Source organism: Microtus pennsylvanicus, chromosome 9 (assembly GCF_037038515.1).
Source record: "Microtus pennsylvanicus isolate mMicPen1 chromosome 9, mMicPen1.hap1, whole genome shotgun sequence".
Lineage (NCBI taxonomy): Eukaryota > Metazoa > Chordata > Mammalia > Rodentia > Cricetidae > Microtus > Microtus pennsylvanicus.
The window spans coordinates 41,538,349-41,659,573 of NC_134587.1; the positions used below are offsets into that span (position 1 = coordinate 41,538,349).

The 121,225-nt window shown below is 51.8% G+C and overlaps 2 protein-coding genes across 4 annotated transcripts; one reads left to right on the plus strand and one right to left on the minus strand.

Moving 5' to 3' along the window:
- Positions 1 to 23,813: 23,813 nt before the first annotated feature.
- Positions 23,814 to 41,721, plus strand: Dbh (dopamine beta-hydroxylase). The gene is made up of 12 exons (XM_075984449.1): positions 23,814 to 24,167; positions 26,496 to 26,642; positions 28,554 to 28,811; positions 29,545 to 29,721; positions 30,784 to 30,886; positions 33,078 to 33,244; positions 35,726 to 35,869; positions 36,121 to 36,159; positions 36,627 to 36,686; positions 39,481 to 39,608; positions 39,996 to 40,155; positions 41,216 to 41,721. The coding sequence occupies exons 1-12, from the start codon at positions 23,817 to 23,819 to the stop codon at positions 41,345 to 41,347; spliced, it is 1,866 nt and encodes a 621-aa protein (XP_075840564.1). The 5' UTR covers positions 23,814 to 23,816; the 3' UTR covers positions 41,348 to 41,721.
- Positions 41,722 to 46,812: 5,091 nt separating this feature from the next.
- Sardh (sarcosine dehydrogenase) lies at positions 46,813 to 106,248 on the minus strand. Of its 3 annotated transcripts, none has more exons than XM_075985547.1 (22): positions 106,190 to 106,248; positions 105,557 to 105,602; positions 102,619 to 102,973; positions 101,112 to 101,290; positions 99,796 to 99,975; positions 98,161 to 98,284; positions 97,914 to 98,014; positions 94,212 to 94,316; positions 93,032 to 93,161; positions 89,010 to 89,096; positions 88,726 to 88,816; positions 86,614 to 86,755; positions 85,354 to 85,437; positions 84,265 to 84,378; positions 79,803 to 79,941; positions 78,070 to 78,183; positions 73,929 to 74,076; positions 69,538 to 69,631; positions 54,756 to 54,918; positions 53,835 to 54,003; positions 50,241 to 50,376; positions 46,813 to 48,141 (listed from the first exon to the last, which is right to left on the minus strand). In XM_075985547.1, the coding sequence occupies exons 3-22, from the start codon at positions 102,950 to 102,952 to the stop codon at positions 48,016 to 48,018; spliced, it is 2,760 nt and encodes a 919-aa protein (XP_075841662.1). In that variant the 5' UTR covers positions 102,953 to 102,973; positions 105,557 to 105,602; positions 106,190 to 106,248; the 3' UTR covers positions 46,813 to 48,015. The 3 variants fall into 3 exon arrangements, 2 of the variants coding, with proteins under 2 accessions (XP_075841662.1, XP_075841663.1); XM_075985548.1 differs by lacking the exon at positions 106,190 to 106,248 and adding an exon at positions 106,072 to 106,180; XR_012911808.1 differs by lacking the exon at positions 106,190 to 106,248 and having other exon boundaries at positions 48,013 to 48,141; positions 53,855 to 54,003; positions 105,557 to 105,689.
- Between the last annotated feature and the right edge of the window lie 14,977 nt (positions 106,249 to 121,225).

Here is a 121,225-nt window from a genome sequence, read left to right on the forward strand (position 1 = left end):
TAGTGGGAGCAGCCTTTTATGCTAGGGAAAGAGGACCTTTGGGTGGGCTGATAGATAAGCAACTTCAGGGCTGATGGCTGAGAACACCTTCATGAGAGGCAGGGAGACCAAATAGCTCTCTCCAGTGCTCTGCAAATATCCAAACTCTCTGGTGGGGTGTGGGAGAAAAATTACTAGTGATTATAAAGGACAATGAGCACTTGGCCATCCTTACACACCCCCAATCACCGTGGGTTAATATCTTCAATACAACAGGGTCTAGAGCCACTACAGAGCCGATTTCTATGTGTCTCTATGAAAGAGTTTATAGACTGGGCTAACTGTGATTGGAAAACACTCTGGGTATGAGAATACCAGTCTGCGGGCTGGAATCCTGGGATGAATAAAAGGGAGGAATGAGCTGAGCATCAGCGTTCATTCTTCTCTGCTTCCTGGACACAGATGTGCTGTGACTAGCTGGCTCAGGCTTCTGCTGCCACGCCTTCTCCACCATGATGGGATGTGCGGTCAGATGGTAAACCCACATCAGGAGTCTTGTCACAGCGGGAAAAGAAGAAGTCAATCCTGCAGCCACCCACGTGTTGTGCAATGGGCACTAGGTCCTCTGGCTCGAAGGGCGTGCGCCCAGCTTCTGCTCGTGACTGGGAGCATCGTTCTGCAGCGTGGAAGGCATGAAGTACTCCTGCAGGAAGGAGGCTTCTGCCAGGACCTGCAGAGCCAGGGCCAGGAACAATTTCCAAGTCTCTTTCGGGGAACCCTTGGAAGGAGGGAGCTTGAGACTCCAGAAATATCATAGTGAAGGCTGGTGGGGACCCTTTCTGTCCTGGACACCTGGGAGATTTTTGGAAAGGTGCTGGCTGGTGGGCAAGTATAAAAGTTTCTATTGTTGAACACTGTCTTGTTCTCTCAGGCTGCAGGCATGAGGGGCTTAGAAGTTGATTTAACTAACATGCCAGGTGGCAGCACCGTGTGTCTACCCAACTCCAAGTGATCTTCTGAGGTCAAGACCGTCCAGACAATGACTGAATTAAATATAATCAGAGGCTCAGAGACTATCAGGCAACTGCGATTATTTTGTGTTATAAGGCAGAGTCACCCTCACATATTGGATCAAGACCTGTTAGACTGGGCAGGTTTGAGGCACGGCCAGGAAGATGAACATGTTAGAGAGAGCAAGAGGATGAGACAAGTGTGCAAGAGAAGGGAGACTGTGCGTGGGTGGGGTGCACACAGGGATGCGAAGCCCACGGGGATGGGGGTTAGTCTCTCGGAGTTCCCAACAGAAGCCTCGTCTCTTTGGAAAACGCTTGCGGTGGCTTCTAATTGCTGCCACATCCTAAAACATTGTGACAGAGCTCAATGTTCTCATTCTTGAGAGATCATGGAGGATGGTGGATGAGGAGGTAGTGCATGGGGATCAGTCCTGAGCCTCTTGGGGTTCCTTGTGTGAGTCACAGGCTGGGAAACCTTGATGGCGGGGGAAGGCAGAATCAGGGGGTTTATTGTCCTGGAACTTTCATTGGCTCTCAGGACATTTCACTCTAGAGAAGCCTTAACCGGAAGGGTCCTGATCAGTCCCTCATTTCCTCTAGGCGACTGGCCCCAGCAACCCAGAAAGCTGGATCATTCGAGCTTCATTCATTCCTTCACCATACACTCTGGATGTGGTGAGAGCAGAGGAAGAGCCTTTGTGTTCTGGGAGCTCAGAGTTGAGCGATGCCTCACAGAAGTGCGTATTGGCAGCTGGGCATCTCTCCTATGCTGTCGCATCTCTGAAATACGTTGACAGTGGCAAGTGGAGAACGGGTCTTTCCTTTGACAACTTCACAGCAAGGAACCTGTGACAACAGCCAGGCCCACGGGTCTCTGAAGTCCTTGCTGGTGAGATCTTGAGCCCAGAGTGGCACCCTCCATCTCTTATGATTTAAAAAAAACATAAAAATGAGAGACTGACTTTTTGATTTATGTGAACCCCAAGTTAAAGCACCTCCCCTGCTTCTCTTCATGTTGCTTTGTGAGACGGTGCACACTGGGGCTTAATAAAAGCCTGACACAGAATCTCTTCCAGGATTGACACATGCTAATACGGCGACTTGACAATAGACTGGCAAGACAGACTGAAACCCGTTTGCTCCTGTGAAAGACGGAGTCTTTCTCCTGGGCTGGAGTCTGCAGGCAGAGCACTCACCATCAGCTTTGTCTGTCCAGGACCTGTCGCAACCCCCACACCAGACCCAGACCCAGCACAGGGAACGAAAACTTGGACTTATTCGTTGCTCTCCTGTCAGAATTGATTGCTATGCCAGTCTGACACCTGCTGACAATCTGGAAAGGGGTGATAGGAGGATGTGGGGAAGGAGGAGGAGGAGGGGAACAGTAGGATGGAGCTGGGGAGCAAAAAGAAGCATGGCAGATGAAGCATGAGAGATGGAGGCAGGAGGGAACCCCAAATCCTACTGTCTGGGGTTATGGGTTGAAAGGGGCACAGGTGTGATTTGCTAAGCTCTGACTTTAGGGACTGTCCCAGTGCCCCATCCAGGTGGCCTTGGGCTACAGGAAGGAAATCTCCGTGCCCTAAACATGACCCCTTGTGACCCACCCTAAAGCCTGAGGGCAGACGATGTACCAGCCTTCCTCTTCCGCCTCTTTACCCCATGTCCGTGAGTTTTACCACACCCCAAGGCTTCCTGGGATGCCATTCCCAGACTCTGACCTGGATGGCAGAACAGTTAAGATGGAACTCTCTGCCTCTTGCATTCCGCTGGCCGTACCACCTCTGTGGCCATTGTCTGAATGAATGGTAAACCTTCACAGGAGAAAGCCATGACCCGAGGCTCTGCGGTATCGTGAGCCCTGTCTCCAGCAAGCACCGTTGACTCTAGACTTTAGACACCAGACAAGCAAAGACTAGCAGCAGATGTTCTCCCGGCCATTAGAGACCACCAGCCGTGGAGATGCTTCATGTGGGATTGGCAAGGGACAGGTGCCAGGCTGGGCATAGAGGCGGCATAGCAGGCAGCCTGGCAGTGCCAGCTGACAGATCCAACTGGCTCCACAGGTTCAGAACTGGGATTACAAATGTACACCCTCACACCTGGCCCTTGTGTGGTGGCCGGAGTTGAAACTCAGGTCCTCACGCTTGTTCAGCAGTCACTTTATCCACCGAAGCATCTCCTAGCCCCATGCTGCACTTTCTAAGTTACCTTTTCTACATTGCTGGCTTCACACTATTTGAGCTGGATGTCTGAAGCCAAGTGTCCAACACAGACTGGCTCACACATTCATTGAATGCCTACTACATGCATGTACACTGTTGGGTGCTAGGAAGCAGACTAAGCAGGGTGGTCTGTCTTGCTCTCCCAGGAGCCCTTGTCTTCTAAGCTCGAGGCGAGACTCGGGCCTGCACTCAGAATCTGCCAGTAGCTGCAGGACAAAGTCCCTCCTGCTCTGAGTCAGGTATTGGATGACTCAGACTTGCAGGGGAAAGAATGGAACTCCAGCCCACCTCTTTCTCACTAGGGCCTCTTCAATTAGGCCTAGTTTAGACCTCAGTTTGCCCACAAGCAGCCTGGAACTACAATCATCTTTTTTTTCTAGATTGGGGGTGGGGTGACCCTCAGGCTTGCTGGCTCACTGGGCTTGACCAGCCCAGGCGCTCTGCTGACTAAACGATAGGAAGAGAGAGGAAGTTAGGGTCCACAGGCATCCTTGCGTTCCCTTTTGGAATCTGTTTTCTCCTACCAGTGATGGCTCTGGATCCTCAATCTTGTGGCGTCATGCTGAGGAGTTCAGTGATGTGGTTAGGGGTGGAGCAAGAGAAGACCCCAAGGGGAAAGCCTTGGTGCCTCTCATAAAAGTAGGAGCGTAGAAGACTCAAAACTGCTCAGGCTGGCCTTCTCTGCTCCAGGCTTCATCACTACTGTCTTGTGGGCTCCAAACCCCTAGGGGTTGTCCCTCCTCCGCAGGGCTGAAGAAGGCTTTGCATTTTTTCCCCTTGGCAACGCTCTGGTTCCTGGGAGGCTGGGGGTGGGGACCTGCAAACAGCAAAGCCCTGGAACATCTGCATGCAGAGTCCCACAGCACCAGCAGTCAGATCCCAGGAGCACTAGCATGCAGAGCCCTGCAGCACCAGCATGCAGATCCCAGGAACACCTGCATGCAGAGCCCTGCAGCACTAACATGCAGATCCCAGGAACACCTACATGCAGAACCTTGCAGCACCAACCAGCATGCAGATCCCAGGAACACCTGCATGCAGAGCCCTGCAGCACCAACCAGCATGCTGATCCCAGGAACACCTGCATGCAGAGCCCTGCAGCACCAGCATGCAGATCCCGGGAACATCTGCATGCAGAGCCCTGCAGCACTAACATGCAGATCCTAAGAGCCCTGGAGGACCAGCATGCAGATCCCAGGAGCACCAGCATGCAGAGCCCTGCAGCACTAGCATGCAGATCCCTGGAACACCTGCACGCAGAGCCCTGCAGTGCCAGCATGCAGATCCCAGGAGCACCTGAATGCAGAACTCTGCAGCACCAGCATGCAGATTCTAAAAACACCTGCATGCAGAGCCATGGAGGACCAGCATGCAGAGCCCAGGAGCACCAGCATGTAAAACACTGGCCCAGATGTAGAGTTGCTGCTTTCTCTTTCCCACCCCAGGAAAATCCATAAGAAATACCAAGTCCTACCCTGGCCCTTCCTCAACCCTGACGTAGTGTCAGCACCTTCCAGAGGGGTGGATCTGGTCCATGAGTGAGCCCTATTAGTGCTTCCTGTCCTGATTCTCCTGGCCAGGGAGGGAGCTCTGGCCCTGCCCTCCCATCCGAAACAGCATCTTTCCCCACACCTACCCCTCTCCTGTATTTGCTTTTGTTTTGTTGTGGTGAGAGGGTTGGGGTAGATGTGACACCATGAAATCAACTGCACAGTGGCCTGCATGTCACTACTACTGAGCAGACTGCCTGCTGGCCTCAGACCTTGGTAGCTAGGACCCATCTGGGAACGGTCTTGAGAGCTTGGGACAAGATGGCTTACTTAGGCTGTTTCCATTTCCCCTCAAAACCATTGACTGAGGACTCCACTCGGCTTCCTTAACAGGGTTTAGCTTCTGAACCCTTAGGAGAGGATCTCCTAGAAAAGGGTCTATGGGCCACCCACATAACGTGCACGATTGGCTCCATTGAGGCTGCAGAGACTTCCAAACTCCCTGTAGGTGTTACGTAAGAGGGAAGAAAAGAGACACAGGGAGTTCTCACAACCTCCTAGTGGGACCCCACCTATTGGGCCCATCTCTCTCTTCTTCCCCTTCTTCCAGTGTGAAGTATGGTCCGAGGAACATAGGTAAGCAGAGAGAGCTGAGGCATGCTTCCTGATGGTGGCTCTCCCCATCCTCAGGAAGAAAGAGCAGGAAGGCCCAGGGGTTGGAAATGGGAGGACTCCGGGATCTTATAAAACACCCAAGCAAGTGCCCAGCCTTAGGTTTCTCACATCCTGAATGAATAAGTTGTTACTTTTCTTTCTTTTCTCTGCTGCTTGGCTGGCTGTCTTCCCTGGTATCTGTTCCCTTGTTGGCTGGTGCCAGGGAAAGAACTCCCCTAACCCACTGCCATCACCTCCGTTACAGGTGTCTCTGGTGAGTCCCCACTCTCTCCCTTCCCCAGTTGTGGCAACTGTTGCTCACCTGTGACATTAGCTGCCTGGCCCACCTCTCATTAAGATCTCCCGACACCCGGAGGCTGAGCAACGGGCCTTCTCCTCCACAGAGATGTACCCCCTCCTAGCCTCGGGTGGCACCTCTCTCCTCCGCCCTTGTTTGGACCCTGCCTGTTACACAGCTCCCAACCTCCGTCACCTGGCAGCTGGTGAAGCTGGGACTTTTCGTCACACCTTCACTGACCAGGGTTCCCGCTCTGTGTCTTAGCTCAATCTTGATCCCGGATGTTGTTCATACATTCTGAACTGGAAGACTTCCTGATAGGAGTGGAATGGCTCTTCATGGCCTCTTCCTCCTCATCGGCCCAAGACAGGTACGGCTGCGGGTCTCACAGCCTTTATAGAATTCTTATATTTATCTTTCTTTTAAAACAATTTTAATCACGTTTATTTATTTATCTAGGCATAAGGCTCATTGTGGAGGTCAGGAGACAACTCATGGAAGTTCTTTCCTTCCATCATGTGGGTTCCAGGACGGAACTCAGGTCAGCAGGTCCCGCAGACCTTAGCTGCTGAGTCGTCTTGCTGGCTTCATAGTTTTCAATCCATCCAAGATCTTGAGAGCCGAATGCAAAGTAGAAATTTAACCTTTCTCCTTTGTCTTGCATGCATAGGAGCTGGCTGCGTTCTTCTCTACTACACAAGCAGGGCTCCATTCTTGTTTCCTATGCCGTCCACTTCATGGATAGACAAAAAATGCCATTAATCTTAGCTCTGCAGGGCAGTGTCGCTGAGAAGCCGATGTTCCACACCAAAGACCTTTCCTTTTTCTGTTATTTCCCCTTAGTGATCAGCTGAATGACTTTTTATAAACCAACCTGTGAGGTCTGATACTCTGTGGACTTTAATTAAGGTTGGGTTCAATTTTAGATTAGGTGGAAGAAATCGGCAAGGGGAAACCCAAGCGGCAGAGGCTCAAAGGAGCTGGTCTGAGTTCTCCGCTTCTCACTCACTGTTATCTTGTGCAAGCTGATTGACTTGTCTGTGTCATGGCTCCTTCATCTATAAAATAGGCTAACACTATGCAGACGTAGGCCTGACACAGAAGAGCCACTCGGCTAATGCTATCCTGGTGCATATGGAATCAATGTCTCTCTTAAGGTAAGTCACGGTTGTGTTTACTACCAGAAAAGGAAGAAAATAGGGCGAGAGAGCTCTGGTGCATCCTTGGTTGCAAAGTGCATCCATTTCAGGGATGTGCACGTGCTCAAGAATTTCTTGGGGTGACTCCTGTGCCTGTTAACTTGATAGCTGTGCCATGCCAGCCCTGCACAGAGAACAGCCATTATTTTTATTGACGTGCCTGTTCTTCATCTGTAGCTAAGACTTTACAGCAGCCTCCACACTTATTCTGAGGGTCGTCAGTGACTTCTTAGGAAGGTGAAGGGATCTGCAACACAAGCCGCTGGAGAACGAGGGCCAGGAACCCGAGTCCTTCATCCGGTCTTTAAGGATGCTGAGGGAGCAGTTTGTCAAGGTTGACACTTTCTGGTGATGCAAACTGGCCAGCTGGGAAAGGATACCCAGCCGGAAGAAAACCTGGAAACAAGCTGAGCTCTGCATCCTCACCCCTGAGGAGGGCAAGGAACCTGAAAAGACAGAGGCAGAAAGGAAAGGTCATAAATATCGACCCGGAAGAAGCTGGGCTCTGACCTTTCCTGACATGCGGAAAATTCCACTTGATAAATTTGAATGAATGTATTGAAGCTTTAGTGGGATAAATTTTAACTTTAGCAAACTGACAGATACAAGATAAACACTTTGTAAAGATTAATGTTTTGTGTTGGGACTAATGAGTCCTGGCCTTCAGCTGCTCTTCCCTCCTAGAACCTTCTAATTGAAGTTACTAGAAGCTGTGCCTAGCTTAGAGGATCAGAGGATGGGATTTTCACCTGTTGGCCATTGACTGCAGTGTATTTAAGCCTCCATGGTGCTATTAAAGAGGGACTTTGGGATCAGTGTTTAAAGGTCTGCGTGTCAGTCTGTCTCTGCGTCTGTGTTCTCAACCTCCAGCCCCTTGCCAGAAGCTCGCGAACTGAGCGCAGATCGGGGCCGCGGTATGCGGCAGTTTTGGGCTGTTGAGATGGTTCAGCAGTTACAGACACTTGCTGTGGGGCCTGTTGTCCTGAGTTTGGTACCCACAACCCACAGGATTAAAAAACTAAAATTAAGTCCTGCAGATTGTCCTCCTGTCTTTACACACAAGCCACGGCAACCACCACCCTCAAATTAGTACAAAAATAATTATGTACATACAAATGTGAACGTAATTAGTGTTCCATCTCTAATTCCCATAGCCCAGCACTATGAGACTTAGAAAACGGATTGCATATAAGAAGTCTAAAGGAGGCTTTATTGGCTCCTGATGCAGACACATCTCAGCGGACATATGCATCATTCGGATGGTGGTGAACAAAAGGGCATGGCTCACCGCATCTTTCTTACATTTAAAGTCTGTCATGAAACAAAGCAACGGATCCCATCTCTGGCAGCTGCAAGACTCCTTAGGCTTGACACTATATCCCCCTGGGTTTTGACTACCCCTCATTCTCTCTGCCCTTGGCTGCATCTTCCCTGTGTTACCGTTTTTGTTTCATTGGAATACACCCTGGAGTAACTCAGAAAGGAAGGTATTGTAAATCCACTGTGGCTGGTTTCTATTTCATTTTACAGTGAGAAAGCTGAGTTTAGGAGTTGCCAGGAAGAAGCTGGTGTAGGCCTCTCCCCTGTAGGGTATCTCCTTATATGTCTAGACTCTTGTTATTTATTTATTGGTGTGTGTATGTGCATAACTGTCGGAGTGAGAAGGAGGGTGCAAAGGTCAGAGGCCAATGTCAGAGCCTTCACCCACTTTCCACCTTGGTTTTCCTTAAAGGTTTATTTTTGCTAGTTTTAATCATGTGTAGGTGTGTGTGTTAGCATGTGGGTATGTGCACATGAGTGCAGGGGCCTGTGGAGCCAGTGGCGTCTGATTCTCTGGAGCTGGAATTACAGTTGACTAAGGACCAACTGGCATGGATGCTGGGAACCCAACTTGGGTCCCTGGAAAGAGCGGCAAGTGCTCTTAACTGTTGAGCCATCTCTCCAGCTCCAAACTTCATTTTGTTTTTTGAGACAGGACTTCTCATCGAGCCTGGAGTTCATGGATTCGATAAGGTTGTCTGGCCAAGGAGATCACGGGGTCCTCCCAGCTGTGCTCCCGCGAAGAATGCGGTCACCATAGGGCTCTGCTGTTGGGTTTTTTTTTAAAATATTTATTTATTTATTATGTATACAATATTCTGTCTGTGTGTACATCTGCAGGCCAGAAGAGGGCACCAGACCTCATTACAGATGGTTGTGAGCCACCATGTGGTTGCTGGTAATTGAACTCAGGACCTCTGGAAGAGCAGACACTGCTCTTAACCACTGAGCCATCTCTCCAGCCCCTGCTGTTGGGTTTTTATGTGGATGCTGGGCAAGCTTTTTGCCAGCTACAGCGTTTCTCTAGCCCACTCCTCCAGACTCTTGCTCCCAATCGTTCTCTCTTGAATTTTCTCTGGATATCAGACTCCTTGTCCTCTTATTATTGGCCTGTCGCGGGCCTGCTTTCTATGGTCTGCGCAGCAATAAGTTCATCCGCTTTGAAGACAGTATTGTCCTGTGCTTTGAGAATGGCTGGCCATTTTCTCCATCCTTTCCTTCCCACCCTCCCTCTAAGAATGTCTGCCACCCGCACGGGGGGCCTCTGGAGCTGGTCCAAGTCCCCCACCTTTCCCCTTCTGCCCTTTGCACTGAATTCCTCAGGCGGCACCTGCCTGAGTCTCCAGCTCACTAATTTGCTCCTCAGATGTCTCTCTCTGCTTTTCAGACCGTCTATTTTAAATCTCCGTGATCTCTAATTAGTTCTTTTATATAAAAGCCCATTCTTGCTTCATGAATACAATAACCGCATATCTCTTTAAGGATAGTAATTATACTTATTTTAGAGTCTCCTTCTGTTGATTTGATCAACGTTGCTTCCTCAGGCATCGGCATTTCTGCCTCTTTCCTTGTGGTTTCAGCTCACACGTTTGGTTGTGCGGGCAGCGCGCCCAGGTCTGCGGTTGAGATTCACCATTTATCTGTCTGCCAATGAGGTATCTGTTTCTGCGTTTCTAACAGAAGTCAGAGAAGTATAGCCCCTTACCTTAGGTTCTATTTTATGGCTTTTCATTTTGTATTTTAGCTACCCAGAGGTCAACCTGGTCAATATAAATATTCAAGGGAAGATTCCAGAAATAAACACACATAAGCTGCAATGCCTTTAATTAAGAATATGGTTGAGTCACTCTGAGTTGCAACTGGACTCTTCCTATATTTGACTTATAAATTAAACTTGATCCTAGGCATGTGTAGCCACACAGGGCTCCCCCAGTACATGCACAGGAGCTGCTGTGCATGTGCCCAGGTGAAATGGTGAAGACTTGATCTCCTCCCACTGAAGTTGTTATCTTGCCTTGAGGTCAGCAGCTAGCTGGTCACTCATCTGCCACAGTAGCCTCTCTGGGCCTCAGCTTGGGGTCAAGGACTACAAATAACAGCCAGGAGCAAGTAAGCAAGTAACCAAGCTGTTGGGACAAAAGCAAAAGCTGAGTGACCCTACCACACTCTCTGCAATAACCCCATGGCTACTGCCTACCACTATTTCTACTCACGCCATGACCACTGCCCACTTCACACCATGACCACTGCCCACTTCACACCATGACCACTGCCCACTTCACACCATGACCACTGCCCACTTCACACCATGACTACTGCCCACTTCACACCATGACCACTGCCCACTTCACACCATGACCACTGCCCACTTCACACCATGACCACTGCCCACTTCACACCATGACTACTGCCCACTTCACACCATGACCACTGCCCACTTCACACCATGACCACTGCCCACTTCACACCATGACCACTGCCCACTTCACACCATGACTACTGCCCACTTCACACCATGACCACTGCCCACTTCACACCATGACCACTGCCCACTTCACACCATGACTACCGCCCACTTCACACCATGACCACTGCCCACTTCACACCATGACTACCGCCCACTTCACACCATGACCACTGCCCACTTCACACCATGACCACTGCCCACTTCACACCATGACCACTGCCCACTTCACACCATGACCACTGCCCACTTCACACCATGACCACTGCCCACTTCATACCATGACCACTGCCCACTTCACACCATGACCACTGCCCACTTCACACCATGACCACTGCCCACTTCACACCATGACCACTGCCCACTACATGCCATGACCACTGCCCACTTCATACCATGACCACTGCCCACTTCACACCATGACCACTGCCCACTTCACACCATGACTACTGCCCACTTCACACCATGACCACTGCCCACTTCACACCATGACCACTGCCCACTTCACACCATGACTACCGCCCACTTCACACCATGACCACTGCCCACTTCACACCATGACCACTGCCCACTTCACACCATGACTACCGCCCACTTCACACCATGACCACTGCCCACTTCACACCATGACTACCGCCCACTTCACACCATGACCACTGCCCACTTCACACCATGACCACTGCCCACTTCACACCATGACCACTGCCCACTACATGCCATGACCACTGCCCACTTCATACCATGACCACTGCCCACTTCACACCATGACCACTGCCCACTTCACACCATGACTACTGCCCACTTCACACCATGACCACTGCCCACTTCACACCATGACCACTGCCCACTTCACACCATGACTACTGCCCACTTCACACCATGACCACTGCCCACTTCACACCATGACCACTGCCCACTTCACACCATGACTACCGCCCACTTCACACCATGACCACTGCCCACTTCACACCATGACTACCGCCCACTTCACACCATGACCACTGCCCACTTCACACCATGACCACTGCCCACTTCACACCATGACCACTGCCCACTTCACACCATGACCACTGCCCACTTCACACCATGACCACTGCCCACTTCATACCATGACCACTGCCCACTTCACACCATGACCACTGCCCACTTCACACCATGACCACTGCCCACTTCACACCATGACCACTGCCCACTACATGCCATGACCACTGCCCACTTCATACCATGACCACTGCCCACTTCACACCATGACCACTGCCCACTTCACACCATGACTACTGCCCACTTCACACCATGACCACTGCCCACTTCACACCATGACCACTGCCCACTTCACACCATGACTACCGCCCACTTCACACCATGACCACTGCCCACTTCACACCATGACCACTGCCCACTTCACACCATGACCACTGCCCACTTCATACCATGACTACTGCCCACTTCATACCATGACCACTGCCCACTTCATACCATGACCACTGCCCACTTCACACCATGACCACTGCCCACTACATGCCATGACCACTGCCCACTTCATGCCATGACCACTGCCCACTTCACACCATGACCACTGCCCACTTCACACCATGACCACTGCCCACTTCACACCATGACCACTGCCCACTTCACACCATGACCACTGCCCACTTCATGCCATGACCACTGCCCACTTCACACCATGACCACTGCCCACTACATGCCATGACCACTGCCCACTTCACACCATGACCACTGCCCACTTCACACCATGACCACTGCCCACTTCACACCATGACCACTGCCCACTTCACACCATGACCACTGCCCACTTCACACCATGACCACTGCCCACTTCATGCCATGACCACTGCCCACTTCACACCATGACTACCGCCCACTTCACACCATGACCACTGCCCACTTCACACCATGACCACTGCCCACTACATGCCATGACCACTGCCCACTTCACACCATGACCACTGCCCACTTCACACCATGACCACTGCCCACTTCACACCATGACCACTGCCCACTTCACACCATGACCACTGCCCACTACATGCCATGACCACTGCCCACTTCACACCATGACCACTGCCCACTTCACACCATGACCACTGCCCACTTCACACCATGACCACTGCCCACTTCACACCATGACCACTGCCCACTTCACACCATGACCACTGCCCACTTCACACCATGACCACTGCCCACTTCACACCATGACCACTGCCCACTTCACGCCATGACCACTGCCCACTACATGCCATGACCACTGCCCACTTCACACCATGACCACTGCCCACTTCACACCATGACCACTGCCCACTTCACACCATGACCACTGCCCACTTCACACCATGACCACTGCCCACTTCACACCATGACTACCGCCCACTTCACACCATGACCACTGCCCACTTCACACCATGACCACTGCCCACTTCACACCATGACCACTGCCCACTTCACACCATGACCACTGCCCACTTCACACCATGACCACTGCCCACTTCACACCATGACCACTGCCCACTTCACACCATGACTACCGCCCACTTCACACCATGACCACTGCCCACTTCACACCATGACCACTGCCCACTTCACACCATGACTACCGCCCACTTCATACCATGACCACTGCCCACTTCACACCATGATCATCATCCTCCCCACACTGTGGCCAAGGTTCACTCTCTACCATATCCCAAGGCCACTTTCCCCTCTATCCCATGACTGCTGTCATGGGATATGACATATATCATAACCACTGTCCACTCCACCCCATTGTCCACTCCACCCCCACTGCCCACTCCACCCCCACTGTCCACTACATCCTCACTGTCCACTTGACCCCATTGTCCACTCCACCCCCACTGCCCACTCCACCCCCACTGTCCACTACATCCTCACTGTCCACTTGACCCCATTGTCCACTCCACCCCCACTGCCCACTCCACCCCCACTGTCCACTCTACCCCACTGTCCACTTGACCCCATTGTCCACTCCACCCCCACTGCCCACTCCACCCCCCACTGTCCACTCCATCCCACTCCAGCCCATTGTCCACTCTACCCCACTGTCCATTTCACCCCCACTGTCCACTCTACCGAATAGCTGCAGTCTACTCTACCTGATGGCCACTGTCCACTCCACCCCCATTGTCCACTTCACCACCACTGTCTACTCTACCCAATAGCTGCAGTCTACTCTACCTGATGGCCACTGTCCACTCCACCCCACTGCCCACTCCACCCCCATTGTCCGCTCCACCCCACTGTCCACTCCACCCCCCTGTCCACTACACCCCCACTGTCCACTACACCCCCACTGTCCACTACACCCCACTGTCCACTCTACCCAATAGCTGCAGTCTACTCCACCTGATGGCCACTGTCCATTCCTCCCAATGACCACTGTCCACTCCATACCATGGCAACATCTATTACATTCCATGACCACCGTCTACTCCATCCCATAGGCACTGTTCACTCACCCATGGACACTGCCCATCTTAGCCCATGGCCATTGTCCACTCCCCTCCATGGCCACTGTCTCCTCCACTCCATTGCCACTGTCCACTTTATGGGCATTGTCCACTACTCTCCACAGCCACTCTCTTCCCCACTCCCTAAGCACTGTTCAAGCCATGGTTGCCATGACTCTGCATCAATTCCCTTATCTTCCAGGTTTCTGCATCTCTCTTACTGCATGAATCTTACAGGGGTCTGATCTGCTGAATTCTTTTTTTGTATGCTCCTGGTTGCTGAGCCCAGCACCTCCTACAGTTAAGTGCTCCACCCTGAGCTAGATCCTTAGCCTCCCCCCCACAAAGGTAACACTCAAAGACAGCCCCTCTCCAGGCTGGTGCAGCTCTGGTGGGTCCTCTGGATCCTGCACCTGCTGTTTGAGTGATACCTGAGCATTGACAAGAAAAAAAATTGAATCTCAGAGACCACCCAAGACCACCAGAAATGAGACACAAGGCTCATACCCTAAGCACGATCCATGACAATGCAGAGCCACCTGAGGTCTGTCTTGACCCATGTCTTAATTAGGGTTTCTATTGCTGCAAAGAGACAGCTGATCATGGCAAAGCATTTAGCTGGGGCTGGCTTACCAAACAGAGGTTTAGTCCATTGTCATCATGGCAGGAAGCATGGCAGCACACGGCAGATATGATGCTGCAGAAGGAGCTAAGAGTTCTACATCTGGATCCACAGGCAGCAAGGAGAGAGAGAGAGAGAGAGAGAGAGAGAGAGAGAGAGAGAGAGAGAGCCTGCTTGCACGTCTGAAACCTCAAAGCCCACCCCAATGACACACTTCCTCCAACAAGGTCACACCTACTCCAACAAGGCCACACCTCCTAATAGTGCCACTCCCTATGAGCCTATGGGGGACATATTCATCCAAACTATCACATCCCACGCCTCTGTCCAGTTTGGGGGAGAATAGCTGGTACACCCTTCCATTCCAAGGAGGTCTGGAGAAGGAAAGATGTTTTAGTCTTGGGGACAATTGCACAGACTGGGATATGGATGCTGGGGATGCTGTGTGTGATCCACCCTCTTCAATTCCTGCAGCGGACCAGGAAATTCCTAGCAGTGAGCATATGGTGGCCTCAGCCCTCCCCAGTGCTGAGAGCTGTGATTCAAAGATTCCTGTTCCAATAAGTGGGCCTTTGGCAGTGACATCCAACAGCGCCTGCCCTTCTAAAAGATCCCACCCCTCCAGACATTGACAAGTCGTTACCCAGAAGCCAGTCCTCAGCAGCACCCAGGCTCACACGCCTCCTCTCCACCTCGGCACAGTTCCTCCGCCCTGGTCATTTTAATCTGCCTTTTCCCTGGTGCCTTAGGCTAAAGTCTCTGCTAACTTGATCAGCAGCAGGGAAATTGGATCAGGGTGTGCAGATCAAGGCCACTCCTGCTGTATGGATGTCAGAGGCCCCTGGGCTCAGAGACCTGTTCTTTTCTAAAGCTTCGTCTTTGACAGGCAGATGGCGAACCTCGGAGGGCCTTATTTAATTTGTCTTTAAGGAAATGATGCGTCCGATTATCGCTGGAGGGAAGCAGTCTAAGCCAGAAGCTAATGTGGCCTATCTATGAGGCTTAAATCTACTTACCTTTAGGAAGGCCATGCGCTCCGTGGGGACAGCTGGATCTTCTGGCTGGTGCCACAAGAGTCAGAGACTAAATGTTCTCCTTGCCTTGTGACCCTGGAGGCTGTCTTTTGGGGAGAGCTGAGATACAGCTTTCTTGTGCCAGTGCTCTATCCGTATGCAAAGTGGACATAGGAAAGTTGTCGACAAGTCAGTAAGGACTAGTGATGGTCCCCAGAACCTGTCTGGTGGCGGCTTGAATGAGCAGCACATAGTGTTTTAGCACTTGGTCCCCAGTTGGTGGCGCTGTTTGGGGGAGGCTTAGCGGGTATGGACTTGCTGGAGGAAGTAGGTCATGCGGGGTAAGCTTGAAGAGTTTAAATCCTCACAGTGTTTCTGCCTGGCTCTCCCTGCTTCTGGCTTCTGGTTCCAGATGTGAGCGCTCAGCTTCCTGCTCTTGCAGCTGTGCCTGCTATCTTAGTCACTGTTCAGTTGCTGTGACCAAGACAACTTACAAGAGAAAGCATTTAATTGGGGTCTTGCTTCCAGTTTCAGGGGGTTAGTCCATTAGCATCATGATGGGGAGCATGGCAGCAGGCAGGCAGGGCTTTGGAGCAGTAGCTGAGAGCTTATACCTTGAGACACAACCATGAAGTAGAAGGAGGCAGTGGAAAGAGAGGGAGGGGGTCTAACCGTGAATGGCAGAGGAAGCTGACCCCAGTGATGATTCTCCTTCAGCAAGGCCACACCTACTAATCCTTCCCAAACAATTCCACCAATTACTCAACTACATGAGCCTATGGGAGCATCTTCATTTAAACCACTACAAAGACTAACGCTGAAAGTGGGCAGCACCATTCCCTGGGGTTGGGTCCTGCGTTGTATCAGAGTGGAAGAATCGAGCTGAGCATATGCATGCTCACGTTCATTCTCTCGTTGCTCTTGGTGCTCCGTGAGCAGCTGTCTCGAACGCCTGCTGCCTTGAGTATTCCACAGTGATGGACCTAAAATTGGGCGCTAAAATCAACACTTTCTCCCCTGAGTTTCTTTTTTTTTCCAGGACATTTTATCACAGCAACAGAAATAAAACTAGGACGCCATGCAAGCAGGAGGACATGAGTTTGATCCCCAGCACCCACATAAAAGCCAGGTGTGTTGGCACCCGGGAATCCTAGTGCTGGGGAGGTAGAGACAGGAGGATCCCCAAGGCTCCCTGGCCATCAAGTCAAGCCTACTTTTGAGTTCTAGGTGCAATGAGAACACTTGTCTCAAACGATGAGGTGGAGAAAGGATTGGGTGAAGACATCAACCTCTGGGGTCCGCATTCACAAGTGCACACAGACACTCGTGCACACAAATGTCCTCCCGCAGGTGGTGGATAAGTAACGTGCTGTCCACCCCCAGTAGAACATCATTTAGTCTTAAGTCTGACACCTGTTGCAACATGGCTAAATCTTGAGAACACTGTGCTGTGTGAAATAGCTCAACACAGAACATACACATGATGTATGTGCCATTCCACATGTGTGAAGTCCCTCCAGTGACGGAGGTGATATCAACAGAGAGTAGACTAGTGGGTATCAGGCCTGGGTAGGAGGAGTGAAAGGTGAGGGATGTCCATGTGCTGAGGAAAGCTCTCTGGACACAGACAATGAAGGCCACTCTGCAAGATGAGTGTGTGCGTTTAATGGCAGTCACTCCTAAGTACGACATTCTAGAGTTCTGTTTTGTGATTTCAGGAACGTTTGCAGCTTTGTAACAGCAGGGATCGCTTTCTGGTGTCTGCCCGTGACAACTCAGAGAGCCACCCTCCTCTAGTGTACCTGTTATATCGCCGCCCCCCTGCTCACCCCGGAACCTGTCACACTGCTCCATCGCTGCCCTGGAAGAGGACGAGACCTGAACCAGAGGCCACAGCATGTGGTCCCACCTCCTTCTATCCCTCACAGCAACACTCGGTTCACTGTCAAGCATCAGGGGTCATCTTTGCTTCTAAGTGGCCAAGTGCTGAGCACGAAGCTGGAGGCAATGTCCTGCAGGAAACCTCAGCTGCCCACTGTCCCCGGGCTTAGAGTCTGAGATCCGCTGACACTGAGAAGTTCCCCTTTCCGCTTTGCCCAGATCAGGTTTCCTGGCCCAATGTGCCCCAGAGTTAGTGGGAGTGGAAGTTAAGGCAGGTGACTTCTCAGACTTTGGGACCTCAATCTGCTTGTCTCAGCTTAAGCAGTTGGATGAGTTGGGGACCCTGGGACTGGGTAGCAGCAGGTTGTGTCAATGACGCCAGGCAGCAGCTAACACAGCTGTCCTTGGCGTAATATGGGATGTGGCAGCCCTGATACTTGGAGCAGATGTGATGTGACCACAGAGACCTAGGAAGGGGTCTAAAGGACAATTACTGGCCTGCATCTTGGGCTTTAGCCACCATTCACAGTCTCTGGGGCTGCAATGCAATCATCAGTCCTTTGAGGTGCAGCTGAGGCCAACAAGGTCCCCTTTTCCTCCTCCTCTTCCTCCTCCTCCTGTGAATACAGAAACCCGTCCTGCCCAGTAGACAGTCTGCACTGTCGTGGACAGACCTTCATGTGGCCTTGAGCAGAAAGAAGAGCAAGGGTCAGCACACAAGGACACCCAGCTCATGCTTTGTCACCTGGGGAGACGCAATGCTGCAGATAGACCTGAACAGAGAGCATGGGGGACTTGCAGTGATAGCTGTGACAGCATTCTCAAGCAGGCTCCTTCTGTGTGCCAAGCAAGTGCCCAGGGCATCCTCACTCATCTCTCTCACCAGTCTGCTACAGGGTCATCCCTGGTACTCAACCTTCTCCCCAGACTAGCCTGTGGACGGGTTTGGTCCACCTCTGAGAACCAATGCCTGGTAGCTTCTTTCACTGGTGATGGTAACAAGGGGGGCGGGGAGACTGGCTCTTTGTCATCTGGGTGATGGTTTGAGGTGCACTCCAGTCTCGTCGAGTTGCCCTTGGAAGCTGCTCGCCGACACTCTGCTTACTCACTTCTTTCCTTCTCCCTGTGCACCCTGGGATTGTCTTTCATTTAACCACATTCTATAGTGGTCCTTACCTCAGTGTCCATTTCTAGCCTGACCTGAAGGTGCTCAGTGCTGAACCAGCTGGATGGGTTGGAAGAGGAGCAAAGGCTGGGAAAGTGGAGCCAGGATGGAGTACACATGACCCTTCTGGCCGCTGCAGTGAGCCCTCAAACACGCAGTTCTGAGGTCTGAGGACAGGCTCTTTCTGGGGCTTAAAAGAGTCCATTGCTGCCATGTCCTCATCCAGAGGTTGCCACACTTGCACTGGGCTATTCTTTCAGTATCAAGCCAGCGACGTCTCTTCTGCAGACTTCATGCCTGTTGTTATATCCACTCTGATCCCTACCTTCCTGTTACCTTATCCAGGGATGCCCTGGCTCTTCTGGGCTCACTGGGATAGCCTAGCACCATCTCTCACTTCAAGATCCTCTAATGAGTCTGGGGGATGGCGTGGTTGGTTAAGTCTTTTCTGAATAAGCTCAAGGGCATAGGTTCAATCCCTGGAACCCACTGTCATGTGGCATGGTGGCTTGTACCCCCAAGTTCTGGGGTTCAAGCAGAAGCAGGCAGAATCCCTCGGGCTCTCTCTCTCTCTCTCTCTCTCTCTCTCTCTCTCTCTCACACACACACACACACACACACACACACACACACACACACACACACACACACACAGAGGCACATGCACACACACAATTGGTGGCTGGCACTCAAAAAGATACCTGAAGTTGGTCCCTGGCTTCCACATACCCATGCATATGCACCCCAAGTCATGCAAGCACATACAAACATGCATTGCACACACAAAATTCCTCTACTAAATGATGTGGGAACCAACCAGCAGCTTTCTCCTACAACTAAATAGCACCTACAGGATCCCTCTGTCCCGTGACTTTACCTATATCCAGGATTGGGCACAGATATTGGGGTACAGTTATGACCATCTCAACACACCCTGGGAACCAGGAAGCACCCTGCGGGTAGGAATGCCAATCACATGTCTCTCTGGTACTCTCCTGGGCTGTAACCCCGCCCATCCAGCTACTGTGGTGTAAGGCATATAGTTGCAGCAGGGAACTCCTTGGCGGACAGACTTCACCTCTTTAGATTGGCAGATTTGGGTCGGCAGTGCGTGAAAGATTCCTGGAGAGCTGATTGATGATCTCTGAGATGACTAGGCTGTTGACCTCCATGTGCTATGTGGTCTCACAAAGATGCAAAACTGTTTGTTAGAAGTGCTTGTGTGTGTGTGTGTGTGTGTGTGTGTGTGTGTGTGTGTGTGTGTGTGTGAGAGAGAGAGAGAGAGAGAGAGAGAGAGAGAGAGAGAGAGAGTATGTGAGTGTGTGTGTGTGTGAGTGCATCTGAGAGAGAGAGAGAGTGTGTGTGTGTGTGTGTGTGAGAGAGAGAGAGAGAGAGAGAGAGAGAGAGAGAGAGAGAGAATGAGTGTATGTGAGTGTGTGTGAGAGTGTGTGTGTGAGTGCATCTGAGAGAGTGTGTGTGTGTGTGTGTGTGTGTGAGAGAGAGAGAGAGAGAGAGAGAATGAGTGTATGTGAGTGTGTGTGAGAGTGTGTGTGTGTGTGTGAGTGCATCTGAGAGAGAGAGAGAGAGAGAGAGAGAGAGAGAGAGAGAGAGAGAGAGTGTGTGTGTGTGTGTGTGTCTGGGGCGGCTGCCTCCCTCTTCACCCTCTCTTTGCCCAGCATACTCAGGAGAGATGGAACATGACAGGGACATCAAGGGTCCAAGTCACTCACTCTTGAAGGTTTGCTCATGGTGGGCTGCTCAGGTATACATAGGGTTGCTGGGCACCCCACACATAGGGCCTTGCTCACAGATATCTACTCCTGGCCCGGTAGGGAGCTGGGGGCTCCTGGATCCTACCATGCGTTCCAGCACTGCTGGGATGAGCTCCTTTGGGATCCACACTGCAGGTCCTTTTGTGCCTACTGTTCTGGTTGCTGGACATCTCAAGGCACAGATATCCCATGGGCTCATCCTGGGAGAACATGCCCCTTCAGCCTTCAATCACAGGCACTGTGGTTGGATGAGGAGACAGAAGTCAGCTCTCTAAGACAGACATGCTGTCTGTCATAACCTGGCGTGTTGATCTGCCACAAGGAAATCCCTAGGGACTCAGCTTCAGGCTAGGGGTCCTATGTGGTCCTGTAGCCCATCTTACTGCTGAGGAGCTGCTTGCCCTGACTAGTCGGGAGCAGATCTCTGGGCCACTTCCATACCCCCCCCCCCCCCGCTCCAGTAGCTGTGCTGCTGGTTGTCACCGCCCACGGTTAGGACGTAGCCACAGCTGGCCTCACGTGGCAGAGCCAGTAGGGGATTACAGCTCCTGAAGGCCTCCAGCATCAGAGAAATTCGGGAAGGCACGGGGCTTATTAAAACGCTGAAATTGGTTCTAAATGAGGTCAGCCATCGTCCATGAGCCTTGGAGCGAAGCCAGGCACTGAGCAGAACACGGAGCCTATTTCCTGACGCGATGACAGTGACATCCCGGGTGCCACCCCCAGCCCACCCCCACCTTGGGAGGGCAGCTGACACAGTCAATCCCTAGCAGAACCAGCAGGGTCGGGGTGCAGGAAGAGCGGGAGAGAGGGCTCTCCCCTATCACTGGACCTCCCAAACACCATGAGAAATTGCGTCTAGACAGTTCAGTGTTTATAGGCGTTCAAAGGACCTGGGATACAGGTGAGATGAGTGAACACGGTTCCCATTGACCTCTCCAGGATCAGATCTCTCCTTTTCAAGATGAATAAGAGGAAGGGCAAATATTGATAATAATAATAAATAAAACTAAAACCAACCAAGATTGAAATGTAAGGGCTGGGGAGACAGCTCAGTCAGTAAAACGATTGCCTCACAGGTATGAGGGCTTGAGCTCAAATACCAGCTCCCATCTGAAAAAGCCAGGCCTGGGCACGGTGGCACACACTTTCAATTCCAGCACACAGGAGGCAGAGGCAAAGCAGACAGCCCTCTGTGAGTTCAAGGCCAGTCTGGTCTACTTAGTAAGTTCCTATCTATAGATAGATAGATAGATAGATAGATAGATAGATAGATAGATAGATAGATAGATAGTAGATAGATTGATAGATGGTAGATAGACAGATGAAGAGGAGGGCTCACTATCGATACTGGCCAGCACATCCTCATGACTCCTATGGTGATTGTCCTGACCTTGATTGTCAGGGTGCATCCCTACCCTTTATTCTACTAAAAGAGCCCATTTTGGGATCTCTTAATGCTGTCCTACCCTGCTTTGCCCTGCTGTCCTGCCCCTGGAGGCTACGTCACCCTGGGTACCCATCTCCCCCTCTCTGTGGCTTTATCCCCTTGTGTGTCAGATGGGGACAACTTCAGGCCAGTTTCTCAAAGCCAGCAAAGCAGGCAGGCCCACTTCCCTCTCCTGCTAACTACCAGGACTGGGTAATTGTTACTTCTGCAGTTGGCTGAATCACTTCTGCCAGCCTCCCAGCCTTGTTCCGAGCTGCAAAACGGGAGTGCTCTCTGAATCTGTTAAAAATAACCGTGAGTGCGGCACTCTGCTGTTTACTAAGGACCGTGCTTCTCCTCCTCTGAGCGCAACTGTTGCTCTCGCCCTGGATCCAGGAGAGAGACTCAGCTTGCTGCAGTCAGGTTCCTGCCTTCTTAGGAGCCTCACTGCCCCAGGTGACCCCAGGGCTCACTGAACACCAGGCCGTGGCTGAGCAAAGCACACCCCCACCTCAGGGCCTGCGACTCTTGTCCTGGCTTTGCAGAGCGATGCACGATGCACCTACTTAGCCCTGGACCTCTGTCTCTCAGCTTCCCAGGGGCAAGGCTGGGATTCCCTGGAAATGCCACCTGTGTGCAGGACTGGGGTCCCTTTTCTTTGGTGGGACAGAGCTCAGCGCAGAATAGGCCTTGCTGCCGGAGGCTCAGGCTGAACGACTGTGTTTCTGAGAAAGCAGGAGGAAAAAGAGGGAGAGAAGGAAGGAGGGAAGGACTCACAGCTCAGTTGAAGGGATCTGCAACCATAGTCAGATGCAGAGGAGGGTGGCTTTGGATAAAAGCAGGAGGGGAAAGTAGAATTTGGGGGCAGGGATTGGTAGGGGCAACGGGGGCGGGGAGGCAGTAGTACATATCCAACTGTTTCTCATCACGAAAGGGAAAGAACAGAGCAATGGGAAGGTCCACACTTCAGATTGGTGGTCAAACGGGTGCAGAGGTCCTGTGGTAAGTATGGGAGAAATAGGGTGGGGATCAGATGGCCTGAGAGACAAGAGGAAGTTATACCTTTGAGAACTTTAGAGAGGAACAGGTGTGCCCCACCCTCCTGTTCCCTGAGGACTGTCCCCACAACCAGTCACCTCGCTGGGGGGCCATCTCTCTATTCAGCTCCCTGTCTGCCTGCCCCATGCTGTCTTCTCCAGTGGCACCCCATGGCAATCTGTACCCCGGCGCTGCACCCACTCCTTCTGTAGCAGCCGTGGCGCCAGCTGGAGCCCGTGGGGAAACAGGAGAAAAAGTGGGAACAGCAGGCCTGGGAGAAAGTGTCTAAACATGGACTATTTGGGGACTGCCTTTTATTTTCAGTTTGAAATTTGTCCACCCTCCAGTATTGTAAAAAAAAAAACAGGAGCCAGAAGCCCACCAGTCACTGTCACCTGGAAAAGAGACCCTCCGATCTCAGGTGGATCGTGTATAGGAGGCCTGGCACCTGGCTGCCTGTGAGATGGCCACTGAGGCCTGGCTGGAGGCATCCTTAGGACCGATGGCTGCAGAGTAACTGTTTCCAACAGGCGTCAGAGCGTTGTTGGAGGACATCAGCTGTTCTGCTTTGATTGTCCTGATGATGTCCATGTGTCATTAGGGCCAATTAGGGGAGGATGGGAGCAAAGTGTTTGCCCCAGGGCACAGGCTGGTGGGAGGGCCACCAGGACAATTGAATTCCCCACCAGACAAATGTGATTAGGTGCAGCCTGGCCCAACCCCACCGGACAGGCATAAATGCCCCGGTGGGGCTGGTGCACTCACCCCAGTCATGCCGGCTCACCGCACCCACCAGCGCTGCTGGAGCAGCCTCCCCAGCCCCAGTGTCCGTGAGGCTGCCTCCATGTATAGTACGGCTGTGGCCATCTTCCTGGTCATTCTGGTGGCTGCACTGCAGAGCTCCGAGCCTCCGGAGCACCCCTTCCCCTACCACATCCCCCTGGACCCCGACGGGATCCTAGAGCTCTCGTGGAACATCAGCTATGACCAGGAGATCATCCACTTCCAGCTCGAGGTGCGAGGGCTGAGGGCTGGGGTTCTGTTTGGAATGTCAGACCGAGGCGAGATGGAGAATGCTGACCTCATCATCCTCTGGACTGATGGCAACAGATCCTACTTCGCGGTGAGTCCTCTCCCACCTCGCTATCCTGAGCTCGTGCCCATACCCCCTAGCTGGCTATCTTCACACGGCTGTGTGCCACAACCCGCAGTGGAAGCTTGCCTACTTCTGTGCATGGTGTCACTGATCTGAATTAAGCCTGTGTACCCCCGTCAGCATCAGAGGCGCACTCACTAGATGATGAAATGCTGGGGGGGGACTCTTCCTACAGTCCTTGACTGCACCTCCAAATAATAAACGCAGCATCCCAGGAAGGATAAGCACATATGGAGGTCCCACATGCCAGGCAGCACCCCCCCATCACGTGAGCATAGACCCTCCCTATCCACCAGTTTTGCAAACAGCAGTTCCATACCACACTGCCGGTACATGCACACCTGCTGTGGGCCAGGTGGTAGCATGGGGTTTAGAAGAGCAGGCAGAACGCACTCTGACGTGGGGCACAGCACACACAGGCCTTCTGTGCTATACTCGACAGTGGTAGAAGGCAGATACAGCACGCTCAGGTGTAGGATAGCTCCACCCTCACCATGCAAGCTGAGCCTAGGCCAAGAGGAGGCATCTTGTTCCTCCTATTCAAAATTGACCTGAATGCCTGCCTGCAAGGATAGCAAAGGAAGTCTCCTATATGCTGGAGCAGCCTTCAGGGACACCCACAAGCTACAGGGATCAGCAGAGGGGGAAGAGCCCCTACAGACATCCTCTGGGTCCCTGCTCGCCCTTCCTCTGCAGGGGGGACTGACCATCATGGCCTCTTTGGGGATGGTATTCAACTCTCTACACCCACAGGAAAAGGAAGATCAGAGATTCTCCTTATCAAATCGGGATGTACCTTCTTCATAACAGGCTAGCCTCAAATTTGTCTTAGTCCTCCTGCTCTGCTTCCCCAGTGCTGGGATTACACAGGAACTACTACACCTGACTAGGAGATGCCTTCTTGACCCAAGCGGGGCAGCCACTCTGCCTGTCCCATAGAGTCCTTTGCTCAGAGCTGTCAGACAGGGTGACGGGGGTGACCATACAGTGACTCTGGAGTCACAGAAGAGGCTTCCTGGGTCCCAGAGGGTTTGCTGCTCCTTTCCCCTCTTTCCAGGCAACCTCTCCAGGCCGCAGCTCCCACAGTCCTGGAAACCTGGTGTTTCACTTTTACACCCCCGCCTGCTAGGTTCATTTGCACAGCAAATTCCCTTGAACACAAATGTCAGATTTGGGAATTGGGGCTCCTTGGGCAACAGTATTCTCAGGAGCACACTCTAAACTCCCAGCTGCCTGTCTGGTTCTACTGCAAATTGGCAGGGTACCCAGCAGGAGGACCACACTGTTGTCCTCAGGGGAAATTTTTGCCAACTCCTTGCCTTTGCTTTCCTTGAGCTGTTACGCTAGCCCTGGAGGTAGGACTAAAGAGAAACAGCCCAAACAATCCTCACAGCAGAGACCCATGGGGTTCATGAGCCCATAGGGAGGCCCACTCACTGGGTGCCATCCCACAGCCTGCCTCCCTTGCACTGGCCGGGAGCCCTGCAGGGGAAGACAGGGAGACTGGGCCAGCAATCTAGGCTCTAGGAAATACCCCGGAGAAATACTCCAGCTGCCAGTGTGGCTAGGGCAGCCTCCCCAGCCCAGGCCTCAGTTTACTCTCTCCAGGCAAGGCTGGCACTAGAGTAAAGTAAGAGATGACCAGGGAGCAATACTTAAGGCAGTGTTTGCTCTCAATGTTATGCAAGTGTGGGGTCGGTACCTGGGAGTGAGTGCCGCGTTAAATGCTGGCCTGCCTCTTTCCACTCTGGCTTCATCATCATCAGTCTGGGTCCAGGGCTCTAGCCTCAAATTTCTAACCCTGGTGTGCACTCCTGTCAGGAGCCTGGGCCACCTTAACAATGCTGTACAGTTCTGCACATGTCCCTTTAAAGCCTGAGAATCGGTTATGTCTGACTGTCCCTGGAAATCTTGAGCACCTGGTTCATGTGTGGTGGTTCTTAGGCACCTGTCTCATGTGTGACAGATTGGAAGGAAACTAAGTTGGGCTGCAGCTTCAGACAGGAGGGGCGACATGGGTAATATGGGGGCTAGGAAACATGGTTAAAGGGTGGACTGATCACCTGGCATACATACACCCGGCCCTGGGTTTGAACCCCAACATAGAAAAGGAATGAAACAGTTAAGATCCGACAGGAGTGAGGTTCAGCAGCTCCCTAGCCCCAGTGTGTGTTCCCACGGAGCTGGTGACTCACAAGGAGTATGGAATTGATCTCTACTGAAGAAGAACAAGAACAACCATACTCTACCGTGCATGTGCCCCTTCCTGCTCGGACCCTGAGCCTGTCTCTGCAGGATGCCTGGAGTGACCAGAAGGGGCAGCTCCATCTGGACGCCCAGCAGGACTACCAGCTGCTCCAGGTACAGAGAACTCCTGACGGCCTATCCTTGCTGTTCAAGAGGCCCTTTGTCACCTGTGACCCCAAGGATTACCTCATTGAGGTAGGCTGTCCAGTTCAGGAGCACAGTTTGCCTGAACCGTCCCTGCATCCTACAGGGCTCTCTCAACTTGGGAAGCCCGAGGTGGGGCCTACACACAGGGAAAGAAAGCTCACTAGGCCTATGGAAGCTGTTTTGAGAGGCTGTCGCTCTGCCAGCAGCATGAGTCTCCAAAGAAGCAGCTCCCTGTGGACATGTAGACAAGTGTTCTTTCCAAATGTGAGTGGTGTTCAGAGCCCCCTTGCTCTGGGATGTAGTTCTAGCCGGATCCCATTACTGTGTCAGTAGCCCAGCATACCTGGATTTCTACTCTACCCCATTGCTAACTTGCTGTGAAGCTCAGGACCAGTCCCTTTCTCCCGAAACCTCAGTCTGCTGCCTATAAAATAAGACCAGGAGCAACTGGATTCCCCACATGGAAGGCCAAAACACCTGGGCTTCTTAGCTGGTCCGCAGTTCGGAAAAGCCAGTCCATCTTGCCCCTGATGGGACCCTGGCATTCTTCTTATCTTGGTTAATCTTTCCTGACCATACTGGCAGGGGCTGGCAGTTTGTGCCCCTGTCTTAATTTATGGCTGAGAGACAGAGTGGAGATGCTGGTGCCACGGGAAGAGACTCACTACTCACAGTCCCAGGGAAATGCCCCTACAGCACATGGGAAGCACTAGGCTCAATTACTGGGTAGAAGCAAGGGCAGACCCCTGGCAATGTGTTTTACAGGGCAAAGGCTAGGAGGGGACTGGGAAGCACCAGGCTGGATAATTGTGACCCTTCCAGGTTACAGAGAGCTCTCTGTTTGCCCTTCCTGGCCCTGAGGCAATTTAGGTCAGGGGAGATGCTAGCTCGGAGCAGAGGTTTGAACAAAGAGTTGGTTAGTGATTTTGACTTACCTGGGCTACAGAATTTGGGAAGTGGTACATACCCTTTCTAAGGCTGGATCTCAGGAATGAAATAAGTAACTTCGGCCATTTGCTTAGATCTGTGATTGTTTAATGGACATCAAACAGACAAATCTGGAATCCATGGAAACAGATGAGGAACTGAGTCCAGGGAAAGGCTAGACTAACCTACTAGCTCTTGGCACAAAGAGGCTAGAGCAAGGCCATTGGAAATGGGTCATCTGGGTCCCCACCCTCCCACAGGCAAGGCTAGAGCAGTCAGAAAACCTTCAAGAATACGCTATAAGAAGGCTGATGTTTGCATGTTCTGGGGACAGAGACTTCTACATAGAACTTGCATGGTGTCCTCCCCAAGAGCAGACCATGGGGATCCTACCAACCAGAGCACACTGGTTGCCCACCACGAATGTGCATCCATTAGTACCCAGAAAGCAACCACAGGCGTTTCCAGCAATGTATCCACCCAAAGCTACCAGTCTCCATCCATAGCAACCAAGCCAGCTCCATCTATGCATTCTGGGTGGGCCCTCTGGCAAGGTAATGGTCCTACTGACCTTGTCTAGCTCCTGAGGTTTGGGGGGAACTAAGTCACACAGTTCACTGCCAAACTCTAGGCTCCCCAGACTTGTTTTTTTACTCCCAAAGTGGTCACTGATCCCCTTAGGTGTTAAACCAACTAGAAGAAATACTTCTTCCCTGCTCCCCAGTCACCCTGAGGTTCATTCATAGAGGAAGTAGGTATCCCAGCCTGCCTCACAACAGGGCCCAGAGGTTGGATGCATGAATGGATGCTAAGCAAAAGCTAAGAGTGTGTAAGAAAGACGAAAAATGTTTGATGAACAGAGACAGGATTCCAGAAGCAGCCTGGGGCCAGGCAGAGCTTCTAATCTTCTCATTTGCCAAGCTGACAGAGAGTGAGGAACTTTGCCTGGTAGGAGTGGATGGGCAGGGACATGGCTCCCTTCGCTCATGGCTGAGCTTATGCTGGCTCTGAGTGGTTCTGTCTGGGCTGCAGGATGACACTGTCCACCTCGTGTATGGTATCCTGGAGGGGCCATTCCAGTCGCTGGAGGCCATCAACACCTCAGGCCTGCATACGGGATTGCAGCGCGTGCAGCTTCTAAGGACTGAGGTCCCCACGCCAGACATGCCTGCGGATGTACAGACCATGGAGATCCGGACCGCGAATGTTGTCATCCCTGACAATGAGACCACATACTGGTGCTATGTCACTAAGCTGCCCACAAACTTCTCTCGACACCACATCATCATGGTACGCAGGGGCCCAGCTGCTCTGCTTCCCACCAGGGGCCCAAGAGCTATTGTAGTCCTCTTCGTGCATGAATCTACAGTATTGCCCTGGCCCTCTGTGACCCTGTCACTGTCTGCCTCAGGGCCCCTGTATTCCTGTCTTACCTGCCTGGACCAAAGCAATATTTTTTTTTTAAATTTCTGAGATTGCCCTTGAGGCTAGAAGTGCTGTCAAATTTTCTGGCAACCTCCCTTCCTGTTAAAGTGGCTCACTGCAACTGCTCCAAAGCTGCAACTAGGGACTTCCTCAAAGTGCTGCCCAGAACCAGATACTGTCCCTATTCTAGAAGAGGAAGAATAACCCAGAAAGGTCTTGTGAGTACCCAGGGTCACACAGCAAAGGGTAGTCAGGTTGTGTAGCTATGCTTGAGGTCCCAAGCTTTAACCTTGAGGCTTCTCTTGCTTCCCAATGGAGCTTGCTTCCCAGGAACACAGATTCACCCCATTCCTACAAGGACAGCTACCTTCCTAGTTCCACCTTACCAGGGGTAGTCTATGTGGGTCCCTACCTCCTTCCCCAGAGCTCTTCATGGGTTGTGGAACTTCCTGTCTCTGGATTGGCAGTCCTTGGCACCTGAAGTTGCCTCACTTACCCTTCTCATTTATATACAGCTGAGCAGATGAGGACCAGCTAGTCCAGCAGAGGGGGGTGGTGGTACTGGGCTCCCGGCTCAGGGTATTCTGTTCCCCTGCAGTATGAGGCCATTGTCACCGAGGGCAATGAGGCCCTGGTGCACCACATGGAGGTCTTCCAATGTGCATCTGAGTTTAAGACCATCCCCAGCTTCAATGCCCCCTGTGACTCCAAAATGAAGCCTAATCAACTCAACTACTGTCGCCACGTGCTGGCCGCATGGGCCCTGGGGGCCAAGGTATGTACATAGTGCTACATGGCTGCTCTAGTTTGCTTTCTGTGGCTGGGACAGGGGAGGAAAGGACTTACTTGGCTTGCATTGCCAGGTCACAGTCCATCATAGAGGGAAGTCAAGGCAGGAACTCAAGGCAGGCCTGTTTGATATGCTGTTCATCCCCTCTGACAGAGGAACTCATGGCCAAGGAAGTATAGCAGGGATCCTTGGAGGATACTGTTTACAAGTGGGTTTGCAGACCAGTTTATACTCAGATAGCTTTCTTACACCGTCCAGAGAATGGCATTGCCCACAGTGGGCTTGACCCTCCTATGTTAGTTAAGAATCAAAACAAACCTCATAGACAAGCCCATAGGCTGCCCCTCCTATATCAAGAAAGAATCAAGATAAATTTCATGCATATGCCCACAGGCCAATCAGATGTAGGTAATTCCACAGCTGATATTCTCTTGGGATGATTCTAGGCCTTGTCAATTGGACAGTTTAAAGTTACTTAAGATGGCATTACGTCATCCCCAGGCCTCCTTTGACGTCCTTAGGACTTCAACTCCGTGCACCCACATCCTAAAAGGACCCGAGAGAGATGGAAAGGGGGCGCGCAAGGCCCTCAACAGCCCCAGTAGCCTCTAGGATTCTTGAGCTTCACTGTTCTTTGGAGCCACAAAGGCTCCTTCCAGCCTTCTGGGGAAACGCATGCGACCTTGAGTGTATACCTCTCACAGGCACTGTACTGCTGCAGAGATATGGGGCCTATGCACAGCATGATCTTCCTGCGGCAGGGCAAGCTGTCGGCAGACTCTGCCCAAGAGTCTCACCCAACCCTTTCCCTGGCCTACACCAGACGATGGTGAGGGCAGGACCGGAGGATCTGGGAGGAGCTCAGTCCAGTCTCAGTGCCCTCCTGGTAGGGCCGTCTATGTGTGACAGCAAAGGCTGTTAGCTCCAGGAGAGCTTCCTTCTAATCCAGTCACTTGCTGATAACACCAGCTTCTGCTCAGGCTCCAGAAGCTGGGCAGGTTTGTCCCAGGCTCCCCTAAAGACCTCTGTCATATATCCCTGTCCCAGGCATTTTACTACCCAGAGGAAGCTGGTGTCGCCTTCGGGGGCCCGAACTCTTCCCCGTATCTCCGACTGGAAGTTCACTATCACAATCCAAGGCACATACACGGTAAGAGTGTGGAGAGCACATCTTCCCACCCCACTTGGTCTCCTCAGAGACGCTTGGGTGCAGCTTGTCCAGACAGAGAGGACACAGGGCACGTGCCTGCCAGAGACAACACAAGCGTTTTGCCCTTTGTCTACGTTATTGTGGTCAGCAACCTAATGAGTTCCCAGGCCGCGTTATGGGTGGCCCCTCAAGCCAGGGCTCTGATTGACTAGTGATGTCTGCCATAGACACTGGCACCAGTGCTTGGTGCTGTGCTGTTGAGCTCCTGAACACCCAGTGAAGACAGAGCCCCACAGATCCCATGTGGTGGGCAAGATGTCAAGTCTACCTCTTCCTAGGGTTGCCAAGCAGACCTTAGATCCTGAAGGCCAAGGATCTGTGGCCAGTCCAGCCAGGTGCTGACTGCTCAGGACCAGGTTCTTTCCCCAGTTCATGGCATGTGTTTAGACAGCCCAAGCTGTCCAGTTAGCTTAGAAATGCCCAGGGCAGAACCATACCTGCCCACCTGTTCCTAATCCCCTGCCTGAGTGGAGTTGGAAAAAAGCAGCAGGCAGCTTGCTGGGCCTGAGAATACTCTGTTAGGCAAGGGAATCTAGACACAATCATGCTGCAAAGAGCTTCTAGAAGAGAGACAAGGTGTGTGTGTGTGTGTGTGTGTGTGTATCTGTCTGTGTGTATCTGTGTGTCTATGTGTGTATCTGTGTTTCTATGTGTGTATCTGTGTGTCTGTGTCTGTGTATATGTGTGTCTGTGCATGTGTATCTGTATGTCTATGTGTGTATCTTTGTGTCTATGTGTCTATGTGTGTATCTGTGTGTCTGTGTGTGTGTATCTGTGTGTCTATGTGTGTATCTGTGTGTCTGTCTGTGTATCTGTGTGTCTGTGTGTATCTATGTGTCTATGTGTATGTCTGTGTGTTTATGTGTATGTTTGTGTGTGTGCGTCTGTGTGTGTGTCTGTGTGTGTGTGTCTGTGTTCATATTTGAATGCAAGGTAAAGGCAAGGACTCGTGAAAGGATCCACGTGATGGGATTAGAATTTTGGTAGCATTTAGTAGGGATCTTGAAGGCACAGCGGATTCTCAGTTAAGGACTAAGGAAGTCATCATTATGGCTAGATCACCCCATGCCTGAAGGTGAGCAGCTTGAGAGGTCTTTAAGGGAGTTGACAGAGGACACCACATCAGAAACTAAATATTTATTTGCTCTTGTACCCCATTTTCCATCAAACGTCCTCACTTCCTTCCTCCCCCCCTCCCTCTTCCTCTTCCTCCCTCCTTCCTTTTGAATAAGACATGTCCTCATCTGTGCACATGAGGAACAGAAAGGGCCTGATAGACATAGACAGCGGCCATAGTAAGACAGGAGCAGCCCCTGCACCCCGCTCCCAGCTGGGTGTGGACACTGCCTGTGCAAGTTTAATGATGCGAGCGACTTTCCCTCCAGGCTGTATAAGCAATGCCACTGCTGCCGCAGGAATTATCTACAGCATGCAGGGGAGGTGAGATGGCTGGGGCCTGAGCACCATGGGGGATTTATTGCTCATTTAAAAGCGGAGAGCAAATGGATTTTTGAAAACTCCCTGGGCATCAGCGAAGTCTGTCTCCCCTCATCGTCTGCATGTATTTATGGATCTTTTGCCAAATATAAGGGTGCGCCTGTCAGTTGGTGAATTCTGAGACGGGCTGCTTTTCTATTAATATCAAAATCAACGGTTATCTCATTATTTAATCCCCATCTAAATTTTAACCAATTGCGGCTTCTTTTTATTATTTGCCTCTGATGTCATCAGCCCAGAGATACAAGGGGCTGTTTGAGTTTGGATGTTGTTGGCTTGAGGAAGAAGGGAGGTGAAGACTGCAAAACGGGGGTGCCCTCAGATTCAATGAGAAGATGCCCAGAGCCTGCCAGCAACATCCTGCATCCCAGCCAGTTGGTCCTGGTGTGGGGGCCCAGTTCAACTGTTCCCAGAACTTTAGTTTTAGGCGGAGTCTTCCACTCAGCCTCCAGCTTTGGCTTCTCCATCTGTAGATGGGAACAACGGAAACTCCCATCGAGGTGACAGGTGACCTGAGAGCAGCTTCTGGCTCCACTCTTTCTTGCTCTCTTGAATCAGAAAGCGTGACCAAGCACAAGGTCCCCTAAGGGGTGGCTCAGGGGCTGCTGCTCACTACCTGCTGTCCCTTCCCCAGGCCGGCATGACTCCTCTGGCATCCGCCTATACTACACAGCCACTCTCCGGAAATACAATGCAGGCATCATGGAGCTGGGCCTGGTGTACACTCCCGTGATGGCCATCCCCCCTCAGGAGACTGCGTTTGTCTTGACTGGCTACTGCACGGATGAATGCACCAGGGTGGTGAGTGGATTGGTTCCCTGCCGCTTGCGCTGACCAGGGGAGGGCAACACGAGATGTTTCAAACCCCTAACCTGGAATCAAGATTGTCTGAGTCCCTGCACCCCCATCTCCAGCAAGAACTGGGCCATGCCCGTGCACCCACACTTCCATGTGCCACTTTTAAAATTTGTATTTGTGTGTGTGTGTGTGTGTGTGTGTGTGTGTGTGTATCTCTGCAGAGACCAGAAGAGGGCAGTGGATCCCCTGGAACTGGAGTTAGGTGGTTGTGAGCCTCCAGACCAGGGCACTGGGAACGGAACCCAAGTCCTCTCTTTGGAAGAGCAGCAAGCAGTCTTACTTGCTGAGCCATCTCTTCAGTGAACCCCATACAGCACATTTTTAACTGGCTTTGTTATGGGAATATCAAAACTTCCAAATGGGACTCATCTTTTACAGGCTACCCAGCCCCCATCATGCCATGCTTCAGTACCAGACAGGGACTAGAGGAGTCAGCAAAGTGCCTAGTGCATCCCTGAGGCTGTACAAGTACAGGGTGATACAGCAGGGTAAAGCTGATGGGACCCTGGCTTCTGCAGTAAGTAAGCATGGCTCCTAGGCTGTGCCAGGGAGCTCTGATCCTCAGCTGTGACACTGTCATAACTGGGCTCACCTCTCCCATAGCAAGAAGTTGCAATGGATCTGGTGTGAGACACGTTCTGCCATGGGGGTCTAGAGGGTCCACAGGTCTCAGTAAGGGTAGGGACAGCCCCCAGTGGGGATCTCACAGAACTCTCTAGACGTCTTGTCTGTGATGCCTCCCCACTCATACTACAGGCAGGAAGTTGTGGCATTCCTCTGTGGTTTGGGAGGCAGGCAAGTGCACAGACCTGTAGCTCTCCCTTGTTTGTAGTCTCTGCTCATTTCTGCTCTTGCCCCTTGTAAGGATCTCGGGCTGGCTGCCATGGGCCTTGCTGTCTAGAGCTCTTTTACTATCACAGATGTGACTTCACTGTCTGCTATGTGTCTTGTGTTCTCTGCTGGCTGCCACTTCTTACAATGGCTTGTCAGGGAAGTGTAGCTAGGCCTGGATCACAGACAGGGAGACACAGGTCGGCCAAGGGAGGACACAGATCCCAAAGCTGTACCGCGGAGCCAGGTTTCTTTGTTGCAGAACCCATAGTGAATTCCCCTTCCCAGCATATTCATGGGTCGACACCTGTTCTTGGGTCCTCCCTATCTGAGCACCTGATCTTTCAAGTCTTAGCTCGGCCCAGTGTTCTCAGGCTAAAACGCTGGACACATCAGTTCTTATTCTCAATCAAAGACTAGCCTGAGACCAGGATGAGAAATCAACCTCCTCCCCTGTCAAAACAGACAGGTCAGACAGGTGATGCTGGCTTCTGAGACCTGTGTCCACATCCCAGCACACGCCTGCATCCCGCGTTCCGTAGTAGTGATCCCGGGCCCAGCATATATGCCGTCACAGATGTAGTCACAAAGGTCCCTGGTTTTCATTTTAAGAGGGATAAAGATATCCACAATGTGAAGGGCAGGGCCAGTAGCTGACAAGCAAGACAGAAGGTTCAGAAGTAAAGATGTAGAAAGCTCAACTGTCCAGGGTCATCCACTGCCAACTGTCAGCACCAAGGTCTTCAGCTCTGGCTGGCAGCATCAAAGGAGCAGAGGACCATGGCAGGGCGGCAGAGAGGTGGGAGAGTTGTCATGCTTGATACATCTGAGAAAACTTCGTATGGAAAGACATGAGCACAGATTAGGAAAACCACTGGAAGATGTCCTTGTGTGTTGATGAGGAAAGAAGGGCTGACATCTTTCCCCCACTGGCTTAGAGATGAGCATCATTGCTCTTGACCAGGGTCACGTTGACCTCAGAGACCATGTGGTCTCCTTTTGTGAACAGGGCACTCCGAGGCCTGCTGGGGACCTTGAACATGATGGGTATGGCAGCACATAACTAATGGGAAACCCACAAAGAAGGGAAGTCCTGTCCAGTCAACAGGGAGCAGGCCTCTTCTGGCTGAGGAGAAAGAGAATTCAGTCTTCAGGCACTCCAAGGAGGCCCAAGGACAGGGGTGTCATTGGCCCTGAATGCATTCACGTCTGGCTGCTGGTTGGGGCTTCTTGCTTCAAAGACTTGGGCTTCTGGCCACAGTCCTCTCTTAAACAAGCCACTCTCGTTGGGCAGTGAGGGCGCACGCCTTTAATCCCAGCACTCGGGAGGTAGAGGCAGGTGGATCTCTGTGAGTTCGAGGCCAGCCTGGTCTACAAGACCTAGTTCCATGCCAGGCTCTAAAACTACAGAGAAATCCTGTCTGAAAAAAACAAAAAACAAACAAACAAAAAACAAAACAAAACAAAGCAACAACAAGCCACTCTCTGGCAGGTTTACAATAGAGATCAGAAAAAACCATCTAGAAAAAGCAACTGTTCTGGCAAGCCAAGGGTTGCTGCTCTGCTCTAGGCCTGACTCTGCCCCTCCCACAGGCGCTGCCAAACAGTGGAATCCGCATCTTCGCCTCACAGCTCCATACACACCTGACCGGCAGGAAGGTGATCACTGTGCTCGCCCGGGGTGGCCAAGAGCGTGAGATTGTGAACAGAGACAACCACTACAGCCCCTTCTTCCAGGTGGGGACCTGCCTGTCATCAGCCTCCCAGACCTTCCGTTTCCCAGGGCTGTCCTCTGACCTTTGGTGGGGGAGCCTGGCCAAGCCACTGGGTGTCAACAATGTCTTGGTGACAACTTGATTGATCTTGTCTCCTCCTGATTGGAGCCCATACTTAGTCCCGACTCCCCGGAGAGATTGAGGCAGAACTGATAACCCAGGGTGTCTGGACGAGGGCCCACAGCTCTCTCACCTCTGTCTTCCCCACTCCAGGATATCAGAATGCTGAAGAAGGTTGTGTCTGTCTTGCCGGTGAGTGAATATCCAACAGGGACAGTTGCCCGGGGCTGGGGATATTTGGAGAACACTGTGCCCAAAGAGAGAGAGGGAAAGAAGTAGGCCAGGAGAGAGTCTCTGGGCAGGCACAGCAGGCCTGGGTGAAGTTCATGGGGACTTCATGGAACAGAAGGGACATTGCCTTCTAGCTTCAGCTGGACTACAGTTCCTAAGAGTCTCACCCCCTGAGAATGCTAGAGAGAGATGGGGGTGCCAAGATGCAGTCCTTGCCTGTGCAGAGGCGGGAGCTCTGATATGGTCAGCCAGGCCACTAATAGAGAGAAACTCCAGGGATACTTAGATGTGAGCCTCAATGGGGAGGGTTCTGGGTTCCTCGCGGGAGATCACACATCCCGGTGACGTGGTCACCAGGAGGATGAGCTGAGCACACCTGTCAGCCCTGAGTGGGCAGGTGCTAATGTGTCTGCCACCTCACTCTTCAGGGGGATGTACTCATCACTTCTTGCACATACAACACAGAAGGCAGGAAGCTGGCCACCGTGGTAAGTCACACTGGCTTGTCCTTCCCCGCACCCAGAAAGAGTCTGAGTAAAGATTTCTAACCTTTCCTGTGGTTGAGTGTAGGCTGCCAGAGGCAGACCTCTCTTCCTTTCGCATTCCCCGAATGGACCGGATACTCTCAGGCCATGCTTCTGGATCCCTGTCTCGCGCAATCCTCCTCCCCCAGATCCCCAGTGCTTATTATCCAAGCAGAATGCATGCTGGGCTCTACACTGCCCCCCCAAAGGAAGTGATGCTGTCAGAACGGCTTCAGGGCCTCCTCTCAGAGCCACTACAGTGAGTTCTCATCGGCATCCATGCCAGTGTCTCTCTGGCATGGCAAGGAGCCAAGAAGCACTGTGGAGCTCCAGGTCCATCTGGGGAGACAGGTCACGTCTGCTACAGGAGAAGCAAAGCAACAGGGACACAGAAGCTTCACCCCAGGACGTCACCCAGAGATGACAGGAGGGGTGTGAGCTCAGGGGTAGAGCCAGGGAGAGACGGAAAAGAGCTCTACACAGGGGCATGTGCCAGAAGCCCCAGAGGATAATGGTTCTCAGGATGGGGCGATGTTCAGTTACAACAGGGTGGAGATGTGGGCAGCACCAGGCAGGTGGGTGTGGCTGGCCACTCCAGAGAAGTGACACGGGTCTTCTTTTGGCTGGACTGTGGATAGTCCAAGGAGGAGGAGCACCTCGAGGGAGGACTATTGTGCTGGAAATGTCTCATCCATTTGGGACCCATTGGGCAGGGAGAGGGACACTTTCCATAGCTGTCTTGGGTCATCACTATTCCCAGCCATTAGTCCCACTACCTTTTTTCAAACATTAACTTTATTTTATGTGCATTGTTCTGAAGGTGTCAGATTCCCTGGAACTGGACTTACAGACAGTTGTGAGCTGCCATGTGGGTACTAGGAACTGAACCCAGATCCTCTGGAAGGGCAGTCAGTGCTCTTAATGACAAGCCATCTCTCCAGCCCCTCCCACTGACCTTTTAACTGATCCTTGAGCACCCAACAATTAACACATCAATTGTGATGTTCAGAGTGGGCCTGACCTCGGGCTACATCCCATCCTGGCACCCCCGCAACCCCAGAATCTCCCATCGATATTCTAACACTAACGTCTGCACAGTGACCCAGGCCTTCTGCCAAGGTCCAGGGACCCCCGTTCTGTTTCCCATGTGCTCTTTAAATAGCTTTATTGTGAGATGATTCCCACACCGCACAGCTGAAGTGTGTGAAGTGTGCAGCTCGTTGCCTGGAAGCACACGCACAGATCCATGCACACCATCAACCCACAGCTGTCACCCCCCATCCCCTCGCCCAGCCCAACAAACAGATCTGCTTGCTCTGTCCCAGATATTTCTCATCACTGGATTGGCATGATATGCAGCCTTCTCTGACAGGGTTGTTTTCCGTGCGTTTAATCCATCTGAGTTTTTCATGTTGGCCTCAAAGGCAGGCGTTTCCCCCCTGCGCTTTCATAGGCATCGTCTCCTTCCTGCGGGTACATCGGCTGCGGGTGGGGGCGGGGAGGCACTTGCCGGTCGTTGGTGGAAGGGAGCCCCCAGGCCTGCTCTGCCACAAGTGTTTCTGCCAGGGCTGTGTTCCTGTCTTGCCAGCTTCGTGGCTAAGAACTAGTGCCTCACTTGTTCCAGGATGTTCATGGCCGTGGTCCAGCAAGCACCTAAGATCTCAGATCGTTAAAAGACGAGATACCTCCTGATGACTTCTTAGGGTGGCTCCATCTGGGATCAGAGGGAATGGGAGCTCCCAGGAGGCAGACATGAGCTTCCTGGTTCTGACAACCTGAGGATCTAAAGAGATGGTGGTGGCCTTTGAATGCAGCTTCCATCCCAAAGTGAGGCAGGAGGGGAAAGCAATCCAGGCCCTGTTCTCATTCTTGATCTCTGAGGTGGCAGAGCTAGGTGGGAGAGGGGAGATGGGAGGTGTCTCATGCCCACTGAGGGCTAGGGAAGCTGGAAAATGAGGGCTTAGGATAAGCAAACAATACAGGAAGACCCATATGACACACGGGGGCCAGTCCAACTTCTTATTGGTGAACTTCCTTCTCCCATACCCCAGGCTCTCTGCACTCAAGGAGGGGCCAGCTGAGTTCTATACCACCCATGTGGTCTGTCATGAAGCAGCGAAGGCCTTTCTCCCCTCAACTGTTCTGATCAGTCAAATAAAACCTCCCTCCCCATATCATGTTTACGAAGAGCCAGGATCCTTGAGGGAGGCTGAGACAGTCTTGGGCTGGGCTCCCTGCCTGGTTCCTGACCCTATTGTAGGATTCCTTCTCCCCTCAGAACCAGTTCACTACATCTGTGAGCAGGAAGTGGTGGGGATGTCATCCACTCAGTCCCTCCCTTTTTGTGGATGGGTGGCCCAGGGATTCCAGATCCTAGCGCCTCTGAAGTGTCAACGTAACTGGTGGCCAGCGAGGTCTGCAAGGTGAAGTGAGGTCAGCTCCCACTGGAAACCACAGGACTTGTCCCCTGTCCCCTAAGACTCGGTTGTTGTAACCCATAAGGCAAGAACAGCAACGCTCTGTCTCCGTTTCTGTTTTCTTCTCACCTATCTGATGCTTGTTCACTGGGTCTGTCTCTCCTGCTGCTAGCAGATGCCACGAGAGGGTGACCTCCCTCCTGGCTCTATCCTGGGGACTTGGATACCACGCTGCTGCAAGCGGATGAGCACGCTGGGTAACAAGTCGCCATGAGAAGGGTACAGGCAGACTGCGGTTGAGTGACGTGCTGAGGGCTGACGGGGTTTTCTCTCGCCTGCAGGGGGGGTTTGGAATCTTGGAGGAGATGTGTGTCAATTATATACACTACTACCCCCAGACAGACCTGGAGCTCTGCAAGAGTGCCGTCAACGAGCGCTACCTCCAGAAATACTTCGACCAGGTGAACAGGTGATGTGCGGCTTCTTGCTTGCTGCCCCTGGGAAACCCTACACAGAAAATCTCTGTGCCCTGCCCCATGCTCTCTCCTCTTAGGAGGCTGGGTGGCCAAACATAGGGAATTTAAGCTAAGTTCTTGGAGAAAGTTAGTGTGTCTGCCATCAGACCTATGTGTCCCTGGGAGTGCCTTTGGCAGATATCACTAGTCTCCTTACTTACAAGTTGTCCCCAGAACAGCCACTGTCAACCACCAAAGGTAACATCAGAGAGAAGCAGAGCCAGGACAGCATCTTAGGCAGTGGATAAAGGGGGCAAGGCTGGAGAGGAAGGTAACGCAAGAGCAGCTGTGGGGAGACCCTCTGCTCTGTCTTTAAGCTGAGTAACTGACTTGCCTTCCAGTTTCAGCAATGGGGAGGTCTGCACCTGCCCTCAGGCCTCTGTCCCCGAGCGGTTCAGCTCCGTGCCCTGGAACTCTTACAACCGTGAAATGCTCAAGGCGCTGTACCGCTTTGCCCCCATCTCCATGCACTGCAACAAGACCTCAGCTATAAGCTTCCAGGTACGACAGCAGGGGAACGGTGGGTCACAGCACCAATGCAGCACTCACTCATCCCCTATCCAATACCCAGCAAGCCCCACTGCTGCCTGAATCTCCAAACCCAGGTCTGCCCAGATCCTGAGGAGGACCCCAGGGGCGTTGGCAAGGGATCCTGAGCCACACACAAGCAGCGCCCACATGTGATGGGAAAAAATAATCAGATAGTGACAGACGGATGGATGGTGAGGGGACAGGCCAGCAATACTGCCAGGAAGGACAGGGAGGCCACTTCTCCTGGGCACAGTAAAACAGGAGACTAACTTCAGTCTTATCTGAATGGTGTGTGAGCGAGTGCCAGCAATCTGCCCAGGGCATAAAAATAGAGCTCTGGCCAAGGGGAGGAAAAAAACCAGCATTCTGTGACAGCAGCCCCACAGCCCCACAACCCCACAGCCCCACAGCCCAGCGTCTCCCACTTTATCTGAGTCCTGCTGGGATTCAAAGGTACCTAATTTATTTCCCAGCAGAGCCAGCCAGCAGCGGCAGTACCAGCACTGCCAGCCCAGAGCGCAGGTCAGCAGACCAGCCTGCTGCATTAGGCAGAGGAGTCAGGCACTGCGGCGGGGGGTGAATGGTCCTTTCCTGGCAGTGGTTGGATGCTAGATTCATTACTAACCCAAACACCCAGCCCATGGGGAGGCTTGCTCACCCTGGAGCAGTTTGGAGCACTGTGGGATGTGGCTGGATCTTAGCTTTTGTAAAAGCCTTGCTGGAGGACAGCAGCTAACACTGCAGCCTGCCTCCGTGGATTCTGATCCCTTCCTCAGGTATACAACTGAGTGAAGAGGCAGGCATGGAGGTAGAGAAGCCTGGAAGGTTCCAGTTCTTGACCAGAGAACACAGTAGCATGGAAGAGGGACATGGATCCTCGGGTAGTAACCCTCAAAGGGTGACTTGGAGGAGGTCGGGAGTGTTCAGCATGGGATACACGAATTTAAGGACAAGAATCCTACCAGCTAGGAAGACAGTACCCTGACTGGCCCCTCCAGCCTCGGTTTACCTTCTGGTCCCTTCCTTACAGGGTGAGTGGAATCTGAAGCCTCTGCCTGAAATCACATCCACACTGAAAGAACCCACCCCGAACTGCCCCACCCACCAGGCTGTGAGCTGCACTAACTCCACCACGGTCAGCATCCACTGGGGCAGAGACTAAGGAGGGGCCTGTTCTTCAGACCCTCCTCATGATGTTCCTGTGGGCTCACACCAGTTCTGTGTACCCCCTTTTGAAGACTCCCCTTCATAGAATAGTGCTGTTTGCCTAGGAGGAAGGGGCATGTCACCCTGGAGACACCTGCGTGACTGAGACCATCCCATGAAGTCTAACTGGGCAGAACAAACCTGGCCACACCAGGGTTGCCTCCATGCAGAGACGACTTGTTATGGGGGTCCAGATTCAGCACTGCAGACCTACCTTGCCTCAAGAACAGCCTTGCCAGGCTGGGTGCAGACTCCCTAAGCCTCCCAGTCCCCACCCTGTTGGCCCTCCAATGGTGACTTGTGTTGGTGTTTACCATGACAGCCCCGTTTAAACAACTCTTTGCCTAGTGGCTCATGTTTCCCAGTGGGTGGCTTCCCTGCGACAAGACAGGACAAGGCATTTAGCTAGTTAGAGACTCACCAGGGGAGCTCACTTCATGGCAGAGTAAATAGATATTTTCGCCCACCTAGAGGGAAACCCCAACAAGTACTTCCGACATGGAGAGCCGAGATGGCTAGAGCCAGGTTCTGTGGAGGTTAGAGCCGGTTGCTTCCCCTGCTGGTGACATATCAGGCTCTAGAACAGGTGGCTGAAAGTTTGGCTTAACCCTTTAATGAGGAGTGATTCAGTCTTCTAGTCTATAAAATGGGACTCACCCTCACCCAGCACTAACTGTGGACACACAGGCAGGGCTGATGCTCCTGCCCCTAAGCTGAGCCTTTCCGAGCCCCGTGATGTTACACGCATTGTCCCGCGTGAAAGAAGCCTGCTTTTGTAATTCTAGTCACACCACCCACCCTGAGTCCTTCTCTCCCTCATCTCCTGTTTAAGGGCCAGCTCAGCTCTTTGATGGCTTTGGAAGGGAGAAGGAGACTGGGCTCTTTTCAGCTATTTCAGCAAAACGCAGGCCAGGCTCCTCAGGCAGGGAAGGTGATGGATGAGCTTCATGTCCCCCCACTGCCACAGACATCAGCTAAGTGCTGCCTTCCCCTTCAGCGAGGCACTTTCTTACTGCGGAGAGAAGGTGCCCAGACTCTGCGCTGTGTAGTATGAATCATGGCTCCGGGCGCCCATAAGTCATGGGCGTAATCGGTGTGAAATGCCAAGTCCGACAGCCCAGAGCAATGCTCAGCCCTCCGTCATCTTTACAGCCTCAGAGATGGGGGAGGCAAGTCGTCTCCGTAGCTGTGCTTTGCCTCCATGGCTGCCTGTCTGAGCAGCCTAGAGCCAGAGGTACCAGAAAGACTCGCGGGGCTCTGGAGCCTGACCTTTGACTCAGTCACTTCACTCCAGTGGTCTGCCAACTCACGGACAGGGAACCTGAGGCTCGTGGGTCGGTACCTTGCCCAGGGACGTGTCCAGACCCACAGACCCTGCTTCCCCTCTGAGCTGTCCTGATCTTTCTCCAGGGAAGCCATCTGCATCCGGTGCTGCTTCTGTTGCAACAGCCCTCACCAGGGTGACCAGGGTGTTGTTATGACTACCAGTTGAGGCCTATGACATCTCCACCAGCTCCCCAAACCTTTAAGAACTTGCTGTGTCTCTTCCCTAGACAGATGAGAAGACAGAGACTCAGAGATCTAAGGTTAGGTGACAAGGCCCCTGTAGAATGTAAGGGTAACACGGGCTACTGAGATCACCTCCCCTCCATATCCTCTAAGCCAAAGCAAGTCTCCAGAACTACCCCTCTTCTGAATTTGGGTGATAGCAAGGATCTGAGTGTGAGCCATTCCCAACTCACTGGGTATAATGTTTTTCCTTGCTGGATTTGGAGTAGAGGACTCTCCTGCCTCCCAGATGCCTGGGCGTTTAGGAAGTACCAGAGGCAAAGGGCTGCTACTCTTTAGCAGTGTGAAGAGGGTCTTAAGTATAAGAAGGATGTCCCCAGGCCAGGGATAAAGTCTTTAGTGAGCTGGTCCTGAAATAATCCTGGACATTGCTATCTGGTGGCCCACAGTCTCAGGTGGCTATTTAATTTTTGTTTAGATTAATTTAAAAAAATGATAAGCACCAGGGCTAAGGATGTAGCTCGGTTGGGAGAACACTCACCCTAACACGCACAAGCCCTGGCTTCTATCCCCAGAGCCACATTAAATTGGGCACGGTTACATGAATACACCTGTCATCCCAGCGCTTGGGAAGTGGAGACAGGAGGATGGGAAATTCAAGGTGAATCCTGGCTACACAACAGAGTTCAAGACCAGTTTGGTCTACCGGATACTCTGTCTCAAAGCTGAGACGGAAGCTGGCCAGGGACAGAACTCTGCAGTAAAATACTTGCAAGCATAAGGGCCCGAGTTCAAACCCTGGAACCCATGCAAGGATGCGTGTTTATAATCCTAGCCCTGGGTATGCAGCAGGGGACAGGAGGATCCCTGAGGCTTGCTGCCTCGTCAGCCTAACCTGGTCCAGCGAGAGGCCTTGTCTCAGAAAACGGTGGACAACTGAAGAACAAAACCCAAGGTTGACCTCTGGTCTCTATACACTTGTATGTGTATGCTCATGGGTGCATATACAGAAACCACACACACACACACACACACAAACACACCAGTGTAAAATACTTACGGTCCCATTCTTTCACATCAAGGATTAGCAACAGTGTGTAACTCATGGCTGCCACATTCAATGGGGCATCCACAGAGCATCCTATCATTGTAGGGAGCTGCTTGGGACTGTGGCACCAAGTGAACTCCGGAGGGCCACCATGGATTGAAAATCCCATCTAGGTACCCGTCAGTAAGCCAACGATCAGCGGCTCTGGGCAGAGCCACCTATACAGCTGCAGGGATCTCCCGTGGGGCACTTGAGGCAGGACCTGCCTTTGGAGCTACAGGGCACCCACCACCTGTGATGCAGGTGGAGACTCCTCACCCAGTGCAGAACTAGTGACCTCCAAGGTGCTTCCATGAGCTTGCATACAGAGGCTCCTGGACTCGCCAGCCGTCCAAAGCTCCCTGAGTTGACTGGCGCTGCCGCTTGCATAGCAGTGGGAACCTAAGAACCTGGGCACCCATACAAAGTGCCTACTCACAGGTAGTGGCACCATCAGGTCTTCAGTGGAAGAAGCTGCAAGTCTCAGTGCCCCAGCAGCCCAAGCTTGGTGTTTAGATGCTCAGCAGGTCTACATTAGGGGGGCTACTTTATTGAAGACTGCAGGAAGAATAAGGAAGAAAATAGGGGGGTGACTAAAGACAGAAGGGGGGCACATGCTGGGGAATTCAGGGCTATTTCACCTGACTGAATCCACAACTGGCCAGGAGTGACTGGGCCAGCGGGAAGTCAGGGAGCACGCTGGCCATTTTGCAGCTTGGCAGGATGGTCACCTGATGAATGTGTCTGACAGCTGAATCAGCCATCCTCGGATGCCCTTCACAGATGCCCACCACTGTCTGCCTCTCACCCGCAACAAGAGCAGCCTGCTTCCCTCTGCCCACACAGTTCGGGCCTGGAAGGACTCAAAAGACCTCAGCTCCATCTGTGAGCTTTTTCCAGCTCACTTCCCAGAGACCCAGAACGGCTTGCCAGCCTACTCTCCCCTACCCTCAAGAGTGACAGGGCTGTCACTTGGGCTGGCCCTGGGAAATCCTTCTGGCCTCTGAGTCCCCATGAGGTGGAGGTTAAGATGAATGTATAGGCTCAGCCAGGCTGGATGGAGCTCCAGGGGGCTTGGTTGGTCCTCCGGGCAGTCCTGAAGCTGAGGCAGAGTGAGACAGCCCCACCTATCAGCCCTCCTCTGCAGGTTGGGCGGTCGAGATACCAACAGGGCATGGAGCATGCTGGCCAAGCCTACCTCCAGACTGTGACACACGAGCAGTTTGCTGTCCACCCCCTGTCTGTGTGTCCCTCCTCTCCTTCGCCCAGTGTTTCTGCTGCCTTCCACACAGGCTAAAGGGACATGGCCCTGTGCTAGCAGGGTGCATAGGAGGCCTCTGGGATGTGTGGGGGTGGGGGAAGAAGCTGGAAGTGACCTGGGCATTTTGCTACTAGGGTCTCAGTTCTTACCAGGGAAATGAGCATCTCATCCTGCCACCTGGTGTCTCACCTTTCCCCGTCTCCTACTGGAAGGCAGGTGGCATGGTACCACTGGTCTGGCTCTAAAGCAAGCATTTTCTCTCTACGTATGTGAACTTATACGTGTGGGTATGCAAGCGCATGTACTCACACATACAGAGACCAGAAGTTAGTGTCATCAGCCTTCCTGCCACCTTTGACCTTATTGCTTGGGATAGGGTGTCTCGATAAACCTGAGTCTCATTGACTGGTAGGCTGGGTGGCCAGCAAGCTCTGGGGATTTGCCTGTCTCTGAGTCCTCCCTCACTCCCAGAGCTTGAGTTACAAAGCTGTGCCACCACACCTGGGCTTTACTTGGGTCCTAGGGATCCAAACTCAGGTCCTCAAGCTTATATACCAAGCACCTTACCCACGGGTCATCTCTCCAGCCCTGGTGAAAACATTATTGCTCAGTGTAACAGAGACCAGGATGGGGCAGCAAGCAAGCCTGTGGATAGCTGGCGAAAGGGGGCCTGTCCCCCTGTCCTCTGCAGGGAGAGCTCCACTGACCAACCTCTGAACCCCAACACTGTTGTATCTCACTGGGGCCTCTAAGGGTACCAAGACCTCGGTCCTCTCCCTCCACTACCCGCTACAGTCTGCTCTCCACACTTGGGGCATTTTCACATCGGGTTTCCAGTGATTTCTGATAGGCAGTGCTCAGTCACAGTGGGGGGCATGTGCTTGATTTTCCAGAAAAACAAAAAAGGGTTTTTTTTTTTTAATATAGCGACGGATGCACGTCTAGATTGGCAGTACCGGAAGCCGGTGCCCTGGGACTTTCCAGGCGAACTTGGGAGGTGATTCTTGACAGCTGCTCTCACTCAGGGACCCAGCATCCTTCCAAGGATGGGGGAGGCAGGCAGGCAGGCATGGGAAAGGCATGCGAAGTCTGGGAAAACCCAGTTAGGCTGGGAAAGCACTCAGACCTCCCTTGTCCTGAGCTATCCCCAAGGATAGGTTGGGAGCTGCATGTGCTCATCGGCCCAACGTGGTGGGGGGCTGGGTGTATTGGCCAGAACACAGAATTGGGGGCCAGGAAGCTGGGCAATCTGGGCAGTTGCCTTCCTTCTTCTTTCCTCCTTTCTCCTCCCCTCCCCTCCCTGCTCCACTTACCTTCCCCCCCCTCACATCTTCCCCATCTTCCCCTTCTCCCTCTTCCCCTTCCCTTCTCCTCCCTCCTCCTCTCTTCTTTCCTCTGGCTTCACAAAACCATGTCATCCAAGAGCCAGCCCTGTGGTCCCGAGAGACCACAGGTGTTCCTTCAGCCATCCAGAGGTTCCTCCACACTCTCCCGCCTCCAGCCCTTCCCCAGACTCAGGGGACCAGATCCGCGTTTGAAAGGCCAACTCTACCCCACACATCTTTCCATGGCTTCAATTTTATTAGCTCGACCTTTTCCAGCTCAGTGTGTGGTGTGTGAGCCTGGGAAGATTCAGAGCCCACCCAGGACAACCGTGCCCAACTCTCCCCTCTGCTGCCTTCTTTGGGTTTAGGAGAGCCCAGCTCCATACTGCCCTAGCCTTTGCCCCCTGCTCTCCTAGACTACAAGGCATGGACTATCAGACTACGTGGTGACCTTTGTTTGAGCGGTCACAGAACTCTAGTTTCTAAGTCAGGGTGTGAGGCAGAGGAGGAAGGCTGGGTCTATAAAAAAGTGACAGATGTTCACCCCAGGAAGAGAAACAGGATCACTCCCAACACGTGGTCAGGTGTAGCTGGTCACACAAGGTGAGAGGAGTCGCTCTGACTCGCAGGGCAGAGCTAGAGCAGCACCCTCTCCGGAGGCGGGGTGAGCAGGATGCAGCTATAAGGCCAAAGGCCTTAGAAATGAGCCCAGCAGAAGGTCCGTGCATAACAGCAAGCTTGGTGTCCCTGGACCTATGAGCAATGGCTTCCGGGGAAACTGAGACAGAAGCCTGTACTTCTGTGTAAGTGATGGAGGTTCCTGATCTGAATTCCATGCCATGTGCCCCCATGACACGGGCTGGTGACTCTCAGATGGGCTTTCTCTCCTGCAGACCTGGAAGGTTAAGGCAAGAACTTTCTAATACCCGCTCCTCTCTGGTCTGAAAGGCAGCCATACTGAGGAAGGACTGCACCAGCCCAGCAAATATCTCCCTTCTCCATCCTACACCTATGGCAGACATTGCTCTTTAATCCTTGTTTACTGTCCCCTGATTCACTAGTCTTCAAGTGCCCGGACTACATATTGCCAGTCAGCCAGGTGTGGAAGAGGAGGGGAGGCTTCTGGCTTCTGGCTTCTATCTTGGGGATATTCTGAGATACTCATTGGGACCCTGAGCTAAGACATATGCAGGGTGTATTTTGGGGAGGACTAGGGTGGATTGGAGACCACTGTGTGGTCTGTGAGCAGGAGCAACATCGTGGTCCATCCAGTCCTGGTTAGGAGCTGGGATGGCTAGCAGGACCACATGGAGGCTAAGGGTGGGGAAGGCTATGTTTTGCCCATATCCTGAGGGCCATTTGTGCAGTGAAGGAGTTGGCAGGCAGTACTGAGGTGTGGCAGCTTCCGGTGGCCTGAGTAGCTGTGGTCTCCACCCTGCAGCTCAGTAGATGCCCTTCACCCTCTTGTTGTCAGGGTCAAAGGGAGACTTCAGGTGAACCTGGGCAGGATAGGTGACCCCCATTCTCTCCAAGGCATACTCCCCACTCTTCACAAAGTCCAGAGAGACCTAGGAGCAGAGAGAAGTCAGGGTCACTCAGTTGTTTCTGGAGGTGGCTTAGGGTTCCCCGGACCTAACTCTCTAATAAGCCAAGCCCTGTACCAAGCCCCTTCTCTGAGAGGGGATTCTCTAGAACAGCAGATTATGTGCCCTGTGCCCATGAGCTAAACAGGAATAGCTGAGTCCATCAAAGCTCAGATCCAGTAGCCAGCAAGACTTCTCCCTCAGGATGATCTGTTCCCGTGACCTGTTCCAAGATCCCTGGGAAGATGGGGGTCAGGCAGGAGCTTGGATGGATTTTGGAGCCAGACAAACACAGCATTATAACAAGGGGTCCTTGTTATCCTGAGGGACAGGGTGGATGGAACAGCCTTCCAGGACAGCATGACCCCTGGACCCTCCTCCCTCTGACCCTCATCTGGCTTCGTCTTCTTAGCAAGCCATCTGGAGCTGTTAGCCCTGGGAGCAGGTGCTAGCCTGTCCTACAGGGGAGAGTGCTGTAACCTGACACTGTACTGTTCTGGAGGGAGGAACACTCCTAGGCCACCCAAGGACATGCTTCTTTGCGTACAGGGAGGATTCCAGGCCCAGGCTGGAGCAGTCTGGGGCTTGATCTCCCCTCATTCCAGGTGGCTCAGGACTGGATAAAGAAAGAAAAAGAAAAGAAAAGAGAAGAGACAACAAACCTTTTTAAGTCGCGAGATGTTTAGGGCGAGCCCTCTGCACCAAGCACTATGTGAGTGGAAGTCGGGAGATTTCAGCAGTGGAGAGGCAGGTGTTCTGGGACTAGCCCAGTCCAGCTGATAAACACCCAAGAGCCACAGAATTTCCACCCCCAAACTCCTTAGTCTTACTTAGCAATGTGGGTTATCTCACCAGAGCACTGAAGGAGGGAGAGAGAGTTGGCTTGCCCCAGCTGCCCACTCTCATGGCATGAATATTCAAGAAACTTGATCACAGCCTCAGGACATAAGCCTCTCCTTCCTTTGCTCACCTTCAGGGTGGGACTCCTTGTCTGGATGGGATTTATGCTGGGCCTCCTGAAGCCCAATGAATGGGTAGGAAAGGTGGGTGGCACTGATCTTTGAAAGAAAAGGCCGTGGATTCTCCCCTGCCTACCAAGCCTGGGCACCAGTAAACGAACTTCTAATTTTGCCTTGCCTGGGACCCTGGTTGTGGACTCTCAGTGTTAATAAAGTTCTGTGTAATCACCAAAGATCCCAGGCTGCTTTGCAATGTTTGATGACTGTCAATCGATTTCCGTTCAATGTGGTTGTCCATACTGGAGTCCATGAGGAGGGGGGAAGCCTGTACCCTTTCTATAGTAAAAGCTTGGGATCTTGGAGAAACCCCTGGTCTGTGGTTACAGAGCAAGACAAAGTCACAGCCTCGAGTTAAGCCTGTATCGCGAGCCTCCCGCTCTAGTACAGGGTTCCTCTCCACTTTCAGCCACCCCACCCCACCCTAACCTGTACTCCAGAAGTCCGGGTAACCCTAGACCCCCTGGGACCCACTTGTCCTTGCTTCTTCCCAAGCCTGATGTTCCAGCCCTCCATTCAGCCAGACACTGTGGCCCAGCTTGTCTTGATGTCTGGCTAGAAGGCAGAGCCAGGTCAGCACCTCTGGGACTGGAGCTGGGGCACAGGAGACCTCAGTGAGACTTGGCAAAGGTATGCTTAGATGGTGTGAAAATAAATGGCGCTACTTGTTACACCTCTACACCATTGTTGGGAAACAGGAAGCGGTAAAGGCCACCCCTTTCCTCCTGGGGACATAGCTGGTACCCTCCTATGATTGTCCCAGTATCTGCAGCCTGGGTTTGGCTCACTTGTTGGGGTTGAGGTGACTGGGGGTGAGGAGGAAGGGCAGAGATGGTCCGCTAGCCTCTGGGACCAGAGATGTTATCCCAGACCCTTCAAGTCTTTTTGATCAAGAAGATCCTGGGGCTGCCCTAGTCAGCTTCTTTTAGAGATAAAAGAGAAAAACCAGCAAAACTCGGCTGGAGACCAGGACAGGCACTCTTCCACCCTTCCTGGCTTCCCCCTGCGTTCCCAGCATGCGCAGGTATGGTCCTGAGGATCTAGAAAGGGACAGGGAACAGAGCTCACCGGCCCACCACTGGGATCTCGGATGTAGCCATAGGCGATGGTTTTGTTCACAGCGAACCCAAAGTCAGCCCTCCGGACGTGGCCCACCACATGGCCATTTCTCCAGATGGCTTCCAGGCCAAACATAGGCACCTCCCTGAAAGAAGCAAAAAGATGGCTGGAACCCCAGACTGTGGTGGGAACACAGCCTGGGGAACGAGGCAGCTGGACTTGAATGTGCATACAAGAGCCTATGCCACATGGGTATAGGTACCCTGCCAGGACCTTGCAAGTTCCTAGTAGCCCAACTCCTGACCTAGAATGACAGGGGGCAGGATAGAAGTGAATGAGGGAATGAAATTTAACTGTAAAGCCGACCAAAACCCCAGCACTTCAGAAAGACCCCACTCCATCCCTTTTCATTTAACTCCTTCTTAAAAACCTATGTTAATTATAGAAAATAGTGGGGAGGGTGCTGGAGAGATGGCTCAGCAGTTAAGAGCACTTGTTGCTCTTGTAGAGGACCGTAGTTCCGTTCTCGGCGCCCATGACAGGTATTTACCACCTCCAGGGGATCCTGTGCCCTCCTCTGACCTCTGTAGGTACCCGTGCACATATGGCATCCATTCACATGGACAAACACGTGTGCATCCATATAATAAAATCTTTTAAAAAGAAAATACTCTGTGTGAAATCATCATGCATGTACATATTTGCTCTGCTCACATCCACCCCCTCTTGTCCCCTCTTCCTACCCATAGTCCCACCTCTTCTACTTTCATGTCACACTCACACACACACAAACACACACACACACACACACACACACACACACACACACAGTTTTTAAATAATAAAATAATACATAAACAACCCCCCCACAAAAATACAATTCCATTCTTATCTCTGGGTAAATAATGGGTCAATCATACACCACCATGTATGTACCACATTTTCCTAAAATTCATCCATTGGACTGTGCATGGTGGCACACACCTTTAATTCCAGAACTCAGGAGGCAGAGGCAGGCAGACCAATGTGAATTCAGGCCACTGTGTAGCCTGGTCTACACAGTGAGTTTCAAGCTAGCCAAGTCTACTTAGTGCAACCCTGCCTCAAAATAAAATAAAATAATAAAATCCATCCATTGGTGGGCATTTGGGCTGGTTGTGTATCTTGGTTCTTACAAACCCTGCTGCTGTAACCATGGCTGTCAAAGCTTCCGTGGCATGCTGACTCAGAGCCCTTTGGTATACACCAGGAGGGCATAGCTGACTCATATGGAAATCCCTTGGCCACAGTGGCTAGAATGACTTACATTACCAGCAGTAGGGGACAAAGGTTCCTCTTTCCCTGAATCCACACGGCGTTTGCTGCCGTTCCTTTCCTCAGTGTCAGCCTCTCTGGCTGGAGCGAGCTGGAATCTCAGCATAGCTCATAGCTGAAGACGCTGAGCAATCTTCCATAAGCTGACTGGTTGCTTCTCTTCTCTTCCAGATGTCTGTTCAGCGCGTTGCCTGCTTACTCCCAGGGTTATTTGTGGGGTTGTTGTTTAATTCTCTGGCTGTTCTTTGCATATTCCGATGATTCATCCCGTCAAATGGATTTCTCTCATTCCGCAGGCTGCTTCTTCACTCTGGTGATTGTTCCCTGGGCTGTGAAGAGTCACGTTTACTTCATGCGATTCTATCCTTCAGTTCACACTGACTTCATGAGCTCTGGAGGCTCACTCTCAAAGGCTTTGCCCCGTTTGTATCTTGAAGCGCATTCCCTCAGGGTTCCTCTTGAAGTCTCAGCGGTTCAGGAGATTTGGATCTCGTCCACTTTGGGATTATCTTCACTTAGGATGGAAAGCAGGGGTCTAGTTCACACATCTGCAGGGTTGTTAGCACCATCACGAGAGGCTGCTTCTCTCTAATGTGGTTTTGGAGCCACTGTAAGGGTTGTGTGGTTTGCTTCTGGGCCCTCTATTTGTTCCATGGTCTACACGTCTGTGTTTGGGCCAGGACCATGCTGGTTTTGTCACTATGGCTCTGCAATATAATTTGAGGTCGGGCTTGATGCTGCCTTCCTCATTGCTTTGGTTGTTCTGCATCTTTTTTTTTCTAGTTCAGTGAAAAATTCCATTAGAATTTTGAAGTATGCTGAATCTAGTTTATTTAACTGTCAAGTGGACTTATTTTACCGTGTTCTGGTTATCTACTTTGTATACTAAAGGATTTTCTTCACCAATGTACTATATTAATACTAACATTTTTGATTCAAGATTCAAAATGGTAGACAAAATGAAAAAGAAGCCCACTAAAATCTAGAAACATCAATGCCTGGATCATGGTACCATTTGGTGCCATCTGTAGACTGCTCCTCTGGGCTGTCATCAGAGCCACAGTGGCGTGAAACCTTCCCCAAATGACAAGAGTCAGGCCAGGTTTGGGTGCTCTCTTAGGTCTGCAGCTCAGAGCCACACCATCTGGGATGGGGGCCAGGATGAAGGAAGGCTGGGGAACACCTCCTCCCCCACATCCTCTCCAGTCACTCTCCATGGGACAAAGTGGTATCATGGTGGCTCCCAGCACACCCAAGTCCCCTCAAACCAGCAGGCACACATCATCGTGTGCCTTGCAGCCAAGACATGCAGGGACAGAAAGGAAGCCCCTGAGCAGGACAGGTGTCCGTCCTCTGCTCTGGAGCTAAACACTGGCCTCAGGAGCTTTGTAGAGGCTGGGGGGAGGGTATGACAGCTCCACCCCACCTGAGAAGCTCCTGCCACACAAGCTGGGCAGCCTCAGGGGAGTAGGTGACATCTCAGGAAAAGGCCACAGTATGATGACAGACCCTAGCTCTGCCCATGGCCTCTTATCACACTTGACGCTCCGAGTACAGTGACAGCATCTGTGGCTGGCTGTCAGCTGCACAGCAACGCCCAAAGCCACCTCCCGGTCCTGGAGACAGTTGCTATGAGAATTCCTATGGGAACCACTAGGTAGAACCCAGGCCTCAAGGATTCAAACTCTCCCGGTGACTCGGAGCACTTGAGCCTGACTACCGGTGACATGTTCCAAGCTGCTTCTTGGTGATCAGACTGGAGGGCCGAGTTCCTCAGAATGGGTTTCTCCTTTCTCCTCCGTGTCTCTGACACTCCGTGGTCCTCATTTATACACGGAGAACAATTCTGCCTAGTCGGGATTTAACTGGAACAGGATGGGAGGTGGTTCCAAAGAGACAGGGGCACCAGCTTGTAAGTAGGGTTCACCCTCCCAAGTCACCATGCCTGGCTCTACTCACCACAGTTCAGCTGCGGCACCTTTCCCTTTTAAATGCCTTCATTAGAGAGTGTTATGCTTTCCCTATGTCCCTGGCGCCCTGCTGACACCCCTACCTCTGACCCACTCCTGGCCCACTCAGAATTTGTATACCAGTTCTGCTTTAACCAACACATGATGTAGATCTTGTGCTGTGGATCTGGATCTCCTGGGCCTCACTTTTCCCATCTGTAATGGGCCATTGTGAAAGGGAGGCTGATCTGAGGAAATGCCAGTCCCAGGGGCTATCACTGGAAACGGTAAGTACCACCTCTCCAGCATGGACGATCACCCGACAGGCCAAAATACTCACTCTTCCACAGTGAGGCATACCAGGCGTCGGTAGAGGCCCGTGGCACGCTGCTTCTCCAAGGCTTCACGGCCGAGGAAGGGCACTGAGGACTTGAGCTTACAGGTGAATGCCAATCCTGCCTCCAGGGGGCTGTCGTCAGGCCTCAGGTCTGCATGCCAGTGTCGATAGCCTGTGGGACAAGGGGGACAGGGGTGAGGGTCCAGCTGAGGTGGGCATCAAGTCTTTAGGAAATACACGGGGGTGCCCAAATCCACACTATCCAGTCCCCAAATCTCCACCTTCACTGTTGCTTAGCAACCCAGGCAGCCAGGGAGATGGGGTAGAATCCTGGACTCCAGAAGGTTCGCTATATGAGCTCCTAGAGCAGACTAGTCCCATGAGCTTTCCAGTCCCTTGTACCATCAGGATGGGGTGCTTGGTGGACCTGGAAAGTGGAGTGAATCACCCTTGGGGAAGGGCAGATCCCATTCTGAACTATCCCTTTTAAAGGAGGTGAGGTAGCCACCAGTCGGCAGCCCAACCTGCTCTGAGTCTTCGCCTCTCGGGAGATATCTGGGTGTCGCTACTAGTATAATCCCCATATAGGCAAACACGAAGCCTCCAGCACCCAGTTCTTTAAAAACTCAAAACAACAACCTCTCAAAGATCCCACAGTGAGGAATTCAACCCCTCCCCACTGAGACATACTCTCTCAGGATTCTAGGGAGTGCCTCACCTCTCTGAGTCCAAGTGTGTGCCTGGGGACCCCAGAATCACTTCTGAAGCCCTGATGGGGAGACCCCATGCATAGGCAGTGAGGAGGGTTTGAGAAAATATACAAGGCTGGGAGATAGAGGGATTCGTGATGTGAAAATCTGGACACCAATGACAGAAACATCCCCAGCTTCTTTCTGGTAGCTTGGGTGGCCTCCCAGGACTCACCTTTCTCAATGCTCAGGGAGTCAATGGCACGGTAGCCTGCATTGATGAGGCCATGCTTGGCACCTGCAGCCATCAGAGCCCGGTACACTGGTATGCAGGATTCACGGGGGACATGCAGCTCCCAGCCCAGCTCCCCCACAAAGGATAGCCGTATGGCCCGGACCTGGAGAGACAAAGGGTGTGAATCAGATATAGCTGCCTCAGGCTGGTGAGGTCCAGGCAGACTGCCACTTACCAGCCAGGCCTAGGCCTGGTAAGATTGTCAACAAGAAATGGGCTTTTTTGAGGAAAGTTCACACAAGCCGATCTGGGAATCTTGAAGCAAAGGAAGAAGATTCAACTTAGAGAGCAGGAGACAGTCTCCACCTCCGGGCCTCACACCTCAGGAGTGACAGACCCTACGGTCAAGGAAGTGACCAGAAGCTGGACAGCTTAAACCAATAGAAATGATCTCCATGTTTATTCTCGGGGTTCACTGCCTCAAATCAAGGCACGGCAGAGCCAGGGCCTGGAGACTCAGGAAACCCCTCTCTATTTTCTCCCAGAGCAAGGACTCAAGTAATGGTTTGACTGTATCTGCCACACTCAGCATCTGCCGCCTCCTCCAGCTGCCAATCTCTGGGTCGTTTCTGCCTCTTACCAGGACTTTGGTCCTGTGCTAACTCTGAAGAATCAACATCCCGACTCCTGGGACAGTTGACACGTACCATCAGCATAATAGGGTCTGGAGTCACCCAGGAGACAAACCTCCAGCCATGCTTGAGGGAGGCTCTAGACTGAGTTAGCGAGAAAGTGAGCTGGTGCCCACATCCGCCCCTCTCTCTGCTCCTGACCATGGCTATACTAGGACAGCTGCCCCAAGTTCCTGCCATCATACCTTCCTCGCCATGATGGTCTGACCCTCAAATTGTGAGCTCAAATAAACCCTTCCTTCCTTGTTTGTTTTTGTTATTCAAGCTGGTTTCTGTGTAGCCCTGGTTGTCCTGGAACTCGCTCTATAGAACAGGCTAGCCTTGAACTCACAGAGATCCGCCTGCCTCTGCCTCCTGAGTGCTGGGATTAAAGGCCTGTGCCATCACCACCCGACAGCCCTTCTTTCTTCAGGAATCCTTTGTTGGATGTTTTGTGATGGCAATAAGATGTCTATATATATATATATATATATATATATATATATATATATATATATATATATATATAAAATCATTCAGTCCCATCTGCCAGGACCTTATTCCCAATTCAAGCCACAGCCACAGCTTCTGCCATCCTGAACCTAGGCTCTCATTTGGAAAAGCCCGAAGCCTCTTCCATTCATGGGAAGCAGGTGAGAAATAATGGGCATAGTTCGTGCCCTGCCTGCGCCAATTCAGGGTAGCTACATGCCAAATCCGTCTTGGGCATTATGGGTTCCCGAAACTGCGGTTCACAAACACATGAATGGTGGCAGCATTTATCTGCTGTCCCTAGGCTGAGAACTTCACACACACACCCCACCTAATCACAACCGTGCAAGAAGGGCACTGAGGAGCTGGGCGGTGGTGGCGCACGCCTTTAATCCCAGCACTCGGGAGGCAGAGGCAGGCAGATCTCTGTGAGTTCGAGGCCAGCCTGGTCTACAAGAGCTAGTTCCAGGATAGGAACCAAAAGCTACGGAGAAACCCTGTCTCGAAAAATTAAAAAAAAAGGCACTGAGGCCCAGTGGGGAGAGCTCAGCTTGGTCTGGGGTCCACACCCACACAGCCAATATGAAGGCTACCTTTCCCAGAAGATGCAATCTTTCTAGACATTTGGCTTAGGTACACAGCCATAGTCAACACATCCAACAACTGATGCCCACCTCCCCAGCCTTCGGGCAAGTTCTGGGATGTGTGAGTGAATGTTCCCAAGGGTGCAGTCCAACCTCACTATTCATCTCATCTATGGAATATGGGGGCCTCAAAACACCTCACAATTAAAGAGGCAGGTGGCCAGGACTGTGCTGCCACCCCCATGCTGGGTGGGGGAGGGAGCGACCCTGCTCTCTGACCACAAAGCTAGCACCTTATGAACCCGACAGTCTAATCACACAACCATCACGGGCCTGGATCCTAAACGCCTTTGAAGCGGTACCACTTGCCTGGCCATTTGAAAAACAAAACAAAACCCAAACTAATGCAGAAACTGTGCTGTTGACATTTCCCTGCTTCCCGGTGCAAGCTGCAGGCCCCTGACAAAGACTGCCTTGTCACCAGGGTGCTAATTTTAGACAGCCCCCGAAGGAGCTTGGGGCTCAAAGCCAGCTTCGTTTTGAAGCAAGGAAAGTCATTTTTATAAAGTGCACCCAACCTTGCCTCCATGTTCAGGCACTCCTCACCCAACCACACACACAGGTAGGGTGATGTCCAGGGGCACTTGAGGCCTTCTGACCTCAGTGGGATACAGGGTAACCACTTCTGGGTCTCTACCGCATATCAATGTGTCCCACGGCAGGTGCCAAGAACTCCTGAGAGGGGACAGTAGGTTCTTCTCCCTCCTGGCAAGGTAAAAATTTGGAGACGGCCACACACTTTCCAGGTTCGTAGATCCTGGCTACCTGGGTGCCTTACATTTTTTCCCCTAGAAACAGTAGACTTAAGGTGGGTCTCATTGCTTCCCAATATTGACACACAAGGGTGGGACAAGGTTGAGAACAAAGACATCGGGAACTCATTGTCCCCACTCCTGTGGGTCAGGCATCTCCCGGCCACCTCGAGGGCTCAGGCTCTGTGCCCTACCTAAGGAATGTGCTTCAGACAGGGTTCCTGAGCAGCAGGATTCCAGAAAGCTCTGGGCCTGATATATATTCACCTGCCATCAAATGCTGGCTCAGACACTTGCACAACCGTACCCATTGCTGCTCAAGTCACACTTGCAAGGAAATGGAACCAGCCTAGATGCCCGTCACTGGATGAATGGACAGTAAATGCACACCATGGGATTTTATTTATCAAAGAATAAAATTATGAATTGTTTAGGAAAATGAACAGAAACGGAAAATACTATGTTAATTGAGGAAACCCAGTCTCTGGGAAACAACAATTTACTGGCTCACGTGGCTTCAAAAGGCTCATAAGAAGGCTGAGGATACAGCTCAGTGATAGGGGTCTTGCCCAGCATGTGGAAGGCCCTGGGTTTGACTCCCAGCACCACAAAAAAATACAAACTAAAGAAAGCTTGAAAGGAGGCAGAGCTCCTTGAAAGATGCTGTTGGCAATGGACTGGTCCAGAATTGTGCAAGGTTGGCAGGAAGAGCCTTGAACCAGGTTTTGTTAAAACCATTTTCTCACCCTCAAGAGTCCATATTAAACAAATTCAGCAATTTTGAGACACAAAGCCAACACAAAAGTCCTCCGTCTCTACGAGCTAGCAGTAAACAACCCAGAAACAGAAACTCAACCAGGAATGGGGCTTACACCTGCCATCCCAGAGACTGGGAGGTGGAGGCAGAAGGACTGAGTGGTTCAAAACCATCCCCAGTTACTTAGGAAGCTTCAGGGCAGCTGGGCTGCATGAGAGCATCTCAAAAGTTCAAAAACAAAATCAAAGAGGAAATCAGAGCCATTTCCTTCATGCCAGCACTCAGATGTATAGGGATAATCCCAACCAAGAGGTGAAAGGATTTTAAGACGACAAACAAATTCAAAGACATCCCGTGTGTAGGGGTTGGAAGACGTATTACTAAGATGCTCGAAGTACCCAGAGCAGTCACAGAGGCCACACAGCCCTGGCAGAGTCCCACTGATATTTATTAAGTTGCAGAGACAGAAAACAACCTCTGAAAACTCATACGGACTCTCAACACTAAGAGCCACATCGGTTTTGAAAACTGACAAAACTGGGGGAGTCGCTCTTTTTCATCCCAAAACAGACAGCAGCCAGGCCACAGCAACGGAAACAGTGTGGCACTGTCACAGTGACAGAGACTCAGAGCATCTGGAAGTAAGGTCCCAGATAGGTGACCAGGTGAGCTTCATGCATACAGACACACGTGCACTTCCACAACTAAAAACACAACTCTTTCAGCAGGGTAGTGATGGCACATGCCCAGCATTTGGGAGGCAGAGGCAGAGGCAGATGGCTTTCTGAGTTTGGGGCCAGCCTGGTCTATAGAGAAAGCTCCAGGACAGCCAGGGCTACTCAGAGAAACACTGTCTTGAGATACAAAAAGCATAAAACAAATTTTTTTCTTATTTTAAAACAAAACAGGGCCAAAACAAGGACTCAGTGGGTAAAGGTAAAGGTGCCTGCTGCCAAGCCTGAGGACCCAGGTCCCAGCCCTAGGACCAACATGGCAGAAGGACAGACATGACTCTTACGTTGTTCTCTGACACCCACAGGCATGCCACGACACATGTGTCCTAGTGTACAAGTAAATAAATGTATCGCAAATTTTACAAAAAGCAAAACAAAAAAAAAAAAAACCAGATGCTGGTGAGGGTGTAGAGAAACCAGCGCTTTGCACAAGCTGGCACAGACATACAATGGCGCTGTCACCATGGAAAAGGGACACCCTCTAGAAATTGTAAAGTAAACGAGGTGGCGTGGCCCAGTTTTATGGGTAAACATCCCCCCAATAGGGGAGGCAGAGCTCAAAGAGGAATTTTCACACCTCCGCCACAGCAGCTGGATGCAGAAGCAGCCTGGGTTCACCGACCCAGGACAGCAGTCACCTGTGTGTTAGGAAGGATGCCCTGACCCCTGCTAAGATGAGGGTGAACCCTAAGGCTGTGCCGAGTGACACAAGCCAGTCACAGAGGGTCTACGTGGCAGAGATCCATGGGAGGTCCTTTCCAGGACCAGGGTTGAGAAACACTCGGTCTGATGTGTTTAAGTACTAGCTGATCAAAATAAAACATTCTGAAGCTGTCTCCCAACAGAGTGAAGATACTCACACTACTGGAGAGGAGGGTTAAAATGGCTGAAGCTGGGCATAAACCCAGTATTCAGGAGGCTATGCGTCCCCCCTCCCCCAAAGAATTAAGATGGTAAAATCCAACAACTCCCTTCCGGGGAGATAAAACTGAGGCCTGAGGACCTGGATAAGGTGCATTTTGTCTGTGGCTCAATTGCTTGAAAGAGAGAGGGGACAGATGAAGGCGGGAGAGCAAACCCAGGGAGTGGAGCAGGGAAGAGCTCCGTGCTGTGCCCAGTGACGGGTGATGAAGATGAAGATGAAGCAGGTCTTGGATGGAAGAGAGAGAAGCGGAGCCGCAATGCTTTATGAAATGAAAGCTGTATGTTGACGATAAACCTACACTCCCAGGTTCACTGCATGATGTCACTCAACATAAATGTACTTCATGTACCCAATGGAATAATATCCAGACATTAAAAAGGTTAGTCCTTAAACTAGGCAGTGGTGGCACACACCTTTAACCCCAGCACTCAGGAGGCAGAAGCAGACAGATCTCTGAGTTTGAGGCCAGTGTGGTCTACAGAGATTCCAGGATAACCAGGGCGGCATAGAGAAACCCTGTCTCAGAAAAACAAAACAAGCAAAAGAGTTATCCCTTGTCATTTGTTAAGTGTAATAAGATAGCCCCTGACGGTAAGTGTTGCGTTATCTCACTCGTATGTGGCATCAAAACAAGTTGGTCTCAGGGCATGAGATGAGATGAGGATAATCCAATGAGATGGATTATTCAGCGAAGGTGGATAGTGCCTGCCACTCAGCCTCACAACCTGAGTTCTGTAACCAGAGTTCACATAGCAGAAGGAGAAAATCTACTCCCATGGGACCTCCCTTCGTGACATATGTCTATGCGCTTGTAAACACACACACACACAATCAGCCAATAGATAGATGATAGATAGATAGATAGATAGATAGATAGATAGATAGATAGATGATAGATAATAGATAGATAGATAGATAGATAGATAGATAGATAGATAGATAGATAGATAATTGATAGATGTGAAAGTAAATGTATAAGTGGGGAGACGGGTCATTGGCAAAGGGCTTGCGATGCAGGCTTAAGAACATGAGTTCAAGCCGGGTGATGGTGGCGCACGCCTTTAATCCCAGCACTCGGGAGGCAGAGGCAGGCGGATCTCCGTGAGTTCGAGACCAGCCTGGTCTACAGAGCTAGTTTCAAGACAGGCTCCAAAGCCACAGAGAAACCCTGTCTCGAAAAAAAAAAAAACAAAACGTAAAGAACATGAGTTCAATCCCCAGCCTCCATGTAAAAGCCAGGCTTGATGGCTCACGTCTGTAATCTCAGTGCTGGGGAAGCTGAGATTCAAGGATGTCTGGGGCTCACTGGCAGCCAGCCTAACCCAGCTGTGAGCTTGAGGTTCAGTGAGAGACCCTGTCTCAAAATTAGAGAGCAATTGAGGAAGACACCCCATATTCTTCTCTGGACTCCACATGCATGCACATACTCAACCTCATACCCGCATGCACGTTCACAAATATGAACACTCAAATACACTACACAACCAAGAAATATAGGTGTTTGAGGAAACAGATGTGTGTAACCAGATGTAAACAGTTTAGCTTGTGTTCACGCATCAAAATAGCAACAGATACCCTGGCACTAACTGCATGGCACTAGACCACACATGGTATCCCACTACCACATGACTCCCTGCCATTACATGATACGGAACCTCACCACCATACAGTACAAAACCACCACATTGTACATCTCTGCCACACAGTACTCCCCCCACCATCAATGGTACCATATCACCACACCCTTACATCCCAGTACATGGTGGGTGCCCCCCACCACCACACAATACTCCATCACCACGCAGCACCCCGCACGACATGGTACCCCCACCACCACATGGAACCGCTACACTATATAGTACCCATCTGCCACACAGTACCCCACTACCATACAGTACCCCATCATTACATGGAGCTTCGTTAATATGTAAATTTTGTGTGTTAGCATAGAATCTACAACACCCCCCCCCAAGGAACATCTCCAGTGTAACTGTCATCCAGAAGCCCACCCCTAAGTGCCTGAAGACACTTCCAGTGGACCATAGGTTAGGACTTGGGTTATCGGGAGGATACACTGTGATGCCCAGAATGGTAGCGCTGACTCTGACTTCGACTTAATGAACTGCATGAAAAATCAAAGTTAAGCAGCTCAGACCCTTGGCCAGGCGGACCACACTGGGAGTGTTGGGATAAAACATCCTGCCTGAGGCCCGCTCTGCCTCCTGTCTGGAAATGGGCACTTTGAATTAGACCACAAAACTGAGGCTGCAGAGAATTCCCTGTAGAGGAGATTGTACCCTAGAGTTATGCATCTGGTATCAGGGATAGATTATTAGTTACAAATAAAGGAGCACCTTTACAACTCAGGGGCCCCACTGGGAGACAACACTGTCCTGTCTGGCCCTGGCTAGGACAAGGACTCAGGATCCATGGTTTAGCCAGTGCTCCTGAGCCAATGGCTTGTCAGGACCAGAGCTGATCATATGGTAAGCAGAGCCCCAGTGACTTCTGGCCTCGGAGCCATGGATGGCAGAAGGCAGCAGGTCAAGAATGTCTCTACAGAGGCCAGTTAAAGGGCTGAAGCCTTGGAAACCTGAACACCTAGGTCGATATCATAATCATTCCGAACCAGCCCAGGACATTCTTCTCCTAGAAGGTCCTGGATGCCTGACTCTAGTATTCTGCAGGGTTCCATTGGTCCCCAAGGATGAGAGCAGAGTTCTTCTGCTCATTACCTGTGTTATTCAGGGCATTGCTAACCATTGTTCATTACAGCAGACTCAGGAGACCTCACCTTATCCATTCACCCAGCACCAGGTCCCTGCTAGACAGCCAGCAGCCCCCACTATAGTGGTCAGCCCAGGACAAGAAAGATGAGAAAACAGAATCTCCTAGCAAAGCTTCCAGTCCACCAGCCCAGGGCTTTTCACAGTGGAGGTTTGGCTATACTGTTCCATTCTAGATAAGATCACTAACCTGACACAAGCATCAAGCCCAAGGCAAGACAAGGCTCTAAGACCCCATTCCACAGTCATAAGACACAGTCCCAGGATCCTAACCTTTGGCAGTCTAGAGTACACTGTCCAGCCCTCCTGGCAGCCAACTGATGCAGGACAGATGAGGAGTCAGTCACCCAACCAGGGCAGATGCCGTAAGGGCCAAGGTCATAGGATAGTCAAGGACAGAGCTTTGAACTGGATACTGAATGCTTCTCCCTGGCAACAGACCTTGCTTTTGAGTCTCAGCTTCTGCTTCAGTGAAACTGCCCAGTCACAGTCTTGGCCTCCTGGGACAAGACAATCACCCTAAAATACAGTCAAGTTAGGGACCCAGGGAGGGCAGGTCATTGTTAAGACCCGGTGACATCTATGAAGGCATATGACTAAGAGATGTTGGGAGGCAGAACTGTCCCATAACCTCTACCCGTTCCCCTGATGTCACCTTGGAGGGTACTCCCTCTTGCATACTTGTCTGGCTTGGAGGCTAGGAGGGTGGAAGGTGAGGATAGCAGTGAATCTCATGATGACGACACCAGGGTGCTAATGCTGGTGATGGTAGTAACGGTGAAAGTTGATGGTGGCCATGGTGATGATAGTGGATGGTACTGACGACTGTGATGTTTGTGGTAGTGATGGTGGTAATGGTGAGGATAACGATGAAAGTCACGGTGATGGAGGCAGTGGTGGTGATGGTGGTAAATGTAGCAAAGGTGAAGGTAGTGGTGGTGATGGTGATAAAGGTGATGGTGATGATGAAAGTGGTAATGGTGATGGTGATGGTGTTGGAAATGATGAAGGCGGTGGCGGTGCTGATGGTGGTAATGGTAATGACGGTAGTGATAGCGGAGGTGATAAAGATAGTGGCAATGGTAATCGTGATAGAAATGATAAAGGGGATGATGGTGGTCGTGGTGAGAAAGATGATGGTCATCGTAATAGCCAACACTATCATAATGGTGTTAGTAGTGGGGGGGTAGTAATGAAGATGGTGGTAGTAGTGTGGTGTTGGTGGTAATGGTGATGATGATAGTGATGGTGATTTTGGTGGTGGTGATAACGGTAGTAACGGCGATAGTGATGGTATAGTGGTGGCGATGGGCACAATGAGTAGAATCCATCTGCTAAAGATAGGCATAAACATCCAGTTCTTAACCAATACTGCTGGAAATCTCTCCTAGAGCTGCTGGCCCTGGGGTCTACCCCTCTGGCCTTAGGCAGGCTAGATCTGTCAACGATCGCCTTCCAGCCCCTCCCCTGAGGAAATTCCTGTCCTAGCATCTCTAACCTGAGATCCCAGAATTCAAGCAGAAGATAAAGATGTCTGCACCCGCAGACAAGAGGAGTGGGTCACAGAAACCTGGAAAGAAAGGACATATACCACTCCCACTCAGTTCATACTGGGGTCACACAGGGCGACCTAACCTCGTTCCAGCCAGGCCTTGTTCCTACATTTTCCTGGCAAGCATTTTTGCCCCCACTGACAGCTTGAATAGTGGCAGGGAACACATGCCCAGACTGCGGATGCCGTATCTTTCTTGGCTGTGTCACAGAACTGGAGTATAACATACTACGGCTGTCTGAAGGCTCTGAAGAGCTGTGCCGGCTTCCCAGTACAAGTTTCTAGGCAGCTGCACTCTGTGTGAATGTGTCCTCGGTGGTACTTGGTAGTTTATCAAACGTACGCGGTATGAGCCTGATCTATCCTGAGCAAATGGAATCACAGCAGTTAAAGGCTAGGATTTCTTCACCGCCAGGAAAGAAATCCAATTTCCTTCTGATTTGATATTAATTTTGAGAGGGAAATTGCTTTACTGTTCTGCCTCATGAAGATGGCCAGCCTGGGGCTTGCTGCTTTTTAAGGGGACCTGGTCTCAGCTTGGTGTGTGTGTGTGGGGGGGGGTGTCCTCAGCTGAGGCGTTGAGAACACCGTGTCTGACCCAGTACTGACTGAGCTGAGCTCTGGGAGATTCGCCGGGAAAGCTCTTCCCCACCAGGGAATCTCGCTGGCCTTGACACAAATATTTGAGGAGCAAAGACAGCTGGTCTGTTGGCTGCTGAGTGGACACTCGCTTTCCCCAGCCCCCCTCTTCCTCTAGGAATCCAAAGACTGTAGCTGCCTGGCCCAGGCACAAGCATCTCAGAGAAGCACTATTGCAAAAGTCAGTGACGTCTGGCTGGGCATCTGTGACCAAGTCCTGTCATGAGTGGAGCTTGGCAACCCCAGCGGGGTTCTGGGCCTCTGTCCCCGGGCCTGGGTCTGCAGAACGTGGCATACACCGATGTCATTGCTCGTGTCTCTGCTCGACCTGGGGTTTGCTGACTCTGCAGATGCACACATTCCTCTCCTGCAGCTGGCTGGCTCAACGCCAACCGATCTATAAATACGTGGCCTGCCTCCACGTTCTGGCCCCAGAGCCTCCGCTTGCTGATGGACAGTTCGTCACCATAGTTTTAAGCCAGAACAAGATATCACTTAGAATATGAAATTTCCCCCTGGATTCCAAGAGGATTCATGATTGGGACAGATAGACGTGATGCTCTAGAAAGGACTTTCAACGTTGTCTAGACTTTGCACTACAGCTGGGGAAACTGAGGCCCAGGAAGGCTGGTTCAAGGCTGGAAGCCAGTGTCTGCCTCCCAGCTCTGAAAGTCAGTGTAATACAGAAGCATTGGTCTATACTATCCCTTCATATGTGTGGCCCAGATCCCTGCTCCCTCCTCCCACTTGCCTGGGGCCAGGGCTGTGGTCAGTCAGCTTCTGCAGCTTGAACTGCCACCAGAGGCTGAACTGGCACTCTATCTCTGGCCAAGAAATAGGAGGGCTTAAGTCACCTTGGATGTGTGTCCTGATCCACACTAAAAGACAACTTTCCAGGTTAGCATGGGCACCCCGGGGACAATCTTGATCTCTTTGGCCTAACCCTCTTTGGGGCCCTTGGGAGAAGGTGGGGCCACCAGGACAGGAGTCCCAGGCAGGGTACAGTCTTAGACAACCTCAGCTGCAGCCTGCGCCTGCACTGCCACCCCAGTCTACATGTCCTGGGAGCTGTGTTCATCAGCTACCTGACGAGTCCTGTCCTCGGAGGTCCTCCTGATCTGTGTGGCCAAGACCTCTGAGCAAGTAGAACAAGAGAGGATAGCTGTCTGTGCTTGGGGACTAGCATCAAATGTTTCTGGGTGGAGACTGAACTACACCATGGCAGAACTTCCTTGTCACAGTGAATCACTGTAACCTGGCTCAAGGAGCCAGGCCCCAGACTCAGTGGGGTGACAAGGGAAGGTCTCCTGTTGCTATCCCATGGTGACTGTCCTTCTCATGGTACTGTGGGTGAGTGTAGGCTGGAACTGGCAAGAGGATAGGAAGTACAAAGGCAACTGCTGGCCTCATGGGCCATCCTCAGGCAGGGGTGCCTGCAGTAAAGGCATTACTTTGAATCTAGCATCTCCATGTCAAACTCCTCTTACTGAGACCCAGTTCTCCCTGTGTGCATCTCTCAGGGACTCTCAGTCCATCAGCTCCTGGGCAGTGACAGCCATTCTCCACTGCCCTGGGCCGCAGCTGCAGGCTCCCTTGAGCCCATGGGTGGGGATGCACTCACAGAGGGTGGGGGCTGCACCTGCCTTCTTGGCACTAGATCTGGCCCAGTCCCACAGGTGCTCCTAGCCAACACATCTGGAGATCATTCTAAAGCCAGGGGAAGGGCTGTTGGGGGGAGCAGGGGAAATAAGCTGTACAATAAAGAATAAAACCAGGGGTTCAGACTGGAACACTAGAACTCCCTGACAGTCCACAATGGTGCCATATGGACATGACACCAGGAGGTGTCAATAAATTGGCAATAAATGCCATGGGGCCAGTTTTGATAAGGCATTGCTGGTCTGGCCTCAAAGACACAGGCCTATCTAATAACCCCATTGTGTGATGTGACCAGATAGTTGAAATGGACATGAAGACTTTCCATGTTAAATGTTCTCTCATGCACCATCTTCTAGGCAAAGCTCAGGACTCTGCAGGATTCTGGGCTTTCCAGCTCACTACACATCCAGTTTCCCCAAGACTAGGCCCTTGGTCTTGAGAGTACCGTCTTCCCCTATCCTACCAGATCTAGGGCATCACTGAAAAGGGATGCAGCCAAGAATAAGTGGGTAGCACAAGCTGTATCTCAGAATCAGTAGGTTCATTTAGTAGTTCCTTTCTTAGGACAGAAGTCATAGCACTGTGTGCAAGGATATATCTGCTACCAGACTGCTCCCAAGAGCATCTCAAGACCCCATGGTGTTTGAGCATGGGTGCCACTGAGGCAGGGAAGTGGACACAGGTTCTTGCATATTGCAAACAACTAGAGAAGGATACAGTGTGCAGACCAACGCCACTCTGCAGAAACCAGGCCTGGCACGGTTACAAACAGGCAGATGTGATAATGGGGTAGACACACTAACCTCTAAGGGTGGATAGACCAGCTTTCTTGAATTTTCTTATGTTTTACAACACGCCTAAGAGTCGGGTGACATGCGCCTGTCAGCATGCCCTTGCCACATGGGGAAGGCCATCATTATGCAATCATGTCATGAACTCTGAACCATGACCCTGTCCCAGGGCTGGCCAAGATCGTGGCCCAAGATTGTGCTGCGGAAGTGGAGTCTGACTTGGGCTCAGTACCCAGTCTTTGCTGCACAGCCATGGTTGGAAACAGAATGAGAGTTTGAGATGGTTTTTTTTTTATTTTTTTACAGTGTTGTGAATTCAACACAGGGTTTTACACATACTAATCCAGCATTCCACAACAGAGCTATTCCCAGCTCTCTTTTTACTTGTTATTTTGAGAAAGGATCTTTTTAAGTTGACCTGGCTGGCCTTGAACTTTCAGTTCTGCTGCCTAGTCTCCTGCATAGCTGGGATAATGGGCCTATGTCATCTGGCTGGGCTATGGACATTATTTCATACATATTTTATGTCACTGTATTCAGCCTGGCAGAAGCCAGGCATAGCCAGTGAGGACATCCCCCAAACCAGACACCTACTTTGGGCTTGGCCTGCCCATGACCCTGGGCAGTGTGAGTTCTGTGTCAGCTCATCCTGAGCTCTGGCCTAACTCCCGGGCCCCAGGTGAAGATTCCCAGGCAGCCTGGGAGGGCTGGGGAGGCGTCCATGGCCAGAATAGGGTCCCGCAGGAGGGAGCAGCTGGAGTTGGAAATCCCATGCGGCTCCCCCCACGGTGGTCCTGCTGACGGGGGGAGGATGCTGATCTTGACAGGAGGGGATATGTTCCCACCTGGTCTGCCTTCCATGAACATCCAAACCACACACAGACTGAGGCTATGCCAAGCCTCAGCACAGTGGAGGAGACATGCAGCTCTTCTCTCCTCTGACCCTAACCAAAGCTAGACTCTGGATGCTGACTAGACTATGCAAATGACCCCAGGATGCCCCTACGGACAACCTAAGCTAGAGTGCTGAGATCAGGAAGCTGCCATATCTTTGGATCCTACTGTGATGTTCTCTCAGACCCTACCCTCTCTGGTCCCAGCAAACGGCTTTGCACTAATGAGGCAGGAAACAAGCTAGACAGAGAACCCCCACCCCACTTCCTGAAGCCCGGTGCAGCCTCCAGGGGGGAGGTGGAGTGCAGCCTGCGTGGCTGCCTTTATCACCCCGTTCTCTCTGGCAGCGGCCTCCCTAGCACTCAGCGCCACTTTGTTTATTGCTGACAGGTCCCAGCCTGGTCCCAGGATGTCTGGCCCCTCTGTGGGCAGGAATCTCACTCTCCAACTGATGCTCCTCCACACTCGCCCCACAAGAACACAGAGATGGCCAAGAGGAAAGGAAGGGATACGTCCAACTGGGGCCCTGCCCTCCTGCAGGCAACATGTGTGTCACCAGCATAGTTCCTTGTTCTTTGGGGATTTCCTATCTGGGCAGCCTGGGCAAGACACACAGAGTCTCTGAGCTCAGTTTAGGGAAGCAACCCTCACTCAGCAAGGCCTGAGGTCACTGTGAAGCAGCAAGGAATAAGTGGTCCAGGAGGACCTCAGAGGGCAAGCCAGCCTTTTCAGGACACCCATAGTCACCTCTAGTGGGGTACTGCTTGTGTCCGGGAGCAGAGGCCAGGGTCTCTTGGTGAATATGGGCCATCAGCTTCTCCCTCAGCCTTGAGAATCCCAGGTGGAAATCACAATGTATCCTTTTTAACCAGGAGACTGAGGCCCAGGAAATGAAGGGTCCAGCCTGGAGCTAGGGCCAAGACTCCCTACCCAGAGTCCCCTAGAGAGTCCTATGAAGTCTAGGGGACCCTGGGGGAAGATAACATCAATAACCTTGAAAGAGCCTGGCTTTGGCGCTTAGCCTTAAACTTCTAGAAATTGGCGTGAAAGAGTATTGGGGGTCTGGCCAGGCTCCCCCACATCTACAATACTAGGACCATCACAAGGAAGGAGTAGGCTCCCTAGGAGATGCGGGAGCCCGCAGAGAACTCTCAGAGGGATGCAGTAGTTAACCTGGCTTAGAGGAATATGCTACGCAGCTCTGAGGAGAGGGCACAACATCATCTGTGCAAGCAATGAAGGTTCTTCCCGGATGAGACTGGCACATGAGAGATACCAAGCAGCGGACAGATAGCACAGCCCTGTGGCCCCTGTCTCCCCTCTCTGAGTCCCTCCAGGGTCAGGCTGACTGCCATAGTCTCTGACACTGGGGCTGAGGCCCAGGAGATAGAGCCTTGCCTTAAATCCCAGACTCCCAAGTCCACCCCACCTTTGCTAAAAGTTGCTGCCGCCCACACCCTAGAGGCTGGTGGCCATGGCTACCTACCAGGTGCCCTGCGGCTTTCACCAGCTGGTGGGTGGAGAAGGGGAAGGCCTCGTTGCTCAGGTCAGCATCGACCACATCCTGGAGAACAGCACGGCTGCGAACAAGCACAGAACAGTCAGTCATGGAACCATTCACCTCAGGGATCCAGCGCCAGGAAGGCAGTGGGGATGGTGCACAAGGGAGGACAGCATGTGACATGTATGTAGACATTCTGGTGGGTACTCCACAAGTACCACTGTGAGAAAGCCACCTTCCTACAGACTGTCAAGGCCAAGAAGAGTCGGGAAGGCCAGACTACGGATGAGCTCTGGCCTTAGGCAGGTAAACTAAAACAATTACCCAACCGCCAGGCACTCTGGATCTCACCTGAGGCACCATGGTGGTCACTGAGAGAAGATGGCAATAGTGGTCTCTGTTTTATACAGGAGAGTTGAAGTTCAAGTTGTAGTGAGGAGCCAGGAGCCAGCAGGAGAGCACAAGGACACTATAGTGCACCACTGCCACCGCCACCGCCGCCACCCTCATGGCCAACACCACCATCCCATGCATCCTCCAACCAGGCCCAAGTGTCCCATCCTCAGTGGGTCTCAGCCTCCTGGTGGCCATCACCTTCGTAAAGATAGGGGCTGTACCCAGCTAGGATATCCCTGAAGCATTAGACTCATCCTCCCCAAACTGGGTCCTGTTACAGCGACCTCTACTGCCAAGTTCATTGCTTTCCTAAGCCACAACATGGTTTACACTCATGACACGGCTGCTCGAAGCTGTGTCACAGAGGTCACAGAAGCTTAGTCTACCGCGTTCCTCATCGGTCTCAGCCCTGCAGTCTCCCCTTCCCACCTCCCCACCCTTCTGCAGCCTACCTCAGGCTCTCCCACTGCTGAATACACAAATCTTGCAGGCTCTTGCTCCAAGCTTGCCCACCACCAAACCACACACCTCCTCCCAGGTCTCCTCTCCTGTGTCCCTGCACACTCCTGTCCTGCTGCCTGTCACATAGCCTGTCACCCTGCAGCTCTTGACTCAGCCAGCAGTCATCTGCTCTAGGAAGTGCCCCAGACTTACTGTCTGAGTCAGGTTCCCTCCCCAGGGGTCCCACAGGTGTCCCTGTGTAACTACAGAGGCCTCTGCCATATTTCTCTCTCCCCTTGCTGTACCCAGTCCTCTAAGCCAGGGGCTCCTCGCCAACAGGACCCTACACCACTCTCTGCTTGGCACACAGTTATCTAGTGAGCGGTACCTGTTATGAGCATCTGGGCTCGACCGGGCAGCAGGGCATGTACCCTAGGGCTGGAAACACCCTCACTTCTACCCATCAGGGGTCCCAGAGGGCTGGAGCAACTGCTCAGAAGTACAGTCAGCCCAAATCCCCACTGCACAGAGCTGGGAGCTACCACCCACGCCCGCCTGAGGTGCTCAGTGCTGCCTTCTGCCAAGATCCTTATGTAACCCCAGCCCCACGTGGCACCAGTCCTAGAGATTCAACTCAGCTCTGCTGCATCCAGACCTCCTAGGATCCGGGCTCCCACAGCCCTGGGACAGCCACACAACACAGAGGTAGCCTGGCAGGATAGATAGGGCTTGCGCTGTCTTCCTCATGGGGCATAGGTGATACAGATGGCCCGTACAGTGGGGCTGGGAAGATTGTGACCTAGGTGTCAGTTCCAGAGGACAGACACCCAGGTCTGCCAAGGCTGCTGTCCTTCCTTAGAGAAGAACAGGTGGCCTGAGGAAAGAGGATCACCTAGAGTCCTAGGGGCCAGTCCCAGCCCCTTGCATGCCTCAGCCCAGGCTGCCAAATGGAGACCTAAACAACCCTCACAGAACCACAAAAGCACAAGTCCAGTACTGACAACTGTGACCATCCCACATAGCTCAATGTGTCCCCAGCAACCCCAGGAAGCTGTTTGAACTGAATGAAGCTCATTAAATTGAAAAACTCAGCTGCCAAAAAAAAAAAAGGTCAAGAGCCAGGAAAAGGCTCAGCAGCTGCCATATTGGCTGGCTCAGAGATAGCCAACTTCCAGAAAGTCCTTCCAAGTAGCAGTTCACATAGCACCTACCATGACCCCAGGTGCTATGCTAAGTGCTCCCCACACAGCTTAGTAACCAGACCTGTTTGTACTGGTGACATTACTACTCATATGGAAGGAGAATCTTCTGGAAGAGGCAGGGAGGAGAGCTGCCAGCCTAGAGGCTGCCACCTTGCTGTCCCCTGGGGCTTCACCTTGATCTAACTGTCTGGTATCGCTCCTCTCTCCTCCCTCACTCTCTAAATAGCTCAGCCCTGTCCAAGGTCACCAGGCGCTGAAACTGGAGTCTCCTGAAGGTCAGAATGGGCCCTGTGGTGCAGCAGGTGGGACGCTACTCCTTCAAGCTGATATGTGGGCTTCAGTCTCCTGGGGAGGGGGGCTGGAAGCCACACTCACAGCACCCCAGACCCTGCAGCCAGATGCTAATCAAATGCTCTAAACACTCAAATAAATGGCTTCCATGTCCCCAATGTGGCAGTCCTCACCACCTGTCCCTCTTCCTGGCTCGTCAAGACTTACAGCCAGCTGTCCCTGAAAGGCGCTCAGCAAAGACTACAACCTGGTGCCCCTCCTGTTCTCAGAGTGGGGACCAGGGTCTAGACTCAGCCAGGAGTTGCTAGTTTGGTCAAGCCCAAGGTGCCAGGGAAAATGGACACCACAGCAAAGTCTGAGCATAGTAGTCAGGGTCCCAGCAGGACACCCAGGGTGGAAGAGATGTTACCACAGCATAATACTGCGCCCCCGGGGGTCCTGGCAGCCCTTTCTCAGTAATGCATCTTTCCGCTCCCCCAAGAAGCGGCTCCCATCTGTCCTGTCTCCCCATCCTTCATGCTGTTTCATGCCTCATTTCCAGTCTAGGCCCAGGGGATCACCTAGCACAGGCCTGCATCTCTGGACCCAACACATGGCACCTTGCTGGTCACCAAGGAGTACCATCTAGTCCAGGTGCAGCTTCTCATGAGGACTTTTGACTTCGTGGCTGGGGTGGTGATGAGGGTGTGAGAGCACCTGATAGGTCCAGGGGGTCCCCATCTCCCTCTGACTTGGCTCCCAGGAACTGTGTGACCCTGGAAAATGTTTCTTCCTCTGTTTCATCAATAAGAAAAGAGCGATCACAACCACCTGGGATGGCTGACCTCGGCAACTTGTTTGGACTGAGGGATGCCTCCTAGCTTAGGAAGGAAAGCCTCCAGGAGTTATCACGGGACATTTCAGAGACCTGCTCTGAATGCGGGTGACATGGACAGCAGACAATGAAAAAGAAAAAGGAATAAGCCCTTGTAGTGTGATCTCCTCTCTTTCTCTCTCCCTCCCACTCTCCCTCCCTCTCTTTCCCCCTCTCCTCTCTCCTTTCTCCTCATTCTCTTCCACTTTCCTCTCTCTCTACTCACCTCCCCTCTCTCTTTTCTCTCTTCTTTCTTCCCCTATCTTTTTCCTCCCCCCACAATCTTTGAACCTGTGACAAAAATAAGCCCTTCCTCCCTTAGGTCACTGTTCTACAGATATTCAACACAGCAACAAAATACCTACACCAACAGATCCACACACACTCCCACACACCCCAACAACCCCTGCACACCCTGCACACCCCCAATACATCCCAAAACACCACACACACGCCAACAATCCCTGCACACCCCATACACCCAAACACACCTCCACACACTCCAACACACCCCCAACACACACACACACACACACAGCCCAACACACCACACACACACACACACACACACACACACAGGTCTCCCAGTAGCATCAGGAGTAAAGGCCAGGCCACCTTGGGCTCCCACTGGCTGCACTTGGTTGGTGGCTGTTCACAACGCATTCATTCTTCCTCTTCTATTTCCCCTATCCTGCCCCTTCCCCAGAGTGGGCTTTCTAGGGTGCACAGCTGTGCCACATCCTTGTGTCTAAGACCCTCAGTAGCACCCAGGGAATCCTCATGGGTTCCTGATTCCTCTTCCATCAGAACCAAGGCACAGTTGAGGATTATAGATCTTGAATGGTGGATGGCCTTGTCTGGCACACAGCGAGGGTCCAGAGGCCTCTCCTCAGCTCTCTTTACAGATGGGAGTGGGTCCACCCCTGGCCTGGCTCTGCCCACCTCAGATGAAGAATCATAGCAGCCAGAGACTCCAAGGACTCGTCATGGAACACAAGGCTGCAAAGCTAAGCTGACCCTGGTCCAGGGTTGACCCAAACCTGTTACTTTGAAAATCGCTCAGCCCAAGTAGCATCCCAAGGTGTCAGAGCACCCATTGTTCAGATGAGTGGTTCTGCCCGTGGGCTCCACTGAAGGACCTGGGGCCTAGGTGCACCAGATAACCCAGGTATCGGGTTCCTGTCTTCTCTCACCTGGCTGGGCCTTGGATACTGAGCAGGCCCAGATCTTCAGAACTATCCATAAGCTGGCACCGGAACTTCTGATCCTGTAGAACCGTCGTTATGTGAGACCAGTTTTGTTGGGCCACAGCTCCACCCACAGCCAGGTAGTAGCCATCCCCTAGAGGAGAAGCACCAGGTTTAGAACAGGACCTTGGGACAGGGAACACGGTGAGGATGAGTCTAAGGGACCCCAGACTCTTACTGCAGAAAGGACAAGTGTCAAAGGCTTCTGCCTGCTTCTCAGAAAAAAGGCTTAAGACTCTGGTGCCTTCAGGTCCTGAGGGGTTCTAGCCCAGCCTAGAACTAGGGCTAAGAGGCCTCGGACAAATATTTCCCCTTCTTTAGGTTTCAATGTCCTTACTAGTTCCCGTCATTACTTCCCCCGTACCCCTGGACTCCCGGCCTCTGCCATCCGAAAGTTCACTGGGCCGGGCTTAGAAATGGGAGAGTTAGCAGTGACAGTTCCCTCATGATGGTTAACCTTGATGGTCGATTTGACAAGATCTAAAATCACCTAGAGGACAGGCTGGTGCGCATGTCTGCAGAAGGTTTTCTAGATTCAATGTATTCGGGTAAGAAGCCCCACCCTGACTGTGGGTGGCACCTTGGGCTAGGGGACTAGACTAAACAAACAGGAGAAAGTGAGCTGAGCACCAGCATCCGTCTCTCCGCTTCCTGACTGTGGATGCAACGTGACCAGTTATCTCCAGGTCCTGCTGCCATGTTCTCCCTTCTGTGCCCTTGGATGTGAGCTGATGAGCCGCTCTTAATATAACCCAGATCACCCCAGGTGTTAACACGTCAACTTCCCCAGACGTTCAGGGAGATGTGTTGGGAATAGGTGGAACCCATTGTCCCTATGGCCATTGGGCATCCACAGAGTTGCACAGGCCCTGGGCCTCCAACCTTGGACACCAGCTCGCTCTGCCAGGCATTTGGGGGAACCACAGACTCAGGGCATAGTGGCCTTGGCCCCAGTAAACAAGCCCACCAATCTCAGTGGCCCCATCTGTGATTCGGGGTTGATAAAGTTGTCATTGGAAAGGATGTTATGACCTGTGGCAGTCAGGTACCCATGAGCCATTGCCTTTACCACCCCTGGACCGGTTTACCAAACCTGGTACAAAGGAGGCAGGGTGGGAGGCTTCTATTGTGGCCCCCATCTTTCCAACCTCCTTCCTCGCTGACTCCCACAAGGTCCCTCTGTCTTTCAGTGAAGGCCCTAGAAGCCCCTGAGTTTCTGGGTCCTGATCATTTGCTTAGGCAGCAGGATGCAACTGGAAGCACCTTAGAGGGCTGCTGGGAGGAGGCAAAGCCACAACAGGCACAAGAAGAATGGCACCATTTACATGCCCTGCTTCCCTTCCCTTCAAAGGCCCCTTCCTGGCCAAGCTTTCCCAAACCAGGCTTGCAGCCCCTCCGTACGGGACTTGTTTCTATTGAGGGGTGTCTTGACCCTGCCCAGTCTACTCCCTTGCTTGCTGCTTCTCCATCTCCCCGCCCAGGCATTGTCACCTCCTCCTGAAAGCCCTCTCACCCCTAACCTTGCAGAGTTCTGTAACAGTCTGAGTCTGTGACAACCAGACCTAGGCACCACACCTGTCCCTCCATCCAGTCTCCTCACACTACTGAGGCATCCCGAGGAGCATCCTCAGAGCCATGGGTAGCAGAAGGCCTGAGTCCTCAAATCTGGCACCTTTATTTCAGAGACCACTCCCTCATAGGAACACACGCCTCCATGGAAGGATGCAGTCTTGGGAGGCACACAAGCTTTGACCAGTCTGTCCCGTGTACTCTCTGCAGCGTACTGGCCTGTGTCCATCTTTCTGAGCCTCTCCGTATTCTCCTGTACAATGGGTCTGCCTCCAGCACAGGGCTACTTAGGGGGCAAAATGATAGCAGAGAACCACTTAGGGCCCACCAAAGCCTCTTCCCTTCCTCCTCACGAGTATAAAAGAGAGAGAGAGTAGGAAAGGGGGCGGAGGAGAAAGATAAGGGGGGCAGAAGGCTCCCTGATCCCTGGCTGAAGTTATTAGAGGATGTTTGAATTCTGAACAGGGTCCTCAGCCATCACCAATCCCTCCATGCATACTTCAGCCCCCATTCTGTTACCAGCCTGAGTAACAGACTCAGTAAGTACCAGCTGGCTTGAGAGGACTGTGCCTGTTTGCCCTGGGCAGCCATCCCCACTCAGTCGCCCTACGGAGACAACGTAGGGCCTGGGACATGGCGAAAGGCAGATCCACAGGAGCCAAGAGGTAGGGTCTCGCCCAGACACCTCTCCACCACTTCTGGGTGTGGGGAGAGCATTGTGGGTGGCAGATCTCACATGCCGTTTTCATTATGTCGCTGTGTTTCTTTCAAGCAAGTACACCTTTTATAATATTAAGAAAGATGAATAAAGATAATTTAAAATTGCTTCCGAGATTGACAGCTGCTTAGTACACAGCCTTGATCACATGTAAATTGCCACATTCTCTTGACACCCTGGAGCTCTGAGTCACATGCAGAATTAACGTGCTTATTAAATATACACATAATGCAATTGTGTATGCAGCCCAGGACCTGTGTCAGTGCAGGAGACGTTTCTCTACTGCTTTGTGGTGTCCTGGGATCCACAACCATCAGGGCATAGGGCTCACTGGATCATCTGGCCATGTCCCCTGGGTGCAGGCCTCCCCCAAGCACTCAACCCCAGCAACTGTGCACAGGGTAGGAGGTACAAGAGAATACAACACAAAGCACTTTCTTGATAGCTTCCAGCAAGGTCGTTATTGCCGAGATGGGGAAACTGGAGCTTGGGAGGCTGCGTCTAATCTAGCTCCTCTTAGCTCTTATTCATCCCGGTAGCAGCTGGAGGAAGTGCATTCTCCTGTCCCCATTTCACAAATAGAGAAATTGAAGCTCAGAAAGTTAAGGTCTCAGAATTTTAAAATTACAGGGCTGGAGAGATGGCTCAGTGGTTAAGAGCACTGGCTGCTCTTCCAGAGGCCGTGTATTCAATTCCCAGCAACCACATGGTGGCTCACAACTATCTGTAATGAGATCTGGTGCCCTCTTCTGGCATGTGGGCATACATGGAGGCAGTATAATAAGTAAATAAATCTTTTAAAAAAATTGAAATTACAGAAAATGGTGGTAAGGATGCAGGTTGGGTTCAACACCCACCCCCAGCACCACCACAGTACAAAAAGATCAGAACTGTGGCTGTATCACACATAGATAAGGGAACTGACTCCTTAGTGAGTATCCTCCCCTCCCCCTCTACCAATGCCCAGACTGAGGCTTAGCCCCAGGAGGCTTCAGGAACAGAGGAAAGAGATAGGAAGTAGCCAGGGTCCATATGGGCCAGCACTGCCCATTGCTGCTCTCTTGGATGGCAGCCCAGAGAGTCACACAGTTGGTTTCTACCCCCTGTAAGCCACTCCTTTTGAAGCATCAGTGCCTTCTTGGAGAAAAGCCACACCCACTTTGTTCCCTTTTCCTGGTGGACATAGGCCACAGGACGGTGGGGCAAAGCTGCCCCTGTGGAAAGCGGCAGGTAGGATTCAAGACTCAGGTGACCGGAGGCCATTTGTCTAGATGTAACAGCAAAAACTGTGCAAGCAGGACTAAAGTGCTGATCTGCTTGTCATCAGGGGTGTGCAGAAAGAAGTAAGGGACACAGAGGTCACCCAGGTGTCAGGTGGGTGCTGAGCCAAGGATTACGGGACCAGTCCGGGCCTGAGGATGGCAGTGGCTAAGGAAGAGAGACCAGCTCAGATGTCAGGGAGGAAAGAGGGTGAGCTCTGAGTGAGAGGTGTGCCCTTCCGTGGGCTGATGCTGGACAGCTGGGCTGAGTCAACCACACCAAGGCTGCTCCAACATGCCACAGCACCAACAGGTTCAAAGACGTAATGAAAGAGTGCTTGGAGCAGCAACACGGCTGCCCGGACACAGCCAGCATTTAGCCTAAAATGAGACAGCCAATCTCCAGGTCCTAACCACAAGTGGACATGACAGGTGATTATATAGTCGGCCTGGACAACGCTCCTTGGCCTTCCGGCTACCAATGACTGCCAGTCCCCTGATCAGGTCACATCCATGCCAAGGCTTCTCACGGCAGCCTTACCTTCAAAGGCAGGGGCCAGGGCACTGGCCTGGGTGCCAGGGGCCAGGCGACTGACAGTCAGGTCGCTCTCCGTGCCTCCCCGGTGGTTCAGCATACACGTGTACACAGTTGAGCCTGGCAACAAGGACCGAGGTGTGAGTTCCACAGAGCCTGCTCTTCCTCAGGGCCTAGAGGACCCCATGGCAGGTCTTCCTCATAAGACATGTAACTCTATTCCAACCAACCAGACTATTGATGAGGTCAACCATGGTTGCCACCTGGGGAGGGGAGTTCTTCGAAAATGCTCACTCAACTCCACCCTCATCCCTTCCTAATCACCCTCAGCAGCATGCTTGAATCAGTATCTGTGGTGTAAGTGGTCATGTACATGAACAGTGGGCAGACAGAGAAACGAGTGAGGTGAGTGGGGTGGGCGGAAGGGTGGGCAACCTGGACAGTGGATGGATGGAGAACAGGGTGGTAGAAAGGGCTGAGAGGCAGCTGGAGGTAGTAGGGGGCGAGTAGGTAGGTGGAGCCATTGGAAGATCCGCAGGAGCAAGGCCAGCTGCACATGGGGCTGATGGCCACTGACTGGCTGCACACGGGATGTCTTAGGTTGAATCACACCCCACAAATAGACATATTAGAGTTTTTATACCAAGGGTTTGCAGGTGAGGCCTGCTTAGAGGTAAGTAAGGTCTTCATAATGCTGTGTGAGGGACAGTCATTAAGACAGACTCCCATTCAGCAGGACTGTTTATAGAAAGGAGAAAGTTAAGGCCTGAGGAGTTGACTCAGTGTGTTCAATCCATGGGACCCATGTCAAACGTGATGCTGGAGAGGCAGAGATAGGACGATCCTTGGGACTCCATGGCTCACCAGCCTAGCCTACTTGGTGAGCTTCAGGTCAGTGAGAAACCCTGTCTCCAAAATAACAAGGTTCCTGAGGAATGACACCCAAGAATGTGCTCTGATACATACAAACACACCACACACAAAGAAAAGAAAAGATGGGGGCCCCAGCATGCAGCATCAGAAGCAGAGATGGGTGAAGAGGTTGCAACCGAAGCAAGGCCAGTGCTCCAGGCCTCCACCAAGTTGGAGGAGGCAAGAGAGAGCCCACTCGTAATCGTGGAGCAAAGGGGCTTAGCCAGCACCCTGATTCTGGCCTCTGGCTTGCAGGACCAGGAGATAATCCATCTCTTATTCTAAACCACCCAGCTTGTGCGACTTGTTACAACAGCTATGGGAAAGGAATAAAGATGAGGGTGGGTGGGTGGATGAGTAAGACGGTGGTAGGTGGGAGACAAAAAGATGATTATTGCAAATATCACATGGGATACACCATAACAAAAATGGTTCATTGTTTACTCGCGATCAAAATGTAACTAAGCATTATGGATTTTTAATTCTGGCAAGTACACGGAGGGAAAGCAACCCAATGGTGGGGAGAAGTGACTGGGCTCAAGGGCCAGGAGGTACCGCTGAGTACTATGGCCATGTATCCTTTTGTAAGCAAAGAAAGACGGGATCCAGAAAGGGGAAAGAAGAAACATTGAGGAAAGAGATGGAGGAGGAGGAAGACCATGGGGTTGAGGATTGGTGACAGGACATAGAAGCCCAGATAACAGACTGGGCAGACCCAGGAGAAGAACAGTAGGTTCCCTGTCTATGCCCAAGGCTATGCCCATGGAGTGTTCCATCTGAAACCGAAGTGGGAGAGGAATGGATCTTGCCCACCCTGGACCCAGTACCTGGGGGTCGGTTGACATCTGCTGAGAAGAGCCAGTCAGCGGCCTTCCTGGCATCCACCCCCAGCAGGTAGAACTTCCCAAAGTAAGACATGTTGAACACGGCAGCAGCCCGTCGGCAGGCCAGACATTCCTCCCGGATCTGAAAGGCCCAGTGGAGGAAGACTTTTCGGGGTGCTGGCCTTGAAGATATGGGACTGGATCTTTCCTGATACACATGCTCAGAGCCCCCCAACTCCTGCCCCCCCAGCCTCTCAGTCATCCGAACTTGGGAACCCACCATTATACATTCTTCTCTAAGAGGGGAGCACACAGGGGACATTGGGCACCAAGTCATAAACAGGCTCTGTCATTCAAAAGAATTGCCATACAAGCCAGGCATGGTGACACAGGCCTGTCATTCCAGCACTGGGAAGGTAGAAGCAGGAAGACCAGAGGTTAAAGCTAGTTACCCTGCCTTTCTCTCTGAGAAACTATAGAGAACACTACCTAAATGGACAACAAGCAGAAGGAAAGACGGTCAATATATAAAGCCTACTCCATTTCTGGGCATAAGCACAGAGCAATCTAAAAAGAATCCAAGAAACTACTCCATTTTCATAGCTCCCAAAGCCATAAAAATATCTAGAAGTTTGACAATAGAAATGCAAAGTTCTTCTTATAAAGAGTTAAAATATATGTGTGCAGACACATGAGCAAGTGTGTACGGAGATCATAGGTTGATATCTGGTGTCCTCCTCAGTTGCTCTCTGTGTTACCTTTGAAGCAGGGTCTCTCACTGACCCTGAAGCTCACTGATTTGCTTGACTGGCTTGGCTAGGTTTTTCTGTGGTTGTCTTTGGGTGTTTTTGTTTGTTTGGTTGGTTTTTGTTTTGGTTTTTCAAACAACGTTTCTTTGTGTAGCCCTGGCTGTCCTGGAACTTGCTCTGTAGATCAGGGTGGCCTCGAACTTGCAGAGATTCACCTGTTTCTGCCTCCCAAGTACTGGGATTAAAGGTGTGTGCCACCACTGCCCAGCAATACCTGGCTTTTTCTGTTCAGCCTGGGGATCCCCTCAGACCCTGAAGAAATGTTTTTGAGGAAAAATAATGACCAAAACCAATGGAAAGACAAAAGTTCACAAGGCAGAAGATATACTGTCGGTAAGGCAACCACACACTCAAGCTGATCTATAGATCTGACTCGGTCCCTATCACAACCTCAGCTGGATTATTCGCGAAGGTGACAAGCTCACCCTAAAATCCACATGGAATTCCAAGGGGCCAGAGGATCCTAAACAATCTTGAAAAAGAAGAATCAATGTGTTCACACTTCCTGATTACAACATTTGGTGGTATGGGGTGGGGCTACAGCAGACAAAGTTTCCAACACTTGCTGGGGGGAGGAAAGCTATGGTAGACAAAATAGTGTTGAGTTGCGCTAGTGATGGAGATGTGGACTAACGGGGTAGAGCCAGAATCTGGAAATCACCCTCACATTAATGGAAACTGGTTTTCAACAAGGCCCCAGGAGAACTCCATGGGGTTTCAGCAATTAGATACTCACAGCAAAAGAAAGATGTCTGAACACTTCCTCATATCACACACAAGACTCCAGACAAACACAAGTTGTAGACACAAGGGCTAAAGTGACAAACCCTTCATAGAAAACATGGAAGTATGAGTTTGTGCGCCAGCCAATCTCTTAGACACGATGTTGAAGACACCAGTAATACAGGGTAAGAGAGATAAATTGGACGTCATCAAAACTTCAGGCATTTATACAAAAGGATTAGAGTTTGTATTGTCAATGATTCCATAATGACAGTGAAAAGGGAATGGAAGAGACTTATATATTATACATCGAACCAGGGACTTGTGTCCAGGATATGTATTTATTTTAGGCTTCGTATGTATGTGTGGGGCATGTGTATGTGCATAGACTGTGCATGCCAACATTGGGTGTCCTGATCTGATCAGATTCCATCTTTTTCTCTTGAGTCAGGGTCCCTCACTGATCATGTGGAGGGAACAGAGTGGGGAATGGGAGTGACTCCTGGTAGCTGTGGGGTTTCCTGAGTGGAGAGATAAAGCCCAAGAACTCGCCGAGGCACGGGGAATGGAAAGTTTTCACTGGGTGGACTGTGTGCCGGGGGAATTGGGAATTGCGTCTCAGTAAAAGTGTTAACAATGAAAGCATTCAGTGGATGGAGTGTGTGCCGTGGGAATTGCGTCTCAGTAAAGGTGTCAACAATGAAAAGCCTCCTCCTGGCCACTGATCAGCTGCGCCAACCTTACTTTCATTACTGAGGGTAAAATGATGGTGGTAGCAGCTGCCACGGGCTGGACAGCCAACGTGAGTCTCCGGAAGCTGGTCCACACCCTCCTCAACTCATCACCCAGTGAGATGAATGCCACCAACTCTCGGTATGCCTAGGGATCTGGAGTCCAAAGCAGCACAGAGCAACACAAGGGCAGTAGTGGAGGTCTCCGATGCCACCCCCAGAGCTGAGCAATCGGCCTTTTAGACCTTGTAGTAGGCTTCCAGGTAAGCATCAGACCTGGCTTAGCCTTCAGCCATCAGGTTGGCATACCAACACTGCCTCCTGAGGCCTCGGCTCCTCTGCCTCCCTCCAGACATCATTAAGGACCACTTGTTGTCCGCCAGGCTTTGAGGTGCCTTCGCTGGCACTGTTAGAGCTGCCGACCCAAACCCAAACAGCTTCCTGGGCTGACACTCGCTGTCTGCCTGGCTGGGGAAGCTGCCAATGAGAACAAGTGTGTGTCTCATGCTCAGGGACTGTCTCTGGTGCATTTGCGGAGGCTGGATGGAGCTGCTAAGCCAAATTGGCATCTCCCCCAAGCTTCCACACCCTCCAGGGCCAGGAGTCCCACAGGCTGTAGAAGCTGCAGGTGCTGAGGTGCCAGACGCAGCCAGGCTCTCCCTTGAGGAGGCTGGATGGACTGGGCACCAAGCCGGCCCTGCAACTGTAGCATTTTACAGAGCTCCTGACTCCGGCTACCACCCCAGAAAGCCCTGACTTGCCTTAGTAATTTCCTTCTTAAACAAGCGTTAGGGAAAACACCGGAAACAAATGAGCTTTTGTCTTCGGGGCTGGCCACAATATGCCATGAAAATGAGAGCTCTGGTTCAGGAGTTGGGGAAGGCACAGATACCACTGACATTGATTGTGAGGCTGAGTGATGGCAGTCCCTGCCTGTCAAGTCCTACCCTAGATACCATGATGCCTCCCTGTTGCTCTGCCCACAGTCTAGGGCCCGGGCTGAGGGCTTGGCTCTGTACCTACCTCAGATGCACAAGGGACATCGCAGTTGCCTTGGGCATAGCGACAAGGCCAGAGACAGCTATAGTTCTTAGAAGAGCTAGGTGTGGTGTGGCTATCGTCATTGCTCATTCTGTGTGAGCTGCCTGTGGGATACAGGCTGCTGCAGGAATCCCTGGCCCCCGAGACTCAGCACCTCATCCCTCATCTGGTGGAGAGACAGGCACATTGGGGAGGGACCACAAGCTGCCCGCAGAGTCTCACCTGCCCACCTTTGAGTCCGTGAACAACTCTAATGATGCAGCCACCCCGACCCTGGCCTCTTCTGCTTTATTTGGAGGCGCCATCCAGTGGCTTTGGGCACAGGGCCAGCAAGCCCACCTTGTTCTAGACCCACTCCACTGTAAGTGGAGGTTGGAAGCCTCTGTAGTCCCCAAGAAGAGGAAGCCCCATCCCTCGTGGATCTGCACAGCCTCAGGACCAGAGGACGAAGAGAGGGTCTTATCTCACACTCACAGTCCTTGTTTTGTTTGTTTGTTGTTGTTTGTTTGTTTGTTTGTCAGCTCAACACAAGCTAGAATTATGTGGGAAGAGGAACCTTAGCTGATACAACACCTCCATTCAGAATGCCTATAGGAAAATCTGTAGGGCATTTTCTTGATGGACAACTGATGTAGATAAGCCTAACTCACTGAGGGCTGTGCCGCCCTGGGCAGATGACCCTGAACTGTATGAGAAGCAGACCACGGAAGTTGTGAGGAGTGAGCCAGTAAGTTTCACTCCTCCGTGGTCTCTGCTTCAGTTCCTGCCCCTAGGTTCCTGCCTCAAGTTCTTGTCCTTCATGATGGACTGCAAGCTGTAAGCTGAAACAAACCGTTTCCTCCGCAGGCTGCTTTTGGTCATTGTGTTTTATCACAGCTACAGAAACCTCGACTAAGACAGCCACCCAGGCCAACTGGCTCAATCCTGCCTCTTGCTGCCCGCCAGCAGCAATACTGAGGGACCCTCAGCCCTGACTGCAGGTGCAGAAGAGAGAGGGAAAGGAAAATATCACATGGTTTGCACGAAACTGTAGTAGCAAGAAAGGGGCGAGCCTGGAGCCCCCTACCCGGAAAGCCAAGGGCCCCTCGGGCAGCTTAGCAGTGGATTCTACATGAGGAACAGAAAGCAGCCGGGGACTCAGACCCAGCTCAAGCTGCTTACCACGTGGTGGTGGGGTGGGAAGTCGAAAGTGTACTCATCCCCCAGCAGCCTGCTGTAGGCGTAGTTCCCGTGTGCCTGCTTTCCGTAGGCTCCGTAGTAGTCGTAGTCAAGGACCTGTTACAGAAAAGTGAGGCCATCTCTCACTCTCCCTTCCTCTTCCCTCCTTGTTGTGGCTTGAAGGTAAAATGGCCCCCGTGGGCTCCAGTGTTTAGCACTTGGTCCTCATCTGGGGGTGCTGTTCCAGAGGCTGTGGACTGTTTAGGAGGTGGAGCCTTGTTGAAGTAACTGGGTCAAGGGAGAGGAGGGGGCTGAGACTTTGTAGCTCAGTCCCACTTGCTCTCTGCTCTCTGCTTCCTGACTAAAGATACAATGTAGCCGACCGCCCTGTGTTCCTACCACCATGCCTTCCCTACTACGATGCTACATCCTCACCTAAACCAGCCACCCAGGCCAGCTGCCTCAATCCTGCCTCTTGCTGCCCTCCAGCAGCAATAATGAGGGACCCTCAGCTCTGACTGCTGGCGCAGAAGAGAGAGGGAAAGAAAAACATCGCATGGTTTGCACACACCTAGATGTGGGTCTCAAAGCCTCCATGGCCTGCTCCCAGGGGCTGTTCCTAGGATGCTCTGGGGAGGCCCCTAAGGCATCCCAGAGCCAACATATGGGACTGTTCAGTGGGTAAACTGACACACAGAGGCACAATTCCTCCCACTGACAGCAACGAGCAGCTGGTGTTGCCAAATATACATTCTGAAGGGTGCGTAAAACGGGGCTGCTTTTCTCTTAGAACCAGGAATCTTCCATTCTGTCCACACTGTGGGTCTGTGCTGGTATCCAGTGCTTGCCCATTTGGTTCTGGTCACTGCAAGCAAACTGAGAGCCAAGCCTTTGCAGATGCCTCACCACTGGGATGCCGAGAACTCTTTCTCAGATTGGTACTCTGTTTCCTGAGTGTGGACAGCTGACCTGTCACCATAGCCTGAGGCACACTGGATTGGCCTAACTCGGGTGGCTGGGAGGATGCCGGGATGAGAATGGGTATGAGAGGCCCAGGGTCACACAGACCAGTGCCCAGGCATCGTCACTCACCGGAGCTGTTTCTTGGGTGTTGAACCATCCCGGCCGTTCCCAGCCATGTCGTTCTTGAAACACACAGCCTTTTCCAAGCAGCTCCTGGATGGAGACAGAGAGGGCCCATCACATAAGGCCAGACACCGCTTGAGGTGCAGAGCCAGGACACCCACCACCCAGACCCAAGAATGCTAAGGGAAGCAGGGTGCCCAGCTCTTCCCCCAGAGTCCCCTCAGCACCTTCACCTCACCACAATAATCCCTCATCTAGAGAATGACCTGCTATGAGTTGTCCCCCCCAACCCCCACCAATCAGGACATATGCTGAAGCCCAGACCACTGCATGATAGTCTAGAGACAGAGTCTATGGGGAAAGCATTAGGGCTGAATAAGGTCACATAGTAAATCCTGATCCCAGAGGGCTAGTCACTTTCCAAGAAGAAGAGCTCCCAGGATGCTCTCTGCTCTGGGAGGACATAGCAAGACAGTGGTTGTCCTCAGCCTTGGTCAGGGCCTTGGTCAGGAACAAGCTCAGGGGCAACTTGGTTTTCAGTCTCCCAGAACACAGAGACTGTATCCCAAGAAGACTGTGATGAGAAGCTTGTCTCTTCTCATGCACAGCCTGGCTGTTCCTCTGACATGTACCTGGACATACTTACCATGCCCTCTATCACCCAGACCCCACCTGCCTGCTGCAGCATGGGGCAGACTCCCGTGTGTGTGTGTGTGTGTGTGTGTATGTGTGTGTGTGCGCACGCGCATGTGTGAGTGTGTGTGTATATGTGTGTGTGCGTGCGTGCGTGTGTGCATGTGTACAGAGGACAGAAGACAATCTTGGAAGCTATTCCTCAGATGCCATCCACCTTGTTTTATGAGACAAGATCTCTCATTGAGCCTGAAGCTCACTGACTAGGCTAAGCAGGCCGGGGAGCCTCCTGCATCTGCTTCCCCAGTACTGGGATTATAAACACGAGCCACCACGCCCAGTTTTTTTACATGTGGGTTCTGGGAATTGAACTCAGGTCTTCCTTCGTGCTTACATGCAAATATTTTACCAACTGAGCTATCTCCCCCACCCCTGAGTCTGGTTTTCAGGGCATCTGCCTCTCCACTTGGTCTAAAGCCCCTGCAGGAGCTAGTCTCTCCCACCCCAGCCCTAGCACAGCACCCTATACAGAATTCCTGGAACACAGGCCTACAATAGAGTACCCCACATGTGTCTGTTACCCTAACATCCCAAGGCCCTCCAGGAGCCTTAACTTGCATATATCTGGTATACCTCATGCAGGGGATCTTTCCTCATGTTGCGTCCCGCCAGTGGCTCGTCATGGGGGAAGACAACTGAGTAGTTCTTGGCATAGGATTCATGGCTGCGCTCACGGATCCAACGGGAGTGGTCCGTAAGGGAGTGATGGAAACGCCTGCCGTCAATGAAGGAGATGGATCACTGTTTGCCGACAACCTGTCAGGAATCCAGCCTGCAGTCTGGGCCTGGGTTAGCCTCTTCTACCTGGTCATGAACCACTCCTCTCACAGCTAACCCAGCTAAGGATGTCATGAGGAGACCAGTACACAGTAAATTTCTGCCAAGTTGGGTAAAGCAACCATACATATGGCCCAAGATAGCCAGGGGTGGTGGGTGGTCCATCTTTCCATTTCACAGATCCAGAAATTATGGCTCAGAGAAGAGGAAGAACTAGCCCAGGGCCACACAGTTGGGTGTGTTGGGTGGGCAACTGAGACCCATCTGTTTGGGTGTGAGAGAAGCATCTGCTATCGTCTGGAGACCCCTAGTGCTGAGTAAGCCCTGGGACCATCCCTTGCTGCTGGGGTCTAGACATGCCCAGGACCCAGTGACTGGCTGCCCTACCCACACATGTCCCCTACGGAGGGCGAAGGTGAAGGCGTGCATCTGTCCTTGATCAAGTTATAAACAGGTAACCCATAAGGGGGAAATGGGCACAGAAAAGAGGCTCTGGTTCGCCCAACCCCTGCCCCGTGATTCTTTCTGTGTCTGTCTTCCTCTGCATCTCTCTGTCTCTGTCTCTCTGTGTGTCTGTCTCTCTCTGTCTCTGTCTGTCTCTTTGTCTCTGTCTCTGTCTCTCTCACACACACATACACACACACAAACATGCACACTCACAGGCCTGGAGTCCACAGTGGGTACTCAGGTGTCTGCAAAGGTACAGCTGACCCCGGCTAACCTGGTCCAGGCTGAATGGAGCCTTGATGACACTGGAAGGGGGCACTGAGGATGGTTCTGTGGCTCTGACCACACAGCTGAAGGAGGTCAGGCTGCCCTGCTCTATTTGCATAGAAGGAGTATGAACAGGCCCTTCCCTGAGGCCCCTTGCAGCTGTACCATTTCTAGAACATTCTTCTCTGATAGGAAAACATAGGCGTGGCTACAGAACAGACAGTCTCTGAGGGGATAGAGCGGACCTCACAGCACCAGAAGCCGGGTAGGGGGTGGCACTCTGGGGTTCTCAGAGTCGGCCATCTGTCTTCGTGATGGCAGACGCCACCTCCCCCATGGGTGCAATGTTCTCATCCAGCCAAGAGGAGACAAGCTGGCAGGGCTGTGGGACATCCTGCACTGAGCCAACAGCCCCTCCACCCGACTCTGTCCCCATGTCAGGCCAGCAGGGCAACTGGATCCTGCCTGAAGACTATTGGTCAGGAACACACACTGACTGCAGACGGAACACACCGAGAAGCAGCTTCTTTCCTGGCTGTTCAGTCCCTGTGCTGCCCCTGAAGGGCCTGATATGGCCCCAGCAATGGGCCACACCGCACAGGTCAATGTGGCTATTCTAAGAGTGGGATATGGAGCCTGGGTCAGACAGGACTAAGGAGTTTCTTGCTCCTTGCCTGGGAACCTTTGTAACAGGCTGTGGAGCGCTAGGATGCCTTCAGGCTCCTGTCATCGGCATTTGACCCAAGTTACATGGCTCAGTACCCATAGACTCAAGTCACCTCCGTACCCACACCAGCCTGTCCATGCTGACTGTCCTGCATCATGGGGCAGAGCCTGCTCAGTGTTGACTGAGCCCGACTCATGTCTGGCCACCAGACAAAGAGCCCTAACGATGGTCCCAGCTGGGATCTTTTCCCTAGCCTCAGTCTCCCCATCTGTGCAGTAAACTGATGGATCCTGCTGATGAGGACAGTGGGTCAGGCAGGACCTAGGCCACGAGATCCTGGACTCCGCAGAGGCTGTGCCAAACCTAGGTGCTCCTCCTGATACCTCCCACCAACCACTGCCTTCTTCCTCCCATCCTTGTTGCCCACTTTCAAGAGATCATCTGGATTTCAAGAAAGGTTCCTTGCTAAAATAGCACTCACCCCTTCCCCCAGCTGCCCTCTCTCTAGCTCCAGCCACCACACTTGCCTGATGTCATAGCTGTACATGTCCTTCTCCGGGCGCCCGTGGACAATCCAGTTGGCCAGCTCGTGCCCACAGCCACCACCCAGCATCATGCCTGGTGAGGTGGGAATGCAGGGCTACAGTCTTCTCCGCACGCCCGCCACACCCAACTTTACACACCCATCTCCATGGAATCCCCCCGTCCCGTTCTCACACCTGGGTGTAGAGGGTGGCAGGCCTTTCAGCAGGACTGAACCCTGCACCACAGGCCTCCCCATCTCCACACCACCTGTCAGGTCCCCCCTCACCTGCACTGTTGAAGCCACAGCCAAGGAAGAATCCACGGAGCTCAGGAGCCTCCCCCATCAGGGGCTTGTGGTCGGGCGTGAAGGATTCTAAAAAGAAGGAAGGCCTCAGTCTCCTTCAGACCTCAGGCCCTTGGGGTAGGGTATCCTAGGACAGCAGGGATGGGAAAGTGGTCCTTGGATGCCTCTTTTGTTGAAATCCTTTATCCTTATGATCCAAGACAATACTGTTTCCTCCAGGGAGTCCCCCTGGTTGCTCCTGTCCTTGTTCCCCTAAGCACTTCCCCTGGGACCTACCAGCTCTGCGCCATGGGCTCAGATTCATCTCAAGAACATCGTAATTGCTCCACCAACAAGGGGCCTTCTTTGACCAGCACAGTGCTGCAACGCCCCTCACTGAGCCACCATCTTCCTGTGTCATTGCCTGCTGGATATTAAGGGCAAGGACCAGCCTTGCTAAAGGCCATGGACTCAGGCTCAGCATAGAGGTCAGCCAGGTTCTCAATGTGTGCTCTTAATTAGTGATCACATTTTCCTTGCAGCCAGGGTGCCTCAGAGATCAGGGGACAATGCGGTCACAGTCAAGGATTCATCCCTGCTTGACTCCTCAGGCAAGTCATTCTGCCTCTCTGTGAGTTTCCTCTGTTGATCAATCAGGGTTCCAGTACTGACTCCATAGGGCTGGGTTATCATACAAACATTTGTATTTCACCAGAACTGTCTCAACAGTCAAGACAGAACAGAACTCAATCTACCCATAAGAACTGGTCGGACAGCAAGACAGACAGAATCCAAACAGCCAAATAAGCAAAAATGAAGGTGTCTCATAGAAGGTTCCCCCAAAGTAACCTCAATGTTCCCACAGTCTTGCATGGCATGAACCATTACCGCCCAGTGTTTTATCACAGGAGAGGAAAATGTCTGGATGGGCTCTGCTGTGCATCAGTCGCTCAGCAAAGCTGCCCGGATCCATCCAATCCCAGGTAGAAGTTGCAGATCCATCCTCTCCCCAGAGGGTGATTAGAGACCAACCTGCTGATGGGCACAGTGTCTGAGCTGAGGGGCAACCGATTGGGGCGCAAGAGGAAGCTTTCAAACAGTAGGAAGCTGCTGGAACATCAGAGGGCAATGGCAGAGGAGACAGGGCCAAGCGACCGAGCACTTGTCCCTTAGAAGGGCGCACCCCCACTTGTCCCGCAGGAAGGCCCATCCCCAATATCAGTGCCAAAGTGTGTAAGGCTAAAGCCAGATATTGTATTGAACAACAAGAAACAGTCCTGAAACAGGCTGTGAGAGGCCGAAACAGAGGCTCTCCTGATCCACTACACCACACACACTGGCCAAATAGGAGCTCAGCCTTTTCTCATGGTTCCACAGTAGCCCTGGGTGCTCAGAGGGACTTGGCATTGGAATGAGTATCCTGAGGGAGGGCTCGAAGCTGGCAGACCTGGAGGAGCCGAGTATGGTGAAGCTCACGGTGATGCTACACTGGAGAACCAACGGGGAAGGGGAAGAATTTGGCCTGCAGGGCCAACTGCCTTTTATCCTTCTACTAGAAGACCTCACAGAGGTGAAGAAGGCCTGGGATGGAGCTCAGGTGACTCTCCAGGGTCCTGTGTGAGGCTAGGCTGTATGAGTGAGGGTGGGGGCGGTCATCTGGGTAGGACCAGAGCGGCTGGAGAAGGCGACAGGAGCCATGTCCAGGTCTAAAAAGATAAGAGAGGGGTCTCAAGCAGATTTGTCAGAGCTGGGGATGGAACTTAGGTAAGGAGGCAGGTGTAGAGTACAGGGTCCCTTAGATTTTGAACATAAACAAGACTGAGAAACTTAAGGACACTGGAGCTCCTAGCAGAGTGAATGGAAGGACTTGAATTTGCCACCCCACCTTGGCTCTGAGTTCTCAGACAGCCTAGGTCTATGAGCTCTGTCTGCCCCTAGCCAAAGTCTGGGGTTGGGACATCTCTAAATTTTGGAGGCCCAAATCTCTGAGCTGTCTGGCAAGGAGAAAAGCTATCCACCCCCAACCCCTATCCCCAAACCCACCCCCGCTGCTAAGAGACCAGACCCAAGCCGTCTTCCCAAGGATACTTTCCCCAAAATAGGGCCCCATGGGGAGTGACAGCTTCCAGGCTAATTAGACAAAGAGAGCCGCAGGGGACATTCATGCCCTTGGGAGTCTTCCTGTGTTTCTCACCATCAGTCCCACTCTGGCTGAGCAGGGACGTGAGTCACAGCCCTCGCCCACGTCCCAGATCAGGCATGCTCTCGGTCTGCTCACAGAGGCCAGCAGCTGACTCCATCTGGCCTCCCTGGGACTGCACCCGGTGCCACAGCCTTCCTCGTCAGCCACACATATGCACACAGACTTAGTCGGCTCTGTAGCCACCAAGCATGCCCAGACAGTGAGAGCCGGCCTCCACAGAGGGCCAGAGCACCCGCCATCTCTCCTGTCTCGTGGAAGACGCTTAGCCTCCTGGCTCCCTGATGTCCCCTTCCATCCATAAGGCTTCACTGTCAGTGACTGGCTTGGCCCCAGCCTGCGACTTCTCAGTCCCATGCTACCTCTGCTGACTGGTGTTCTGTTTCTGCCTCCCAGGACACACGCTGTGGTGCCCAGAGGCTCCCAGCCTACTACTCAGTCTGTGGTGCTGAAGACAGTCTCCTTCTGGGCTATCCTGTATCTTTCTGAGCTTGATTCTCAAGGAACCTGAACTGGAGGACTGTTTGCCCTGTAGGAAACACACCTTGAGATTCTGTCGAGACCACGTTTCCACCCTGCCATGTGTGGTTTTTATCTCAGCCCAGCGCTGGCTGGCTCTGATGTCTGATGCTGACCTTCAACTTGGCAGGATCTAGAATCACCCAGGAGGTTAGCCTCTCAACTGCGAAGAATCTTCTAGATTAGGTCAGCCTTGAGGCATGCCGGGAGCAGACTTAGGCTAGCTAAGGCAGGAAGATCCATGCTGGAAGTGGGTGACATCATTCCCTAGGCCTGGTCCAAGACTGAGCCCCAGCATGCATTTCTCTGCTTCCTGACTGCGGATGCAATGTGACCATCTGATCCAAGCTCCTCATCCAGGACTTCTCTGCCATGATGGGCTGTGCCCTTGAACTGTGAGCCAAAAAGTAAACCCTTTCTCTTGTCAGGATATTTTGCCAAGGTAACGAGAAAAGTAACTAAGAGAGGCTCCTTCCCCTCGGCAGCCCAGCCTGTGTCTCTCCTGCCAGGTTGGCAATCCTCACCCAAGAAAAGGGTGGACTTTGGCCAGTGAGTACACAAGCCCTAGGTGTGTGGGGCTGCTGGGCTGTTCCAAACTTATCTCCAAGGCGCAGCTGCCTGAATCTCACACTATCAGAGTCGATCAGCATGGACCTACTTTCCAGCCTGGCCTCTTTCCTAGGATCCTCTGCTGGGAGCCCTGCATCCTCATTCTGGGGCGGAGCCTGGGGTGCCCTGTGAACAGTGGCTACTCTGTAGATAACCTCCAGGGAGAGGGCCTGGAAGCTAAACTTACTCTTCTTAGCCTCCTGGAGAGGAGGCAGGCACTTCGGAACCCCTCGCCAGGAATCTCTCCATGCCCAGCTCATCTCTAACCCTACAGCATTCTGGCCACCCAAGAACAAGGGGTGAGGCTGGTGGTTGGGGACCCTGACCAGGGAAGTGAGAATTGGGGTGGGTGCAAAGCTGGGTGCCCCACCAAGTGATCACTGTCCTAGAGACGGTCCGTCTTCCTGTGCTCACTCTGACTCACACGGTGCCAGGACGGGTACCACATTCCCATTTTACAGATGGAAACCCTGTGATCTGGGGATAAAAGGGGTCTAGAGTCTCAGTGTTGAGGTCAGAGGCTTCATGGGCTGCCTGCCCAGGGATACATTGCTGCCCTTGCTAGCTTGGGTTTTCTCCCAGAGACGAAATAAAGAAAAGCTAAGTTCAGGTAACAGGAGGCAGGTCATCCTCAGGAAGGCAGTCATCCAGAGGGACTCAAGGATGTCTCTGTTCCAGCCTTAACATTCCTACTCACCAGGGCCACAGACAGTGGACTTGATCCCTGTCTTCTCCAGCACAGGGACACGGTTAATGGCACCTTCAATGTGCTGGGTGAACACATCCCAGTCCAGGTCAAAGAGGCCAAAGGCAAATTTGTCTGATACCTGCAAAGGCATCAGGAGAAATCCATCAATCCACCATGAGAAAAGTGCCCATCCATTCCAGGTTCACCTCTGACACAGCTCCAGCCCTGAGGCAGGTAGGGCACGTGACTGACTTCACCAGGTCACATGAGACAGATGACAGGACTCCCCTGTGGGCTCTCCCATGCCCGTTCTTTCCTCGTTCCACCTTCACCTAGCTTCCCTGGACTGTTTCTGTGGTCTCCAATTGGGCACTAACCTCTAACCTGTTCTCTCAAACCGTGCAGGAGCCTCCCATGGCTCCCAGTTACCTACCACAACCCCCCAAAACCTTCCATGCATCTGCCTTCCCTACTGTTCCCCTGTGTTTGGCCTTTTGACCTCCCTTCTGCTTTTAAGAAGGGCAAGCTAAGCCAGTCATGGTGGCACACCCCTTTAATCCCAGCACTCAAAAGGCAGAGGCAGGGGGATCTTAGAGTTCAAATCCAGCCTGGTCTACAGAGTGAGTTCCAGAACAGCCAGAGCTGTACAGTGAGACCCTTTCTCAAGAGGGGGTGGGGTAAGCTGCAGCTGCTTTAGGCCTCCAACACAACCTGGGCAATGGGCCATCCTGTCCACCTGTACCTACAACCTCACCCCCAGTATCTATGGATGATTCATAGACTGCTAACTATATTTGGGGGTGCAGGCACCACCCACATGGCATTACTTACCTCTTAGCTTATTGTTTGTGACTTCCCACCTCCAGACATCTTGAGACGGGGGCTATTATCTTAGTCTCCCCGGCACTTTTCAGAAATAAAGGGGCTTTGGTGCAAAGTGGCCGTCTGATCATCATTTATGGCCATGTGGATGAGACAGCTGTGTGATACCCTGAACTCTCCTCCAGCCCAGAGGCCCCACTGTGGCCCTGGGGAGACCTGTATCCTTGCTACTGGCAGACCAAACACTGGGATCTTTGCAAGCTCCTCATGCTGAGGTGGGCAGCCATCCCACCCTAGCTTCTGTGTACCTGAGTGCCAGCTCTCAGAAGCACCTGTTTCTCCACCATGGGGCCCTTGGGGGTCTTACCTCCTCCCAAAAGATGGGGTTGGCCTCGTAACCACCCACAGATAAGGCATCGCCCTGCAGGCGGAGGTAGACAGAAGCATCGTGATCTCGGACATTGGGCATGTTCTGCAAGGCAGAGCAGAGAAGCCCCAGGCGTCAAGCAGGCCTGACTCCCATGCCCTGAGGCAGGCCCTGCTCTGGGGAGACCTGTGGCACCTTCTCCCGCACTGGAGACGAGCAGGGAAGGAAACAGGCAGAGACAGGCAGGAACCTTTTGCGGCAGCCCTGTTCATTTGTGAGCAGTGAACAGTAATCAAAACGGCCAAGTTAAGGACCACTTTTGGAAGCTCGGTGATGCTTTCAGTCACCAAATACTGCTTTAAAATAGCACCGGTTAGCTCTGCCAGGACCACCTCCAACACTAACGCGCTCAGAGCACTATAGCACAGGATCGTGGAGACCCCTGGTGGCCAGGGACGTCCACGTTCCTGTCCCAGCAAGACAGTTCCCAACTCAGTACTGACTCTCCTCATAGGTCCCTACAACTGAGGATACAGCAAGTGCTCAGCTCAGCACACACATGTCCACCCAGAAACTCCTATGTAGAGATACATACAGGAGTCCACCCTACTCTTAGTGGGCAGTATGGCCCTACTCCCATTTTATCCCAACTTCTGACCTCAATTTATTTTCCCCCAGCTGCATCAAACCCTGCTGGCTGCTTCCTCTTGAAAGTTGGCCTGATTACTCCTGTTCTTCTTAGTCCCTCTGAGGCAGCAGCTGGCTAGGTGACTCCAGGCTCCTCTGTCACCATGGTCACAACTGCCTCATAGCTTCTGCCAGACCTTGCTCCATTCACCGCTTTCTCTGTCTCAGCACAACCCCATGCACAACTATTACCCTTGCTGAAGGAAAGGAAACAAAGGGTTGATAATGTGGCTCAGTGGGTACAGCGCTTGTCAGCAAGTCTGAAATCCTGGATTCCATGCCCAGCACTGCACCAACTAGGAACACAGAATGGCCGGGAGTTCCAGGTTGTCCTCGGCTACAAAATCAGTCCAAAAGGAGCCTGAGCTACAAAGAGAGGGGATAGGAGGGGAATAGGAAAACAGGAAGAAGGAGGGCAAGGAGGATGAGCAGAAATAAGAGGAGGAGAGCAGAGAAAGATGGCCCATTGAGGTGGCTCACTGAATAAAGGGACTTGCCACCAAGCCTGATGACCTGAGTTTGATATTAGGTACCCACATGGTAGAACTCCATAAACTGTTCCCTATAGTATACATGCTCTCTCTCTCACACACACACACACACACACGCACGCACACACACACACGCACGCGCGCGCGCACACACACACACACACATGCTCACACGCATGCGCACACGCGCACACACATATGTAATGAATCAGAATAATGGTTTCACTCTTCTAGGCTGGAGATGGGAAGAAGGGAAGAGTCTGGTTTCAGACCCACAGCCTCCACAGGAGGGATAGGGCCTGGGAATTCTCTTACCATACCAGACTGCACCAGGCACAGCCTTGAACTCTGGGAGCTAGTGGTCCTATCCATGTGCTCTTATACCTAGAGGCACACAGGGACCCTGAGTGACTATATATAATACCTGCAGCTTCCCCCTGACTTTGACGTTCCTGGGAGGGGGATGGCCAGCTGCAGTCGATCCTACTGCTTCCCAAAAGGAGCACGTTGTCAGGCCCCAAGAGAAACCAGCTAGGACTGAGGAGTGGTGCCCCCCAGTGGACACCCTGTGGCTACCCTCTCTGCAGTCTCCGTCTATGACATACCCTCTGCCCGTCTTTATGTGGCTCTTCTGGATCCCTTCATGGTCAGAGAGTGACCCCTGGTGGCTACCTGGGGGTATGGTTCTCTCCACAGTTCTGAGCTTCAGGGATCAGCATGGCTAGTCTTTCTTGCTCACCTAATGTACAAAGTAGGTGTCTCTGTGAATAAGGACCTACTGTGTGTTTGGAGAAGTCACCCTGGGTTTGTGGCAGGAACCCACCAGACCCAGGCTTTTGCTATACTGTCTCCTACATTCACACTGTAAAACAGCCAGGCTTGGCATCTTGAAGGCAGGAGGGCAGCCAAACTCATGTAGGGTGGGGGAGGCAGGCCCCAGGGGTGAGGCTTCTCGTATGGAGAAAGGGGGTGTCCAGGTGTCCAAGACTCTTATCACTGGTCCATAAACCAGAGCAGTCTGGCCTCTCACGCTCTCCTCACCCCACAGCCTATGGCTCAGTTCCCTGAACTGTCCGTCAAAACCAAATGCCATGCCCTTTGTGATGGACCTTCTCCATCACCCTCAAACCCCCACTGAGGTATGGCCTCTTCCCTCTCCAGGTAGCCCCCCAAAAATCAAGCTGGTCTGGTCCTCCAATCTTGGTTAGAGACATCAGGCATACCATGTCCAGCCACATTTGATTGACCTAAGTGAAGTCAGTTGAGTATGGTCCATTGGAACAGGATCTACTCAGAGCCCTAGAACCCCTCGGGGGTTCCCTTTGCAGTTTCTCTGGGGGGTTCTCTTTTGCTTGTATGCATGATCCTCCTTTACTCTTCATGTAAAAACTGGGCCTTTCTCTGTTTTAGTTCCACCTCTTGGAGTAGAAAGATGAAACCCCTCCAGTCAGTGTTGGCTGCAGAGAGGATTAGATTCCCGTTGTAAAGATTTAGCAAGTGGATGGACAAAGGAAGAATAGAGGAAGGGAAAAGTGATTGGAGAGAAGGAGGGATGGAGCATGGGTAGGGGAATGGATGGAAGGCGTTAAAGAAGAAGGGATGGGGGCTGGCAAGATGGCTCAGAGGTTAAGAGCACTGACTGCTCTTCCAGAGATGCCGAGTCCAATTCCCAGCAACCACATGGTGGCTCACAACCATCTGATGCTTTCTTCTGGTGTTTAGGCAAGATGCAGACAGAACACTGTAAACACAATAAATACATAAACCTTTAAAAAAGAACTGATAGAAAAATGACTGGATGGATGGATGGATGGATGATGATAAGTAGATTGGTAAATGGCTGGGGAGATGGAAGACGACATTAAAGAAGAATATAAGGTGGGAGTAGCAAAAAGGAGAGAGGGAAGTGAATAAATGGAAAGATAAGTAGATGAAAAGCGGTCAATAAGGATAAAGGGATGGAAAAAGAAGGATGGATGCATGGGAAATACAGGGGATAGGAAGAGGAGAGGAGGAGGGTGCAGTGGGTTTAGAAAGAGTGATGCGGGGCGGGGGAGACAAGCTCAGAGGATTGGTGGGGGGAAGCAGGACAGTCAGTGACAAGGTGTCAGAAAACCACCAGCCACCAGCATAGGAAGCAGAGCAGAGTAGACCAAGAGAGGGGAGAGCGGGAGGCTTTTAACTCCAGGTGCCTGCAGGCGCACCAGGCCTGGGCTTCCCTCGCCCTCCGAGAGGTACTGAGTGCCAGGAACCAGCGTCCTCTGAACAAAGTCCTGGCTATCAGATGAGATATCAAAGACAAACCAGGCCCTGGCATCCAAGATAGGCCACACCATCAAATCCACTGTGCCAACCTTGCCAACTCATGTAAGTCTGCCAGCACCCAGAGGTCTCCCTTGCACGGAAGAGGTGCCTAAGCCTGAGGACCGCGTCATTTGTCTGCACCCCAGCTAGGTAGGTTTTAGGGCAAAGTCCTTGACCTCACCCACCCTCCCACTGCAGAGAATCCGGCACCGTTGATTACCTGGATGCCCTCAATGCGCTCAGTAACAACGTAGGCATGGTGCATGGCCACCAGTGGTACCTTCACGCCAGCCATCTGGCCCACGGTGCTCGCCCACACTCCTGGGAACAGAATGGAACAGACTCAGCTGCCACTCGAGTGGGCACAGGACATTCCTCAGCATTCCTGCCTGTCCTGACCTTCCAGCCCAGAAAGGGGTGGGACCAGAGCTGCGGGGAGGGGGGGAGCCCAAGGAGCACCATCCCACCTGCACAGTTGACCACGCAGGGTGTCTGGATGGAGCCATGCTCTGTCTCCACGGCTGCCACCCGCCGCACTCCAAAGTCATCCACCCGCGTGCGGATGCCAGTCACTGGGCAGTTTTCGATGACCTGAGGTGGGGGAAAACAGCACCTAAAGCCATGTGGAGATTCCTGAAGACCTGACCTCCATCCCTGACCTACTGGATGGGACCAGGAATGCTGCTTCTGTGAGGGACACATCCTGATTCTATTTCCCTCATTTGGTCAGAGAAACGGAAGCCACATCACAAAAAAGCAGAACCCACGTCCTTCCTTGGTTGGAAAACTTGTGCAGATATAGGAGGGGTGAGGGCACTCATTTGGAATAAGATAGTAGCTGGCTGTTTTGCAGTAGGCAAGATTCATTTGCGAAATGAGAATATGTTTGTACATCACTCTGGATTTTTTTAAGTCATAAAATGATGTGTCTGTTTATGCCTTCATGGAAACACTTGAAGAGAAACACATCAAAATGCCCACAGTCCTGCCTGACATTTTTACTGCTTTTTTTGCTTATTTATCTTTGTGTGTGTGTGTCGTGTGTCGTGTGTGGTTGTGTGTGCATGTGTTAGATGTGGTGTTGTATGCGTGTGTTATGTGTGGTGTCTGGGTGTGCATACATATGTCATGTGTGATGTCTAGGTGTGCATGCCTGTAAAAGGGTGCATGCACTGTGCTAATTATTTTTAACTGTCAACTTGAACTAATCTAGAAACACCGTGGAAGAATCTTAACTGAGGAATTATCTAGATCACGTTGGCCTATGAATGCGTCTGTGGAGAAATGTGTTGATTATCAATTGATCCAGCCCACTGTAGGCAGCACCATCCCCTGGGCTAAGTCTGGACCACATGAGTGAAGAAAGATAGCTGGGCTAGTTAGCAGGTAACACGGGTATGCTCATCCTTCTCTGCTCCTATCAGTGGGATAGGATTAGGCTAACGGCTTGAGTTCCCACCTTTACTCCTCAGTGATAGACCATAACCCGGCTGTAAGCCCAGTCAACCCTTTCCTCCCCTAAGTTATTTATTGTCGGTGTGTTTCATCACAGCCACAAACATGAAAGTGGGATATGCAGACACATTTGGAGGTCAGAGGACAGAGGACATGGGTGTCCTCCTCATCACCCTCTGCCTTTTCCCTTGGGATAGGACCTCTCGCTGAACCTGGGGCTCACTGTGTCCACTAGGACGGCAGACAGGAAACCCAGTGATCCTCCTAACTACCCTCCCCAGTGCTGAGGTTACAGTCACCCGCTACATGAATGCGGGAAGTACAAGCAAAGCCCTCAAGCTCAAGATCAAATATTTTTATCCGGTGAGCATATCCCTCATCATCATTTTGAGTTTCTCTACCATAAGTGTAGTTTGGGGCAAATGAAGACAAAATGGTAAGAATGGACCCAGAGATTTCCTGTGACAGAGTGGGATCCTTGAGTGAAGGGGGTGGGAATGCAGATGTCTGGACAGAATGGACCCCAAGGTTCCAACAGGCCCAAGACCACGGATCAGGCCAAGGATGGAGCCTGTTCCAGGTCTCGGGATTTGGAGGGAAAGGGGGTGGGCTCAAAGCAAAGACCTAGAATTGGTAGTGATGGGTACCTGAGCTCCTCGAGCCACTGCTGCCCTGGTGAGGGTGGTGCAGGTGCCAGCAGGGTCCATGGTACCGTCCTTTGGCACATACAGGGTCCCATAGAGGTCGTCCACGTTCATCAGTGGATACAGATCCTTCGTCTCCGCTGGGCTCAGCACATGGGACTCTACCCCATAGGCCTTGCCTAACTAGAGGGACGCAGAAGAAAATACCCGAGCTCATGAAAAGCAGGTCTTTAGGCCACTCATCCCACCTGGGGTCCCAGGTTCAACCCCAACCCTGCTGCTTCTAGAAGTCTGAGCAGGTCTCCACGCCCAGAGGACCCTTTGGGTCTGCTCCAGCAGGAGGGTGAAGGGGTGGAGCCAGTGCACAGACAGGGTCTGAAGCCACATCCTTTGGCTCTCGTATCTGCTGGAGTGCAGCTTTGTGAAGGGTTTGGAGAGACTGAACATCTCCTCCCAGAAATGGGCTAAAAGAAATTAGGGCAGTTGATTAAGAGCTTAGACAAGAACAAGGCAAGCTACAAATTGCTTGGTGTGACATAATAAAATTAAAATGACCCTCAGTCTCATATTTCAGGTTTGAGAATTAGGTTTCCAAGTTTCCTCCCCCAAAAACACCAACAAGATCCTGCCTTGGTGGCACTGTCAAACAGACCATGCCTCATATTTAACTAACCGAAGGCAGCTAATCCAAAGGAGGTGATGATCTATTTAACAGGGCTCCACCTGACTGGTGATGAGATTCTCTAAGAATATTTTTCTTTTTGAGACAGGGTCTCATGTAGCCCAGGCTGGTCACAAACGATATAGCCAAGGATGACCTTAAGCTACTGATCTTTCTGATGAGGTAAGAAGCATGCAGCCCTATCCCAGGCTTCGGATTCCTTCATAGGTAAAACTCAGTAACTCTGCATGGCTCTAAATTCAAGATCCGAGAGCAGGTGAGCCGCCCCATCATTTTATTCAGAGTTGTGGGTGTGCACACTAAGCAAGCACTCTATCAGCTGAGCCCCTTCCCCCACACTCCCCAGGAATCTCGAATGAGGAGTGTGGTCACACCTCTCCACCCAGGTAGCCCAGCCAGCAAAGAGCAGTAATAGGGTTTGAACCCAGATCTGCAGGCACTTGTCTCCAATGTTAAGGGATTATCGCATGCACTCACTGTTGGGGCTTCCTCCCCCTCGCTGTACCCCCCAACGAAGAACACAGCATCTAGGTGAGCTCCCAAAAGGCACACCCCCCACCTTTCCCCCAGGGAATCCGGTCACGCACCTGAGCCCCCTGCAGAGAGCATGCCCTGCTTTCCCTAGGAGCATACCCACCGACATGAGCCTCTTGTACTCATCCAGGCGCTGCCGGTTGGAGGCGATGAAGAGGCCACCGTTCTGGATCCAGCCTGTATGCATCCCAGTCTCCTCCTCCAGATCATGGCTCACCACTTGCCGTGTGTGGGCCAGAAGCTCTACCTCCACATCGCTGGGCCGCAGCTGCCACAATAAACCTGACCCAGAAAAGGGCACCGTTAGTCCCCTGCAGGGTGGCATCACATCCACTTCTGCCAGACAAATAATGGGCAGAAACGAGGAACCCAGGGAGGCTGAGTAGGACAGAGCCTGCCACAGCTGGAGGTTAGGGCTATTCTGGGGCAGCTCCAAGCAACAATATCCAAGCCTCCCATTAACAAGTGCCATCTGCGTGCCAGGCCTGGTGCAGAGTCTAGCCTAGGGTGACCTCAAGAGTCCTCAGCATCTCCTGAGAAGCCTAGGGCTAGCCTCAAACTTGCTATGTAGCCAAGAACAAACTGGAATTCTTCCTGTCTCTTGCTCCCAAGAACTGACATGATAGGCCTAAGCTACCAAACCTGACTTTGAATGGTTACAGGTCAACTTCATAGGCAGCCAATAGTTGAGTTCAAAGTCACAGAGCAGGTGAATGCGAGACAGAAAACTGACTGGAGCGAAGTAGGAAAAGACAAGATCTCCTGGGTAAACTGGGAGCATGGGGACCTTGGGGGAGGGTTGAAGGGGAGGGGAGAGGCAGGGAGGGGAGCAGAGAAAATGTAGAGCTCAATAAATATCAATAAAAAGAAAGAAGGAAGGAAGGAAGAAGAAAAAAAGGAAGGAAGGAAGGAAGGAAGGAAGAAAGAAAGAAAGAAAGAAAGACAGACAGACAGACAGACAGACAGACAGACAGAAAGAAAGAAAGAAAGAAAGAAAGAAAGAAAGAAAGAAAGAAAGAAAGAAAGAAAGAAAGAAAACTGACTGGACCCAGATAACCCAGTTTTCCTAAGACTATGACTACTACTTTCAACAGCAGGGGCAGTACATGCCAGAAACGAGGCTGGTGTGACGTGGACGGGCAGAGGTGGCAGCCCAGCTGGACCTGGCCTTGGGAGAGGGGCTGAGGGCTCAGAGCAGTGGGCCTCTTGACAGCAGCCGAGGTACAAGTGTCACCACCACACCAAATTGGCAGCTGTGTGCCTGCACGCCACTGGTTAAAAGGGTTGAGGACATGCAAACTGCGGGTGCTCAGGTTGTCACAGGGTCAGTAGGAAAGTTCCACAGAAAATGCAGCCCCTGCCATGCAGGTCCAGCCATTCTCCAGCAGGCATGTCTCCAACTGGTGGCTTTCTCTGGGGAGGGGCTCCTGCTCTCGGTACAGACAGCTGCCTGGACCCAGCTTCACCCCGACCCAGAGGGCCACAGGCAGTGCCTATGCTCTCCCTGGCACAGCTCTTCGGAGAAAAGAGTCTGGCTGGCCTGACTCTGCGGCCACTCCCAGACTGACCCCAGCTGTGTCCCGCCTACCCGCCAGCACCCAGGCTCCCACCTGCTGTGTGCCAGGTGGTCCCGGAGGTCAGTCGCTCTCTCTCCAGCAGCACTGCTCGGCCTACACCCAGTTTGGCCAAGTGGTACAGGGTCTGGCAGCCCAAGCTGCCCCCGCCAATGACCACAACATCGGCTGAGCTAGGCAGGGGCTGGCTTGGTCCTTGGGTCACCACCGAGGAACCTTGTGCCTCCTCCTTCAGGGTCCGCTGGTATGGAACATTCTTCTCAGTAGTGGGCCGGGCATCCCTGGCTAGGGGCTGCAGCCCCAGGTTCCGAACAGATCTCCCTTGAGGACAGGTGGCAGCCACGCGTAGGGCTCGGCTCAGCGAAGCCATGGGGACTTAATGCTTCTGTACCTTAGGGAGCCAATAAGAGAATCAGGCCGGATGGGGTGCAATGCAGACACTGTAGGGCTGGACTATGTGCATGTCCATTACCTGGAGCTCCCATACTTAGCCTTCTTTCTGCTGCTTCCCCATGGTATATACTCACTCAGTCATTCACTCATTCACCCATATATTCTGTCATCCACTCACCCATTCACTAATGCACTCACTCATCCACTCATTCATTCACTCATTCATTCACTCATTCATTCACTCACTCATCCACTCGCCCACTCACTTACTCATTCATTCACACCCATTCACTCACCCATTCACTCACTCACTAACTCATCCACTCACTCACCCATTCACTCATTCACTCACTCATTCACCCATTCACTCACCCATTCACTCATTCACTCACTCACCCATTCACTCACCCATTCACTCACTCACCCATTCACTCATTCACTCACTCATCCATTCACTCACTCACCCATTCACTCACTCATTCACTCACTCACTCACTCACCCATTCACCCACTCACCCATTCACTCACCCATTCACTCACTCACCCATTCACCCATTCACCCACTCACCCATTCACCCACTCACCCATTCACTCACCCATTCACCCATTCACCCACTCACCCATTCACTCACTCACCCATTCACTCACTCACCCATTCACTCACTCACCCATTCACTCACTCACCCATTCACTCATTCACTCACTCACCCATTCACCCACTCACCCATTCACTCACCCATTCACTCATTCACTCACTCATCCATTCACTCACTCACCCATTCACTCATTCACTCACTCACTCACTCACCCACTCACCCATTCACTCACCCATTCACCCATTCACCCACTCACCCATTCACCCACTCACCCATTCACTCACTCATTCATCCACTCACCCATTCAGCATTGATGTCTCAAGGCTGGATGGATACACAGCAGGCTCTAGCTGGGCTCAGGGGAGACAGCTCTGGGTAGGGTGTGTCAGAGAAGTGGCAGATAGCCCAAATGAAGCATAAGGAAGAGCAGTATCCAGAGAGGACAGGCACGTGAGGACTGATATGGAATATTCCTTTACATTGTGTGGGCTAGGCATAAGAAAGTGCCTCAGAGGGGCACTGATGTCCTCACAGGAGCACTGGGCACCCGGACAGCATGATACAGAGGTGAGAACACCCAGGGCCTGGCGAGTCTGAGTTTCCTACAAGTGTTGTGGGCCCTGTCCTGGTCTGAGCTAGAGAAGGGCCCTAGGGCTGCTGGACTAGACTTGGGAAGAAAGACTGCAGGCCCAGAGGAGGCGTGACTGCATTGATAGGAATGTGTGAGGTCACCTGCACACAGGGAGAGCCAGGCCGAGGTGGGTGGCCATGTGGAGGAGGCAAGGGGCAATAATAGCTCTAAACGGGAGCTGGCAGTAGACCCAGACAGGGCCCTAGTACGATCCCCCAGGACAATCCCCACTCAACCCCACATAAGCTGTTGCTCCTTCAGTGGCTCCCAGCAGAAGCCAATGGAGGCCGTGGTGTCTAAACATACACACCCCTCCAGGAATCTGGATTTCAGATGGGGCTCAGACACTGGCTTAAGAGACCTCACTTCTCTCTGTCCCGTCCACAGTTCTTCCAGTTACCCTTAAGGGCTCATCAAGAGACCCTCCTCCAGGACACCCCCATCGCCCTATCCACCAACATGTAGTGATAAAAGTGTACCAGGAATGGTGGTACCCAGGGTGTCTCCCAAGGAGTGGATCCCACCCAGCACAGGGAAGGAAGAATGTCTCCAAGGGGTTTCCTGTGCTCTTTCCTGGGATCAGCAGGAAAACCAAAGGCTTTGGTTATGACCCGGAGTGCTGGGTCCTTAGAACTGTGCCTGTTACCATGAGGCCAGTTAAATTCCCCCATCAGGCCGGGCGATGGTGGCGCACGCCTTTAATCCCAGCACTCGGGAGGCAGAGGTAGGCGGATCTCTGTGAGTTCGAGACCAGCCTGGTCTACAGAGCTAGTTCCAGGACAGGCTCCGAAGCCACAGAGAAACCCTGTCTCGAAAAACCAAAAAAAAAAAAAAAAAAAATTCCCCCATCAGGTGTAGACGATAGCTCACTGCTACAGAATGACCTGAGGCCGGTGACTCTTACCTCTAGTTCAGAGAAAGAGACTGAGGCTGCGGAGACAGGGTTCCTAGGGTGGCCAAGGTCACAGGCCTCTGATCAGCCGCACTGAGCAAAGGGCACTGTGATCCAAAAGCCAAATGTTCCCCTGATTCCCCACCACCGCCACCCCGTCTGGGGACTTGGACCCACTGTGGCCCCATATTCCACCTGTTTGCACTTCTGAGCCCTCATTGGACACAGCAGGAGACAGAGCAGGTCAGAGCCAAGCCGCCCACTCAACACCCCACTCCAAGGGTAGGGCCAGGAGTCTATGCTGAGAGGCCTTGGGAGTGGAGAGTGGGTGGACTTGCAGGCAGGAGCTGTCCTTGGCTTACAGTCTCTCAGGTCATTCCCATCCCTACAGTGACAGCTGCCAGTCTCTGTGGCTTCCGTGGATGAGACAAGGCATTCCCCTTGGTGGGAGTCTATACGTACCTTAGTCTTGAATGTCCTTAGTTCTCCAGAAGCTCCGGAGAGGGTCCTAGCAAGAGCAAGTCAGCAGAATATGAACCCAGTCGAGGCTCTGCAGGACCAGGTAGTGCCTCCTTCTTAAGATACTGCACCAGGCACCACACACCTGCCAGAAGCACCTCCTTCCTCTCCAGACTCTGCCCAGTGCCGATACTGCTGGCCTGGGGATCTGCCACGTGCCCCTTCCCTCCCAGCCAGTCACAGCAGGGTTGGGGGATGGGGCGGCCAGGCCCCCAGACTGCTCCTCCTGCTTCAGAACAGCTGTTTCATGAACCTGCCCTCTGGCCCCTGCAGCTCCCGCCCTCAGCTTCCCAAGGATCAGGGCAGGGGACACGTGGAATAAGAGCTCAGTCACAGGCCTGAGATCTCAGACACACGGCCTTCTTTGAAGGCTGCAACAGGGTAGAAGGGTACATAAGCGGGGAAGGCACTCTGCAGAACCCTCCCATGCGGGAGCCCTCTCCTGTAACCCCAGTTACCCACGGTCTTCCTGTCTACTCCATGGTCCCTTCGGCCAGAGGCAGAGGGAGGTCCCAGCTAAACTTTTCCAACCCAGCCTGTGAAGGGGCTGCCAGGACACCACCCCTCCCTTCTTACCCAAGCTGCATCTGGGTCTAGCTGAACAGGCCACCCACTCCCTTGCTGCTGGCTCAAAGTCTCCGCCTACAACTGGGGCAGGAGTGAACCTCCCACTACCCCAGCTTCCTGGCCAGCCCAGCTGGGGCAGCTGCCAAGTGGACAGTTCTCCCAGCAAGGCAGCGGAGCAGGGCTATGAAACTTGAACCTAGCTCTCTGGGGTGACCTCCGCCTCTCACGTTTCCTTCTTCATCACTAACCCAGGAGTCTCCATATTACTGTGGTGGCCCTGGGCATTCTGTCTTCCCATACTTGCCCACCCTGGTTCCCCATCCCCTGAACCAGGCGGCTGTATGGGTAGACCATTCTTCCTCGAAATGAGGCCCCTGATGAGGTCATCTTGGCACAAGTATGTCTCTCCAGTCTCAGCTTGCTAACTCCTGGGACTAGACAAAAAGTTTACTGTCCAAAGAAGCCAGCAAGTAGTCTGTGCTGACATGGCAGGGGCTGCCCCCGCATCCCAGACATTGTGTCCATCCCAGACAGAAGATGCCCAGAGTGAACCCAGGAAGAACCAATATGTTTCAAAACCTCTGGATGTCCAAAGAATCAGAGGAGGTGCTGGTACCAAATGGCCCCCACTTCTGCTCCAATTGGAGAAGAGGGACGGATATTGATGTGACACCCTACTAAGTGTTAGGAATTTTTCCTAATGTGAGCTCTCTGCCAACACAAAAATCCCAATCAAGCCAAATCAAAACAAGCCAAATTAAAAATATCCAGGTTTAATGGGATTCTGCGCTCTTGGGTGGCCCTGAGGGGAAAAACGGGAGGCCGCGGATGCAACCACCGGTGGGAGAGGAAAGAGACCACATGTTCCTCTTCAGGAGTTCATTTAAATATCCTGTGGGAGTGGTCCTGACCACATGTTGGGATTTGGAGTCCAGACCAATACAACTCTCAAGGCTGGGGGCTAGCTTTGTAGCGAGGGGCTGGGGTCTACACTCCCAACTTAACATTCCAGACTTGGATATAGAAATGACAGGAAATTAAAGTAATAATTGTGACCAACAATTTGGGCTCTCTAGGAAAAGGGGCGTTGACTCAAGTCTGGCTACTTCCTGCGGGTATATGGTGATGTGGGGAAGGGGACAGCTAGGTGTTGGTGGGTCCACGCCTAGCATGAAGTGTGGCTGGAAATGTACTGTCATCCCAGAGATATCAGGCATCTCTTCCTTGGGGGAGGTGAGAAAGCAGGTGTCTAGGAAGAAAATATTGTTATTACCAAAGATGAATGTGCCAGGATGAGGAGCAGGTAGGCCCTTCACTGTGGCATTCTGGAAAACCGGAGGGTGGAGGGTCCTGTCTGCTGGACAGACCAAGCGTCCTGAGTAGGTGCCCGCTTGAGCCTAGAGAGATGGTACAAACATGGGTGTCCCAGGAGCTTGGCAGCTTAGGGGGTGGTGAGAATTACCATGTGAGGTCCTGTCCATTGAGGTTTGAGAGACCTAGGAGTTAACTGTTTGAGGAGTACTCTGTCCCCTGGTAGAGCGGGGCAGGTTTAGGGGCATTAGTGTCCATTGGTGTGGGGGCAGGGAGACAACCGTCAGTATATGAATGGAGAAGGGACTTTAAAAAGGAGAGGTAGGCTAGGTACCCTGCCAGTGGAGGAGTTTGAACTAGGAGGTGATGAGTAAGGAGAAAGGGCCTGCCATAAAGCAGCTCAAAAGGGCTCAGGCCCATAGGGGAATCTGAGGTGGCCCTGAGGCAAGTAAAGGCAGTGGGGAGAAGGAAGGGCCAAGCTAACCTGAGTTCAATGGAGAGCTTGGTTAGTTGTTGTTTGATGAGTCCATTGGCCCTCTCCACCTTTCCTGAGGATTGTGGATGGTAGGGGGTATGGAATTTCCAGGAGATGTTGAGAGCTTCTGACATGAACTCCGTGACCCTGAGCCACCACATCTGCTGTTTCCCTGGGGACCGGGAATGCTTCTATCCCTCCTGTAAAAGTGTCCACAAGTGTTAAGAGATGAGGGAGTTTTTCATGAGTAGGCATATGAGTGAAATCAACCTGCTAATCTTCGCCCGGTTGGTGTCCGCCAAGCTGGTGTAGAGACTGACATATGTGGAGAGCCCCTTGTGGGTTAGCCTGGGCACACGTCTGGCAAGAGGAGTGAACCTGTAAAATATGATCTTGGAGATGAGTGGGGTCAAAAAGGGGCTCTAAGAAGCAGAACAAAGCTTTGGGGAAGTGGCTAAGGATATCTTGACCCAGTAAAGGTGCTGGGCAAGCAGGTATCACTAAGAAAGAATGAGAGAAAAATTGTCCTGCAAGAATGCAGGCCAGTGGCAAAGTTTTAAGTGGGGAGGAACGAGTCCCGTCTATCCCCATAACTGGAATTGGTGAGGGGAATGTAAGGCCCGAGTGAGAATAAAAGTAATGGACTTACCCACTACCTGCAACTTTACCCTATGCTTGGATAGGGTATGGGACGTACCAAATCTGGGTAGCATCAATCCTCTATAAGGCTGAGAAGTTCGAAGGCTGGCACAGTTTCACTTGCCAATGTTGGTGAAGCTGGACCTCCGAGCATGGGGTCATTGTGATTTCCAGTGTCCAGGTTGCTGGCAGATAGGGCATAACCTCGAAGGAGGCATAGTGCAATATCGTGACACATGACCATTTAGGCCACACTTGAAACAGCTTGTCTGTGAGGTTGACTTAGGCTGGGCTCCATCAGGGTAGAGCCTTGTCGTTGGCTTCCCTTGTCCCCTTCCTGTGACCTTAGGGTGGCTGCTAAGGCCTGGGTCTATAGGTTAGCTGCCTGTTGTAGCCATGTAAAGGCCATTTTCACCAATTCTTTTATAGGAGTTTGGGGACCCTCCTCATCCTTTCTTAACTTTAAGCAGAAAGATTAGTAGAAAAGGAACCTAGCCACTTTTCTATCTGAGAGAGATCTGGAAGAGAAAAGGGAACATGAACTTTTTATAATGCCATCGGCTCCCGCCACTTTCCAGAGAGAACAGAGAAGGGCAGAGCTATGGTGGGATCTGGTATGGGAGGAGACTGGGCTAGCACAGTGCGCAGAGAGGTCCAAGGGTGGGGAGATGAGGTAGGAGAGGGAGAGGAAGGTGGGTAAGGTGGAAATTGATCTTGAACCTCTGGATTGGGAAGGAAGGGGGTAGATGGGGAAGGAGAGGAATGTGGAGAATGTTGCTCCACAGGAGGTGGTTGGGTAGTGTGGGCTTGAGGGAGTGGGAGAGGGGCCAGTGCCTCTGGCTGCATGGTGCTGCGAGACACTGGCTACTAAGGGAAGGGCAGGAGTGCAGAGCCCCAAAACCATGGACATATGTAAGCTCTGTCCATTTGTCTTCATGGCGGCAAAAATTTTCTAGTTCCCAGAGGACCATTGAGGCCAAATTTTAGTGCATAGGGAAATTAACCATTTGGGACAGATTGTATCAGAGAGTCTCAATTTAAAAAGATTTTGTAAGATGCATCCATGGGGAGACAGCGGATCTGGCTTTGAACTGCAAGTGCCCATTTTAAAGTCTATACCCAACCAAGTTGCCTAAGTCTATTACATCGTGTCTGCTAAAATAACTTTTAGGCCTAATGGGGTTGTGGAAATTGAATGCTTGGCATCCTAAAGCAAACAAATCCCACCTCGGCCAAGCCTGGTCTTGCTGGTCTAGCCGGTGCTGAGATCAAACTCTTGGCATGAGCTTGTGGCTTCAACAAGAGTTTGATATGGACAAAAATAAGTACGAATGGGTCCCCCCAAAACCCTATAGCATTGACAAGAAAAACGGACTCACCAAGATTCAGCCGCTGTAGCCCAGGAGCCAGTTTTAGCAGGGTGTGGAGAGCTCAGATTGTAGACTAGGGGGCTTTCAACACGTGGCCTAGGGCTACGCGGAAAGACTGCCCAACCTGGTGGGACCTCCAGATGTTAGGAATTTTTCCTAAAGTGAGCTCTCTGTCAACACAAAATCCCAATCATGACAAGTCAAAACAAGCTAAATTAAGAAATATCCAGGTTTAATGGGATTCCTGCGCTCTCATGTGGTCCCGAGGGGGAACTGGGAGGTCGCCAATGCGACCACTGGCGGGAGTGGAAAGAGACCATGTGTTCCTCTTTTGAGAGTTCACTTAAATACCCTGTGGGAGTGGTCCTGACCCCTCCCTGGCATACTGGGATTTGGAGTCCAGACCAATACAACCCTAAGGCCCGGGGGCTACGATAGATGCGAGGGACTGGGGTCTATGCTCCCAACTTAACACTCAGCACATAGGAAGGGACAGGGTGCTGGGTGCTGGAATTCACAACTGGACCCTTGGATTCTTACTCACATGGAACTGTCCAGCTTTCTGACTTGCGGCCAGCTTGTCTCTCAGGTACGTTTACTGAGCCCCTACTGCATACAAAAAAATTGCTGGGGACTCAGAAATACCTAAGACCCAGGCCTGGCTTAGAGGGACTTGGGATACAGGAAGCAAACAGGAAGGGGAGAGGCCCCCACTTCTGACTGGAAAGTTGCTTTGAAGTGGAACATTCCAGAGGAGGTGGCAGGGACTCTGACTAGCCAGGTCTCACTCTATGCCTTGAGGGCTGGTTGGCCCCAGCAGCTTGAGGCTTCTCTGCGACACTATGGGATCCTGAGACGGGAGAGAACTGCTAGTCCTTCCAGATGTAGCCTGTCCCAACAAACTGAAGCCAGGCTGTGTTCACTAGACAGAGTGACAGACTGAGTGGAGAGAAGGAAGCAGGAACATGGCCCAAGTCTCTTTGAGTCCCAGCCCCAGTGGTGTGTGAAGGAGGAACACCTGATTAATACAGCCCTGGGGGCGGTGGCTGGACCAGGCTCACACGGGCAGTTTCAAAGTTGTCCTGAGGCAAGAGGACAGCATATTCTCCTGGACTTTGGATAGGGGTGGTGGCTGGAGTTTGGGCCTGGTGGCTGGTCAGCATTGTAGGAGTTGTTGTTGACCCCAGCATGGCACTCCGCTCAGGTCAAGGCTGTGTCCGAGTGCTGGAGAGCATAGCTCACAGCAGGGACTCAAGGGCAAGGGTCCTGATGACACACATCACACAGGCTGTTCTCCTCACGTCTCCCACCACCAAGCAGAATTGTGGTCTACCCCTACCCTATCCAACCTCCATCCCACCCCACCCCTACACCTCATTCCTCCTTACTCCACCCACACCAGGCTGCCAACTTCACAGCAGCCTTAGAAATTTCTCTGAGTATTTTGACTCTCCTGGTATATGCAAGGGGCATGGTAAAACAAAATAGCAGCCCCATGGGGTAGAAAAGGGCAAGGTTTATTCCAAACTGCCAAAGCTGTCATGGAGAGAGTAGAGAGAAGCAAGAGGGAACAATCTGGAAGGTAATAAGAATGGGTTTCTGGAAGAAGGGGAGTCTAGGAGCTGGAGAAGGGCTTTGAAGTGTGTAACGAGTATTTGTGAGTAGTGGCAGAGGGAGCCTGAGGCTGGAATGGACTTTGATAAGCTGATAGGCAGCGCAGGCACACTTATGTTACTGGGAGAATCACCCATCCCTTTTGCCAGAGATAGGGAAATGGGAAGTGGGAAGCAGTTTCACAAGTTCCCCTAGGAATGCTGGCTTTTACCCACCAGAAATCCTCCTATACTCCAAGTTGAACACATTTCTGGACATTTGAACTGCATTTGAACTTGGGGAATTGGGGTTTCCATTGGACCTTACACTAGCACACTATGAAGTACAAACAGGGGTCACTGTTGATCCCCTTCTCTGGGGTGGGGGATTATCTCCAGGCCATGACTCTTCCCCTGCACAAGCTCAAACAAGAACTGTGGCAGACTGGCCTTCCCCGTCCTCGAGATCCTGAGACTTTCCTTCAATCCAGGCTGAGCTCCCACTGCTGGTCAGCTTTCCAGGGCAGAAGGGTGGATACCACCACATAAGTGTGCCTGCGCTGCCTATCAGCTTATCAAAGTCCATTCCAGCCTCAGGCTCCCTCTGCCACTACTCACAAATACTCGTTACACACTTCAAAGCCCTTCCCCTAGCAGGAAGGTGTTGGAGGGAGGGTCTCCTGCCAAACTCCACTTGTGCCCCTGGGAGAATCCAGAGCAGAGAGAGAAAGACTGAACATGGCCAGCAGACTGGACCTGGCCATGAGAGAAGCAGGAACATGGAGGGGGGAGTGGAGGACACATAACAGAGTCCTATGGAGAATGAGTCACTGAAGGAAGAGAAGCCCATGAGCTGGAGGGAAGTTTAGGGAAGGGACAAGGTAAGGAGTTTGAAATGTGTAACTGGCTCTTGTAATACTGAGGGAGCCTGGAGGCCAGCATGAACTTTGATACGCTAGTGAACGCCAAAATTTGACCCTTCTGGCTTTTGGAATTTGGGGAAATGGAGTCTTCTTTGGACCTGACAAGGAACAGGTGCTCAGGAGCCTGGGTGCTCAGCTGCGGTCACTCTGGGCAGTGATGGTGTGAAGGACCAACAGGGGCCAGTCAGCATGCAACTGTATATTTGACATCTGAGTGTTGGGTCCAGGGGGGGTTACGCAAAGATGGGGACAGACCACCAAAGTCTAATAAACCTTCAGAAGCAAACTTTATTCCAGAAACTAGAATCCAAGAAAATAAAATAAAATAAAAGATCTCCATAGAAGCATGAAGAGCTTGTCAGCTAGCTGAGACCACAGCCAGAGATGGATTTTATTAGGTTGTGTCAAAGGCCAGTTTCTGAACTCATCTTTTTATAGTAGGGGCACCAAGCATTAGTTCTGAACAAAGGAGTTTTTACAATCTCAAGGTAAATCTCAGATACAGATTGCCTTGCTTAATTTCCATTAACAGAGTTTTTCAGTTAAACTAGTGTTTGCATTTAATTTATTGTCTTCCTTGGTACTTCCAGGTGATGTTTACTGAAGCCCCGTGCTTTCCCCTTTGATGCTGCCCGTTTTACATGCAGGGATAATGCATAACCCAGATGTCATATATCTATTTCCTAAATGTTGACTCAGCACATACCCGTAGGCTAGCTCTCAGTTTGCAGAGAGATGCTTTGGCCCTGTGAATAGAGCTAGGGGTTGTAAAGCGGAGTAGCCCACTGTTAATAGTTAATCCTTGAGCTACTGAGAAAGCTGCTGACAGTCTGCTCTCATTCTTCTAGGCTTACAACTTTATATTTCTTTATTTGTACATTCATTCCTATTTCTGGAATCTACATTTCTATTTTCTTATTCTTGGACTCTTCACTCAGAGGTGATAGCAAGCAACAGCCTCTGTCCGAGGCAGAACACAGCTCTGGATGCCAGATGGTCACAAGTCCCCGAGACATTTCTAGGACATTGTTAGATGCTTTGTTTGTGTCCCCGATATTTAGTTTTTAAAGGGCTGAGGGAGGACTCAGTCAGCAGAGTATCCCTGCATAAGCCTCTGAGTCTGGTCCCCAAATTGCATGTAAAAGGAAAAAAAAAGAGGCCAGGTGCAGTGGCACGTGCTTGTAATCCCAGCACAAGCCCCAGAGTTTGATCCCCAATATCCATGTAAAACAAAATAACACCAAAAACTAGACACCGTCGTCGTGCATGCTTGTAATTTCAGCACTGCGCAGGTAGCGACTGGAGGTTGCTAGCCAGTCTGCCTCACGTATTTGGTGAGTTCCAGGCCAATAAGACCCTGTCTCAGAAAAGAAGGTGCAGGGTAAATCAGGTGTTGGTGAACCCACATTCCAGAACTAGGTGCTCCCCAGCCTGCCCTCAGTGATCCGGCACCAGCAGCCGCGTCATCACAAGCAACCCAGTGTGACTCGTCTCCTCTGTTGTCACAAGTTGCACGCTTAGAGCCTGCATAGACCAACAGTTGTCAGACTTCTTAGTCCTAATGAGCTCTCTGCTTATCTTTGTATCTCCTTTTAATTAAGGAAGCAACAAGTCTCCAAAATATTTTTGGATTAGTATGGATTTTTGTATGATAAAAATTTAAGGTTATATTTGCTACAACATACTATATATATGATTCAGCTCTGGTTTAGAACATACTGTATATAACGATAAAAATTTAAAGTTACAAAAGTCTACTTAGATTAACAAAAGCTGATTTTTTTTGTTTGTTTGTTTTTCAAGAAGACAGGGTTTCTCTGTGCAGCCCTGGCTGTCCTGGAACTTACTCTGTAGACCAGGATGGCCTTGAATTTACAGAGATCCTCCTGTCTCTGCCTCCTGAGTGGTGGGATTAAGGGCATGCCCCACCACTGTCCCACTAACAAAAACTGATTTAAGATGGATGTGTAACTACATATGTCTTTGCTAATTGTTCAACATCAAGCTTCTAGAAAATTTAGATAAGCTTCTTTGTCTTGGTAAAGCTTTGTTAAGCTTTATCTATTTGGATAAACTGAGTCATACAAAAAATATGATATTCTATAATAGTACTGTTAAGTTGGGGACATAGTCCCCAGCCCCTAGCATCCGTCCCAGGCTCCCTGACCTGGGAGTTGCTTTGGTCTGGACTCCAAATCCCAGCATGCCAGGTCCTGGCCTCCTGGTTCCCCCTTGGGGCCACCCAAGAGCGCAGAACTCCCATTAAACTTGGATAGTTCTTAATTTGGCTTGTTTGATTTGGCTTGATTGAGATTTTTGCGTTGGCAGAGAGCTTGCATTAGAGAAAATTCCTAATATCTGGAGGTTCCACCAAGATAGGGTGGTCTTTCCGTGTGGCCTCGAAAGCCCCCTAGTCTACAATCTGAGCTCTCCACACCACACTAAAACCGGCTCCTGGGCTATAGTGGCTGTGTCTTGGTGAGTCCCTTTTCCTTGTCGATGCTATAGGGTTTTGGGGGGACCCATTCATACTTATTTTTGTTGATTATTTGACTCTTGTTGAAGCCAGAACTCATGCCAAGAGTTTGATCTCAGCAGTGACTAGACCGGCAAGACCGGGCCTAGCTTAGGTGGACTTTGTTTGCTCCAAGGATGCCTAGCCTTCAATCTCCCACAACCCCGTTAGGTCTAAGAGCTGTAATAGACTTAGGCCCTTTGGTTGGGCATAGACTTTAAAATGGGCACTTACAGTCCAAAGTCAGATACGCTGTCTCCCCTGGGATGCCTCTTACAAAATCTTTATAAATTGGGTTTGTCTGACACAATCTGTCCTGGACAGCTAATTTCCCTATGCACTAAGATTTGGCCTCAATACGATCTTGACAATGGGATGTGATGGCCACCAGAAGGAAGCCTTGAGCTTACCATCCTCTGGGACCTAGAAAATTTTTGTCGCCATGAAGACAAATGGACAGAGCTTACATATGTCCATGGTTTTTGGGCTCTGCACTCCTGCCCTTCCCTTAGTAGCCAGTATCTCGCAGCACCATGCAGCCAGAGGCACTGGCCCTTCTCCCACTCCCTCAAGCCCACACTACCCAACCACCTCCTGTGGAGCAACATTCTCCACATTCCTCTCCTTCCCCATCTACCTCCTTCCTTCCCAATCCAGAGGTTCAAGATCAATTTCCACCTTACTCACCTTCCTCTCCTCCTCCCCTTCTACCTCATCTCCCCACCCTTGGGCCCCCTCTGTGCACTGAGCTAGCCCAGTCTCCTCCCATACCAGATCCCACCATAGCTCTGCCCTTCTCTGTCCTCTCCAGGAGGTGATGGGAGTCAATGGCCTTATGAAAGTTCATGTTCCCTTTTCTCTTCCAGATCTCTCTCAGATAGAAAAGTGGCTAGGTTCCTTTTCTACTAATCCTTCTGCTTACCAATTTTATTTCTCAGTCAGCACCAGATATTAGGAAAAAGTTAGGAAAGGTTGAGGAAGGTCCCCCAAACTCCTATACGAGAATTGGTGAAAATGGCCTTTAAAGTTTTAATGCCCAAGAGGCTGAGTCTTCCCAACAGACAAAGTTACAACAATCTACAGGCCCAGGTCTTAGCAGCTGCCCTAAGGTCACAGGAAGGGGGACAAGGGAAGCCAACCACAAGGATCTATCCTGATGGTGCCCAGCCTAAGTCAACCTCACAGGCAAGTTGTTTCAAGTGTGGCCTAAATGGTCATGTGTCACGATATTGCACTATGCCTCCTTTGAGTTTATGCCCTATCTGCCAGCAACCTGGACACTGGAAATCACAATGCCCCATGCAGGCTTGTCCTCTATGCCATGCTCGGAGGTTCAGCTTCACCAACATCGGCAAGTGAAACTGTGCCAGTCTTCAAACGTCTCAGCCTTGCAGAGGATTGACGCTGCCCAGACTTGGTTTATCATGTAACCCTATCTGAGCCTAGGGTAAAGCTGCAGGTAGTGGGTAAGTCCATTACTTTTACGCACTTGGGCCTTAAGTTTCCCCCACCAATTTCAGTTATGGGGGTAGACAGAACACATTCCTCCCCACTTAAAACTTTGCCACTGGCCTGCATTCTTGCAGGACAATTTTTCTCTCATTCTTTCTTAGTGATACCTGCTTGCCCGGCACCTTTACTGGATGGAGATATCCTTAGCCACTTCCCCAAAGCTTTGTTCTGCTTCTTAAAGACCCTTTTTGACCCCACCCATCTCTAAGATCATATTTTACAGGTTCACTCCTCCTGCCAGACGTGTGCCCAGGCTAACCCACAAGGGGCTCTCCACATATGTCAGTCTCTACACCAGCTTGGCGGACACCAACCGGGCGAAGATTGGCATGTTGATTTCACTCATATGCCTACTCATGAAAAACTCCCTTATCTCTTAACACTTGTGGACACTTTTACAGGAGGGATAGAAGCATTCCCGGTCTCTAGGGAAACAGCAGATGTGGTGGCTCAGGGTCACGGAGTTCATGTCAGAAGCTCTCAACATCTCCTGGAAATTCCATACCCCCTACCATCCACAATCCTCAGGAAAGGTGGAGAGGGCCAATCAAACAACTAACCAAGCTCTCCATTGAACTCAGGTTATCTTGGCCCTCCCTTCTCCCCACTGCCTTTACTTGCCTCAGGGCCACCTCAGATTCCCCTATGGGCCTGAGCCCTTTTGAGCCACTTTATGGCAGGCCCCTTCTCCTTAACCATCACCTCCCAGTCCAAACTTCTCCACTGGTGGGGTACCTAGCCTACCTCTCCCTTTTAAGGTCCCTTCTCCATTCACACACTGACGGTTGTCTCCCTGCCCCCACACCAATGGACACTAATGCCCCTAAACCTGCCCCGCTCTACCAGGGGACAGAGTACTCCTCAAACAGTTAACTCCTAGGTCTCTCAAACCTCGATGGACAGGACCTCACATGGTAATTCTCACCACCACCTAAGCTGCCAAGCTCCTGGGACACCCATGTTTGTACCATCTCTCTAGGCTCAAGCGGGCACCTACTCAGGATGCTTGTTCTGTCCAGCAGATAGGACCCTCCACCCTCCGGTTTTCCAGGATGCCACAGTGAAGGGCCTACCTGCTCCTCATCCTGGCACATTCATCTTTGGTAATAACAATATTTTCTTCCTAGACACCTGCTTTCTCACCTCCCCCAAGGAAGAGATGCCTGACATCTCCGGGATGACAGTACATTTCCAGCCACACTTCACGCTAAACGTGGACCCACCAACACCTAGCTGTCCCCTTCCCCACATCACCATATACCCGCAGGAAGTAGCCAGACTTGAGTCAACGCCCCTTTTTCCTAGAGAGCCTAAATTGTTGGTCACAATTATCACTTCAATTTCCTGTCATCCCTATATCCAAAGAGTCTGAAATGTTAAGTTGGGAGTATAGCCACCAGCCCCTCACATCTATCCCAGCCCCCAGGCCTGAGAGTTGTATTGGTCTGGACTCCAAATCCCAGCATGCTATGTCCCACAGGGTATTTAAGTGAGTTCCCAGAAGAGGAACACAGTGCCAATGGTTGTGTTTGTGGCCTCCCGGTTCCCCCTTGGGGCCACCCAAGAGAGCAGGAATCCCATTAAACCTGGATATTTCTTAATTTGGCTTGATTGGGATTTTTACATAGGCAGAGAGCTCACGTTGGGAAAAATTCCTAACAAGTACACTACATAAGATCAGTAAAGTTTCAGTCTCTTTGTACTGAACTGATGGTTTATTTTGATGTTAATGGATCTTCAACTCAAAAATTTAAGGCTCAAATATAACAGGTATAGAGCTATAAGATCCTAGTCTTACTGTAAACTATTAACTTATTGTAAACTGTTGAAGATAATTAAGACAGCAAGTTAACACTCAGTCACCTGATAAATGATCAAAGTCTTTAATGTGTTCAGTACTGTACTTGTAGCCATGCTAAGTACTAATGTTATTAAGCACAGGAATAAGATTTATTTAGCCTCCTATATATGCTTCCAAAGCTAAGCCTAAAACCAGTATATAAAAGCAAGCAAAGTTTGTTTAGTTTAGATATACTCAATAAATAATGGTTCTCAAAACTTTTTAGAGATCTGGGGAATATTTAAAGTGAGTGTTTCATGGGCTGGGTGGCGGTGGCGCATGCCTTTAATTCCAGCACTCGGGAGGCAGAGGTAATCAGGTCACTGTGAGTTCGAGGCCAGCCTGGTCTACAGAACTAGTTCCAGAACAAGCACCAAAGCTACAGAGAAATCCTGCCTCCAAAAAAAAAAAAAAGTTTAGTGGAAAAAACTTACTATGACAGTATGACAGAGACCCCCAGCTCCTAGCAGTGACCCCAAGGTCTCCAAAGAAGATGATGGGGTACAGACAAACTCTACCTGGAGCTTGTTTTAAATGTAAATACGTAAAAATGAAAAATGTTTCAGATTTCTTTCCCTCTCTAGACTTCAAAAAACATACCCATTAAAAAGCCCTCACTACCATGACCCTTTTTCTCTCTCTTTTTTTTTTTTTTTTGGTTTCTAGAGACAGAGTTTCTCTGTGGCTTTGGAACCTGTCCTGGAACTAGCTCTGTAGACCAGGCTGGTCTCGAACTCACAGAGATCCGCCTGCCTCTGCCTCCCAAGTGCTGGGATTAAAGGCGTGCGCCACCACCACCCGGTGACCCTTTTCCTCTTCCTCTTTCTGTTTGTCTCTCTCTCCCTCCCTCTCTTATCCCTACTCAAAGGTAGCCTTACACACACACACACACACACACACACACACACACACACACACACCAATAAACCTCTTGAGTGAGGTCTGTTGGATGGTGTGATCTTGGCGGCACTCCTTGGCCCTCTGATCCTCGCAAAGCCCTAACATCAGAATCTTCCCACAGAGCAGTGGCAGCTCCCAGGACAGCCAAAGCCCCTCATGGTCCAGGCATTCCAGAGAACAATGCTGAGCATTTCTCTGGCCTAGGCACGGTGGGTGTGAGCACTGCACCTCCCAGAGGATCCATGGCTTCCTGGCAATTTATGAAATAAACATGGTGGAGAGATGGTTCCTCCCTGTGGTTGAGCCTATGTCAGGCAAGCACTGTACTCACTTTGCAAATTGCTTCTACCACCGCGCCGGATCATAAAGGTGCTTGCATGTCCCATGCTCTGGAGGTGGTGAGTTGGCTGAGGGCTAGCCTCAGGCCCTGGCCAAGACCCCTCTCTTTGTTGATGTTTGGAAGAAAGAATAGTTACAGGTAAAATGTGGTCTCAGCAGGGCCTGAGACCCTACAAGCACTGCCCAGACTCCTTGGATACTCAGCCAAACCATCCAGTATGCTCACTGGATGGTTTCTCAGTATGGCTTCTCAGGACAGAAAACAGGACAGGAGCTGCTCCTGGTGTGACTGACATTGGGCTTTGCACCTTCCTGTGTATCTTGAAGATTCCTTACAAACAAATTCCCAAACTTCCCTTGAAAAGCTGGGACACGGTAGCTGAGGGAGAATGAGGACACTGGCTGCTCCCAGGTATGGTGAAAGAGGTTTTTATTGTAGATATGAGGGAAGGAACAGTCAGGGGTATCTGAAGGGGTCCAGACTGAACATGGCCAGCAGAATAGATCAGGCCATGAGAGAAGAGGTGAGAGAGAGCGAGAGAGGAAAAAAAGAGAAAGGGGCAAGAGAGGGGACCAGGAGAGGGAGAAAAACCAAGAGGTCAAGAGGGCAAAGAGAACCAATACAGCACATGGCCAAAATGGCTGGGTCATATAGGGATCAGAAGCTTGGGGGAAAGGAAGCAAAACTCAGGGGATGAAGAGATTTAGGGTAGGGAGCAGGGGTGGGCTTGAGTGCTGAGAAGAGCCGAGACTCTGTAACAGGTACTTGAGATGTGGAAAGAGACTGACCGCCAGGCTACTTTGATAAGTTAATATAGCACCTTAGTTAGCTATTGGTGCCAGGTTTCTTTGAGATCTAACAGTGGCCACTCTGCCCCCCCCCACCCCCATGTGCCTGTCAGATACATTTAGATGGGTATATTTAGTCCAGCTGGCCAGAGTCCCTGTACTGGCTAGTTTTAAGTCAACTTGACACAAGTTAGAGTTGTCAGAGAAGAGGGAGCTTCAGTTGAGAAATGCCTCTCTAAGATCAGATTGTAGGCAAGCCTGTAGGACTTCGGTTTTTTTGTTTTTGTTTTTGTTTTTGTCAGGGTTTCTCTGTGGAACAGTCCTAGCTGTCCTGGATCTTTGTAGACCAGGTTGGCCTCGAACTCACAGAGATCCACCTGCCTCTGCCTCCCGAGTATTGGTATTAGAGGTGTGCTCTACCACCACACACCGCGGGACATTTCTTAATTAGTGATTGATGGAGGAGAACCCAGCTGTGGGTGGTGCAACCCCTGGGCCGGTAGTCTTGGGTTCTATAAGAAAGCAGACTACGCAAGTCAAGAAGATTAAGTCGGTAAGCAGCACCCTTCTATGGAAACAAGCTGCATCAACCCTTTCCTCTCCAAGTTGCCTTGGTCATGCTGTTTCATCACAGCAATCGTCACCCTGACTACGACAGCCACCCATCATTTTGTCCTCTTACATTTTCACAAGCCTGGGGAGCTTTGCCTTCTCAACTGTTGCCCGGGATTCTGGAGCTGCTTTCTCAATAAGCACCCAGGTCATAAGTACCTCTGAAGAACATCCCTTGGGGGCCCAGGCAGCCAGGAAACTACCTCACAGGGAAGGAAGAGCAGAAAC

Coding starts and splice junctions, on each gene's coding strand:
- Dbh (XM_075984449.1), top strand. CDS start 23,817: ATGCCGGCTCACCGCACCCACCAGCGCTGCTGGAGCAGCCTCCCCAGC. Junction 24,168..26,495: donor GCAACAGATCCTACTTCGCG/GTGAGTCCTCTC, acceptor CTGTCTCTGCAG/GATGCCTGGAGTGACCAGAA. Junction 40,156..41,215: donor CCTCAGCTATAAGCTTCCAG/GTACGACAGCAG, acceptor CCTTCCTTACAG/GGTGAGTGGAATCTGAAGCC.
- Sardh (XM_075985547.1), bottom strand. CDS start 102,952: ATGGCTTCGCTGAGCCGAGCCCTACGCGTGGCTGCCACCTGTCCTCAA. Junction 93,162..94,211: donor ACCCCATCTTTTGGGAGGAG/GTAAGACCCCCA, acceptor ATGCCTTTGCAG/GTATCAGACAAATTTGCCTT. Junction 84,379..85,353: donor ACACCCAAGAAACAGCTCCG/GTGAGTGACGAT, acceptor TTTCTGTAACAG/GTCCTTGACTACGACTACTA.